The sequence below is a fragment of the Pseudonaja textilis genome, chromosome 3, assembly GCF_049901715.1.
Source record: "Pseudonaja textilis isolate UNSWEBS1 chromosome 3, rPseTex1.2, whole genome shotgun sequence".
Lineage (NCBI taxonomy): Eukaryota > Metazoa > Chordata > Lepidosauria > Squamata > Elapidae > Pseudonaja > Pseudonaja textilis.
The window spans coordinates 186,615,818-186,759,996 of NC_141992.1; the positions used below are offsets into that span (position 1 = coordinate 186,615,818).

The 144,179-nt window shown below is 41.3% G+C and overlaps 1 protein-coding gene across 2 annotated transcripts; it reads left to right on the forward strand.

The window, feature by feature from the left end:
• Positions 1-15,628: 15,628 nt before the first annotated feature.
• FER1L6 (fer-1 like family member 6) lies at positions 15,629-110,354 on the forward strand. 2 transcript variants are annotated; one of them, XM_087931681.1, is made up of 41 exons: positions 15,629-15,753; positions 20,904-20,986; positions 25,048-25,174; positions 28,635-28,689; positions 29,540-29,671; positions 30,578-30,640; positions 31,735-31,813; positions 33,395-33,551; positions 34,949-35,135; positions 37,396-37,588; positions 39,746-40,092; positions 42,868-42,976; positions 46,550-46,727; positions 50,980-51,100; positions 53,715-53,815; positions 55,303-55,393; positions 57,338-57,457; positions 58,529-58,681; positions 61,193-61,379; positions 62,736-62,860; positions 64,019-64,153; positions 65,856-66,005; positions 67,346-67,456; positions 68,017-68,178; positions 70,166-70,349; positions 72,184-72,416; positions 74,824-74,946; positions 75,656-75,695; positions 79,630-79,748; positions 83,196-83,327; positions 84,190-84,315; positions 86,060-86,187; positions 88,634-88,804; positions 89,351-89,511; positions 93,601-93,743; positions 95,605-95,693; positions 97,354-97,452; positions 98,802-99,043; positions 100,245-100,405; positions 106,322-106,422; positions 109,534-110,354. In XM_087931681.1, exons 1-41 carry the CDS (start codon positions 15,719-15,721, stop codon positions 109,718-109,720), a joined length of 5,640 nt encoding a protein of 1,879 aa, XP_087787807.1. In that variant the 5' UTR covers positions 15,629-15,718; the 3' UTR covers positions 109,721-110,354. The 2 variants fall into 2 exon arrangements, with proteins under 2 accessions (XP_087787807.1, XP_087787808.1); XM_087931682.1 differs by having other exon boundaries at positions 74,824-74,937.
• The last annotated feature ends 33,825 nt before the right edge of the window (positions 110,355-144,179 follow it).

Below are 144,179 nucleotides of genomic sequence, written 5' to 3' on the forward strand. Positions count from 1 at the left end.
GTGGTATTTGCTGGTTCTCCAAACTACTCAAAATTTCCGTTACTGGTTCTCCAGAACTGGTCAGAACCTGCTGAATACCTCCTCTGATCTAGAGGTGGAAGCTTCTCTTCATCTGATAGCCACCTTCAGAATGGTGAACCCCTGTTGAGACCCCAGACCTACTGGCAGAATCAGACCTTCAGGCTCTTATGCAAGGTCAGAATGGTGGATGCAGATCTCACCTCTCGGGTGCAGGATGTCTCAAAGAGCCACAGCAGAAAAGTCTCTTCTCTTGGACTCTGCCAGCTGAAATTTCTTAAACAGTGGGGTCTACAACATGCTGGCACAGGTGTGGGGGGGATGGTTCTTCAGATAGCAAGGATCCTTGCCAGTGGTGGGATTCAAATTTTTTTACTACCAGTTCTGTGGGCATGGCTTGGTGGGCGTGGCAGGGGAAGGTTACTGCAAAATCCCCATTCCCTCCCCACCCCACTAACCTGCTTTCCAGCTCCGTTCTTCTGTGCAGGGCAACAAAAGAAGACCCAGCCAATCAGCTGGGACTTGGGAGGCAGAGAATTAGATGGGGGCGGGGCCAGCCAGAGGCGGTATTTTCTGGTTCTCCAAACTACTCAAAATTTCCGTTACTGGTTCTCCAGAACTGGTGTTGTGGTTCGCTGGCAGCAGGTGCTTACGGCTGAGGTCTCAGAGAGTGAGGACACAGATGAGGGGCCTGCGTGTGATACAGGGATGGGGCCAGGACCATCAGGGAGTGGAGTGCTGCCTTTGGAGATTGTGGAGGCTGGCAGCAGTGATGAAGAGGACCCCGAGGAGCCCATGCCCAGTGTGCGTGCGTGCAGAGCTGCTTGAAGGAAAGAGCAGCTGCAGCAGCACAGATGACTTGGGAGTAAGGCTACAAGGTAATGGCCCCTCCCTTAAGAGATAAAAGCCAGCTGAGAAACCGGAGTTTTTTTGCAGGAAGCAAAGAAGCTTTTGCACTCAAACCTTGTGGATGTTCGGAATATCTTGGTTGGTGTTTGGAGACTCTTTGTGTTTGAAATATTTCTTAGTAACTTTATCTAGTGATCTTGGCAGCCTTGCACAACCTTGTCAAGGCTCTTTCTTATCAGAGATAATAAATTTGAAACAGCCTTTTAACTGTGAAGGAATGGAATTCATAAAGAATCATTAAAAGGTTTTGCTGTTACCTCTGTTTCGCGTTTGTTTCCTTGGAACAAGGTTTGGGTCAGAACAACTGGTCAGAACCTGCTGAATACCACCTCTGATCCATGCCATGAAAGGCTTTAAAAGTAATTACCAACACATTGAATTGTACCTTTCAGCAAACCAGCAATCAAAGTAGTTTGTGGAACAGCCATGTAACAGGTGCCAACCTAGGGCCCCCAAGAACTATTAGGATCTGAAGAAAAGGCATGTGAAATGTCATGTCTCCATGGCAAAAGGCCTTATATTTCTAGTGGGAAATGTTGGTTGTTCCCTGTGTGCTCCTTTTCCTCTTTGTCTAATTGTGCTGACGGTGTTTCAGAAACTCACACTTATTGAGTGCCTTTGGCTAATAGCAAACAAACAGAACTGATAAAACTGAATGAAACAAAGGGTGTGACTCGTGTGAGTTATAGCAATAAAATAGACTCTTATCATCTGAGGCAAGTTATTAACACATTTTCCCTGAGAAGGCTCAACAACAAAAGTGCATGAAATGTTCGCTGGCTTTCTTTGCTCTTCTGAGCCACTTGGAGGTGCAAGAGAGTAATTTTGCAAGGGGATAATGAAAAGGCAATACGGAAATAAATAAAAGCGAATATTTTGTACCTGCTTGCTTAAAGAATGTACTGCTTTCAAGCTCTTGGGTCTTATATTCTCTTGGTATTGCATTCAGTGGTAGGGTTCAGTCAGTTCGCACCAGTTCAGGAGAACTGGTTGTTAACTTTCTGAGCAGTTTGGTGAACTGGTTTTTGGAAGAAATCACTAGGACAGAGAACCGGTTGTTAAATTATTTGAATCCCACCACTGATTGCATTAGATTCGAAGATTATAATGGGTGCTGAAATCCACAATATAAAAATGGCTGGGAGATGAAATGCCTAAAGTTGTCAAACTGAAAAACAGCTATGTAGATCAGAGGATGATCACTATATAGGGTTCAATTTCCAACCTGTAGTACTACTTATCAAACATTTAAGTAAATTATTTCTGGACTTCAATCAAAGGCCAATCTGGATTTACGGTCCTTTATCATCCTGATTTCTTGGTTCTTTCAATTTGCAAGGGGTACCTGATCCATGTAGAGATTACCTCATGAAGATTGAGTCACAATCTCAAATAACCAATCATATTTGGCCATCTTAAAACATGAAGTGAATCCATAGAGACACTATTGTTTCTTATCTTTTCATTACCTTCTGAAATCTCTCTCTCTCTCTCCCTCTCTCCTTCCCTCCGTGTGTGTGTGTGTGTGTGTATACATACATACATACATACAACATATATACTGTATGTAGATCTTTGGTTGTTTGGGTTTTCCCGCGTAAGATTTGAAGTATCTAGGCAACGTTTCGATGAAGTCTCATTCATCATCTTCAGGCTTCTGTCTCCAGCTCTGTGCTTCTCAGAGTAATGGAGATTAGCAGCTGCTTCCTCCTTTTAACTGCCAGTGGGGTGGAACTTGATTGGGTGGGGGCTTGGCTGTGTTCTGATTGGGTGGGGGTGTGTTCTCATTGGTAGGCACAGTTTGGCTGTGTTCTGATAGCCGATGAACAACACCAAAAACCGAACTACACACTCTCAACCAGCCAATGGATTCCAAAGAAAGAAGATTACCCACCTAACAAAGAAACAACCAAAATCCAAGACAGAGAACAAAAAGCGGCCTCCTCCCATATATAAAAGGCACTACAGACAAAATTAGCAAGATCCTCCAAAAACACAACATCAAAACAGCATTCTGCACAAACAAAAAATATCCACCATCCTAAGAAACCCCAAAGACAAAATCGAATTAGAAAACCAAGGAGTATACGAAATCCCCTGCACTGCCTGCCCTACCACATACATTGGACAAACTAACAGAAGAATAAGTGCACGCATTGAAGAACATAAGAACTCAATCAAAAAGAAGAAACGACCTCTTCCCTGGTCCAACACCTCAAAGCCACAGGACATGAAATTGATTTTAAAAATACCAGAACTATCGCCAAAACCGAACACTTCAACAGCAGAATAATCAGAGAAGCCATAGAGATAGAAAAACGCCCACACAGCATGAACAAACGAGATGACACCTCCCGCCTTCCAGCCATTTGGAAACCCGCCCTCATGAACAGACGAGTACCTAACATGAAGAAGGACACCAGACCCACACCCATGAGAGCCACACAAGATGCCACCACCACACTTCCAAGTAGAAAACAGACTCCCACCCATTCAGAAAATGAGGCACGACCATGGACCAGAAGCTGCACTGCAGCTGCATCACTACCCACTTCAAACCCCTCTGAGCCATACATGAAGCAAACCGACACCCACTATGAAGATGCAGCAGGACCACAAACTAGAAGCCAAACAGCAAGATCACAACTCACCAGCCCAAATCCCCAGCAACTAAAACTAACCTGAGCACAACCAAGCCCCACCTGAACAGAACACGCCTCCAACCAAACAGAACACGGCTAACCCCCAACCAATCAGAACACAGCCAAACCCCTACCAATGAGAACACCCCCCACCCAATCAGAACACAGCCAAGCCCCCACCCAATCAAGTCCCACCCCACTGGCAGTTAAAAGGAGGAAGCAGCTGCAATCTCACATTACTCTGAGAAGCACAGAGCCGGAGACAGAAGCCTGAAGATGATGAATGAGACTTCATCGAAACGTTGCCTAGATACTTTGAATCTTACGCGGAGAAAACCCGAACAACCAAAGATCCACATACAAATACCCTGAGAACCTCAGAAAACATATATGTATATATATATATATAGTGTGTATGTATATATATATATATATATACATACCTATAGCATACGCATATAAATATACATACACACACACACACACATATATATAGTGTGTGTGTATATATATATATATAGTGTGTATGTATATATATATATGTATATCTTTGGTTGTTGGGTTTTCTCCCGAACAATACTTGAATCTTACGCGGGAGAAAACCGAACAACCAAAGATCACACATATAAATACCCGAGAACCTCAGAAAACAAATATATATGTATATATATATAGTGTGTATGTATATATATATATATACATACACATACGCATACGCATATAAATATACATACACACACACACATATATATATAGTGTGTGTATATATATATATATATATATATATATATATATATATATATATATAGTGTGTATGTATATATATATATATATATATATATATGTGTGTGTGTGTATATATATATATATATATTCTTTCATATGTGTATCTGAAGAAAAAAAATGTGGCTCTTGCTTTTATCACCAAATAGTAATATTGTTTATTTATTTTAAAAGACTTGTAGAACCACCCATATTGACACAACAGCTCTGTGTGGCATACACAAGAATAAAAATAATAGAAACCCCACAACCATAAAATAAAACCCAATAAAAACTTATGGCATCCCAGGGCAGCAGTGTCCCATACAACCATGCACCACCTTGGTGGGCTCCAGCCTCATCTTACATCAAAGCTTGTGGGAAGAACCATCTTTTCAAGTCCTTCCATAAGATAAAGAGGTTTGGGATCTGCTGGATTCTGTTGAAGAGTCCAGGAAACTGAGGGGAAACAAACCCTTGAGTAAACATGCTATAGATGATAATATTTAAGGGAGCCTGTTTCTCATCTGTTTGATAGGAAGTTTTATGTCCCTTTTGATTTCCTGTTAAATAAGGATGATGAAATCAAAGACATTTAATGGAACAGAATAACAGAATTGAAGGAATCTTGGAAGTCTTCTACTCCAACTCCTTGTTCAACCATTTCAGACAAATGCTTGTCCAATCAATTCTTTAAAACTTCCAGTGTTGGAGCATTTATGACTTCTGGAGGCAAGTCTATCCACTAATTAGTTGTCTTAACTGTTAGGAAATTTCTCCTTAGTTCTAGGTTGGTTCTCTCCTTGATCAGTTTCCAGCCATTGCTTCTTGTCCTGCCTTCAAGTGCTTTGGAGAATAGCTTGACGACCTCTTCTTATTGGCAAACCTTTAGATATTGGAATGCTGCTATCTAGTCCTTTTCATTTTCAAAATATTTGTGCAGTGTGATTTGAAATATCTATAAACCTTTAGCTCTATCTTACCCTCTTGGCTTACTCATCAGTCTATTCACTCAAAAATCAAGAATATTGACATTTCCCCCATTGGATGAGATAAAAACATAGCATTGTCAAGAGATGACTCATTATACAGCACTTGTTTGTTCACAAATTCCTTTTGCCTTCAATTCTTGTCCTTTCACAGCAATGCAGTAGTGCTGATGGCAGATGTCCCCTTACAATCAAAAGTGATGACAATGCCAGAGACCAGAAATGCTTGTTTGGTTTAGCCTATATTTGATTTAGGGATGGACTGAATTAATCCAGGCTGCGTGGGAACACAAGGCTGTGCCGCTCACATGGCCCACGGGAACACAAGGCTTGCATCACTTGCATTGCAAGCACGAGGTAGTGAGGGGAGTGGGGAAAGGACAGAGGGGGAAACTTGCCCCACTCGCCCCATGCATCCGGCCTGGCCACTGGGCTGCTTCTTTCTTCTGCTGCTTTTGGCTGCCCGCAAGGAAAGCAGCAAAAGTTTCTTTTTTTCTCTTCCTCAAACTCTGCCAGAAATGAGTTGTTGGGACTCTGCAAGGCATCCTGCTCCAAGAGGCTGCACCGACGTGCCAAGCCTCACAAAGACTCTTTTCTGGCAGAGTTTGGGGGAGAGAAAGAAAGACTTCTGCTGCTTCTGCTGCTTTCCTTGCATGAAGCCAAAAGTCTGTGTCTGTCTCTGTCTGTCTCTGTCTCTCTGTCTCTCTGTCTCTGCCCCTGAGAACAGAGCTGGGGATGGTATCCTGCGATCCCAAATAAAGAAGGATCGATCGGTAGGAAAATGGGATGGGGAATTTTCTTGCAGACTTTTTGGGGGATTTTCCCAGGATCTCTGGTCCGCGAGATTTAAAATTATGAGTTTGGTGATCCCTGAGGTCCAAAAGGTTGGTGACCCCTGCTATAGATCACTAAGGTCCTTAACCCTCTATGATTCCTTTATATTGCTTCTCTTGAAACTATTTAACATGAACTTTTTTAAAATATAAATTTTATTAATTTTCTATTGTTTACATTTATTAGTGCTTAATAAACATGTTGCCAACATGAACTGACTTGATATGCTTCTATGGATTCACAATAGATGTAGACTTTGTATGGACAAGTATAATGAAATGTGGTACTCATTTATAGAAAATACGGCAGGTTAAAGAAGAACGATCGCTCTGTTGAACAAGTAATTCCCACAACATAGTCTATACGCTAGGATGTTAAACCATCTTGTAGGGCAATATTACTTAGTAACCTTCTCATCTGCCCTATTACCTATTTCCTTAGATTCTTATGACTGTAACTTGTTGTATCTCATGATTTAGGTTGTTTGCTTTTATCTAGTATCCCATTATGATTTATGTTGATTGCTATGACTATTACTGGGTGTTGTATCTATGATTTATGATGGTTATGATTATCACTTGTTGCTTGTATGTACATTGAGACTTATGCACTGGAGACAAATTCCTTGTGTGTGTTCAATCACACTTGGCCAATAAAGAATTCTCCTCTTCTCTTCTCTTCTCTTCTCTTCTCTTCTCTTCTCTTCTCTTCTCTTCTCTTCTCTTCTCTTCTCTTCTCTTTTCCTCTCCTCTCCTCTCCCCTCCCCTCCCTCCCCTCATTCCATTCTATTCTTCTTTTTCTTCTTCTTCTTTTCTTCAGCGTTTGTCTCGCGCTCGAGGCGAGGTCCGCTAATGTCCTTGAGTACTGCTTTCCACACCTCTCTGTCTGCCACGCGTGTCGGGTCTGCCTTCGCGATCTCTAGATCGGCCTTGATCGTGTCCATCCAGCGTTGTTTAGGTCTACCACGCGGTCTCGCTCCTCCGACAGTCACCTTCATTACAGATTTGATGATGGATTCTTCCTTGGCGCAGCTCACGTGGCCGAACCATCGTGGCGGGACTGCCTCATGACCGTGGGGATGGGCACGACGTTGAACCGTCACGCACTTCTTCGTTCCTGACGCTGATCGAGTAGGGTGAGGCCTACCGACCATCGGACATTCGCATCTCCATTATCTGGAGTCTGCTTTCGACTTCTTTGGTCGTCGGCCAGCACTCTGCGCCGTATATGGCCACGGGCGCACCACAGAGTTATAGATTTTCGCCTTCAGGCGCACGGCATCTTCTTGTCACAGAGGCGCCCGTGACGGACTTCCATTTGCCCCACGCTGCATTGATCCTGGCTGCCACCTCAGTTTGTAGTAGGCCTTCTTCCCCAAGAGTAGTTCCCAGGTACTTGAAGGTGGAGGCGCGCGGTAGCTCCTGCCCGTTCACGTGGATGGAGCCTGTCATTTCATTGTCAGTGGTCAGGTATTCGGACTTCTTTAGGTTCAGCCGGGCCCGAACTGCTCGAGGCGGTCGTGCCACTGTTGGACTCGGTGCTCGAGTTCAGCCTTGCACAGGTTGGCCAGGAACACATCATCGGCGTAGAGCAGCGTCCATGGGGCGGGCGTGTACAGGTCGTGTGTAATTGTGTCCATCACCAGAATGAACAGCAGTGGTGAGAGAGCAGAGCCCTGGTGTACGCCGCGGTAATATTAAACTCCTCTGATATCCCAGCTGCCGCTTTTACACGGCTTTTGTGACATCTGTATAGGAGTTGGACCCATTGTACGAGCAGCTCAGGCACGCCGTGATCTCGCAGTGCGTACCAGATGAGATCGTGCGGGACTCGGTCGAAGGCCTTTTCCAAGTCTAGGAAGGCGGTGTGGAGCGGGATTTTCTTCTCTCTGTGAGCCTCCATCAGCATCCGCACACCGAAGATGGCGTCGGTGGTGCCGCAGTTCTTGATGAATCCAGCCTGGTTGACGCTGATGTCGACGATGTCCCGAATGCGCTTATCAAGGACGCGTTCAAAGATCTTCATAGTGTGTGACAGTAACCTGACCGGTCTGTAGTTGGAGCAGTCCGCTGGGCTGCCCTTTCCCTTCCAGATCGGAACAGTGGTGCTGCGGTACCAGTCGTGTGGCACTTTTCCCGTGGAGACGATGTTGTTGAACAGCTCGCACAGCCACAATGCCGAGCCCGGTAGTGCCTTTTTCCAGAAGTCGGCAGGGATGTCGTCTGGTCCTGTTGCCTTACCGTTTTCATGGCCTTGATGGCGTCGGCGACCTCGCTGGCATAAATGCCTGAGACTGGGCCTTCAACTGGGTCACCTCGGGGTTCGTGGGTGTGGAACTCCTCGGTGGAGATCTTCTCAAGTATTGCCGCCACCTCTCCGCAGCGTCTCTGGGGTTGACGATCAAATTTCCCCTTTCGTCGTTGATCCCATGAAACTGGTCAATGTCCAGGGTCTTCCTGTGTCTGCTTTTGGCTAGGCGGTAGATCTCATTCTCGCCTTCTCGCGTGTTCAGCTTCTCGTAGATGTCATCGTAGTGGGAGCTTCTGGCTGTCGCTACTGCTTTCTTGGCTGCCTTTTTGGCCGTCTTGTATTCATGCAGAGCTTCTCGCTGGTCTTGTCCTGAAGAAAGGCCTTGTAGAGCCGTTTCTTCAGGTGTACGGCATCTTGTACTTCCGGTGTCCAGAGCCATGTGTCTCGTTCGATGCGTCTCCGTCCTGGCTTGGTGCAACCAAGCTGTTGGCAGCCGGCAGTGTGAACAGTGCTCTTCGGCATGGACCACGCTTCCTGTGGCCCGTCGACCATCTGCAGGAACTGCTCCGGTTTGATGAGGGGTCCCGCCATCTTCTTCTGGTTCCACCACTTGATTCGTGGCTGGTCTGCATTCCTTTTGTCAATCCTGGTCTTGGGCTTGCTGATCCTGATCTTCGCCATCAGCGGCCTGTGCTGACTGCTCGATTAATGGGTACACCTTGGCGTTGAGCACGTTTTTAGCGGCTCTTCGTCGTACGATGATGTAGTCGATCTGTGTGTGGTGGCTCCCGTTTCTGCTATGGTAGGTGAGGAGTTGAGATTCTCGCCTAATGAAGCAGGTATTCGTGATGGTCATATCATGGGAGTCGGCAAAGTCCAGGATCCTCTGGCCATTCTCATTCGTATCGCCTGTGCCGTGCCCACCGTGGCACTGGTGTCCGTTTTGTCCCGCCCTACATGACCATTCAGGTCGCCCAAGATGATGATGTCATCTTCGTGTGGGATCTGCCTGAGTTGGATGTCGAGCAGTTCCCAGAAGGTATCCTTCTCCTCCTCGTGACATCCGGTCTGAGGGGCGTGGCGGACAAGATGTGTAGGCGCTGCCTCTCGGTCGCCACGACGATTATCATCAGTCGTTCTGTGAGGCGCTTAACTTCTGCGACGGAACTTTGCCAGCTTGGACTGACAACCACAGCTACACCGCCGCGGTTTTCCTTACAGCTGGTGTATATGATCTTGTAGCCGTCTATAGTCGTAGCCTTGTTGCCCTTCCAGCGAGTTTCCTGGAGGCAGCAGATGTCCAGCTTCCTGTCCCGCATGGCCCTGACGCGATCTCGGTCGGCGTCCAGTCAGCGAATCCACGTTCCAGGTGGCCACCTTGAGCGTCTGGCAGTCCTCTGTTCCCGCTTGCATTTTTTCACACGGATCGGGTAGTCTCTGTGCGCATCGGACCGGACGCAGTCGCCATAGCTTTCTCACACGGTGCAGGTGCGCCGTGCTTTCCACGTGGACCATTTCGTTGATTTTTGGCGCAGGCCAATGGTCTCCTGCGCCCGTCGGTTCCCCGAACGCGGTAGCATTGGACGTGTGTTTTGTAGTGGATGTTTCCACCATGTTGATGCGGCATTTGAGTACTCCAGCCGGCCTGTCGCGTGGGCCTGTCGGAGGGTCTGCTCTCAGTTACGGTCAGCGTTTTGGCCCCGCATCCAGGGACACCACTTGGAGGTGGCAGACCGCTCGTCCCCTTCATTCCATTCTATTCTATTCTATTCTATTCTATTCTATTCTATATAGAGAGATGCCTGAATAATACTTTTATTTTTTACTTTTTACACATCTCTTCAAGTGAGCAACATGATTCCAGGTTACAACTTTCATACATAGTCATAATTACATTTCCAACTTTCTTATCTAATTTCATATCAAATCATTATCTCTTCCACTGATCTTTAAATAAGTTCTCACTTCATATTTCAATTCATTAATTCAATATCAAAAACATTTCATCCTCACATACATTTTCCACTCTTTATCCCCTATTATTTCCATTTTCTATATTAATTTCTTAATCAATAATATCTGCTTTAATAAAAAGTAAAGGGCATTTTTCCAGAAGGCTGTAGTTTAGGCAGACAGGTAAAAGATGTTGCAGAATGATGATGTCAATGAAATCTAGAATTCCTCAGACATTTGTCATTTGAGATTCGTCTTTCAGTTTTGGTGGGAGCACCATTTTGCGCGAAAGCTTTTCAATTTCACAGCCCTCGATAAATATCTCATGACTTGTGACTAGGTGGAACTCCCACTTAAATTTATCGTAGCACCTAATGAAACGCCTCCTTTGTCAACAAAGAAATTTCTGTTCGACTTCTGTATTCACCTGTCTCGCTCTGCAGAAATGGTGGGGGAGAATATAAGAGAATAGGGTGGGATTCCCCAGTATTTATTGTGATGAATGGCAAGGATTAATTCATCATTGTACAATTAACTGATTTTTAAGCTGCTCAGTAGCAGGAATTGGGGGGAGTTGTTTTTAAAACATCCTAAAACAATACTCGAATACAGCTCATCAGTCTGGAACCCACATTATGTGTCTGATATTAACACAGTTGAGAAAGTCCAGAAATATTTCATAAGAAGAGTTCTCCACTCCTTTACTCGTTGCAGAATACCTTATGCCACCAGGCTTGAAATTCTAGACCTAGAAAACCTAGAACTATGCTGCCTTCGGTCCAATCTAAATATAGTATATAAGATCATATATTGCAATGTCCTACCTGTCAATGAATACTTCAGCTTCAACCATAACAATACAAGAGCACACAATAGATACAAACTCAAGGTTAATTACACCAAACTTGATTGCAGGAAATACGACTTCAGCAACAGAGTGGTCAATGTCTGGAATACTCTACCTGACTCTGTGGTTTCTTCCCCAAACCCCCAAAATTTAACCTTATACTGTCTACTATTGACCTCACCCCTAAGAGGTCTGTAGGGGGTGTGCATAAGCGCACCAACATGCTACCATCCCTGTCCTATTGTTTCCTTTTATTTTCTTATATGTATCCATGTATTCATAACTATGTTTTTACTTATACCTATTATCTTGTAAGCAATTGACAAACCAAATAAAATAAGTAAATAAAAAATGTTTTTGTCACCACGTGCCAAAAGTTTGTGTGCATGTGCGCACGTGTGCCTGCATCCATAATGCAATGCACACGCAACACCCTGCCTCCCTGCTCATGCGTGCATGACTCCCCCCCACACACTATGTGCCTCTGTGTATGCGCATGCAATCTCCCGTGTGCCACATGCCTCTGCACATGCATGTGCAACCCCTGCAAGCTGTGCGCCTTTGCACATGCATGTGTATCTTTCACACGTGTCCTGCCCCCCATGCATGCGTGGCAGATACCTGACAATCAGCTGGCTGTTGGGAGGTGCGGACTCATGCAAGCACAGTGGCTCTGTTTTGGGCAACGGCTCTGTGTGCCACTTCCGGCATGCATGCCATAGGTTCACCCTCATGGTCCTAAAACATCAAAGATGCAGACAGCCATTTTTTTCTGGATGAAAAGCCTCATTTTGTTAGGAAATTACTGCTTCCCCCCCCAGCCTTCAGACTCCATCTCTCTGCAATTTAAATCCATTATTCTGTGTTTTTCACTGTGGAATGACAGTGAACAGATCTGAATTCATACCAAGGGTTGTCTGTTCTAATAGACGATGAACAAGGCAAAATAGTCTAGACTATTTTGCTAACAATCTTTTTTCCAATTTTGAGTCAGTTTTGGACTCCTGGTGACTGCATGGATTAATCCCTGAAGGTTTTTTTTTTGCAAGATTTCTGGAGTGGTTTGTCCTTGCCTCCTTCTTAGAGCTGAGAGAGAGTGACTGACTCAAGGTCACCTGGCTGGTTTTGTGCCTAAGGTTGGACTAGAAGTCGCACTCTCTTGGTTTGTAATCTGGGGCCTTAACTCCTACAGCAAAGTGGTTCCAGTGGTGGGATTCAATTTTTTTTTACTACCGGTTCTGTGGGCGTGGCTTGGTGGGCGTAGCGGGGGGTATACTGTAAAATCTCCAGTCTGAGGTAGCATTTGCCGGTTCTCCAAACTACTCAGAATTTCCGCTACCGGTTCTCGAGAACTGGTCAGAACCTGCTGAATACCACCTCTGAGTGGTTCCCCTTTTGGGATATGTCTCCCTTGAGTTTCTGGTGATTATAAGGAAAATAGGTAATCTTCTTGTCATCATGCAAAAGGGTTTTGTCCTTCAACGTTCTTAAGACTGAGAGACAGCAACTGATCCAATGTGATCTTGTCAGCCTCATGCTTCAGGTGGGACAAGAATTCAGCTTCCTGGTTTCTTGTCAATTACATGGGAAAAATCCCATTGGGGGGATAAACCCACATAGGGTTAGGGTTAGGTCCCCTTGATCTCGGCGAGCAAAATGGATGTCGCCATTGAATTCGCAGCACATTCATATGTTTAGGAGGTGGTATAGGTTTTTTTAGCCCACCTTTTCTACCTGTCCATGTCAATTACATGGAAAAATCCCTTTGGGCAGGAAACCCACATAGGAAACATCCAATGTACTGGGTTTATTCTCCACTGGGATTTTCCCATGTGATTGACATGGACATGAAGAACAGGTGGGCTAAAAAAACATGCCCCCTCCTAAACATACCGATGCAATGTGAATTTATTGGCGACATCCATTTTGCTCTCCAAGTTCAAGGGGACCAAACCCTAACCCTAATCCTAAGTGAGTTTACCACCCCCCACAGTAGGATTTTCCCATGTAATGGACATGGACAGGTAGAACAGGTGGGCTAAAAAAAAAACCCATGCCCCCTCCTAAACATATGAAAGTGCTGTGAATTCAATGTCAACATGCATTTTTGCTCTCCGAGTTCAAGGGGACCAAACCCTAACCCTAATCCTAAGTGAGTTTAGCGCCTAGAGGGATTTTCCCATTTAATTTACATGGACATGAACCCATGAACCTATTCTACCTGTCTATGTCAATTTCATTGGAAAGATCTGGTGTACTGGGTTTACCCCAAAATGGGATTTTCTCATGTAATTGACATGGAGATGTAGAACAGATGGGCTACAAAAACGTGCACCCTTCTGAACATACCAACACGCTGCGAATTCATTGGTGAGATCCATTTTGCTCTCTGAGTTCATGGAGACTTAACCCTAACCCTAAGTGTGTTTACCCTCCACTGGGATTTCCCCATGTAATTGACATGGATATGAACCCATGAATTTGGAGAGCAAAATGGACATTGTCAATGAATTCTCAATGCATTGATATGTTTTGGAGCAGGATGGATTTTTAATTTCATTTTCATCTATAGGAATCTCTTTGTTTTTCCATTGTTGTGCAAACATAATTCTAGCTGCTGTTAACACATGTAAAATTAAGTATGTATTGTATTCCCTTTATTTATGTGGGTACCAACAAAAATATTTCTGGTTTTAAAATTTAAAGTTGTTTTACCATTTTTGCTAACCTTGACACTACATCCTCTTGAATAGCTGTTTGAGCACTAGCAGAGCCCAATACTGAATTCATATATCCCAGTTTTTTAAACTGAGGGATAAATTTCAGAAAAAGAATTCAGTATTGCTGTGTGAATGTGCCTATCAATTCCATTCTTAATCTAACTTCTTAGATTATTTTGTAGTATTATCTTTTTTTGTACTATATATATCTTTATAAGGCTGCAAAAAGCTTCAGTACCTTTTTATGCTGCATTCTAAAAAGATTAGGTGACCAAACATGGCTTCCCCTGGCTTCTCTCTCTCTCTCTCTCTCTCTCTGCTATAGAGAGATCAGTCAGTTCAGCAGAGGTGGAAAGGGGCTTCTCGCAGATGAACATATGTTCAGAGGGCAGAAGTCACCTTACAGTTTCCAATATAACAAACCTCCTGACGATCAGTCTAATTGACTTACCTCTGCAACAATGGGACACTCTTCCTGTAGTAAAAAAGTGGTTACGGCACATCACACAGCTGATGATGCTCGTGTTAAAAAAAAACACCTGTAACTCAGGATGCTAATAGAAAAGCAATTTGGCAGTACTTTAAAGAAGTTTTATTGTTTTTTGTAAAGTTTTGTTATGTAATAGTTTTTGATTAACATTTTAAAATGTTGTAACAATAGTTTTGTATACCTTTTTATTATTTAAATATTAAAGACATGACATAATAAACTACCTTTTGTTTTGGTATATCTTTTTTTAATACTTAAAGTCATTAGGGCAAAGAAGTGATGTTGAGTTGGCCATGCCCAGCCGGTCACTTGATCACCAAGTCATGCCCAGCTGGTCACGTGATCACCAAACCACACCCAGCCGGTCACATGATCACCAAACCACACCCAGCCAGTCACATGACCACCAAGCCACACCCACAAATTAGGCCACAGAACCAGTTGTTAAGAAATTTGAATCCCACCCCTGCCCCATGAACTCGGAGGGCAAAATGGATGTAGCTAATGAAGTCCAACAGATACCGATCTGCTGCAAGTTCATAGGCAGCTAACCCTAATCCTAAGTGGGTTTATACTCCAATGGATTTTGCCATTCATTTAACATGGACGGGTAGAAAAGTTGGACTAAAAAACTATGCCTCCACGTAAACATACCGATGTGCTATGAATTCATTGGTGGCATCCATTTTGCTCCCCAAATTCATGGGCAGCTAACCCTAAGTGGGTTTACCCATGGACAGATAGAAAAAGGATGGGCTGAAAATCTCAGCCCCCTCCTATGTGTACCAATGTGCTTCAAATTCTTTTGCGATATCCCTTTTGCTCTCCGAATTTATGAGGCCTCACGCTAACCTTTTGTGAGTTTGCCGTCAAATTGGATTTTGCCATGTATTTGACATGGACAGATTGAAAAGTTGGTTTAAAAATCCCAGTCCCCCTCCTAAATATACACATGTGCTACAATTTCATTGGGAACATCCATTTTGCTCTCCAAGTTCCAGGGCACCTATGCTTAAATCTTAGTGGGTTTACCGTCCAAGGGGATTTTGCCATGTATTTAATACGGAGTGGCAGAAAAGCTGGGCTGTAAATTGGATATTTAATGTTTGAAGAATGAAAACTTCCAGCTGAGCCAACCTGAGGAAGCCTGTTGTTTGCTCAAGAAGCAGGTTAAACTTGTGGGGAGGAGTACTTGGATCTCAGTAACCTATTACTGAAAGGCAGAACTATCTTCAGATGCAAATATGTATTAATTGTGCCAGATGTAGAAGACAAGGCAAGAAAGACAACCATTCACAAGGAAGATGGAGTCTTCAGGAAATAGCCCCGAACCCCACAGGTAAGTTTGAGAATTATTCAGTGCTTCCTTAGTTATTCTGACTTCTTCATAGTTGTGTGTACCTAATGATGATTGCAGCCCACTGGGTAATTATTTAGGACTAAACTTCATCAAATATAGGTAAACTTGTTTCAATTAAGCAGGTGATGAATCTGGATGCTTTTTAATCAAATATTGTCCTTGATTGGTTTTGGGATGTGGGAATTCAACTGTTGTGGCTTTTAAATTATGATTTATTACTAGCATTTTGGTGAACTGGTAATTGAAATTTACTTAGTAAACTGTGGTTTTAAAAAAGAACGGTTAACATGTGAGTCCATCCTTACTTACTTTATAAATTTAATAATTCATTTTCTTACTGTATTCCATTCTAGCCATTTTCTTAACTTTTGAGTTGCCCATCAAAACTGGCTTGATTTAATCTACTTATATAGGGATTGGATTTATTTTTATATACAGTATATAGTATATGCAACAAAATATTCTGAATTAGTAAATATAGTAACTGAGCTTTTCAATTTACCTGACCAAATTACTTGAAAAACAATCCCTACATCTTGCTAACATTTACGAAATCTTCAAAATGCATGTTAAGAATGTTAAGGGAGTTTTAAATGTTGACTTTAAATGTGTAAATTAGGTATCTAAATATGAACATACATACTCTTAGTCATAAGGAATTTGTTCCTTTTTCAAGTGATTATTTAATAATGATTTTTTTTTATTCAACCTTCAACTTCCTGCAATAAATGATGGAATACAAATTAAATAGGGCTGTACACTACTCAAAGTAGGTTTCAGGATTCTTGATCTGTAGAATTCTGTTTAGAGAAGGAGGACAATGAGAAGAACATCTGGATTGTTTACAAATAAGCTTTGTTCTAATGCAGTGGTTGCCAATTGGTGGGCCGTGGACCACTGGTGGTCCATGAGAAAATTTTGGTGTCCACAGAGAAATGTCACCCCCAAGGCACCCTCCAAAGCAATTAATCCAGGCTGCGCAAGAACACAAGGTTGCACTGCCCACATGGCCCGCAGGAACACAAGGCTTGCATTGCTTGCGTTGCGAACAACATGAGGTAGTGAGGGGAGGAGAGGAAGGGTGGAAGTGGGGAACTTGCCCCACTCACCCCATGTGCCTGGCCTGACCACCGGGCTGCTTTTTTCCCACTTCTTTCTTCTTCTGCTTCTGGCTGTACACAGGAAAGCAGCAAAAGTCTTTCTTTTTCTCCCCCAAACTCCACCAGAAATGAGTCTTTGGGACCCTGCAAGGCATCCTGCTCCAAAAGGCTGCGCCAGTGCGACAAGTCTCACAAAGACTCATTTCTGGCCGAGTTTGGGGGAGAGAAAGAAAGACTTCTGCTACTTTTGCTGCTTTACTTGCATGAAGCCAAAACTAACACTCTCTCTCTCTCTCTCTCTCTCTCTCTCTCTCTCTTCCCTCCCTCCCTCCCTCTCAGGGAACAGAGTTGGAGATGGTATCCTGCAATTCCAAATAAAGAATGATCGATCGGTAGGAAATCAGGGTGGGGAGTTTTCCTGTAGACTTTTTGGGGGATTTTTCCCAGGGTCTCTGCTGCCTCTGCTTTTTCTGCAGAGACCCTGGGAAAATCCAAAAACAGTCTGGCATGACCAAAGGGCCAGTCCTGTGACTACTGCAGCCCTATGGGGCTGACTTTCCCACCAACATCGGGAAGCCACCGTCAGTCAAAATTTATATTAGTGGTCCACGGGATTTAAAAGTATGAGTTTGTGGTCCCTGAGGTCCAAAAGGTTGGCAACCCCTGTTCTAATGCAACTAATTTTCCTCACAATGACATGCTTTTGCATTCAACTGTTAATCCTTGGACTGCCATTTTGCTTCCTTTTGGAAGCATCCTTAATCCCCGAATGACCACAGGTGGTTCTTGACTTACAACCTTTAATTTAGTGACCGTTCAAAGTTACAACAGCGCTGAAAAAAGTGAGATGACCATTTTTTCACACTTATGACCATTGCAGCATCCCCAAAGGTCACATGGCAAAAATTGGAATAGTTGGCAACTGGCATCTATTTATGATGGTTGCTGTATCCTGCCATGTGTTCACCTTTTTGCGAACTTCTGACAAGCAAAGGTCAGTGGAGAAGTATGATTCATTTAACAACCATGTAACTAATTTAATAATCGCAGTGATTTACGTAACAACTGTGGCAAGAAAGGTCATGAAATGGAGCAAGACTCGCTTAACAACTGTCTCGCTTAGCAATAGAAATTTTGGGATCAACTGTGGTCGTAAGCTGAGGACTACCTGTAATCAATTCACTAGGCCAGGGGTCTTCAACCTTGGCAACTTTAAGACTTCAGGAATTCTGGGATTTGAACTCCACAAGTCTTAAAGTTGCCAGGGCTGGAGACGGAGACCCCTGCACTAGTCTAAATTTTTCAAATATACTTTGAATTTGTGAATTCTAGGAACTTTTAAAAAAATAAATGCTACAATTTTCGATGGTCAAAACAATATTTAACATTACTAAAATTAGGGAAATGCACTTTCCAAGACACAGCAATATATATTTTTCTGCTTGATTTATTTTTCTTTTTATAGTCAGCAAAGCTATGCACTAGTCCTGAAGTATGTAAGTGATGGAATGGATGCAATATTTTTCAGTCACAACAACTTTAAGATATATGGACTTCTTTTATTAATGGCTAGATAGGAAAATAGACGAGTAAATTATGTTATGGAAAGGAATAGTATGATATGTAAGATAATATGATGTAATTATGATATATAATTGAATATAAGGAAATGAATTGTTTGATCTCATTAGAGATTTGCTCAATAAGAAATATATACATTTTTAGTTGGGTCTAACAATGATACAATAATAACACAATATAACATAATATAATAAGTATAGTTGAGTTATGTAATATGAATGTATGTTTGGAAGGGAAAACCGTTGATATTGTGACATTACATGAAAGAAATGTACCAACCGACACACTGTATTTTGGAAGATGGCTTTATGTTGATGTTTTATGTTTGTGTTTGTTAGTGTTTATCTTTTCAAAAAAATAAAAAACTTTATAAAAAAGATGTATGGACTTCAATTCCATAATTCCCCAGCTAAATATCTTGCTGAGATTGAAAAACACTAGAATAGAGTATTCATCTAAAAGGCACAAGCATTGTCCAGGACTACCAGCAGAAACTCATAATCGGCTGTATTTTCCAGTTGGTGAATCGAATTTTGTTTGTGTTATGTATTAGCAGACTTACCTGCAATTCGTCAGTCCGTGGCGGTGGGAATTTTGAAGAGCCATCACTGGCCACAGCCGCGAGCAGCCCGACTATAACAAGGGCTGCCACGGTTTCTTCGGCGCTCAGTCCTGTACGGAAGTAAAACAGATTGGAATCATGCTGGTGTCCTGAGTCTCATTCCCGCGACTTAACAGTTTGCAGCATAATAAAACATTCAGAAGAAGTTTTATTCACATTAAAACTTGCTTCCGGTGTACAGTTGGAAGCAATAATGCAAGATATGGCCAGAATAATGGAAACAATTAATATCTGCATGTAGTCATTTAAAGCAGCTTAATAAAAACAATACCTGGAGATTACAAATTCTCCTTATAGTAGGCTCTTGCAGATATCCCAGCAATATTAATCCATTACTGTTTGCTTGATTTTTTGATTAAATTATGCGACAAATTGAATGAAAACTGGGTTTGAGGTATTTGAACTTTTTCCTCAGAAAAATTAAGAGAAGTGTGAAAAAGTATTTCAAACTCATTCTCCCAAATCCTGGAGTAGGGTGTTGTGAGCTGTATGCTTAAGGTGTATGTTTTTTTTTTTCTCCTTCGGTATCTACACAATTGGTTTTTCTATTCTATTATTTCCTCCTTTTTAAAGGCTAAGCTGCCAAGTGTCATCAGTAGTTGGGTGGTGCCTAAATTGTATAAAATAAATGAAAAGAATAAATAGAAATGGAGAGAGAGAGAGATTTGTGCTTCTGTGGTGCTGCATCTGTTTCAGTTCCTCTATTTTTAATCATCGGGGCGTGTTCTTCATATTTTTACAACATTAGGAAGAACTGCTCAGCCACCGGCTGTTCTAATTCTCGGGAACTGAAATGGTGGGATTGGATGCATATGTTCCAACTGTTTTGCACAAACAAGGCATTTGTTCTGCAATTGTGCTTTGAGTTGCCCCAAAAGCAAAAGGCTCAGCTGGGTGGGTAGCTCTTACTATAGCTGGGTATCAGCACCTTCGATCAGCAAGATGCTAATTTTTGTCCCCTATGGCTTTTGCTGAGATATTAATGATACAGAAAAGAGCAATAAAGATCATTAGATGACTAGAGGCTAAAACATATAAAGAGCAATTGCTGGAATTTGGTACATCTAATCTGATGAAAAGGAGGACCAAGGGAGACATGATAGCAGTGTTACAATATCTCAGGGGCTGCCACAAAGAAGAGGGAGTCAAGCTATTCTCCAAAGCACCTGAGGGCAGGACAAGAAGCAATGGGTGGAAACCAGGTGTGGGATATGACAGGGTTAACTACAGGTTCAGGGTTTGTGAGCTTCCCTGCATGCTGTGAGCCAGGTGCCTGTAAATCGTCATCAGCATGCTGTATGCAGAGACACAGCCTTTGACGCAGTCTTTTCCTGCTTTGGTAATTACAGCTGTGCCTCCTTTGGCAGCTGAAGTTGAAAAATCAGGAAATAAAGATCAGGTAAGAGCCCAGATAGGCAGGTGGGCAAAAACATCAGCAGACATAGAACCGGTTCTATGTCTGCTGCTCTTCAAAGCTACCGTCTACAGAGGTGGACAGAACCTGTAGAAACCCACCCCTGATGGAAACTAATCAAGGAGAGAAGCAACCTAGAACTAAGGAGAAATTTCCTGACAGTTTAGAACAATTAATATGTGGAACAACTTGCCTTCAGAAGTTGTGGGTGCTCCATCATTGGAAGTTTTTAAGAAGAGATTGGACAGCCACTTTTGGAATGGTGTGGTAGGATCTCCTGCTGGAGCAGGGGGTTGGACTAGATGACCTCCAAAGTCCCGTTCAACTCTGTTATTCTTATTTCAATGCTTATTTCCTCCTTCTGCCCCTCCTCCTCATTTATTTATTTATTTATTTGTTTGTTTATTTGCAGAAAAGGATTGTTCGCTGGAATAAAGATGAAAATGAAGAGAAAAGGAGACAAGGGGTTATTTATTGCAAACAAGGGAGCAACAGGTAAGCCTACCTAGTTTGAGAAGATGTCATCTAAATGAAAAGATGATATCCAAACGTTGCAGGGCAGTTGCTCCCTGGAGACATCGCATTGTTCTGTGCACAATAAAGAGCATGGTAACATGCTACGTTTGTACTCTGAACTTGGGTCTCTTTTCAAGGGAGGACCTTTCAAGCATCCGTAGAGCAAGATCAACAGACTATTTCTTTTGTGTGTGTTGAGTTACAAAGTTTGTGCCTTTTTCCGTGCTGATTCACCATACTCTTGAGCAGGAGATTTGAAAACTCAGACCCACCATTTATTAATTATTTATATCCAGCTTTTATCAATTTTTTATCATTAATTCAAAGTGGCAGACATACAGTATACTGCATTTCTCCCTCCTCCTGTTTTGCCACAACAGCAACCCCGTAAGGTGGGTTGGGCTGAGAGAGCGAGTGACTGGCTCCAAGTCACCCAACCACTTTTCATGGCTAAGGCAGGATTAGAACTCACAATCTTCTGGCTCAGTGGTGGGATTCTGTGGGCATGGCTTGGTGGGCATGGCAGGGAAAGGATACTGCAAAATCCCCATTCTCTCCCTACCCCACTAACCTGCTTTCCAGCTCCATTCTCCTGTGCAGGGCAACAAAAGAAGACCCAGCCAATCAGCTGGGACTCAATGGGAGGCAGAGAATAGATGGGGACAGGGCCAGTCAGAGGTGGTATTTGCCAGTTCTCCAAACTACTCAAAATTTCCGCTACTGGTGCTCCAGAACTGGTCAGAACCTGCTGAATACCACTTCTGTTCTGGCTTCTAAGTTTGCTGCCTCAGACTAAATTGGTCACTAGACCAGATGGGTACCTAAAACTGGTTCTCAGTTGAGACTCTTCTCAACCATTGAGAAGATCTGCTTAGAGCATTTCTTTAGTGCAGAAAAATTTCTAGAGCATTTCGCTAGCGCACAGGTTGGGAACTATGGTCTCTTTGTGAATTGTGGACTTCAACGCCCAGAATACAAAGCATGGCTGGCTCAGGCATCATGGGAATTGAAGTCCGCAACTCATAAAAGGACCATCGTTCTCCACCTCTGCTCTAGTGGCCTAGTGGAGTTTTAGATTAGAGGTGGACAAATATGTGATGGCTTGAGACCCGAGGTGGTATTCAGCAGGTTCTGACCAGTTCTGGAGAACCGGTAGCAGAAATTTTGAGTAGTTCAGAGAACCAGCAAATGCCACCTCTGACTGGAGATTTTACAGTATCCTTCCCCTGCCACACCCACCAAGCCACGCCCACAGAACCGGTAGTAAAAAAATTTTGAATCCCACCACTGCTTGAGACCTCAGTTAACATTCTTGGATGTCCAGGAACCACAAGGGTCAATATATGGATGCAAAACCCAGAAATCTTTAGGCCTTTAAAGGGAAAGAACAAAAGCCTTCGGGGTTTTTTGTTAGAATGTTAAACCTATTTTGGGGCCTAAACTATTGAACATTGCTTATCCAAAATGATCAGCTTTGATCAGAGAAGGTTCTAATAATTTGAAACAAGGGGTTTCTAGGCAGATATTTACCCTGCTTTAAATTGAATGCTCAAGCTGTCACACACAGATATGCAATAGTTAGATAATTATTTCTAAAACATCAATAATGGCAGGCAAGCTTCTCTGAAAGTCCTCTTGCTTATCAGAAATGAACTTTCTCAGCCACATGCAGCTATAATGGATTATTGCTTTAAAGCTCAAAAGTCCGCCCTGAATTTATCTACATTGGGTTTTTTTTTTCCTTTTGCGATTTGTCTTTTAGGGAGAGGAAGGAGAGAACTGCTGTATAGTTATAAATCTAAACCAAAACTAGCCGTCAAGGGGACTGATTGATTGATTGACTGACTGATTGACATGCCCACAGAGATGTCACTAAGAAACTTCCTACTTTCCTTTTAATTATGAGAAGATAAATAACCAAAATGTCATACAGGCTTCATTATTGACATAAGTGCACCAATGTGCCTACCGTTCCTGTCCTATTGTTTCTTTTCATTTTTCTTATATGTATCCATTTCATGCATTCATGACTATGTTTATACTTATACCTATTATCTTGTAAGCGATTGACCAATCAAATAAATAAATAAAATAAATTTAAAACAAAGTAAAATGAGGTAGAATTCATGCCATCCAAGCAACGTGATGTCTTTTTCATGTTTTGAACTAGACTTCCAGTCATAACACATATATAGAGGTCACAATTTGCACACTTTTACCACAAAATCCATGCTTTTAATAATATGTTGGCTCAGTGGCTAAGACGTTGAGCTTGTCGATCATAAAGGTTGGCAGCTCAGCAGTTTGAATCCCTAGTGCTGTGTAACAGAGTGATCTCCCGTTACTTGTCCCAGCTTCTGCCAACCTAGCAGTTCGAATGCATGTAAAAATGCAAGTAGAAAAATAGGGACCATTCTGGTGGGAAGGTAACAGCGCTCCTTCGGGTGTTTAGTCATGCTGGCCACATGACCACAGAGATGTCTTCAGACAGTGCTGGCTCTTCGGCTTTGTAATGGAGATGAACACCACCCCCCAGAGCCGGAAATGACTAGCACGTATATACGAGGAGAACCTTTACCTTTTTTATAGTAATAATAGTAGCTCGACTCATGACTACAATTGAGAATAAAATTTCTGTTGCTAAGCAACATAGCTGCTAAGTGAGGTTTGTCCCGTTTTACAACCTTTCTTGCCACCGTTGTTAAGTAAATCACTGCAGTTGTTAAGTTAGTGACATAGTTGTTAAGTGAACCTGGCTTCCCTATTGACTTTGCCTGTCAGAAGCTCGCAAAAGGGGATCACATGACCCGAAGACACTGCAACTATCATAAATACATACCAGTTGCCAAGTGTCTGAATTTTGATCATGCATCCATGGGGATGCTGCAACAGTCAGAAGTGTGAAAATGGGCCAAAAGTCACTTTTTTCCAGTGCCGTTACATCTTCAAAGAGTTACTATGTCAAGGTTCTGACTAATGAACTCAAGCAAATCAGATAAACCCCATCCCCAAGTATCAAATATCACGTTGGCCAATTAGGTAAATTGGCGGGTTCCCCAGGCACTCCTTCCCTGACCTTAACCGTTGCCAGTAGAGATGACCTTGGTTCTCAAGAGAAAGCTCTCTGTTGTGTCTAGTTCCATTCCAGCCTCCTTCCTCCTTTCCCCCTCTGTGTGGCAATTAAGGAACAAAAAAAAATGGCTGCTGCCAGATTCAGTTCGGAGTTGACAGTCAGCTCTCCCTCTAGTGAGTGAGACATATCATTGAGTTGCCTTTGCCCTCATCTTTGCTTGTCATAGGAGTCGGGCTGTCCACTAGTGAGCAAATTAAATTAATGCTTGGGTTAATTAGTCAGAACTTTGACACACTATACAACTAAACAAATACCACTCTAAACAAATAGCACTCTATAAAGCCTTAGTAAGACCACACCTAGAGTACCGCATCCAGTTTTGTTCACCACATTATACAAAAGATCTAGAAAAAGTACAAAGAAGAGCAACCAGGATTATTAGAGGACTGGAGACTAAAACATATGAAGAATGGTTATAGGAACTGGGCATGGCTAGTCTAGTGAAGAGAAGGACCAGGGGAGACATGATAGCAGTCTTCCAATATTTGAGGGGCTGCCACAGAGAGGAGGAAGGGGTCAAGCTATTTTCTAAAGTGCCTATAGGCCAGAGAAGGAATAATGGATGGAAACTGAGCAAGGAGAGATTTAACCTGGAAATAAGGTGAAACTTTCTGACAGTGAGAACAATTAACCAATGGAACAGCTTGCCCTCGGAAGTTGTGGGAGTGCCATCACTTGAGACTTTCAAGAAGAGATTGGACTGCCATTTGTCAGAAATGGTGTAGGGTCTCCCGCTTAGGCGGGGGGTTGGGCTAGATGACCTACAAGGTCCCTTCCAAGTCTGATTATCTGTTATCTGTTAAATGGCTGTAAGTCGAAGACTACCAAATAGATGGCACAATTTGCTCACAACTACCACAAAATCCTTATGTTTATGAACATTTATATATATATTTTTCTTCCACAGGGGAGCAGATACCTGAACATTTACAGCATGATGTTGTGAGTCATCAAGATAGCAAATCAGAAGATATACTGAATGATGAAACTGACCCTATGTGTAGCTCTGGAGTCTCAGCATCTTGGAGTAAAAGGTATATCAATAAAAAAATCTCTTCCCTCCCTAAATGCTCCTGTCTCTTGTTGATCTAGGCCAGAGGTGTCAAACTTGATTTCATTGGGGGCCGCATCAGGGTTGTGTTTGACCTTGTGGGGGAGGCTGGAGCCTGGCGTGACCAGCTCAACATCACTCATCAAAGGTCCATTTTCAGCCACGATGGCCTCCTGCAATCCTCTGCCAGCAAAAATGGAGTTTGAGAAGACTGCGTGCAGCCTGCCCAGGCTCCATTTTCAACTGCAATGGCTTCCTGCAACACTCTGCCAGTGAAAATAGAGCTCTGGGAGGACAGTAACCCTAACCCTAACCCTAACCTTAGACTGTCTACTATTGACCTCACCCCTTTCCTAAGAGGTCTGTAGGGGGCGTGCATAAGTGCACCAACGTGCCTACTGTCCCTGTCCTATTGTTTCTTTTTATTTTTCTTATATATATTCATTTCATGTATTCATAATTATGTTTATTCTTATACCAGTTATCTTATAATCGCTTGACAAATAAATAAATAAATGCACGGCCCTCCTGAGCTCCGTTTTTGCTGGCAGAGGCACTTCAGACCAGTCCTTCACTGTTTCCAGCGTGGGCCTACGTGCCAGATCTAAGCACATAACAGGCTGGATCTGGCCTGTAGGCCTTGAGTTTGACACCCCTGATATAGCCAAAGACTGGAAACCAGGAAGTTGTCGCTTTTCTCCATCATCTGGCATTAACTCTTAATAGGTGGAGTGCTTAAGTGTAAAGCCAATATGCTCGTGGAAGGTCTTAGTGGATGATGGAAGAGGAGAAGGAGGAGGAGGATGTGGAGGAGGAGGCAGAATCTATACGTTGCCATCTGAAGACAAACTTGCCTCAGATGAAAAATTGGAAAGGAACAGATCAACCATCGAGCCTTCGCTGTTGTCTGTAGAAAGAAAGTTGCTGACTTCAGTGCAAATTGAATCCAACCTTCTGTTATAGATCAAGCGACACATACAGCAGTATTTTTCATATATATGTGAGATTGATAGCTGTGTTATATCATGTAAGAACTCTTGGCAAGCAGGCAACCTCAGTGTTCCCGGTTTTATATCCTGCTCTTTGGGCTGATAACAGTGTGTCTGTGGTTAATATTTAAACACAAAGCAGGTGTTGAACAGGTGACTATGGTGACTGTGTCACTGCTACAGACTGAGTTCCAAAAAGGTGTTTTTCGGCATGCATGGGCATGAATGCAGCATCTGCCTGTTTCCCTGGAAAAGATGCGGCTGCTTTAAAGAGCTGGAGTGGCTATGTGTTGTATTCCCACATGCTCTGCCTGAATTACTTCCAACTTATTTCCAAACTATTTCCCAGTTCTGCAGATGTTCTAACAGTAGTCCTTGATGAACAACAGTTTGTTGAGTGACGGCTCAAAGTTACTACGGCACAGAAAAATGTGACTTATATGACTGTTTTTCACACTTATGACCGTTGCAGCATCCCCATGGTCACATGATCAAAATTCAGATGCTTGGCAACTAGTTCATATTTATGACCATTGCTGTGTCCCAAAGATCCCCTTTTGGGAACTTCTGACAAGTCAAGTCAATGGAAAGCCAGAAACCCTTAACAACCGGGTTACTCATTGATTAACTGCAGTGATTCCCTTAACCACTGTGGCAAGGAAGGTCATAAAATGGGGCCAAACTCTCTTAACAAATGTCTCACTTAAAAGCAGAAATTTGGGGCTCAATTGTGGTCGTAAGGGGAGGACCCACCGTCATTATTGTGATCAATGAATGGGCAAGAATAGGCAGTATTCCCATATCAGCAAAATATTCTCTTAAGAGTAACTGAGCAAACCAGGGATGAATGTTACTTAAAGTTTCTGAGTAAGGCAGATTCATCCATCCATCCATCCATCCATCCATCCATCCATCCATCCATTCATACATTCATACATTCATTCATCCATTCATTCGACTTAGAACTTAGACTTAGAATAATTTTACTGTTATTGCACGTGCTCACAACCAGCAAACCGGTTGTTAACGTAAATGCAGACCACCTCTGTCTAGAAGCCAGCACCCAGATAAGCAGGGATCGATACCCAGCAAGCAATCAAGCTGCAAACAATAACCTAATCAAGGAATTACCAAGGAAAAAAAAACCACATCCCTACCAACACTGGGAGGGCAAACTACTCTGTATAAACAGGTTGCAAATCCCATAGTGATGTTACCTAATCGGTTTGGAATTTTTTACTTGGATGGGCTTCATTCAGAATGTCCATAATATTTTCAAAAACTCATCTGTTTTCTATTATTCCATTCACTATTATGCTGAATGCAAGAATCACTAACCTACTAATTTCTACTTTCATATATATCTACAATTGCATAGATGACACCAATTTATAATTTTTCAATATGCATCTTAGCATTTCTGTTCATAATTAAACCTTTCTGTGTTCCCAGTTGATGAAGGAAGGAAGGAAGGAGGAAGGGGAAAGGGAAGGGGAAGGGAGAGGAGGGGAAGGAAGGAAGGAAGGAAGGAAGGAAGGAAGGAAGGAAGGAAGGAAGGAAGGAAGGAAGGAAGGAAGGAAGGAAGGAAGAAGGGAAGGAAACACTCTTCTAGCTTTCTGTGAAGGTCTGATTTATACAACATTTTAGCCTAGAATAGTATGTTCCGAAAACTCAAGTCATTGCAGACTTCATAGATGAAAATATACTAAACGCTCATTCTAAGTAAAATGTTTGGGCTGTCACATTCCAAAAACAGAAGTCCCTCCAGCATTTTGCTCCTAGAATGGATGGCTTTATGCTCTTGGGAGAAGATTAACACAGCACTCTCTTGTTTGTCCTCCATATTAAATCATGTTCAGGATGATAGTGCCTTTAATAGAGAAGGTCATCTAGATGCACCATGTATAGTAGTGATTGATCGCATTTTCTCCAATGCTGATTAAAGTTCTCCAACCGACTGAACAATAGGACCTTTTGAATGCTGAAACCTGACATTGTTATGAAATGATGGTTTCTCTCCAATGTCGTATAACATATGAAGCCATCAAACCTCATAATTGCTGGTATTATTTAATGCCCTTTACACCGGGCTCCCAAAGTTTCAGGAAGAGATTTTTTCTAGCTCTTTTGGGAATGAACTTGAAAATATAGTTTTGGCTTTGGCTTGGCGTTTTGAGTGAACATTTTTGCTATACATGAACCAGACCAAAGTTGATTCTCCTAAGAGCCATGCTTAGAACAATATATGGGAATCAGGCCGGGCCATAAATGCTTTAATTTTGAAACTTGGATTATTGTCAATGTTGTAAAAGTTCTCTGAATAACTTGCAATTTTAAGTAAGCCCTATGTCTAAGTATGGAAATGGACAAATTATATGATATGAGACTTGTTAACAATGTAAACTGTAGCTTCTGAAGACTGAATGCTGTCTTTATCTTCTAAAATGGAAACAGAGCCAAGCTGCAGTCGAAGATCCATGAAACGGAAATGAGGGCCCAGAATTATCAGGTAAGGTACAAAATGATGGCCGGTGTCTTTGATCAAGGACATGAACATCCCTTTCGATTTTGCAGGAGAAGTAATGGTAGAACCTGAAGGTGGACTGAAACAGAGGGATCAACCTAGAATCCCTATGTAGGCACAAGCAAATTGAGTCTAACCACCTTGAGTGCTGTTGACCTTTAGCCAACTCTTACCAGGTCCTGAGTATTAGTTGAGAAGAGTCCTGTACATAGGCTTGTAGCAATAAAGCAGCTAATTGAAGCTTCACTGACACCACCATGGTGGTGCAGTGGTTAGAATGCAGTACTGCGGGCTACTTCTGCTGACTGCCGGCTGATTGCAATTTGGCAGTTCAAATCTCACCAAGCTCAAGGTTGACTCAGCCTTCCATCCTTCCGAGGTGGGTAAAATGAGGACAATATAAACCGCTTAGAGAGGGCTGTAAAGCACTGTAAAGTTGTCCAATTCTTTGCACAGCTGACTTCATAGTGTAAAATTATAGTGATCTTTCATCCCATAATGATGGAGCAAAGAGTGAGACACCAGCACGGTGCTGGGGTCCAAGCAAGAGTAAAGGAAACTCCCCCAACCCAACCAAGGGTCAGTTCAGTGACCAATCAGGATTACAGGTGTGACCACATGACATGAACTACATTTCCCATGATGCATTAACTACATTTACCATGAGGCATTCCGTTAAAGGGACAGCTCCCAATTCTAACTTAACTATCTCAATTCTCAATTACCTATATACTGTCTGGACAGCACACGGTATATAAATCTAAGTGCTATTGCTATTCGCCTGGTCTTTCCCGTCTGACAGATTTTGAGTCATATTTGAATTGCGTTCTTGCAGATTGCCATAACCATTATTGAAGCACGGCAGCTGGTTGGTGAGAATATAGATCCGGTGGTGATTATAGAAATTGGGGATGAAAAGAAGCAGACTACAGTCAAAGAAGGAACCAATACACCATTTTATAACGAAGTATGTAAACTGAGCTGAGTGGTTAGAAAACACACAAGGCCAAGCTCGTTTGCTTTTTGCTTTTTTTTTTTTTTAGTAAAATTGAATAAAATGGTTTTAAAAGGCCAGCTCTGCCATCTGTTGAAGGGATCTTCTTCCCCATTATATTATATTAGAGTGATCTGGGTGTTAGGGTAGAAAACAGGTAGTCCTCGACTTATGTTTGTAATTGAGTCTGGAATTATGGTTGTAAGTCATGTCAGTCATTAAGCCGGTCACCACGTGACCATCCTTGATTTTATGACTTCTTTTTTTTGCAGTGGTTGTTATGCAAACACCTTGCTCGTTAAACGAAGGCTGCAGTCCTTAAGTGAATCTATTGTCCGCAGTGGGCATTTTTTTTTTTTTGCCAAAAATTAGAATTAAAGACCAGTTTCCCGCAAAAACAGTCAAATCATGTGACCGTGGAGATAGGGAGTAGTGCTCAAAACTTTAAATCTGGGTTTTATATATAGCCCTGGGGATTGTAATTTGTAATTTTGAATGTCACTAAGCAACCAGTTATAAGTCAAAGACTACCTGCACATTCCAAGATATCTTGCAAATGAACCTGCTAAAAATGTTGCTAGAGTTTCACTAAGCTTCAGTTCCCAGTTTTCTTCCTTTAGGAGAAGGACTTATCGTTTAATTTAGGGCTCAAGTGAAAAAAAAATCAGAAATTAGAAATCAATTCTGTAATAATTAAGATGATAACAATAAAGGCTTCCTCTCAGCTGGATGAGAATAAAAGTGATGGAGAAGTTGGAATTATTTTTTCCCTCTGTGTGATTCTCTCATGTTCTCCTATGTGGAAAAATTTAAAGATATGAAATCTAAAGATACTCTTCTGTTATACTTATGTTTTTGGGTTTTTTTTTTCCTTCTCAGTATTTTCTATTTGATTTCACTGGGCCCCAAGTTCATCTGTTTGACAAAATTATCAACATCTCTGTAAGTATACACATCTTGGGCAGACGGTTAATTTGTTGTTTGAAAATGGTTGTGTAGGAGAGAGATAGGTTGTACTTATAAAAAATAAAAATTGACTGGACTTTATGTTAATACACAGCTCAGGTATGCCTCTTTAACATTATTTCTGATTGGAACAACCTATTTTCTTCTCCAGTCTATTTTCTGTTGGGTTCCTTTGTTTTGTATTGCACATTTAAATCAGCATTTAAGTTTGGGCTGTCAAGACCAGGCCTACTTTATAGGAAATAAGACAACTTCACAGCCAACATCCAAAATTCATGCCTCTTTTCTGACACAGTTGTAACTTGTTGGAAGAAATGTCCATCTGGGTTCAGTTCCAAGTGGGGAGAAAGACACTGGGAAAATGGAGGCTGTTTGGAAAAATGGTTTGATGGTGGACAGGACCACATGCCTTGGAGCTCTTGGGTAAAGAAAAAGGGAGGACGAAGTTGAGCGTGCCTGGGTTTTATGCCCTATCTGGGCTTTGAACTCCGTGGGACACGGGAAGAGTATTCTGATTGGTTGCTGTCAGAGGTCATAGGTAGCTTTGTAGGTTGTCTGTGTGCTAAGTGTCAGGGCTCCGGTAGCCACCCCCAATTTAAATCATGAATCTGTAGCTGGATCTTTCTGAGCTTAAAGAAGATTTATTAGGAGTGAACATGCCAGTGCTACCTGGCCGACTCTGAGACACATCATTCATTTCACCCTTGGTTGAAACTTGGTGGGCGGTGCAATGAAGGGCAATCCAATGGCTCTGCATGAAGGAGGTAGCTCTTTGTTATGTAGAATAGACTGGCCCAGGCCTTAATGGCCCATTACTAAAGGTCTCTCTGAGTTTCTACTTCTCTTTTAGGGGAAATGTTCTGTCTTTTTAATATGTCCTAAAATATTTCATTTTTCTAGGAGAGGGATGTTTGCAAACTCAAAGGGTATGGAGCTTTTAAAGGATTAACTGATTGATTGATTCTAATGCATTGATAGTAAATATGAACAATCTCATTCCTTTTTAGTGGCCCTTGTGACATTACTTATAGAATCAGAGGTAGAATCACTTTTCATGTCTTCCTTCACAGGTTATGCACAACAAACTTCTAAAAAGTTTATTGATTGGCTCCTTCAAAGTAGATTTGGGAACTGTTTACAATGAACCAGGTAAGCAAGATATTTTCAGCAATTTTAAATAATTTTTTTCTGCTGAACTTGTTGCACTTCAGGGCTAATTCGCTTAACTTGCAATTAAAACAAAAAGCAAACAAAGCAACTCACTTCTGTATTGTGTAGATTGGTATTCACTGCTCATATTGAATCATCTATGTTAAGGTTGCCCCTGATAGTGGACAGATTTGGATCACAACTTTTGCTATTTTAGAAGTTCGAAAATAGGCACCCAACTTGATGTAAGACAGGACAATATTCCTAGGCAGAATATTTACATTGCAATTAACACAAAGGTGATCATAAACCTTCAGAAACAGAATTACAAAGATTGGTTTCTCTGAGCTAAAGTTCACAATGAGATTTAATATCATTTCTTGACTTCTGGGGAAGATATGTCAATTGAAGATGTAAGTGGAGGCAATGACTACAGCAAAGATCAAGCAGTTGGTGAATGCTATACACTGGTTCCTTGGAATCTCTCCTGGATAATGGTAAAACAGGAGATCACCCACATGTGGCCCGGTGACTTATCTTGGAGAGAAAACTGCAGGATAGTGGTTTTCCATGGGATTGAGTGCCATGGGGCTGCTTCCTAAACAACCTGAGAACTTATAATTGGACATCGATTAATAACAGGGGAAAAAGGGGAGCTTAATTGCATATTTTTCACACCACACTGATAGATAGATAGATAGATAGAAAGATAGATGATAGATAGATAGATAGATAGATAGATAGATAGATAGATAGATAGATAGATAGATAGATAGATAGATAGATAGATAGATAACCTTTATTGTCATATTTTACTGTGGGCACACTGGCACACATTAAAAATGAAATTCTGTTGTCTGCTCTCAAAAATGTACACATACATAACATGCAGGGTATGTGCTTCACTACCTGTGCTTCACTACAAAACTATGTGATCGGGAAAATTTTCGGGAGGAAAATAAGGGGGGAAAATTATGCCTCTGCCTACCAGCATACATTGATATTCATCTGGCTAGCATGCTGTCAGTGTGTGAGAGAGTTCAGGGCTGTTTGGAAACTGAAACAGTATTTGCTGTGTGAGCAAGAAGGAGACAGCAAGGAGCCTGGGCATGGCTTAGCTGAACTGCAGTTGGAAGAGATTTCTTTTCAGGTGGGGAGGGGAAGTAGAATTCCTTAGCATCAGAGCGTGTTAATCTAATCTAATAATATAGGAAATACTAATGCTCTGATGGTCATTTTTGTTAGTGAGCACCTAGAAGCCAAGAGGAACATACATGCCAAATTTCAAGTGTGTAGACTTTATGGTTCTGGAGATTTTGTAATGATGCGGAGTGGTATTTATAAAATACGTGTGTTATATATGTATATAATATATATGTTATTGTATTGTCGGAAAGAGGAAGCTTGAGAGTTGACAAGGCTGATTATATAGATCAAAACTGTGACCAAATCTGGATGTTTTGCTTCAGATACTTCCTCCCAGAAGGTAACAAGGTAAACAGATTCTCCCTTGCTGGAATCCTTTTAGCAGGGATCTCAAAACGACTGCTGGGTGCTGTTCTCATGCTTATGTTTTTCCAGGTCATCAGTTCTGTGACAAATGGGCCATTCTCACGAATCCAGCTGACATTAAGACAGGAGTCAAGGGATATCTGAAATGTGACATCAGTGTGGCAGGGAAAGGAGACACGATCCAAGCAGCTCAGAAAGGAAGCAATGCTGAAGAGCAGATAGAAAAGTATGACATCACTTCCCTTCTTCTCCAGCTGACTCTTACCTTCCATATAAAGGAGGCAGCTGCCATGCAAAATAATGGAAATCCTGCAGGAATAACATGGGTCTTAGGTGGTGCTTGACAAAAATCTGTCTCAGCTATGGTTGCACTCAGCTTGCATTCAATTAAAGAGTACCTTGGAAAAAAAGCAGTCTTAATTGCTGCAGAATTCTTGGGATTTTATGGAGAGAAATTTTGATGGTTGCATTTGGGTAAAATAAAGATGCATTTCATTTTCAGTCCCATTCTGAGATATTACTGATCATTCCTCACTAGATTGGAGGCATTCAGATTGGCAATTTAAATTTAAATTTAATCAGCAAGCATAAGAGGCGGGATGGATCTGCGCTAAAGGAATTTAAACTCTTTCAAGTCATGGTCATAATTTGAACAGAAGGCCCTCTGGATTTCATTAATGCCTGTCCAGTGTTACTTATTATATTTTATTTGTTGAATTTATGTTGCTGCCTATTTGCCCATGACAACTTGTGTGAATGGTGTCTTTAGCATAGGGTTTCACAACCTTGGCACTTTATGATGTGTGGACTGCACAGGGCTGACAGGGGAACTCTGGGAGTTGAAGTTACATATCTTAAATTTGCTATGGTGGCACAGTGGTTAGAATGCAGTATTGCAGGCTAATTCTGCCGATTGCCAGCAGTTCAATTCTCACCGGCTCAATTCTCACTGACTCAGCCTTCCAGTGACAGCAGGAACTTGTACATTCAGATTTGCAAGATTCCATTAATGGAGCCTTACAATAAAGCAGAATTAGCAGACCTTTCATCTTTCCTGAGCCATAATGGTACAGTGGTTAGAATGCAGTATCAATCCTGACTGGCTCAAGGTTGAATCCGCCTTCCATCTTCCTGAGGTCAGTAAAATGAGGACCCCGTTTGTTGGGAGGAAATATGCTGACTCTGTAAACTGCTTAGAAAGGGCTGTAAAGCACTGTGAAGCGATATATAAATCTAAGTACTATTGCTGTTGCTAAGGTTGAGAAACACTGCTCTGAACAAATAGACACAGTTGTTCCAAATTCAACATTCCAATTAGACTTGGCTTTTTTAAAAAAAAAAAATCAAATTTTGATTTAATGTAGGTTTGAATGTAATAAATGCAATTAAAATTCCATGAAACTACTGAATTAAAGTCACTTGATCCTTCTTTGCCTAGTTAATAATTTTCTCCTATGGATCCATTCATAATTGGCAAATTTGAACAGTTTTGGGCTGCAGCCAAGGGTTCATTAAGCATTGAGTATCTTGGATATATGCAACCGTTTGTGTGGAATTTCTTTGCTGAGTTTTCTTCACAAGTCAGCTTATCTATTCCTTTTCTTTTCTTCCATTTCCCTCCAGAAACCTCTTGATTCCGAAGGGATTTCCATCAGAAAGACCTTGGGCTAGATTTTATGTGAGAATCTACAAAGCCAAGGAGCTCCCAAAAGTGAACTCCAGCATCATGGCTAATGTCACAAAAGCTTTCGTAGGTGACAGTAAGGATCTGGTGGATCCATTTGTGGTTGTCATGTTTGCAGGTCAAAGGGTAAGTGGGCACATACAAGGGTTACCTTTCCTGGGTCAGTTGGTCTCTTACAGTCTTTATTTATTTTTTCTTGTTGTCTCCTAATGGCTAAAACTGCATAAAATTTTAATTTAGCTGTCGTGAATTTTGAAAGGTTATATTAACAACTTTAGCAATTTGTTTTACAATGTTCGTTTACTGCCCTAAACCACAAGACTTTGGGTCATACATAGTAAAGGGAAAAAAACACAATGTGGTCAACATTTCCCCAGCATCTTTCAAATATGTATTTATGTCAGTATTAATCAACATAATAACTAATCTTACTGTAGGCTAAGTGCCCATTCAAATGAGGCTGAATCTCTCAGAAATGTTTTACTAATCTACTTAGATCAGAGGTGGGGAACTATGGCCTCTTTATGACTTGTGGACTTCTACTCCCAGAATTCCTGAGCCAGCTGGGTTGATAAATGGAATCACGATTCCATTCATTGTGAGAATTCATGATTCCATGCTGGCTCAGGAATTCTGGGAGTTGAAGTCCACAAGTCATAAAGGAACCATCGTGCTCCACCAGTGTACTAGATACTGCAGTGAACAAGGGGTTGGATTAGATGAAGTTTTAACACTTCATCTGATTCTATGAAACAAGTGGTTTACAGAATTTCTGGAATTACAGAAGGTTTGGGGACAAATGAACCTCAACAATGGTGATGGGACCCTTCACAGATCCTACCTAAGTATTCAGACTGGATAGATACAATCCATGTGACTCCTGATACATCCTGGTGCTCTGCTGTATAGGCTTTATTTGCAATAATAATAATTGGTCCTGGTAGCCTCTTGGCCACCGCTCCAGCAACCTCAGAATGAGTGTCATCTGCTGTATCCTGTTCCAGTTCCAACTTTGACTTGTCTTCAACAGCTGCTCCATCAAGAGCACATTGCAGTAGTTCAACCATGTGGTGATGAAGGCATTGTCCTGATTGCTTTCCCCTCTTTCTTTTTCACTTTGTTTAATGAAAGTTTAGCAGATAACTCCTGTGAACTTCCTAGAAAACTAAGACATTTGCTTGCACAACAATTATTTCAGGATTCAGTTCTGCAAAAAGAGGGAGTGCATTGCTATAGAATGTAAGGAAGGTTGTACCAAAATGCCTCTCCTATTTGTACAAAAGCTACAGCTGTCTTCATCTTTCAGGACTTATACCATATTTCCTTCTTCATCACTCTCAGTAGGATCCCATGTAGATTTCTACCTGTGGGTAGAAGAGCACTGGGGTTTAGTACTATTTCTCATGAATATCAGAAGGAAGGAAGGAAGGAAGGAAGGAAGGAAGGAAGGAAGGAAGGAAGGAAGGAAGGAAGGAAGGAAGGAAGGAAGGAGTTCTATGTTAGAGCAGGGATCCTCAACCCTGGGCTGTGGCCAACTATGGGGTCATGGCCTATTCGGAACCAGGTCACATGAGCAGATGTAATTCGTGAATGGCAGGCCAGTGGGCGTGTACGTGCATGGTGCACAGCTCATCTTGCACACATTGATCTGGGCACGTATGAGCCTGCCCACAGCCTGTGTTAGGAATATAAGTCACCTAACAGCTATTTCGGTTAGAAATATATAAACCAGGATAGACATTTTAATACTGCCCCTTTAAGGGAATGCTAAAAACTGCAATTGGGTGTGGTTACTCAAACGGCCATAAGATGGAGCCAGAAACCTGGGTTGTTTTAGTCTTAGTCTCAGAAGAGAGTGTGAGTAAGTCTCTGTTTCCTTCTGTTGGAGAGTATTGAAGTTCCATTTTTCCTAATTGACTGCTATTTCTGGATTTGATGTAAGTCTGATACTGAACTGTTTTTGACACTGGGATTTGTTATTGGATTATCCCTGGACTAAAAATGGACTGCCTTACCTGTGAATGACTTTGGACTGCCTATTTTGAACTTTGCTTAAACCTTTCTGGAAGTAAAAACCTACATTTACTGTACAGTGTATCTGTGTTCTGTGTGTGTATTATTCAAACACTTCTCTCAAATACATCTCCCTGTATGCGCTCATTCTCCTAACGGGGAATTACCTCAACAGCCTGCCACTTGCCCAAGTTGAGCTGTGTGCACATATGTGCACCGGTCCATTGCTTGCACAGCCTAGTTCCCCTCTACCTCTCGGCCAGGCTGCCAAGTCACAAAGATTGGGGACCACTGCATTAGAGAGTATTGTTCCCAGCTAGAGTAGAATGGATGTTTGGTGGTGACCTCCTTTAACCTGTCTCTTTTGTTTTAGGGGCGAACCACAGTGCAAAAAAACTGTGCGGATCCTGTGTGGCATGAACAGGTTGTCTTTAAAGAAATGTTTCCCCCATTGTGCCGGAGACTCAAAATCCAAGTATGGGACGAAGGCAGCATGAATGATGTGGCTTTGGCAACTCATATGATAGATCTGAAGAAGATCTCAAATGAGCAGGATGGTGATAAAGGTAAAGGGACAAATACTTCTCTGGTTAAAAAACAAACTCAGGATGTAGAGGTGTGATGAAACTGTGGATAATCTTGGGGAATGAGGGGAAGAGATGCTGCCTAGGAAACAGTCAGAATAAGAGAAACAGGAGCCCCCAGTGGCTTAATGTTTAGAGAAAGAAACTTAAGAGTGGACCTACCATAATAGATCAAGCAGTTAAAAGTGACAGCAGGAAATTTGTACATTCAGATTTTCCAAATTCCATAAATGGAGACTTACAAAAAAGGAGAATTAGCACACCTTAGTTTCAATTGAGAAAATTTCTAGAAGCCTGGGACTCTGACAAATCAGCCATCAAGATCAGCATAGATGAACTCCAAGCTTACATCAGACCAACAATCACATAAACAATACCCCAATCAAGAAACTGCCAAAGAAACAAACAGCAAACAGAATCCCTAAGATCACCCCACCAACACTGACAGGCAAGCCACTAGAATATAAACTGACAGCAAACTGTCATGCCCCTGTCGGAATCTGATCCAAGGAGGAAGACGAACAGCTGACAGGGAGTGGGAATGTGGCTCCATTGGCTGGGAAGGAAACTGGGGAAGGGCAAAGTCCGTCTGGGCAGAGCAGGAGAGAAGTAGAACAAGGGAGAGGGAGTTCAGAGGAAGACCCAAGCCCACCCCGTCTTCATCCTTGGGCACGCATGGAGGTACGGAGAAGAGAGCAACATGGGTTGCATGGCTTACAGGGGAAGAAAGGACCCTGATTCCCTTCATTAGCCACACCTGGCAATGAGAGTTTAAAAGAGATGCAAGCTGGGTGCAGCAGCTGCTGGGAGCAAACGTGAGTTTATCTTGTGTTGACTTTGCTTGTCTGTGTTCTGGCATCCTCCCAACTGTGTTGAGTTATTGTTGTACCTTCACATCTGAAATTCTTGATCCTGCCCTGTAGGAATAATTACCTCATTTTGCCTTGATTAGACTTATAGTTACAGTTTTAGTTACAGACTTATAGTTACATTTTGGACTTGATTCTCTGCAGCCAAAGGCTGTTCCTGAAAGAGTTTTTCTCCAGCCAGAAGGTAACCAGGACATTGGGGGCAAAGTTGTAGCTAATAAAGGGACTCCTATTGATTATCTGTCTGTCTTTGCCTTTGTGCCACACCCCGGGCCATCACAAGCTGCACTCCTTACTAGCACTGATGATGGCACCTAGTTTGGGTAATGAAATGTCTGCAAGAAAACAAACAAGATCAGACAGCACCAAGCACCCCTCCTTTCAACTCTGAGCTACAAAAATTCTCCTTTATTGATAACTTTTGTGTTTCTTGAGCTGTGATAGCGTGGTTGTTAGAATGCAGTATTACAGAATAACTCTGCCAGGAGTTCAAGCCTGACCAGCTCAAGATTGACTCCGCCTTCCATCCTTCTGAGGACCCAGATTGTAGTTAAAAAATATAAAATTTCTTCTTACAGGATAGATTGGATTGCCCAACACAGTCATGCCCACACTTTTCCCCTGGAGGAAAAAAAAGATGGTACCCAAATACAATTTCTTGTCATTTTCTTGTCATTTTAGTTTGCTACAGTACCAGAGATGGTATTTAGCAGGTTCTGACCAGTTCTGGAGAACCTGTAGCAGAAATTTTGAGTAGTTTGGAGAACCAGAAAATACCATCTCAGACTGGAGATTTTACAATATCCTTCCCCTGCCTTGCCCACCAAGCCATGCCCACAGAACCAGTAGTAAAAAAAAATTGAATCCCACCACCAGATATGTGTACAGTACACATATCTAAAATTGTAGAAAAGCTATCCAAGAACTTAGTTTCCAAGCAAACTGCCTTTTCTGGAATTTCTTTTCATGGAAATCAAACTGTCTTGTTTTCCTTAATTGGATAAGGCACAAATAAAGCAAGCACGCACCGTTCATTTACAATTATATAAAAGTCACCTATAGCTTCTAGTCAAGCCTTTAATTTATTTGTGTAAATTTACTAGCAAATAATGAATTTATGAATTTATAAGACAGGCCACGAGCCACTGTGCCAACTCAAAAGTTTATTTGGCACGCAACTAAACATGCCTATTTGTGTTGGGAATCTTTGCTTTTCTCATGCTTTATAAGGCTTCATTTTGTGGAGCGCGTCTCTCTTTTTTTTTTCCAGGTTTCCTGCCTACTTTTGGGCCGGCTTGGATCAATCTTTATGGTGCACCCAGAAACCACAGCTTGATGGATGACTACCAGGAGCTCAACGAAGGTTATGGGGAAGGTGTCTCTTTTAGGGGACGTCTCCTAATTGAGCTTGCGGTGGAAATCCTCTCTGGTGCAGCCCATGAGTCAAAGTTCTCAAAGATCATCAAGGATATGAAGCATCCATCAAAGGACAAAGATTCTAAAAGTTCAAAAGGAAGCGGAAAAGACAAAGGGGCAGAAGATGGCAAGTCACCTTCCTCTTCAGATAAAACAAATACAACAGATGCGGAAGTGGAAGCTTTTGATGTGCCCCCTGAGGTAAATAATTAAAATCTGGACCTGCTTTACTAGATGAATCCTGAGAAGTAGGTCTGGCCTTGTTTTAGATAACACAGCTCCTACTGAAAGGTAGTTCTCAGGGACATTTCTTCAGAATTGTCCGTTTCCTCAACACACTACAGTTTCCAGCAGGGTTGGGTTAGAGGTACTTTTGTGTTCAAAAACAATGATCACATAATATGACCTCTTGAGGTTTTATTCTGAGGCAGGATAAGAAAATAGCATAATCATATAGCCCAAATCAGCAATCAAAGACTATTCAAAGTAAAGAATATAATATGACAAAGAAAAACCTTATGACCCTTCTGGCAGGGAATCGCAAGGAGATAATGGCAGGTGAACACAGGGGTGGGCTTCAAAAATTTTAGCAAGGGTTGCCCGGTTGCTGAGTGGGCATGGCCTAGTCAGCCTCCTGCACCACTGCTTTTTGCCCTCCCCGGGCTCTAGAGGCTTTCCTTGAGCCTCCGGGAGGGCGAAAATTGCCTCCTTGGGCTCCAAAGACTCTCTGGAAACCAGAAATGGGCACATTTCCGGCCTTCCGGAACTTCCAGAAGGCCTGTTTTTCACCCAAGCCTCCATGAATGCCCTGCACTTACCTGCATCCAAAGCAGGCTGCGTGGAGACGGGTGGGTGGATGGGGCCACCCAGGAGTGGGATTTGGGGGTTCTCCAAACTGCACAGAATCTTAGCTAGGGTCTCTCCCAAACTCCTGTGAACCCCCAGCAGCCCCACCTCTGGGTGAACCCCCTCAAAGCTAGCCAACATGGAGCATAGGTTCTGAACCATAATTAAGCACTTATGCTTCTCAATGGTCCCATCTCACTGGACTTTATCAATGACAAGAGAATAAGTATCTATCTTGGAATATGCTGCATTCCTGCCAGGACTAAGACTACCAAATTTTGTTGAAGGTAGTGGTGAGACCATATGAAAGTTAAGGATTATCTCTTTCTCAAGGTTACTGAAGATGAGAAAGATCATCCTACTCTACTAGCCAGAACAAAGGACTGGGTGGAAGAAACCCAATGTGACCTTTTAGTGACTAAAACAAATATTTGCTTAATTATGCACCATGTATTCAACCATTGCATGAGAATATCAAGAAAGAGGTCTGTAGCACTATTTAATTCTTCCTCTGTTGGAGCCACCCTCACTACAGAAGGTTCATGTAGAAGTCATATGTTCTTAAATCTCTTTATATTTGTACTGGGCCTGTGTCAACATCTAGGGGCAAGACAAGAAGTCATGGATGGATGATCATTAAAGAGAGATCCAACCTAATATTAAGGAGAAATTTCTTGACACTGAAAACAATTAATCAGTGGAACGTCTTACCTCCAGAAGTTGTGATGCTCCATCATTGCAAGTTTTCAAGAAGTGACTGGACAGTTGGAATAATATAGAGTCTCCTACTTCAGCAGGAAATTGGACTAGAAGACCTCCAAGGTCCCTTCCAATTATTCTGCGTTCTATGTTCTACTTTGAAATAATATACAGTACCCACCTTGGGATAATAGGAAGTGTCAGGAATCTGTTATCTCCTTGGTGCTCTTATGTTTATATCTGATCTCTCTGCATATTAAATCAGAGACATTTTTTAAGGAAAAGCATCAACAGCCTTTGAGGGCAAATGTTGTGACTAAGGCTCAAGGCAAAAGGATGAGCGAATGGGTAATGAAAAGATGGAACCTGTCTCGTGGTTGGTAGACCTGTGTAAAATGCTATGTATTTCATCCACGTGATTGGGGTTTCTGTCCTTGCGCCTTGCAGTCTTGTTCTTAAGGATCCTCTGCTTTTTAGAGAAGGCTTTGAAGTTGGGAAGGGAGAAGGGCTACAGCGTCAGAGAAAATTACTTCTCCCAGTTCTTACTGATGGAAGTAATTTGTTAACTTGTCCAGGGGCTTCTGTACTCTGACCACTGCACTGTTTATTGTTTAGAGCTGAAGAGTATAATTAAACAGGATGACATTTTATCCTAACACACACATTAATTAATGTTAATTTCATCCCCTATGTGCTTAGGTAGGAATAAAGAAGTCATTAATTTATGTTGGTAATCAGCCTTGTAGCAGCATTTTTATATATCTCCCATACAGCCATCTTTTATGGAGTTGCTTGTAAGAAAGAAAAATGTTCAGTGCATAATAATCAGGGCAAAGATTGGTGCTTGCTGAGGATTTGTTTTGGTATAAGATGAAATAAGTACTTTTACCATCTGACGCCAGCACTCAAATTCAAATGAAATGCATTTGTAAATTCTGCCTGAATCACTGACAATGATTACTTGAAAATTGAGATTTCTGTTCTTATGTAAAGATGGATGAGAACTGAACCTATTTAATTGAGATGTGGAAATTTTGAAAATCTATTACAGGCACATTCATAATGGATTTGGCAAGTAACAAAACATTTGGATTTGCACAGGGCTGTGGCCACCAACTATTTTAATTTCTAAAGAGGCTTTGAAGGGTTAGCGATGGCCAGAGGCATTATTAAAAATACAGGTTATGCTTGAGGCCAGTAAACTTTTTTTTACAAACCTACTAGTTTTCTGTTCATTTTTCTTTCAGTTAAAGTAAAATAAACAGTGTAGAAATGACTTTCGTGTCTGTTTTGCTCAGTTTCATATGTCCCATAGCAAATGTGAAATCAGTAGTGTGCCTGAATTCTCTGTTGAATATCTTGGTGTCTGTTCATGTGTAAGCTATTACAAATTCATTTTAAAGTAAATTTCATTTGTTATGTTTTTATCAGATGCATGAAGAACAACTTGAGGAATTCATTCTCTTTGGGGCATTTTTTGAAGCAACAATGATTGATAGGAAGGTTGGAGATAAACCAATAAGCTTTGAAGTATCTGTGGGTATGTGTATAAAATTCTATTATTCCAAATAGAAATTCCCCAGGCTTATGTTGCTGTTAACCATTTGATTTGGCTGTGCTTTGAAATAGCTTTACCTAGTTTAGAAAGTGTGTACTTAACCCGCAAAAAAAACCCCACATCTTGCTTTTCCCTCAGGTTGCTTGTTTCAGGGCCAGTATCCAACTTCAGGAGAAAATCCAACATATCTTTTCATTACAAGAAAAAAAAATCTTCTTTCATTCAAATTACATCAGTTGTTATCTCAAGATAACAAGCCTATATTATCAGTTTGGGTGTAGAGAAGAAAGCCTTTTAGATAAATAAGTCTAATATTGACCGAAATATGAGGCTTGGGAGAGGCTGAATGTGTCAGAACCTCATGAGTGTATTTGTGTACTGTGGTTAAGAGTTATCCTGTTTCTCCACCTTCTTAAGAAAGATTGAGAGACATTTCCATTACATGCTAACTAGTACAGATAGTCCTTGATTTATGACCACAGCTGAGCCTAGAATTTATATTGCTAAGTGAGAAATTTGTTAAGTGAGCTTTACGACTTTTTGGGGGGCAGGGGTGGGATTCAGCTGTTTGGCCCAGTTTGGGCTAACCGGAGGTGAAATTGACACCTGGTTTGCCGAACTGGTAGTTGAATCATCCGGCTGGCCCTGGCCGTGCCCGTCCTGCCCTGCCCCTCCCAGGAGTCTCCACACAGCCCATTTTGGATAGAAGTAAGTGCAGGGTCTGCGTGGAGGCTCTGGGAAGGTGAAAAATGGGCTGAACCGGAAGTTCTGGAAGTCTGGAAACGGGCCTGTTTCTGGCTTCCAGAGGCCCTCCAGAGCCCAGGGAAGGCCATTTTTGCCCTTCCAGAGGCCCGAGGGAAGTGTCGGGCTTCGTTAGGGATGATAGATGATCTGAGCCCATCAACACATTTGCAGGAGCCAGTCGCACCCTGCCGATGATAGATACTCCCGGGTAGTTGCAACAGCTGCTGCATCGGAGAATCATGACGGTGCAAGGGAATCCTCAGTCGTCTGTAACTTGAAAGGAAATCCCTGTCTGTGTTTGATGGATTGTTGGACTTAATTTAATGATTCTGCCGAAGCTGAAATGAGAGAGATAACAACAGCCTGTGCGGCTGTTGCATCAACTGTGATGAGGGAACAGGCAATGGGGGAGGGGGAAGTTTAACTATTTAGTTTACTCACAAGGAGATAGGAATCATGAGCGATGGATAGGTGATAGGGAAGGAAATAGTGGACTTATTAGGTAAACCAGATGATGGGAATAAGGGGTGATTAAGGGAATAATTAGGGGCATGGATAGGAGATAGAAGTGTTTAGGTGGGTGTGTTTATACCTTTAAATAACACTGTAAGGCAGAAGCTTCCAGTGCTAACCTAAACCAGTTGGGATATTTTATTTATTTATTTGTTTGTTTGTTTATTTGCTTGCTTGCTTATTTATTTATTTATTTATTTGTGTCAATTGCTTAAAAGATAATAGGTATAAGTAAAAACATAGTTATGAATACATGGATACATATAAGAAAAATAAAAATAAAAATAAAAGAAATAATAGGACAGGGACGGTAGGCACGTTGGTGCGCTTATGCCTGTCCCCTACAGTCCTCTCAGGAAAGGAGTGAGGTCAATAGTAGACAGTCTAAAGTTAAAGTTTTTGGGGTTTGGCGAAGATACCGTTCTTGTCAGATGGAAAATTTGTTGTTTGACATTAAAAAACCCTCGAAACCTGCTTCCTGCTCTGCATGGTGGTGTGTGGTTTGTGTGCAAATCTGCAAGTTTTCAAAGACTGACTGAGAGGAAGCCTCCGGATTCTGGGGAAGGCAAAAAATGGCTGAACTAGAAGTTCCGGAAGTCCGGAAATGGGCCTGTTTCCAGCTTCTGGAGGCCCTCTGGAGGCGGGGGAGGCCGTTTTTGACTTCTCAGAGGCCCAAAGGAAGCCTCCAGACTCCCAGAGGCCCGAAGGAAGACTCTGGGGAAGGTGAAAAATGTCTTTCCTGGAAATTCCGGTTGGCCATGCCCACCAAGGCCACGCCCAACCGGGCAGAAAAACAGTTGCTGGGATTTTTGAATCCCGCTTCTGTTTTGGGGGCCACATTCATTAAGTGAATCACTGCAGTTATGTTAGTAACACACTTGTTAAGTGAATCTGGTTTCCCCATTGACTTTGCTTGTCAGAAGGTCTTAAAAGGTGATCATATGACCCTGGGACACTTCGACCATCATAAATATGAGCCAGTTGCTAAGCATCTGAATTTTGATCACAGGATCATGGGGATGCTACAAAGGACATAACTATGAAAAATAGTCATGTCACTTTTTTCAGTGTTGTTGTGACTTTAAACGGTCACTAAATGAATTCTTGTAAGTCAAGGGCTACCTTTACTGCATTTCTCAACTGGGTATTATTTGATAGGATCAAAGAGTTGAAACGATTGTAGTCCAAACTGTCAGGATACCAAGGGGAAAGTTGTAGACAGGGATTTTTCCAAGACTGAGGATATAGTGAATCACATAGGTGATTTGTTATAGGGATCCCATATAGGATCCCTGTCTGAAGCCTGGACTATAGGAGATCTCTCAAGAACTCCCTGAAGGAAGAAGAATTATTGTTGGACCTGCTGCAAAGTTCCCATGTTCCAAGGAATCAAGATTGCTATCTTCATTTATCTTAATAAGATAAAGTAAGACCACACCTAGAATACTGCATCCAGTTTTGGTCACCACACTACAAAAAAGATGTTGAGGCTCTAGAAAAAGTGCAGAGAAGAGCAACCAGGATGATGAGGGGACTAGAGACTAAAACATATGAAGAACAGTTATAGGAACTGGGCATGGCTAGTCTAGTGAAGAGAAGGACCAGGGGAGACATGATAGCAGCGTTCCAATATTTGAGGGGCTGCCACAGAGACGGGTCAAGCTATTTTCCAAAGCACCTGAAGGCCAGACAAGGAATAATGGATGGAAAGTGATCAAGGAGAGATTCAACCTAGAAATAAAGAGACATTTTCTGACAGTGAGAACAATCAACCCATGGAACAGAAGTTGCCTTCAGAAGTTGTGGAAGCCTCATCACTGGAAGCTTTCAAGAAGAGATTGTACTGCTAGTTGTCAGAAATGGTGTTTGGTGGAGGGTTGGGCTAGATGACCTACAAGGTCCCTTCCAACTCTGTTAGTCTGTATCATCAAATTCAATAGGTTGTGTTTCGATTGCCACTCTAGCTGTTATAGAGAGACTCCAGAATATCCACTTGAAAACATAGACATGCAAATACAAAAGATTTCTTAAACAACAACAACACCTTTGCTACCTTTTTCTTGAGCTTTTGGGTACCTGAGGGAGTTACACTATTAAGCACTGTCGGAGGGAGATGCTCTGTGAAATCCTGCAGAATTTTAAGAATTTGAAATCTTTAGGATACCTTTTCATTAGCACCAAATGTCTGGTACTGTAAGTGAATTTCTGGCTTTTAATTTTAGCCCTAATCCCATTTTTATCTTTCTCATTTTGCCACCCTGACAAGTAGTTTTAGGTTTTTTTTTTTTGTCCCTGTAGGGAACTTTGGAAATGTGATTGACGGAGTGTCATCTGGAACCAGGGGAAAAAAGAAGACCCATGAAGGAGAAGAGGAAGAAGGTGCCTCTTTGTTGCATGAAGGAGATTCACATGACATTGCAATGCCTCTGATGTCTACCACATCTCCTGAAAAACCATTAATTACGGAAGGAAACAGGTAGATTTATTCTGCTAAATCTCCATCTCTTGCTCTCTTTAACTGGGATTCTTCAAAGAACCAATGGGTTGACATATCATTGAGCCAGGCTTAATTATGGGCTGTTGACTAAACCACTACTAATTAGGTTCTCATATAATATTAACTCCAATGACTTGATTTGGACAAAACATCAAAACTTGACTGCTCATAAGTCCCCAAATTCCTTAAGGGAGATGTCAACAACTTTTTGGGATGTTGTAAATTTAAACTGTGATGGAATTAGGGGCTAGTGAAATAATTTCCTAGAGGAAAAGTCAAGAATAAAAGTTTAAAAAGTTGGTTGGTCCTGGCCATCCTCTTAACTTTTTTGAACTGTGGACATAACCCATTGCCAAAATGAATTACTGGAACACCTATAAAAAATTTCATGTGCCAGTAATGAAAATGTTGTGGGAACATAGAGTTGGAAAAGCAGAGAAAGTTAGCAGGTTAAGAGACTGTAGGATTTCCGAATATGGATTGATAAAAGTCTTGGCTCATAACACATCAGATATAACTGTGATTGAAAAGAAGAAAGTGTGGATAATTGATGTGGTGATACCAGGAAATGGTAGAATAAAAGACAAAAGAATTGGACAAAATCACAAAGTATCAAGTTAAGTTGAAAGGTTTTGGCACAAACCAGCCATGATAATCCTTGTGGTTATCGACACACTTGGTGCTATACCAAAAGGCTTTGGATAGAAAAGCGGCACTTAAAAATAATAAAAATTAAAGGCAGGATTCCTCTAACAAATAACCCCCATCTCCCTGCTTATTATGTAACTGCTCTTTCTGGAAATTTGAGGATTTATCTCTTTGCGCTGTGATGTACCTGATGCATTTTAATTGGTCAAGGATTAGCAGCCTAGAAACACTTGGGTATTTGAAATAGAAGCATATGCAAGAGAAGCTGTTAGACAGGTGGAAAATGTTATAGCTGAAAAAAAGGCTGCCTTGAAAATTTTGTTCCCAGAGAATAAGCTGAAAGCACCAGTCTTGGAATGGACTCATCAGTCAGTGTGTCAGAATAATGACGAAGTTCACAGAACTGAACGGCCTACAGTTTATTTTGTGTTTGTAGGGAAGTGCATTTTTTCTAAGCTCAAATATATTTCTTTTATTCATTCATTTCATTCCATTTAAATGAGCGTCAATTAGACAACAAGGACTGGATTGATAACATTTGGGGGAACCTGTTGTCAGTCATGGCTGCTTCAATTTCTTTAAAACAATGTATCAAATGACTTGGTACTGGACCATAATGTGTTATGAACATAAGGGCCCAGTCTAATAGTGATGTGAGGTTAGCTGATGTGAAAAAACTAAACCAGGGGAGATTTGGCTAAAAATTGGATGTGAGATCCAGATGTAGGCTAGATGAAGAAATAAAAACCAAGCCCATTGTATACAGGTAGTCCTCAACTTAAGACCAAAATTGAGCCCAAAATTTATGTTGTTAAGTGAGAAATTTGTTAAGTGAGTTTTGCCCCGTTTTACGGGTATTCTTGCCACATTTCTTAAGTGAATCACTGCAGCTGTTAAATTAGTAACACAATTGTTAAATACACCTGGTTTCTCCAGGTGCTTGTTAGAAGATTGCAACAGATCACAGATTGTAATCATCATGAATTTGAGTCTATTGTCAAACATCCAAATGCAAATCATGTGATGTTCTAACTGTCATAAGTGTGAAAAACGGTCATAAGTCACTTGGCCAATAAAGAATTCTATTCTATTCTTTTTTATATATAAATTTTTATTGGTTTTTAAAACAAACATACACAAACAAAACATAAAAACATCAGGCCATCTTCCATATATGTACATACAGTGTGCCGGTTGGTTTACAAATTGTTTTGTGCTTCTATTTCGTAGTCTTCAATTACAATTACATTGTATATGATCTCGTATTTTCAATCCAATATTAAATACATTAGTATCATTATTAATCAGTCATTTGACTATACTTTTATTCATTCATGCTTTAGGAAGTAATCATATTTTACTTAATTTGTTTTGTGACAATTCATATTATCATCCCAAATCTATCCTAAAATCATTTTGTAGATATAATAAAAAAAGAATACATCTTTATATATTTAGTATTTTCTAAAAGTCTACATATTTCGTTACTATACTTTATTGTCTAACCATTGATAGAATAGATCCCAAACTTCATAAAATTGTTTATCATCCTGTTCTCTAATTTAAAATGTCAATCTGCTCATTTCAGCACATTCCAATATTTTCTTAATGATTTCCTCCTGTGATGGTATTTTCTCATTTTTCCAGTTTTTAGCAAATACAATCCTAGCCACTGTTAATACATTTACAATCAGGTATTTCAAATCTGTACTATATATTTCAGGTAGAATTCCCAATAAAAATATCTCTGTTTTCAAATCTATATTTTTTTTGTCATTTTTTCCAACCATGTGTGGATTTTACTCCAATATCTTTTAGCATCCGCACAAGTCCACCACATATGGTAATATGAGCCAGGTGTCTGATGACATTTCCAATATTTTTTGGATTTATTCTTGAACATTCTTGCTATTCTTGTCGGGGGAAAATGCCACCTGTAAAACATACAAATTTTCTTTATATGCTGTTGACATTGTCATTTTATAATTTTGAGACCACAATTTTTGCCATTTCTCTAGATCAATCCCATATCCAAAATTCTTCCCCCAAGCAATCATAGATTCTTTAACTTGTTCTTCTAGCTTAATTTCTAGTAAATATCCATACAATTTTTTAATCACCTTTTCATCAGTACCTGTCAAAATCTTATCTAAATCAGTCAATTTATCATAGAAACCTTCTGTTTTAGAATCTTTATCATACCTTGAATGTATTTGCGCAAATGGAAACCAATTCATCTTTATACCTTGTTCCTCTAGTTTTTGTATAGATTTAAGTTCACCCTTTTCATTCAATATTTCATCATATCTAACTGTTTGTTCCTTTTTGTATATTATAGGATAAGAAAATGCTTCAATAGTCGATAGCCAGACTGGAATTTTCAAATAACATTGTCTTTTAATCTTCTCCCAGTTTAACCACAGAGACTCCCGTATATAATGTCTCCTAAAGTACCCCTGTGTTTTAGTTCCTTTATACCATAAAAAAGCATACCAGCCCAACAACAGATCATGCCCTTCTAGTGTCAACAATCTAGTATTTCTTAATGTTATCCATTCCTTAACCCACATCAAATTTGTAGCTTGGTAATACAACTACCAATTAGGCAAACCAAATCCTCCTCTTATTCTAGCATCTTGCAAAAGTTTTAACTTTATTCTCGCTTTCTTACCTTGCCATATATCTTTCAACACAATTTTATTTAAATCTTCAAAGTAGTCTTTTCCAAGCCTAATTGGAATTGTTTAAAACAAATATAAAATTCTGGGTAATATATTCATCTTGATTGTTATTCTCCCTATTAATGACAGTTGTAAATTTTCCCATTTCGCCAAATCTAACGCTATCTGCTGTTTAAATTTGATATAATTATTCTCTTTTAGTGTACTGCATCTTGCTGTCAAGTATATCCCCAAGAACTTGATCTTATTCGTGACCTGAATTTTCAATAGGTCTGCCAATTCTTCCTTTTGTCTTGATAGCATATTCTTTGTCAAGATCTTTGTCTTATCTTTATTTATTTTCAAATCAGCCACCTTTCCATACGTCTCTATCTTTTCTATCAATTTTGATGCTATTTCTAGTGGGTCTTCTAAAATAAAAACATTCTATTCTATTCTATTCTATTCTATTCTAAAAAGATGGAAAGAAAACTTTCCCAAGTTACTCCCTGGTATGATGGATAGATAGATGGGTGGGTGGATGAATGGAAGAAAAGGAGGGAGGTGGGGGAAGGAAGGAAGGAAGGAGAGAAAGAAGGAGGGAGGGGGAAATGGAAGGGAAGGGAAAGGAGGAAGGGATAGATGGAAGGAAGGAAGGGGGAAGGGGAGGGAAGGAAGGAAGGAAGGAAATAAATAAATTAAGGAAGTATATTTAGGAATCCCCAAAAGTGGTCTGACCAGGTTCTAGCAGCACCAATGATTCAATTAATTCATTATCAATTCATAATTGAATTAGATTTTTTTTAAAAAAACAGGTAACTTTATAAAAACAATTTTTAATGCTAGACCTATATGACCTTGTATGAGAGGTCCCTTGGGAAGTGGATCTCAACAGACCAATGAGCATTCTTCTCTTTCAACAGAAACTACCTATACTTGCCTTACGGAGAGAAGAAGCCCTGTGTTTACATCAAGAGCTTTTGGGGAAATCAAACCTTTAGGCTGTATTTCTCAAATACCCTGGAAAAAATGGGAAATCTCTTGGTAAGTTTGGGAAAATTCTGATGTTTGAGCCGCAAATAAAGAATGTGCCTTTGTGAAACAATTTTCAATCAATCAATCACCTCAGTTGTTTCAGCTTCTACAGGTGAAAAGCTACACATAGCTTTGTAGTTGTTGGATGACTTAACACTGGCATAAGTGAGCAGCCTTTTCTGAAAGATTTGAAATGCTGAATACATGTTGAGGGTGCATTATGCTCCTGCACTTTTGCTATTATTTCTGCGGGGTTGCTTCTATTTATTAAGCTTGTAAACTGCCTAAAATCCCTGGTTATCCACTGAGTTGCACTTGCAAAATGGGTAGCCATGTAAATTGATTAATTAATTTTGTTTTTATTTTTTATTTTATTTGGTTTGTCAATTGCTTACAAGATAATAGGTATAAATAAAAACATAGTTATGAATACATGGATACATATAAGAAAAAGAAAAGAAACAATAGGACAGGGACGGTAGGCACGTTGGTGCACTTATGCACGCTCCCTATAGACCTCTTAGGAAAGGGGTGAGGTCAATAGTAGAAAGTCTAAGGTTAAAGTTTTGGGGGTTTGGGGAAGAAACCTCAGAGTCAGGTAGAGTATTCCAGACACTGACCACTGTTGCTGAAGTCGTATTTCCTGCAATCAAGTTTAGTGCGATTAACCTTGAGTTTGTATCTATTGTTTGCTCTTGTATTGTTATGGTATGGGTTTTTGTAATACAGTAGTTTCCCTAGAGTAAACACTCATCTCTTATTGGAAATCTTTCTGTTAATTAAACTGTTTTGAATCCAGTGAGAAGGAGCTGGTATGTTCACTCTCTAGTAAAAATGTGTTAGGTTTGTATTACTAGTATGGTGTATCACACACACTTGTCACACAGTCTTCCTTTTAATAGTGTCAGGAAGATTAGATTTCTTCTTTTTCTCTTTTTCTCAAGTTAGGATTTTAATAAAACACATCAGACAATCGGTGGAGAGTCAAATATTTATTCGGCCAAAGTTGTAAAGTTGCTTTCGATGGATGGCTGCACCAGGCTTCCTTTCCATCTACTTATAAGACTTTCAAAGATTTAGTCAAACATTATCAACAGAATAAAATATATTGGCTTATTACAAGTGTTTCTGCCCTATCAGCATGAATATTGTGCGCATCAACACCCCAATCAACAACTAAAAAAATTACACACAACCAGGCACCACATAAATATGACACATAGAATAGCTCAAAGTGTATAGTCCAGTAGAAAGAAGTTCCCTGAAGATGGGCTCCAGCAGAAATCCAAAAGCTCAGAAGACTAAACCTCTGGTCCAGGTGTGGACTTCAAAATTTTTAGCAAGGAGTTCTCTGCCCGGTTGCTGGGTGGGCATTGGGGGGGGATTCTACCAGTTCATACCTATTCGCTAGAACCAGTTGTTAACATTCTAAGCAGTTTGGAGAACTGGTTGTTAGAAGAAGTTACTGGCCTAATCCTGTAAGGAAGGCAGGAAGGAAACATTCTGGTGTTGCTTATAGAAACTACCTCTCCGTTAACTCTTATTACATTCTTGGCAGGACTAGACTTCCTGTCTCAGGAACATCTCTGGAGTGTTTTTCCCTCCTTTGCTGGTACTTTGCTTGTGTCGAGTGACCATTCAAAGTTACAATGGCACTGAAAAAAGTGACTTATGACCATTTTTCACACTTACGACTGTTGCAGCATCCCCACAGTCATGAGAGGCCAGGCGAGGAGATGCATGCCTCGATGTGAGTGATATTGAGTTGGCCACACCCAGCCAATAACATGACCACCAAGCCATGTCCACTCAGTCGCATGACCACCAAGCCATGCCCACCAACTAAGCCACACCCACAGAATTGGTTGTTAAAAAATTTGAATCTCACCCTGGTGGCAGTGGTCATGGTGGGTGTGGTTTAGTCAGCCTCCTGCACCATGGGGAGTGTTTTTGCCCTACCTGGGGTCCGGAGGCTTTCCTCGAGCCTCCGGGAGAACGAAAAGGGCCTCCCCGGGCTCCGGAGGTTCTTTGGAAGCTGGAAACAGGCCCATTTCTGGCCTTCCCAAGCTTCTGGGAGGCCCGTTTTTCACCCTCCCTGAGCCTCCATGTGCATCCTGCACTTACCTGCATCCAAGTAAGGGGTGGGTTGGGCAGGGCCACCCAGGAGTGGGATTTGGGAGTTCTCCAAACTGCACAGAATCTTAGCTAGCGGTTCTCCTGAACCCGCGTGGACCCCCAGCCCACCCCTGCTTTGACCGACCTAGATTGGATCCTGCAACATTATCCCTGGACATGTATATTTTCCTTCATTCATGGAGATCTTCCTTTTATATTCTGTTAAACACATGTTTCCTTATCTTAAAGTTTCAGCGAAGTTGATTATTTATGGTTTAGCAGATGTTTCTTTATCTACAGCTAAACAATGGGCATTTTTTCTTTCCTATACATATGTTTTTCTAAACAGATGTTTTCTTTGGTTACATGAAAGATTCACTTATTTATACTGACAGAAACCAGCTGCTGTCTTTCCTGATTGTAATCATATAAAAATATTCGAACAATAATATGTATCTAAATAATATGTATCTACCTTCATGATATTGCTATTCCCTTTATCTTTCAGGAAGAAGGTTTAGAGCAAGTGAAAGATCTCATTAAAGTTTCTGAGATTGCATCAGAAGAGAAAATAAAGTCGACTCTGGTTGATTTTATCAAGCAAAGTAGGTAAGAAACCTGTGAGAATAATCTTACATGGTTGATAGGAAGTGGTGATATTTGGGGAGGGAGCCAGTTTGGTATACAGCCATGAACCTATGGCCCACGTACCACAGATGGCATGAAGAGCCATTTTGCGGGCACGCGAGCCCCAGGCAAACTTACTTCACTGTGCAAGCGTGCGCCTCCCAGCTGATTTTCGTGCTGTTTGAGGCCTTTTTCGGCCTCCCAGAGGCTTGAGGGAAGCTTCTGCAGCCTTTGTAGGCTGAAAACCAGGCCTGTTTTGTCACTTCCTGTATTTCCGGAAATACTGGAAGTGATGAAATGGGCCCATTTTTCAGCCTAACCAAAATATTTAGCCACCACTGGTATACAGTATTTGCTAAAATCACCAGGCTAAAACTGGGAGACAGTGAGTTCTAGTTCTGCCTTAAGACAAAGCTAAGTGACCTTGGGCCAGTCACTCTCACTCAGCCCTAGGAAGAAGGCAAACCACTTTTGAAAATCTAGCCAAGAAAAACTCCAGTGATTTTGATTTTCCAGGCAATTACCAGGAGTCAACTCTCTCTCTCTCTCTCTCTCTCTCTCACACACACACACACACACACATCATGCAGATTTCTAATACACTGTATTCTAATACATTTATTTTGAATCTGTCCCACATCAGTTTGTGACTTATTTTTAAACAAATTACAGTATATACAAAAATAACTTTACTTTTGATTAATTTTCCACAGAATAATCTTCTGTACATCCTTCATTTTGCACTTTGTATTCACCTGAACTTAAAATACCTGTCTTTTGATCAATATTTATACAGTATATTCTACTAAGCACTGTCTTGTAAAAAGGTTGAATCATAACCAACTTTTAATTCTGCATGTAAGCGAGGGAAGTGTAAGTCAGCTTGAAAATGAAAACTGGTTGAAATCTTTGAGCACAGCAGCTAATTCAATCAGAATTGCTTGCTTTTTTTATATCCTGAAAGTGTAAAAGTTATTACTGGTTTTGATTGCAATTTTATGCAACGACCTATTTTCAATTATTTTTTCCTTTATAAATTTACATACAATTCATTACTAGATAATCTAGCAAGCTTTTGAATCTGCCAGAAAAACGCAACATTAATTGGAAGTATTCACTAACAATTCTTGAAAATAGATATTGCCAAAATCTGCAAGATCAACAAAGTTATGCATATTTGTTTAAACTTCAGTTGGGTGTGGTGGTGGAGGTGCAAAAGAACAATATATTCACTGAACAAATTAATTTTCTTTGGAATATTAACATAGAAATTGCATTACTTGAATCTTCATGTTTCACATAAATACAAAGGATGACTCTATTTTAATATTGCGCTATAAATTAAAGCTCTTAGTATATCCTGCCTTTCCTGTTTTGATAGATCAAAGTATATGCCGGTTAGAAGCACTACGTCTTTTTTTTGTTGTTGTTCTTTTATTGCCTCTAAAGCTTGTTTTGTACATCCATAGGACCTTTATCACAAATGCTGAAAAAAAGCCCAAACTGATGAATCGGACTCCTTTGGATAAAAAAAGACTGACACTGTGCCAGCAAGAACTGGTACGTGAACTATTTGATTAGGCCGTTGCAAGAATGAATTAGAAACCCTAAAACACCTTTTAAAAAAATCACTGGAGGTTTTTAAGAAGAGCTTGTCTCAAATTATATAGAGTTTCCTGCTTGAATTGGACTAGAAGATCTCCAAGATCCCTTCCAGCTCTATTCTGATTGATTGATTGATTGATATTGATAGAAACCTGTTGCACTAATTGACTGGCGTTATATTTGTGCTAAGCCAGGCTTGGTTTTTAACTATAGCTTAATGAATAAACTGAGTAAACTGTTGGTTACTGGGACAAGGGCAGAGGTGGTATTCAGCAGGTTCTGACCAGTTCTGGAGAACCGGTAGTGGAAATTTTGAATAATTCGAAGAACGGGCAAATACTACATGACTGGCCCCGCCCCCATCTATTCTCTCCCTCCCGAGTCCCAGCTGATCGTCTGGGCCTTCTTTTGTTGCCCTTCACTATTTGCGACCTCCCAAGATGGCTTCCAACAAGCAAAGTCAGTTGGGGAAGCCAAATTCTCTTAATGACCACATGATTCCATTACAGGGCAGCAAAGATTGTAAAATTGGGTGTTACTCACTTAACAACTGCTTAGCAGTGGAAATTCTGGCCCCAGTTGTGATTGTAATTTGAGGATTACTTGTATAGCAATAAATCCCTATAGGATGTTGCTAATGTGGGCAGAGAACCATGGAAATCCCTCCTTTGTACACCCTAGTACAATGTCTGGCAACTTTCTTGAGGCTGGGAAGCCACCTTTTAAAATCTTTTGGCCTTCAAAAATCTTAGGACACATGGCTGCTGATGTCATGTTGTCACTGGCACCATGAAAGGCAAATATGAGCCAGCTGTGTGCAGCAGCCACCAAAAAAGCTAATGCAATCCTAAGTTGTATTATCAGACGGATACAATCAAGATCAAGGGAGGTACTAATACCATTCTATAAAACCTTAGTAAGATAACACCTAGAGTACTGCATCCAGTTTTGGTCACCACATTATAAAAAAGATGTTGAGATTCTAGAAAAAGTACAGAGAAGAGCATTCAGGATGATTAATGGACTGGAGACTAAAACATATAAAGAACGGTTGCAGGAACTAGGCATGGCTAGTCTAGTAAAGGGAAGACCAGGGGAGACATGATAGTAATGTTCCAATATTTGAAAGGCTGCCTCAGAGAGGAAGGGGTCAAGCTATTTTCCAAGGCACCTGTAGGCCAGACAAGGAATAATGGATGGAAACTGAACAAGGAGAGATTTAACCTGGAAATAAGGAGAAACTTTCTGACAGTGAGAACAATCAAACAATGGAACAAAAGTTGCCCTTGGAAGTTGTGGGACCATCATCACTTGAGACTTTTAAGAAGAGATTGGACTGCCATTTGTCAGAAATGGTGTAGGGTCTCCTGCTTGGGCAGATGGTTGGACTAGATGATCTACAAGGTCTCTTCCAACTCTGATTATCTGTTATCTGTCCATTGGGGAGAATTTAGGAGACAGTATTAAGAAAATGCCCACTTAATGCCTCCACCTTTTTATCCTTCTAATCTCTGCAATTAACTTAACTTGGTTGGAATTTTCCTGTTCCCCACAAAGGACTTAGAGTTGCAAGTTGCCTTCATACCACAAAGGAGAGCTTTTGCATCCCCTGGAATTGAGTGAGTCCCAGAACTAATCAGTTGTTTGAGGGTGGAGGTTTGCACTCCAAGTTTTTGGGTTGGTTTCATTACCAGGCTAGGTAATGTCCTCAGGGGAATTTAGGGAAAGATTTAGGGAAAGTTTTAGGGAAAGGTTTCCCTAAATTCCCCTGAAGGTGTTACCTAGCCTAGCAATGAAAAACATTCAGAAACCAACCTACAAACTTCCATCTTCATCTTACACCCGAGCTACAGATATTCACCACTACTGCGCATCTGTTGTTTCTCTGTGCTTTTACAGGAAGCCATGTCGAGGGATGCTAAAGGGATTCTCCAGCAGCAAAAAAAGAAGATTTCGCTAGATGAAATGATGCGTGAAACACAAAACTTTATAGAGAGGATTCGGTTCTTAATTGACGAGGTAACTGCTCATGTTTCCTTTATTGATCCACTTGACCTTCGAAGGCAACCCCCTACTTTTTGCCTTAGAAATGACTTGTGATAGCTACTGTTTTTTGATGCCTGGACATTGCTTGCAAATTGCTATGGGCTCCTCCGTGGTAAAGAATAAAAGCATGACTGATTAGGCAAGATAGGGATGTGGTGGCTCAGTGGCTAAGATGCTGAGCTTGTCGATTAGAAAGGTTGGCAGTTCGGCAGTTCGAATCCCTAGCGCCGCGTAATGGAGTGAGTTCCCGTTACTTGTCCCAGCTTCTGCCAACCTAGCAGTTTGAAAGCATGTAAAAATGCAAGCAGAAAAATAGGGACCACTTTGGTGGGAAGGTAACAGCATTCTGTGTGCCTTTGGCATTGAGTCATGCCGGCCATATGACCACGGAAATGTCTTCAGACAGCGCTGGCTCTTCGGCTTTGTAACGGAGATGAGCACCGTCCCCTAGAGCTGGAAACGACTAGCACGTATGTACGAGGGGAACCTTTACTACATGAATTGTGAAAAGTAGGTTTATTTGTCTTTTTCTACAGCCTCCCTCCTTTTTTTAGAAAATTACATGGGCATAAGGTCTTAAAAACCCTCTCTTATCACCATGGACTTAAACACACCCAAAACACACCCCAAAATCACATACTACCCTGTGTAGAATTGGCAATTTAAAAGAAAGAGCACAGGCCTGTAGTGAAGGATTAATTTTTCTCATTCCAATGTATTTAATGATGTCAAACTGGGTAGGATTAGCATGTGCTGATATGCTACAAAAAAACAAAAGATGAAAGTTAAGAGATCAAAATATTCAATAAATAAACCCTCAAATCTGAGCTCTGAGTGCCATTAAAAAAGGTATAATATTGTTCCCTAAATAGAGGCTGGAAATACTTTATGTGAATGTCTGTGTTTTAATTTTGAAATAAGAGGTTGATGTGTTTAACAGAATCTTTGTTCATCGATCTGTATTTTTCAAATTGCTGCTGCTTCAAAAACAGATTTTGCAAGCTGGGCACCTGCCTTAAAGCTGTAAATGTTCCTCTTTCCCAGCCTCAACATACAGTGCCCGACATCTTCATCTGGATGCTTAGCAACCACAAAAGAATCGCCTATACAAGAATCCCAGCCAAAGATGTGCTGTATTCCCCTGTGAAGGAGCAGCGGGGCAAACATTGCGGGAAGATTAAAACCCACTTTTTGAAAGTAAGGCTGAAAAGAAGTAAAATAGCCACCCATCAGCTCTCAGATGGAGAGCCAACAGCCCTCAGGTTTGAAGGTGGCAGGAGGAACATCTGGGTCCAGTGCCTGATGTGTAGATGTGCAGAAGGGAGAGGAGAGGAGAGCAGTGGAAATATATGGGCCAGTTCTTGGAATGGAAGAACCACCACTGCTAGGGAAACCCTACCTTAGCTCTGGAGATAAAAGGCAGTGGACGGAGATGAATAGGTGTGGCAGACAACTATTCATCTCTCTGCCAGACAGACTTGTTAGCCTGCTGTGTGTGAGAGAGCGACACTTTTTGCCAGGGCTGCTGGTGCTCCTAATAAAGAAATCATTTATTTAACTACAGAGGATTTGTCGTGTTTGGGAGCTGGGTCAGAACAGGTTGCCAGAATTATTTGTGAAACTTCTGAATCTCTCAGACGACTTTCCCAATGAGTGAGAGAGGAAAAAGTATTGTCAACCCTGAGGAGTAGGCCAGGTGATTGTTGCAGGGTCCTTGGTGTTCTCCGAGCTTGGTTGTTTTCTTGCAGCACTGATAATGTTATCTAGTGGGATAATGAAACGTCTGCAAGGAAACAACCAAGCTCAGGGAGCACCAAGGGCCCCATGATCAATGCTGAGCTCCAAATATTCTATTATCTATGGAGGTTCTCAATCATTCAGGTCATGGTTGCCCCAAGGGTGCTTTATCAAAAGGTCTACTATAGGCATTGTGGCAATAGATACAGTATAATACAGTATGTTAGTGACAGATTTTGCATTTTTCCTTTTTTCTATGGGGTAGTACACTCTCTCTTTTCCTCGCTATCTAAACATCTCTCCTATTATTCAGATAGATATTCTCCACTATTTCTAGACCAATCTATGGAACCAGTTTTCTACAGTACAGATGTATTTTGCCATTGTTTTCTTCTATACTACTTTTTCAACTTCTGGTCTGGTCCTAGGATATCCTAAGATAGTGGTGGCTAATCTTTTTGGGCTCCTGTGCCAAAAATTGTGCACCCGCTTGCACTCCCGTGCTCGCGTGCCAGCACCCAGAAGGCAATGCGTGCCCCTCCATGCTTCCTACGCCTGCGTGCGCAATCCACACACACACTCATGCCCCCTTACCCGCACTGTGCCTCACAGCTGATTTTCCACCAGTTTGAGGCCTTTTTCGACCTCCCAGGTGCTTGAGGAAGGTTTCTGCAGGCTTCTGCAGGCTGAAAACTAGGCCAGTTTCATCACTTCCGGTATTTCCAGAAAAACAGGAAGTGACAAAATGGGCCTATTATTCGTCCTGCAAAGCCTGCAGAAGCCTTTCTCAAGCCTCTGGGAGGCCTAAAATGGCTTCAAACCGGCCAAAAATCAGCTGTGAGGCACACGCATGCATATGAGGTAAGTTTGCCTGCAGCTCACAAGCCGGCACAAATGGCTCTGCATGCTATCTGTGGCACGCGTGCCATAGGTTCACCATCATGGTCCTAAGACGTCCTTCCAAACTCAGCTGGATCCTGCTTAGCTTCTCGTGATCACCAGAAGTCATCTAGATCAGGTGTCGCCAACCTTTTGGAACTCAGGGACCACCAAACTCATAATTTTAAATCCCAGGGACCACTAAGTGGTTCTATGAGCATGGCCTAAATTGTGGGTGTGGCTTGGTGGTCATGTGACTGGCTGGGCATGGCTTGTATGTAAATATTATAAATATTTATATAAATATTGAATTTTTTATAAAAAAATGAGCAACTTTTACCCCAAATCAGACAAAGGTTCATTCAGAGATCTATCTATCTGCCATCAGCTAGCTCAGTCTGTCACATAAAATTTTCCAGCAATCAAACTCATAAAATTTTCTAGCAGGCAAACTCACAAAATTAACTCACAACATATGTATGTAAATATTGAATTATTTTATAAAAAAAGAGCAACTTTTACCCCAAATCAGGCAAAGCAGGCAGGCAGATTGAGTTGCTCACAGAATCATTCAGTGATCTATCTATCTGCCATCGGCTAGCTCAGTGTCTCAAATTTGCTTGCCATGAGTCTGCACTGAATAATAGAACCTTCAGTTCTAAGGGAGGTTCGGCTGTGCTTAAAAGCAGAGCCGAAGATCCAAAGACTAGCTAGAAAGCAAGAAATCCAACCATTTCCTACTTCCTAGCTAATCTAAATCTCCCAGCACAGCAGAACACCTGATGGTCAGAAAAAGGAAAAATAGCAATTTAGCAAGCAAGTTTGCTGGTAAAGAGTGAGTGGGTGGGGAGGGTTCCCGCGGGCCATGTGGGAGGCGCAGCCTTGTGTTTCTGCACAGCCTGGATTAATTGCTTGGGAGGGGGTGCTCTGGGAGTGAAATTTCTCTGTGGCCCACAAAAATTTTCTCATGGCCCACCAGTGGGCCACCGGTTGGCAACCGCTGATCTAGATGATGCCACCAGTGGAGTATTATGAAAAAAGATATGGTGAGAAATATCACTGGTGATTTGATATTTTAACTTTTTCCTTTAGTTGCCAGGAAAAAGGCCTCCAGGATGGAACGTCCATGGAAAAGTTGACACTTATCTCTGGCTTGGATCTAGTAACTACGCCCATGCTATTTTGGACAACTTACCAATTGGATATGAAACAGAAGCACCTTTGGCAGAAAGTACAGGGTCCCATCCTACTCTCTACCCCGCCAGTCTAATCTACAAAAGTGAGAAACACTTTGCATTTGGGTACTAGCAAATTATCTAATATATGAGGGGTTTTCTTGGAGATGTTTCATTACCCAACTAGGTAACATCAGTAGTGCTAGTAAGGAGTGGGATTTGCTCTCAGTTTATATTCTAGTGCTTAGAATATAAACTGCCACTAGAATATAAACTGAGAGTAAACCCCACTCCTTACTAGCACTGATGATGTTACCTAGTTTGGGTAATGAAACATCTGCAAGAAAATAACCAAGCTCAGAGAGCACCAAGGACCCCTCATATCAACCCTGAGCTACAAATATTGTCATTTATTAGTATATAATGTATATTCTGCAGTTGTTGCTTATAGCTTTATGCAGTTCTTTGAATCTTTAAAGAACAACAATTAAAATTTAAAAATTAACCCTCTGTTTTTGCAGAAAATAAAACCTAGATCATTGATTTCAAAGAATATTGATTGAATTTTCCTGATTATATATGCTACTCAACAAGAACATACTATCTTAGATGGTGTCATTTCAATAAAGGAAATTAGACAAAGGCCATACATTGGATTATATGACTATAATAAATCCCTTCTATTAGAAAGTGAGGATTAGTATATAATCCTCACTAACTGCCCCATCCATTTTGTTATAAAATATCTGACATGAATTTACTAACCTAATCAGGGACAAAAAAGGGTTCGACTTAATTTTCATCATGAATGAGGAGTTGGGATTTTGGACATTTCATTCTCACAGCAAAAATATCCCGAGAGTTGTGCAACCATATACATTCTCTTAAATATATATAAATTAAACCCATCCTGCTTAAACCAGGGCATTTTAAAGCACATCTTGGAGTGACCATGTAAATGTTCTCATGATCAACCCAAGAAGTACTGAAAAACTAGATGCAGAGAATTGTATACTACTCATATCAGTGATGGAGTTCAATTTTTTTTACTACTGGTTCCGTGGACGTGGCTTGGTGGGCGTGGCAGGGGAAGGATACTGTAAAATCTCCAGTCAGAGGTGGTATTTGCTGCTTCTCTGAACTACTCAGAATTTCCACTACCGGTTCTTCAGAACTGGTCAGAACCTGCTGAATATACCACCTCTGACTCATATGTTGTTGGGGAAGGAGTGAAAGAAAAACTCAAAAGTATACAATTTCAAACCTGAGCTGGATTTTTTTTTTGCTGGGGACAAACAAAGAAGAACCAGGCTATTTTCCAGCTAATGTTGATCCCACCATGAATCAGAAGAAAAACGATGCAATCTGTTCTTTTATATTCCCTTTTCTTGACATATTTCTATCTTGTTCCTGGTCATCCCCAAGTGATATGCATAACTCTCTCCATTCCCTGCTTTCAGCCAAGAATATTTTTCAACTGAGAGCCCACATGTATCAAGCAAGAGGACTAATTGCAGCTGACAGCAGTGGCCTCTCGGATCCTTTTGCTAAAGTGACTTTTGTTTCCCACGGCCAGACCACAAAGGTAAGGGGAAATGGGAATAATTAATGTAGTTAGATCAGGATTTCTCAACCTGGGGCAGGGGTGTCAAACTCAAGGCCCAGGGGCCAGATTCAGCCCGCATGGTGCTTAGATCTGGCCTGCGGGACTGTCCTGGACAGAGGTGGTATTCAGCAGGTTCTGACCAGTTCTGGAGAACCAGTAGTGGAAATTTTGAGTAGTTCAGAGAACCGGCAAATGCCACCTCTGACTGGCCCCGCCCCCATCTATTCTCTACTTCCCGAGTCCCAGCTGATTGGCTGGGTCTTCGTTTGTTGTCCTGCACTGGAGAACGGAGCTGGAAAGCAGGTTAGAATAGAATAGAATAGAATTCTTTATTGGCCAAGTGTGATTGGACACACAAGGAATTTGTCTTGGTGCAAATGCTCTTGGTGACCTCCGTTTTTGCTGGCAGAGTGCTATGGCCACCAGAGGCACCCACGACACGCGTGACGTTGAGCTGGCCACACAAACACCGGGCCCCCCACCCCAGCCCCCCAGCCTGCCCCCCTGAGGTCAAACACAATCCTGATATGTCCCTCAGTGGAATCAAGTTTGACACCCATGACCTAGGGTATTGTAAAATGTGTGGATTTCAACTCCCAGAATTCTCCAGTCAACATGCTGGCTAGGGAATTCTGGGAGTTGAAGTCCACACATCTTAAAATTCCAGAGGTTGGGGAACACTGACATAGAGGAACGAGGTCATGGTAAGCGTGATGTCATTAGATAACACTACCCAGAAGAAATCCTTCTGCAGGTGTGAGCAGGTATAGGAAAACCCATTCCGTAAATTGTTGGTTGAATAATTAAAAATGCCAAGGGTTTAACTTTTTTAATATTTATTTTAGAAGTGTGCAAGACTGCCCACCTCTGTGGTGATTGTGGGTAACATGCAATAAAGATGGTCATACAATATTTTTTTTTTTAAATCCTAAAGGCTGAAGAAAAAAAATCATTAGACAATCAAAGAATCTGTTTTAACCTTTTTAACCTGCTTTAACCATGGCTATTTGGATATATTATGTTGAAAACTATTGCCAAATTTGTTTGAAAGATGTCAGGTTATTGCCAGGATAAACTGTAATATCTTCTTGCAAGCCCTGCTATTATTAATATACTATTTTTCCCCTTCTCCCTTAGATCATTCAGCAAACTTTGTCTCCTACTTGGAATCAGATGTTGCTTTTTAATAATATTCAGCTTCATGGCGAAGCCAAGGAAATCGCTGAATTCCCTCCTGTAATCGTTGTGGAACTCTATGATGATGATGCTGTGGTAAAGATAATTTTCCCATACTTACAAACTTTCTTTAAAAAGGCTTGTTGGTCAATGTAATGAATTTCAGAGGCTTAAAAAAAAAAAAATTAAGCACCCCAATGTCAGGGACAAAGGTGCAAATGATACATAGAAGCTGAGGCTGTTCTAGAAAAATTTCAACCATCTCTCACTGGGATCTCATAAAAAGACCCCGAAGTCTCAATAAAGGAGAATATTTGTAGCTCAGGATTGAAATAAGAAATCCTTGGCATTCTCTGAGCTGGCTTGTTTTCCTGCAGATGTTTCATTACTCAAACTAGATAAAATAATCAGTGCATTGATGGTGTTACCAAGTTTGGGTAATGAAATGTTTGAGCAACACGAACGCTTCAATCTGAAGTCTCATTGGAATTTCCGCAAGATTCCTGAGTTCTTACCTGAGATCTAATAAGTCAAGGTACCAGGGGGTCCTATGAGTGTTAAACATCATACACAGTTATTTTAATTTGGGTGGGGGTCCCAGGTATTTTTGGAGGGAAATAGATGCTTATTTTGCTAAGTCTTGAGGTGGACAATGGATAGGATATCAGAATTTAATGGGCTCAGGTGAGCTAATTGCATACTTTACCTTGACTAAGAGAATATTGACATGATGCCCATTTTGAAGTATCACCAAGGGTTTAGTTTATTTCATTAAATGACAGCACATATCATTTAATCTGTGTTAATTGATTATGTGCCATCAAATCAGTGTTGTTTCTTGGCAGCCATATGGATAGGGGTTTTTCTTCTTCACCAGCTTGGATCTTCAAATCTTCTAACGCTGCTGGAATTCTCTTTTTGTACATCAATCAGTAGACTTCTTTCTGGGCCACTTATACTTGATTGATTAAAGCCATATAGAAGTACTAATCTAGACAAACACAAAAAAATAAATGAAAATGCAGGATCCTTTGTTTCTGTGGAATACAGATATTTAATATTGCTATGCTGCTTTGCTTATTCCAGTGATTGCAACTGTTCTGACCAAGGCTTCCTGAGACACCAACAACACACGTTAAATCCAAAACCCTTTTATTTTAGTTCAACAGCTGTGAATTATAATCATTCATAGCCCGCAGTGAGTCTCAACCAGTTATAAATAGTTCCCTGGAAGTCTGCCAAAGTTCTTCGGAAAAAGTCTGATAAGTATGCACCTTTATCTTTCTTGAAGTGCTGCCAACGACTAAAGTATCAATTAGTCTTTCAAAACCAAATGGAGAACAAATTCACCAGGTTCCAAACCGACCAGAGCGAACGGCGTTGCTTCCTGCAAAGGTCCCTGTCCTTTGCACTTCCTTTATATCTTATGGGAGGGGCAATCACCTCCAAGCCTTACTCCCGAGTTCCCCTTTTGTCTTAACTGCTCTTGCCTTCTGGCAGCTCTGCACAAACGCGCACTGGGAACAGGCTCCCCTTGCCTTGCTGCTGTCAGATTCTGGAGGCTCCAGAGTCAGAACATAACTCCCAGATGGCCCTGGCCCCATCTCTGTATCGGACACAGGACCAACGTCTGAGTCCTTTCCAGACTCCCAACTTGCCCATATTCTTTCCCACTGTCCAATTCTGCTGCCGTCTCCATGGGCTGCTGGTGGACCACAACAGCAACATGAACTTGGAGGATGAGCAGAAGTTGAACATAAATGGCATTGTGTATTTTTTTTTCTTTTTAAACATATAGGGAAAATCAGAATATATCGGTGCAACTGTGGCTGCTCCTGTAACTAGGCTGGTGGGGGACAAATATGAGCCCCCAAAACTTAACTACCACCCTCTTTACTGTGGCAGTCTTTCAGGGGGGGATCTCCTAGCTGCATTTGAGCTGCTTCAGGTGAGTTTGGAGCAATATCATTTTTAATAAATGGATTCAACTTTACTCTGCCTTATTCTTATTCGTATGTGCCATCTGTGACTCCTAGTGACCACGTACTTTGGGTGTGTGTGTGTGTGTCAAACTGGATTTCTTGGAGGGCCAGATCAGCATTGTAGTTGTCCATTTCAGGCTGGCAGGGGTGGTGGTGGAGAAGATGGGATGGATACCCTCCTGCAGCACCCTGCCAGCCAAAACGGGACACAGTGAGGCTGTGGGAAGCCTCAAGATGGCCCGTTTTCAGCCTGGACAGTTTCCTGCAGCACCCTGCCAGCCAAAATGTTTTGGCCGGCAGAGTGCTGGAGGAGGTCTTCCTGGCCAAAAATGGGCTGCACAGGGGCCACCCACGCCCCTCCCCTCATGGCCTGTTTTTACTAGCAGAGGCAGTGTGGGCCAGTCCTTTGCTATTTCCAGGCCAGCCCCAAGGGCCAGATCCAGGAGCAGGATTCAAATTTTTTAACCACCAGTTCTGTGGGTGTGGCTAGGTGGGCAGGACCATGTGACTGGGCGGGCATGGCTTCTTTTTCTTCTTATCTTTTGGCAGCACACCTTCCCCCCCCCCCTCCTGTTTTTTTTTGCTTCCTGGGCCTCAGGAAAGCCTCGGGGGGGGGCATTGTTGCTCCCAGGAAGCTTCCCTGGAGCCCAGGAAGGCAAAATAATGTAGCTCAGGGGGCAGGTGGGGGGGAATGGTATCCCCCCACGCTCCATTTTTTGTCTTTCTGGGCCTCAGGGAAGCCGCCTGGGTGAAGCAGTAAGACAGTGAGGGGAATCCCGGCACAGTTGATCATCAGAACGGCAGATTGTCAGGAGAGAGGGGAAAAGAAATACCTTAAGGAGGGGCTGCGCAGGGGAGAATGCAGTCAGTTATACCCGGCATGCTCATGATGTTGCGCATGTACGATAAGGACTGACTGCAAGGGGAGGGGAGGGGCGGGCGTAGAGGGTCAGGGACAGCCAGGGGCATGATTTGCCGGTTCTCCAAACTGCGCGGAATCATAACAACCAGTTCTATAGAACCAGTCCGAACCGGTAGAATCCCAACCCTGGCTGGATCTAAGTTGGCCTTGAGTTTGACGCCCCTGACCTAGATCGATCTATACAGTTTCCAGTAAGAATTATCTTTGTGTAGAAATACCTCACAGGAAGATTTTATTTGAATTAAAGTTGGGGAGAGGAGGAAGGACTGTTGATTTGATCATTGGTGATTAGGCTAATTCCAGGGAGAATTGCAGGATATTTTTTTTTCAGAGCGCTTTTAATAGCATCACGGCTGATCAATAACATGTGTTTTTGTACTGTAGGTCCCTGATTCTGGCCCAGAAGACCTTCCACCTCTTGATCCTCCAGATGCCAGCCTAATCTATACAGTCCCAGCCAATATACGACCTGTATTAAGTAAATACAGAGTAGAAGTAAGTTCAGATAAATGATCCTCTGAGCCCTTGTGTAGTACATGTAAATGTGCTGAGGCAAAGTGATTTTGTTCACATCCATTTGAACTTGTAATGCACACCTGTTTGGATGTCATTCTTTCCCTGCCAGATGTTCTGCACTTAAAAGAGGGAGGGAATAGGTCCTCGCAATTCATGGTGTATTAACACTGTACTTTGAGATTCTTAGCCAAGAAAGAGAGATCTAAGTTGTGTGCCTCTTCTTTCTCAATGATTCTTTTGCTTCTCTTTCTTGTTAACTAATGAATTAGTTAATTAACACAATCCAGGGTCAATTTCTTTATGCTTTATAAGCTGCTCCAAAGAAAAACAGAAGGTTGATCTCATGGCTTCACGGTTAACCCAATCCCCACCTATCCACAACCAATCCTCTTTTTACCAACTTTATCTTCTCTCCTTTCCTCTTCACCTGCAGTGTCAGGATCCAAATTGTCGCCTCCCCTAAAGGGTTGTTGTATTTAATACCTTGATCCCTGAAAGTGAGTTCTGTAGAAATTATATTATTTCTTTCCCTGCCACAGGTTCTATTCTGGGGTCTTCGGGAATTGAAGAAAGTGCAGTTTCTGTCTGTTGATCGCCCCCAAGTCTTCATTGAATGTGCCAGTAAAGGAGTGAAATCCTGCGTGATCCAGAGCTACAAAAAAAATCCTAACTTTAATATCCTGACAGACCAATTTGAAGTGGTACGTGCATGCAATTTTCTGCTAAATATATTCATCTTTGCAGTCTTTGCCTTTTGCTTAAAACGATGCAGTAGAATTAGATAGAATTTCATAAGAATAATTCAGTTGTCTAGCAGAAGGCAACCCATGGGAGACATGAGCTTCAGGTTTGATTTAGTTCTGAAGGGCAGTGGGTAACTTTGAACAAATCACTTGGCTTATCGCTGCCTTTTTGTAGTGGAATGTCATCTGGATTCCCAGAAGGTAGGGGCTGCAATTCAGAGAGCAAAGAGGCAGGGAAGCTTAGATAGTTTGTTCGGGAGGAAGAGAGTTAAAATGGCTCCTCCTAGCAATTCTCAGAGCATATCTATGGTGATGCAAATAGTTGCTTTAGTTTAACAAGTTTTCCCTCTATAGGTGAGGAACAATAAGAGAAATGGCTCAGAAGTAATTCCAAATGTATATCTTGGCTTTTGGGGCCTGACATTTACACTGTGGTTGAAATCAGAGATTACAACCCAGTTGTGAGTTTCATTTCATTTTTAAAATGTCAGAATTCCATTAAGCATAACTTTCCTACCTTCTTCAGCTGGCATTTTTGTGGGACAGCTGATAACCAACAGAATTACGGTACTGTTCATATTCATGGAAATTTATTCCTAATGGTGACTGCACAGGAGAGAGGAGATTCTTACCATATTGGTTTAAGAAACTATGCCCAGAAAGAAAATGATGGAAGGCTTAACTTCCCAAACTCCTCTTGCATTGTTTTTCATGAACTTTAACTGCACCCTATGCACTTCACATTTCTACAGAATCTGGCATATAAGTTAAAGAAAAATATTACGGGATTGTTGATTACATCATTAAGATCATAGGCTTGTTGGACTTTAAATTAGGCAGAGGAAGAAAGGAAGAGAAATACACTTAAACCGATGTTTTAAATGAAAAAAAATAGCTTGGGTAATGAGAGAAAACTTGCTGAATCTGATTTTGTTTGATTGCTTATTTATCAGTCTATTTCATTTCATTTCTTTTCTACCTGTTTAAGAATGTTTTCTTTAAAAATACTGAGTTTATGCATATTTTTTGCAAATTTATAATTCATATGTGCTTTTTTGTTTTTCACATTATCAGATAATATGCTTATTTTAGTAAGATCTTTGCATAATGTATATATCGTGCTGTGCACTTTATGAGTGGTGAAGTTCATTAGAACATTTGGACAAGTATGATTTTGATGTTTTAATTATCTTAATTCATGTGCAGTTTTAGAAGTGTCACAATATGCTCATATTGTAGCGATAATCAAAGAATTTATGTTTCATGAGAAATTAATCAGGTAGACTTATCAAATAAATTGTGTCTTAATATAAAAGTCTAGCCACTGTAGCATGTTATTCAAGTTTGGAAAGAACAAATCATGACAAGTCTCTTGTTCCAAGGTTCTTATGAATCAATACATGGATTTAGACTTCAGACGTGACTTTAATTAAAATGAAAATAAAGATGAATCTAATAACTGGAATTTATTAGGTGCAAGATCTGAGGCTTGTTGTTTTTAAATCACAAAATGTCTGAAATTAAATGGGATTTTTACTGAGAAGTTTATGTAAGTTTGGAATATAGCTAAGGTTATCTTTTTAAGACAAACATCTGCAGTTATTTTAAACCCAATAGTTTTTAATCTTTGTGACATTTAATGGGATTGTTTAAAGGACCAATGACATGTTGGAAATAGATGGTGATGTTCTTCTAAAACTTCATTGGCCTTTCTACTAAGATATGAAATTTAAAGAAATCCGGCTTCTGTAAAAATTCAGAAGACAAACTGCGAATCATCTCAAGTAAATTACAGAAATCCAATTGCCAGAGGATTTTCTTGTGGGATTTGATAGAAAACTCATTTCCAGTTAGAACTAAATGTGCAGAAAGGAAATTATGAAAAATGCCATTTGAGAAGATAAGAAAAGATCTGACTGGGTCTTTTATGTTTCCCCATTGTTAGGAATTGCCTGAAAATGAACTTCTGCACCCTCCACTAAGCATCTGTGTGGTTGACTGGAGAGCATTTGGCCGTAGCACTCTGGTTGGGACGCACACCATCAACTGCCTTAAACAGTTTCTGTACAAATCCAAGGAACCTCTTGTTTCCTTAGCTAAAGGAGCTGATATTGTGGAAGTGGACAAAGGTAAGTCATGCCAAAAGTCTGGTCAGAATCCACCCTCCTTTCTTCTCATAGAGCTGTGAAGATGCAAAGCCTTAGAGAGCAAGCTGCTGTTGCTATTAAGTGGAGCTGGTTGTTTTTGTAACATCTATTTTAGTAGGATTTATTGGTTAATATCTCATTGTTAAATTTTAATGTTTTATGTTGTTGAGTTGAGCAGCATGGAGGTATAGTGGTGGTAGTGGCATACAGGTCTGATGAGGGTAATCCTGTAGGTCCTTTCTCTGTAGGCTTATCTTTGTCTTCCTCTGGCATCTACCATCTCCCTCAACCTTCTTCTACAACTCTCCTCATTCACCCACTTCTGCCCTTCCTTCAGAGCAACCTTATGCTCAACAGGCATTGAGTCTGCCATCTTGTGTGTAAGCTTACTCACAAGAAGGCTGGCGTTTTACCTTCATCTCATCCATATCTTCCATTACAATTGCAGAAGTGGCTGGCCATTGACTGCTTCCTAGGACTGAAAGGTGTGACTGGCCCAAGGTCACCCTGGCTGGCTTCTTGTCTAAAGCCAGTCTAGAACTCACAGTCTCCCAGTTCCTAGCCCAATGCCTTAAAACCATTATCTAAACTGGTCTTCTTTGTATTGAAGCTTTATCCCTTAATTTCACGGTGTTCCTTGACTTTCATCCCTAGAACTTGCAGATATGTGCATTTTCATTTATGCAAAAGTGGCAAATACCTGTAGCTGGGCTGTAGGATGAAGGAAGGTGGAGGTTTGTTCTCCAACCTTGTGGGTTCCTTTCTGAACATTTCATTGCAAGTCTAGGTAACACCTTCAGTTTTTGGATTACAGTGAGACAGACTGTATATCTTCTCCTTATTGAATAACTAGCTAGGGAAGCTGGATTGGAAGAAGTTGGATTTGTTTTTGTTTTTTAATTGGAAGAAGAAATATCAAGAACCTGTACTGTGCCAGAGACACTGCTCTGATAACTGAAAATAAGGGCAGAGGTTCTTTCTCCAAGCTTGTGGGTTGGTTTCCAAACATTTTGTTGCCAGGCTAGGTAACATCTTCAAGGGAATTTGGGGAATGTCAGTGTAGTGTTCTTCTGCTTATAAGGGCTTTGAGTGGTCAGTAAGTCTTGTAATGGTGAGGTCACTTGGGGTGAGATCCTGATCAATAGACCAGGGTGCAATAGCACTTAGACTTATATACCATTTCACAGCCCTCTCTAAACGGTTTTACTGAGTCAGCATATTGCCCCCAACAATTTGGGGTCCTCATTTTACCCACCTTGGAAGGATGAAAGGCTGAGTCAAGCTTGAGCCTGGTGAGAATTGATCTGCCAAATTGCAGGCAGCCGACAGTTAGCAGAAATAGCCTGTAGTACTGTAGTTCTGTAGTACTACAGCATCACCAAGGCTCATTTATTGTTTAGAACAGAGTGGGGAACTCTGGCCCCTTTACGACTTGTGGACTTCAGCTCCCAGAATTCCTGAGCCAGCCCTGCTTTGTATTCTGGGGATTGAAGTCCACAAGTCATAAAAGGGTCATAATTCCCTATCTCTGTGTGATAATGGATTCCAATTTGATTTACCTAGAAGGCCTGACACCCACCCATGGTTTTCCAGGGATGGTGTTGGGTTTCTACTAAATAGCTTTACAGTGCAAAAAAAAAAGTGAACAGGTTTTCATGTCAGAAATGGTGACTGTGGGTTGCGTTCAACACCTGGCTCAGGAATTCTGGGAGTTGAAGTCCACAAATCATAAAGGGGCCATAATTCCACACCTCTGGCTTAAAGCATTGAACAGATGGTCTTCCTTGTTGAGTTTTATATATTGACTTCTTTCTAGTTTCACCTGTTCCAGCTGCTGCTCCAGCACAACCTCAGACAAGTCAACTTCCATCACCTCCACCAGATCATATTTATGTTGACTTGGAACATGGGGAGCTTCATTCACCTGTCCCAAAACCTGAGGCGGCAGAGGTACACATTTCCCTATCACCTCTTCTGCTACCACCAGCTCCTTCACGGAAAAGTTCATTAGCCTCTACTTCTAGACTTTCAAAAGATGGGAAACTAAAAGTAAGTAACATCCAATTTTGAAGCTTTTTGCATTTTCCACTAGACAATGCATAAATTTATGGTTCTTGGGCTTTCTTATTCAATCTGCCTTTGGATTATGGATTTCCTATCTGGCTGCTCTCAGAAGGTCAGATTAGGTAATCATATCTCTTCAGCCCTTATTCTTAACATTGGTACACCACAGGGTTGTGTGTTGAGTCCCTTATTCTATGCTCTTTATGTGCATGACTGCATTCTCACTCATGCCAGTAATACTATTATTAAATTTGCAGATGATACAACAGTGGTGGGATGAGTCTGCTTATCGAGACGAGGTGAACCAGTTGCTTTTGTGGTGTGGAGCTTATAGTGAGCTTATATAAGACCAAGGAGCTTATAGTGAACTATTAGAAGGAAGAGATCAGACATCCAGCTCTTGTTTATTAAAGGAGATTGAATGGAGCAAGTGCCCAGTTTTAAGTTTCTGGGTATTATCATAAAAAAAAACCTGACCTGGAGTGCTCACATTGCAGAACTTGTCAAAAGGGCCCAGCAGAGATTATACTGCCTGAGATTTCTCAGGAAACAACAACTGAATGAAAAACTGCTGGTGACCTTCTACTGCCGAACCGTAGAGAATATCTTAACTTACTGCACCTGTGTATGGTTTGCCAATTGCACAGTGGCAGAAAGGAAAGCGCTCCAGAGGGTTAACCTCTTTGCCCAGAAGATCATTGGTTGCCCTCTCCCCTCTTTGGAAGAGCTTTATAACTCCCGCTGCCTTAAGAAAGTTCAAAACATTCTCAAAGATCCATCTCATCCTGGGCACCCTTTTTTAAAAAAAACCTATTACCATCTGGCAGACGGTACAGGATAATAAAGACAAGGACAAATAGGCTGCAAAACAGCTTCTATCCCAGATCAGTAACTATATTGAATTCCATTGTATAGTGCAATATTAATGCAATATCAGGGGTTTTCAATTCAATTGTATAGAATGCGAAGGATGTGTGTTTATTTTTATAGTTATAATGTACACTGAAGATGGCATTTAATTTCGTCGTACAAGATGCAATGAGAAGAAAGTAAACTAAACTAAACTAAACTCCTCTATGTTATAAAACAAGGTGCAAAAAATATACCAAGCTCAAAGACACGTACAGGTAGTACTTGACTTAAGCGAAACAGTTATTAAGTGAATTTTGCCCTATCTGATGACCTGTCTTGCCATAGCTGTTAAGTGAAGCGCTGTAGTTGTTAAGTTAATCGCACGGTTGTTAATTGTTTGATGAGAACATGACAGAAGAGAAGTAAATATATATAGACAATCCATGTAATTACTAGTCCTTGACCACAACTGAGCCCAAAATTTTTGTTGTTAAGGGAAACATTTGTTAAGCGAGTTTTGCCCCATTTCATGTCCTTTTTTTACCTCAGTTGTTAAGTGAATCACCACAGTTGATACGTTAGTAACCCAGTTGTTATGTAAATCTGGCTTCCCCATTGACTTTGCTCATCAAAAGGTCGCAAAAGGTGATCCCATGACCTTGAGACACAGCAACAGTTATAAATATGAACCAGTTGCCAAGCATCCAAATTTTGATCACATGATCATGAGGATGCTGCGAAGGTCATAACTGTGAAAAACGGTCATAATTCACTTTTTTCAGTGCCGCTGTAACTTTGAATGGTCACTAAATGAACTGTTGTAAGTCAAGGACTACCTGAATACAAGACTTCTACGGGGGTAAGGCAGTGGCCTCATAACTGGATGTCCAATTGGCGTTGCTTCGTGCTGATCTTCTAGGGAACCAGAGAAGACACATTGTGGGCAATCTTTCACAATATGTGTAATAGTTTGCATATCAGTACCACAATCATCACAAGGGAAATCTTTCCATGCTCACGGATATAGGACAGAGTCACTTCTTCACACCGTATCGCATCCGTAGCTTTCCTTAAGCTACACATGCTCTCCGGGTGGTGCTAAACAGGTGACAATTACCAGATGCAGCCATAATGCCCTTTTGAGCCTTGTGGCCATGACAAACAGAAATGCATAAAGTCAAATAGAGTGTAACTATATGACTATGGCATTATAATGTCACACTGTTATACCCTAAAGGCTGTGGATAATGAACGTATTCCTTATAGTTTGTTCCTTTTAGGAGCATAAACTAGGATGAGTAACCATGCTGAAAATTGTTATATAATTTAATGCTATAGCTCAGATAGGCCTGATCTGAAACAACAAAAAGAGCACAAAAGATACATATACATACATACATACATACATACATACATACATATATACACATAATCTTTATTATTTTTATAAATAACTCAAAATATTGAACACAGCTAATATTCATGCTCCTATTTTCCTCACAAAAACAGCCCCATTTTTTACCTGTAACATTTTTTTAAGGACCGCAAAAAATCGATTTATCGCTCTACCAAGAGGAAAAAAAGAACTGTCGCTGATGAATCTGCTGAAAATGTCATTGATTGGTGGTCAAAGTATTATGCTTCAATACAAAAAGTAAAAAAGGTAGGCAAATTCATAATATACAATTTAATCTATTTCGCTATGTGATATAATTATTTTTAGAATTAAAGCTTTTTTCCTGAGTAGGAATAGTTCCTTTTTCAGACATTTCAAACACATACTCACAGAGTTTCCGACAAAGAAAAGTATTCCTAATTAAATCCCGAACTCATTGGTGGCCTCACACTGCAATAAACAAGGACATACATTCCATTTTGCAGCTACTAAGATTGTCGGTCAAGCAAGCACAAAAACAGCCAGGGAGGTGATTAAAGCCTGGGAAACGGGGCACTCGTCAGTCAACAGGAGCGCTGATTTACCACCAGCTTACCAAGTACTTAGAAGGCAAGGGCTGGGCAACACAAGCCAACCACAGCCAACAACTTAATTGACAGCCATCAGAATCCCAATCAACATCTAAAAAGCCACATGCAACATGCACCATATAAATACCACACACGGAACACATTCTGTTAGAAAGAAGTTCCCTGAAGATGGGTTCCACTAGGAGTCCAAAAGCTCAGAAGACAAAAACATCTGGTCCCTGTGACCAACCCGGATTGTATCCTGCAACGTTATCCTGGGACACAAATGTTTGCCTTCATTCCTAAGTAAATAATTAAACAAGAGAAAGTAAATAAAGCTGGATTGCAGTTAAGTAGCTTATTCTGGTACTTTCATAATTATCTAACCTTTCATTTTATTTCAAAAGGCAAAAGTCCTCGATTTGAGTGATGGAAAACCAGGAACATGTAAGTAAATATTTACCTTTTTAGTAATAATATTTTTCATAGTAAATGGTAACAGTTGATTCTGTCATGAATACTCATACTCAACCAGTATCCTGGTTTATTCTAAGTGATCTCTATCCAGAATGTCTGTTTGTCTACAGAATAGGTCTTTCCCTGGAAAAGGAACTTTTGTTCCCACTGAAAATCCAACTTGCAGAAGGAGAAAGACAAGTCCATTATCATGGCAGTTCCTCTTCATTCCTATCACCTGTTGTACAATGCCCCATGGGGTATCTGTGGAGATTCTCAGTCATCTTGGCCATGGTTGTCCCAAAGGTGCTTTTTCAAAAGGCAACTGGACGTTGTTTTTCTTTGAAAAACTTTCGCTTCTCATTCAAGAAGCTTCTTCAGTTCTGAACAGTTCTGAACAGAACTGAAGAAGCTCCTCAGATGAGAAGTGAAATGCCTTCAAGGAAAAACAACATCCAGTTGCCTTTGAACAAGCACCTTTGAGAGTCCCATGAGATAGTCAGAGTTCCCTATAGCCCCTAAAACAGATATATAGAAAACACAGGATTACTGGAATGCAATTCTTTTTTTCTTTAACCTTAAGTATGTTGGAAGCAAATGGCTAGATGATCTACATCAGGGGTGTCCAGCCTTGGCAACCTGAAGACCTGTGGACTTCAACTCCCAGAATTCCCCAGCCAGCCATGCTAATGAGATTCAGAAGTTTAGCACATTTTAGAAAGGTCTCTAGCTGTATGTAGATATTAAAAGGCATACTTAAAGCAACTCCACATAGAATGAGATTCTGAGTGACAAAGGAAATATTTTTTCAAGGTCCTTCTTCATGGAGAATTTGGCACAGTAGGTTCCTTCTTACTTACTGTAATTTCATAGATGGTATTCATGGCTGCAGAAAGCCTCAAAGTTATGACCTACAGGTGAAACTCGAAAAATTAGAATATCGTGCAAAAGTTCATTTATTTCAGTAATGCGACTTAAAAGGTGAAACTAATATATGAGATAGACTCATAACATGCAAAACAAGATAGTTCAAGCCATGATTTGTCATAATTGTGATGATTATGGTATACAGCTCATGAAAACCCCAAATGCACAAGCTCAGAAAATTAGAATATTGTGAAAATGTTCAATATTCTAGCTCAAAGTATCGCACTCTAATCAGCTAATTAAGCCAGAACACCTGCAAAGGGTTCCTGAGCCTTTAAATGGTCTCTCAGTCTGGTTCAGTAGGAATCACAATCATGGGAAAGACTGCTGACCTGACAGTTGTGCAGAAAACCATCATTGACACACCCTCCATAAGGAGGGAAAGCCTCAAAAGGTAATTGCAAAAGAAGTTGGATGTTCCCAAAGTGCTGTATCAAAGCACATTAATAGAAAGTTATGTGGAAGGGAAAAGTGTGGAAGAAAAAGGTGCACAAGCAGCAGGGATGACCGCAGCCTGGAGAGGATTGTCAGGAAAAGGCCATTCAAAAGTGTTGGGGACTTTCACAAGGAGTGGACTGAGGCTGGAGTCAGTGCATCAAGAGCCACCACACACAGACGGATCCTGGACATGGGCTTCAAATGTCGTATTCCTCTTGTCAAGCCACTCCTGAACAACAAACAACGTCAGAAGCGTCTTACCTGGGCTAAAGAAAAACAGAACTGGTCTGTTGCTTAGTAGTCCAAAGTCCTTTTTTCTGATGAGAGCAACTTTTGCATCTCATTTGGAAACCAAGGACCCAGAGACTGGAGGAAGAATGGAGAGGCACACATTGTAAGATGTTTGAAGTCCAGTGTGAAGTTTCCACACTCTGTGTTGTCATCTGCTGGTGTTGGTCCACTGTGCTTCATTAAGTCCAGGGTCAATGCAGCCGTCTACCAGGAGATTTTGGAGCATTTCATGCTTCCTTCTGCAGACAAACTTTATGGGGATGCTGACTTCATTTTCCAGCAGGACTTAGCACCTGCCCACACTGCCAAAAGCACCAAAACCTGGTTCAATGACCATGGGATTACTGTGCTTGATTGACCAGCCAACTCGCCTGACCTGAACCCCATAGAGAATCTATGGGGCATTGCCAAGAGAAAGATGAGAGACATGAGACCGAACAATGCAGAAGAGCTGAAGGCTGCTATTGAAGCATCCTGGTCTTCCATAACACCTCAGCAGTGCCACAGGCTGATAGCTTCCATGCCACGCCACATTGAAGCAGTAATTGCTGCAAAAGGGGCCCAAACTGAGTACTGAGTACGTATGCATGCTTATGCCTTTCAGAGGTCCGATATTGTTCTGTGTACAATCCTTGTTTTATTGATTGCATGTAATATTCTAATTTTCTGAGATTGTGGATTTGGGTTTTTCATGAGCTGTAAGCCATAATCATCACAATTATGACAAATCACGGCTTAAACTATCTTGCTTTGCATGTAATGAGTCTATCTCATATAATAGCTTCACCTTTTAAGTTGCATTACTGAAATAAATGAACTTTTGCACAATATTCTAATTTTTGAGTTTCACCTGTATTTTTGCATTCACATGGTATGTGAGGCTATTTGGCCATTTCTCTCATAGAACTTTCTGATTGAGATTATATAGGAAGGGTGACATTTAATTTTCCATCCCTTCTGGTTGTGCTTCTGATATACACCTCTCTAGTTACTACCGGTAAGGAAAAGATGGAAAAATGCTGGGCATTCATCGTCTGCTTTGACTCTAAACTTAAGAGTTTAGTCTGAATTTCTAGTGTAAATGAGTAGAGAGATGGACTGCAGGAAAGGAGCAGGTTAATTCAAGCTTAGCATCTTAGAGAAGTTTTGTTCAGAAGATGGTGGCTCATAATCTCATCTTTTGTATACTTGTTATTAGCTGGGAAACTGGTGAAGATGAGTGGAATTTTAATCATTAAACCACTGACACAGCAGAACTTCTGGGAGATTTAATTATGCAGGTTATTTGCATCTGTCCCTGAGTGAAGTGTTTTAATCAGTTAGCCAAATTATACAGAGTTGTTCTTTCTAATTTTGTATTCATGTTCAGTATAATTTTGCCCTCATTTGAAATGCCGTTCTGCTGTTTAGCAGCCTATGTGTAGTAGCATGTGAGAAAGATCTTGGAGAGGAGACAAAGAGATACTGGCTAGGGAATGGTCAGATAGAGGGCATAGCCCACAGCTGTATAATGGATGTAGAAAGATTCAGAAGAGGCCCTTCCCTAGCTTCTCAAGCTGTAGAGGAGACAGCCGGAGAATTGTACCTTCAGACCTGGAAGATTCTGTTAATACAATAAAGTAGAATTAGCTTATCTGGTCACATTTCCTGTTTGGTCTAGCCAGAAATACTGACACCCTGTACCATTGTTCCCCCTGTTGTCTTGATGAAGACAGAACAGGCCTTCATAGAAAATATGGCCCAATGCATCAAACGTTGGCTTGGAATATCTGAATGCTGGTGTGAAGGAATTTGAAGCATTTTGCCGGTGTTAAAATCGAGGGGTTATTTATGAAGAGCTATTTCAATCAAAAAGAAGTGTGAAAAACAAAGGAGTGTGGTGTGAAGAGTGTGAAGGCTATGCCTGTGGAAAGATGGAAATGTACAGAATGGGTGGGCCTGAAGAGAAGCAAAACTGAAGCAGTTTTTTTTGGTATTAGTAGCAGAGCTTTATAGCAAGGATCTCCAAACGTGGCAACTTTAAGACTTGTGGGTTTCAATTCTCAGAATTCCTCAGCCAGGATGCTTACAGTTACTTATCTGGTTCAAGCTTCAATTGTACTTTAAGTACAATTCAGTGACGGTAGCCTTTCATTCTTGGTGCAGAAATCTTGAAACTTTTAGTTGCCATCTAACTGGACTTTGGTCTGGATTTGTACAGCCCATACCTAGCACTTCTATTTTTGTCAGAGCCGTTACAATTATAATAACTATATTTTCATTTTTATAGCAAATGGCACGACAAATTCTGTAAGCGTTAGCGCTGAAGAGGAGCCAGATAAAAAGAAGAAAGAGAAATTGCTGAAAGCCAAAGTGAAAGAGGCATCTCCCATGCTAGCCACTATGGAGGTAAAGTTAATTATGATTCTTCAGGTCTGAGAATATTTCATATTGCTTTCATTTGGAAAACTGAAATCCCAGTTTGGAAGACTAGTACAAGTGTTTGAGGAATGCAGGACAGTTCGTATTCAGTGTGAAATGAAACCAGCTATAATTCTGTACTCCTGTAGGAGAAGGAGTCGTAGCATCTGGGGGAGGAATTAAAAGAGAGATCACCTAGAATCCCTGTGTAGTCACAAGCAGATTAAGCCCAACCTTCCTTAAATTTCTTTCACCCTTATCTAGCTCCTAGTTAGTTGAGAACATTCCTGTGCATAGATGTTTTAGCAATAAATGAGTTTAATTGGACCTTCACATGTGGACCTGATCTTCCATGCCTGACAACTCATCTGAATAAAATAAGGCACATACGGGGAGATCTTCTGGATCAAAAAAAGATCTCAGTTATGAAAACAAGAGTATACATCTTATCAGTGGTGGGATTCAAATATTTTTACCACCGGTTCGGTGGGTGTGGCTTGGTGGGCATGCTTGGCGCACGTGCACACACTTTGCATATGTGCGTGCACCAAGTGTGCACTTTGCGCAGGCACAGAGGTGTTTGCACAGGTGCAGGGGCGTTCTAACTCACCTCCTGCAAGCCTGCATGATGCTGGTTGCTTCAGCAGCTGCCGCGCGGCGCTATTCTGTGCCGTGCAAAGCAGCTGCGCTTCAAATCCAGAGGATAAAAATGAGTATGGGAGTATGGGAGCCCGGGTGGGCGGGTGGGCCCAACAACAGAGTGGTGGAGAGAACCAGTTTGGTCTCTGCTGCTCATCGCTGCTACCAGCTTGGCAGAACCGGGCCAAACCGGGAGAATACCACCACTGCATCTTATTTTGTGTCAATGATTGTTTCAAATTTCTGGACATAGAAACTTGTTTAATACAACTGACAGGAAACATCAAGAAATTTGCTTAATATAGGGCTGTGCTCAACTGAAAGGTGTTGATTTGTTTTATTTGATACATTTATGATTTATAGGTAATCCTCGACTTTCAACAGTTCATTTAGTGACCGTATTAAGTTACAACAGCACTGAAGAAAGTGACTTATTTCACACATTTTTCGCACTTATGACTGTTGCAGCATCTCCCTGATCGTGTGATCAAAATTCAAGTGCTTGGCAACTGACTCACATTTATGATGGTTGTAGTGTTTGGGGTCACATGATTACCTTTTGTGACCATCTGACAAGCAAAGTCAATAGGGAAGCCAGATTCACTTAACAGCTGTGTTACTAATCTAACAACTGCAGTGATTCACTTAACAACTGTGGCAAGAAAGGCAAAACTCATTTAACAAATGTCTCACTTAGCAACAGAAATTTTGGGCTCAATTGTAGTCACAAGTCGAGGGCTACCTATATAGCATAGTTTAGACCAGTGGTTCCCAAAGTGGGTGGTACCGCCCCATGGAGGGCAGTGGGATGCCTTAGGGGGCGCTAAGAAGCAAGGGGGGGTGCTGGCGGTGGGACCCTCGTAGGGTACAATTCAGGGGTGAGAAAAAATCCTGCCGCCGCCGTGTTCAAGGCGAGGCCCCGCAGGATCACCCTATTGACTTGCACACTCCGGTGCAAGGGGCTCAGTGGGGTAAGCCTGCAGGGCCTTTCCCCGAATACGTTGGGAATGGAGAGCAAACCAGAGCGGCTTTGCTCTCCTTTTCAAACATCCCGCCACAGCTGCATTTGGGGCGAGGCCCTGCAGGATCACCCCCTTGAGCCCCTTGAGCCCCTTGCACCGGAGGTACCTGCCCAAGCAAGTCTGAATGGAGCGATGCACGAAGTCAGTGGGGTGAGCCTGAGAGTGAGAAAGAGAGAGGAAAGAGAGAGAGAGGGAGAGAAAAAGAGAGAAGGAAAAAGAGAGAAGGAAAAGGGACAGAAAGAAAATGGGACAGACAAAGAAAGTGGGAGGGAATGGAAGGAAGGGACAGAAAGAAAAAGAAATAAAGAGGGAGTGGGGGAGGGAGGAGAAATATAATGAGATATCTATTCTACTTCAATCACCTGCTCCAGCAGGGTTAGAAGGGAGAGTGTGTGTTTATGTGTGTTCTCCTTGTAATTTACCAGTACATTTTGGTTTTGCCTTCTTCAGAATTGGCACTGTGATACATTGGGGAAAAGTAATTTTTTAGGGTGGAGATCTGGTCCAATGGATCATGTTTATAGCCTCAACAAAATGTGAGAGCTTCCTGATAGTCTTGGCCATGTTTTGTCCACAAAATCTTTAATTAATAGAAGCCAAAGATGTTTCACTGTGCTGGCAAAGATGCTGGCAAAGATGTTTCAATGTGGAAAAGGGCCTCTAAACTAGGCCTCATTTCAATCTGATGCATCAGGTCTCTCTCTCTCTCTCTCTCTCTCTCTCTCTCTCTCTCTCTCTCTCTCTCTCTCTCTCCCTCCCCCTCCATCCCCCTCTTTCTTTGTCCCTTTTTCTTTCTTTCCCTTCCTTCTCTCTTTCTCTCTTTCTTTTCTCTCTCTCTCTTTCCCTCTCCCAGGTTCACCCCATTGATTTGGTGCACCGCTCCGCTCAGACTTGCTTGGGCAGGTCCCTCCAGTGCAGCGGGCTCAATGGGGTGGACCTGCGGGACCGGCACCTAGAATGCGGCAGTGGCGGCACGTTTGAAAAGTAGAGCAAAGCCAGAGGTTGGTAATTTTTGCTGCAAAGAATCACAAAAGCTTCTGGGGTGTGCACAAGAAGGGACACACATGTCAATGCAATTTAGCAACATAAAATAAAGAAATACAAATAAAACAAATCAACAAGAATCAGCAAACCATCTCTGATTAGATTCTATTCACTACTAGAATCTAATCAGAGATGCTTTGCCGATTCTATTCCAATGACCTGCTCCAGCAGAGTTAGAAGGGTGTGTGTGTGTGTGTGTGTGTGTGTGTGTGCATGGCTGTCAAAACTCCAAAAACGGTCAAGTATTTCTGGGGAGGCGAGTCATAAATTAGAACACTTGCTAAGCAACCGGCCATTAAGTGAGGAGTATTTGGTTTTCCACTTGTATTTGGTGACTACCAAACCATGCCCACCCAGTCACATGACCAGCAAGCCATGCCCACCCAGTCACATGACCAGCAAACCACACCCTCAAATTAGGCCACGCCCACAGAAATTTGAATCCGCCCCTAGGTGGGGGGCATTGAGGATAAGTTTGTAGCACCAAGTGGGGCAGTGGGCTGAAAAAGTTTGGGAACCACTGGTTTAGACTCTCTAGGCAAGGCACATAGGAAATATAAAAGAGAGTAGAAAAAGCAATTTATTTCTAAAATATAGTAAGAATATAGCAAAAACATAAATGGAAACAAAATATAATACATGCGAGTAAGACATAGTAATACAGAAACGAAAAGACTTGTCCTTTTCTTCCTGAATAGCAAATTTTGGTCCTTTTTTTTTTCCTCTTAAGATCTACGATGGTGATTTGGAGAGTGAGTTCAACAATTTTGAAGACTGGGTAAAAACATTTGAACTCCTTCGAGGCAAAATTACTGAGGAGGATCATACTGATTTTGAAGACAGGATTGTTGGGAAATTTAAGGTATGGTTCAATCAAGATGGACAAAATATAAGTGTGATATGTCAAGGATCAGTGTTGTAGAAAAATTCATGTTATTCATTAGGCTGTGTACTGCTTCAATCTTCTGAGTGTGCAAACATAGATGACTTTATCTTCATAGCTTGGCAGCCCTGTTTTTCCTCAGAATCAAGTCAGCTCTGTTCCTCAATGATCTTTGCTGGCTGGAGAATTCTGGGAGTTGAAGTCCACACCTCTTGCTGAATTGCGGAGGTTGAGAAACACTGTGACCAACTTTTACATGTAAATATTAAGAAGTGGACAGAGGGGTGTATTGATCAATCAGTCAAACTACTAAAAATGTTGCAGCAAAACAAGGTCAAATATTTTGTGGCTTTTCACTGATTGACAAATGAAGATAATTTTCAGAACAAAAGTGGGTAAGCTATATATAAGTGACTGAATAATTTGGGGAGTGTTAAGGCTGCCAGGGATTGTTCAAAAGTAGATAAGCTTAAATAAAATATGCTGAAAGTTTTCCAATTTTTGACACAGTTTTGACAGAGTGGTCTTGATTTCCTTCCTTCCTTCCTTCCTTCCTTCCTTCCTTCCTTCCTTCCTTCCTTCCTTCCTTCCTTCCTTCCTTCCTTCCTTCCTTCCTTCCTTCCTTCCTTCCTTCCTTCCTTCTCCTATTTGGACTCTAATTTAGTTTAGCTTTACAATACATTAAGGTTTAAGACATACTATTTTATGAAATACACCATTGTTCTGAACAATGGGTGTGTGTGTGTGGATAATTTCCAAAATGATTGGGGGGTTTTTTGACTGCATTTCCTAAGTTTATTTGACATGAGTAATTTAGCTGTGTTGTATATATTTACCGAAGGGCTGTTTCTGCATATACAAAGCTCCTGAAGACTGTTCCTCAGGTGATGGAGATTCTATGAGAATTGTGCAAGGCTTACCCCCAAATCAATCAGTGAATGTTCTAATCAGAATATACATTGTGGCCGTAAGTATCCCTTAAACTCCTGTCAAAAACTTCGTTTAAGTTAAAAAAAGATTCCATGGTTCCAATGCAAGAAAGAGTTCCAAGATTATGTAGATATAAAGACATATAAAGAGCAAATAACTTGCACATCTACTTGTAGGAGGAATGGCAGATCTTGGGGGTGGAATTAAAAGAGGGATCAGCCTAGAATCCCTGTGTAGCCACAAGTGAACTGAGTGCAACTTCCTTTGAATTCCATTGATCTTTATCTAACGCCAAGCAGGTGCTGTTAGTTGAGTAGGTTTCAGTGCCTAGACATGATTAGGAATAAATCTATTTAATTGATCTTCATGTATGGATCTGATCTTCTGCACCTAATACATGCTGGATGAGGAATTCTGGGAGTTGAAGTCTGCCCATCTTAAAGTTGCCAAGGTTGAGAAATACTGCTTTAGTCTGATGGAGAGATGGTTCAAGAATATCATACACACCTCTTCTGCCAGCTCTTGCTCAGAAAATATTCCACAATAGCAAATTGAAAATAATCCTCAACCCCTTGAGAACCAATAGGAAAACAGAAGCTTCTCTTATAATGGGGAAATATTTGGGAAAGGCAAATTTAATCTCATTTTTATGTTAAATTAGAATATTTTCCTCTTACTTAATGGGGCAACACTGGAAATCTTGTATAAATGGTAGAGTTGGGAGTTCAAATCTGAAGGATCCATCAGTCACTCTTTAAACTCCACAACTTTTTCTGAGTTTGCACTTCTGCACTTCACAGATGCAGCATAACCTGAAAAAAGAGATGTGGTTTAACAGGTTTGTTTATATATGTATGTATTTATTATTTATTTATTTGTTTGTCAAACATGTACAAGATAACAAGTATAAGTATGAACATAAACAAGAATGAGGGAAGTAAATACGGATAAATGGGGACAGTAAGACAGGGACGTTAGGCACGCTGGTGCGCTTATGCACACCCCTTTTACGGACCTCTTGGGAATGGGGTGAGGTCCACAGTAGACAGTTTGAGGCTGAAGCTGTCAGGGGTTGAGGCTGTAACAACAGAGTCGGGTAGGGCGTTCGAGGCATTGACCATTCTGTTGCTGAAGTTGTATTTTCTGCAATTGAGTTTGGAGCGGTTTACCTTGAGTTTGTATCAGTTGTTTGCCCGTGTATTATTGTGGTTGAAGCTGAAGAAGTCGTTGATAGGGAAGAAGTTATAGCAGACAATTTTGTGTACTACATTTAGATCGGACCACAGGCAGTGCAGTTCCAGATTGTCTAGGCCCAGAATTGCAAGCCTGGAGACATAGGGAATTCTATTGTGGGTGGAGGAGTGGAATATTTTTCTTGAGAAATACTTCTGAACCCGCTCAGTTGTGTTAATGTCTGATATACAGTGCGGGTTCCAGGTGGACAAGCTGTATTCGAGAATTGGTCTGGCAAAGGTTTCGTATGCCCTAGTTAACAGTATTTATGTGCACAACAATACAGTAGTCTGTTTGTATGCAGCCAAATCAATAGAGACAGTGTTTGCAGATGAGGAAGGGCAGGCAGCTGTGTTCCTGTTTTGTTGCCCTTGTATGATTGGTGCCCTCAGAACCCACCTTGGTTCACAGAATCATAGAATTCTAGGGCTAGAAGGGACCTTGGATGTCTTCAGGTTCAACCCCTTTCCCAAGGTTTGTCTTTGAAAACCAGCTTTAATGCACAGAAAAGCACTGATTAAATAATATTTTCTTCCAATTTTTTGCAGGCCTTTAATCTTAGTCCTGCTGACCCTGATGGTAAATCTGATCCTTATATTGTGCTGAGATTGGGGGAAACAGAAATTAAGGACCGAGACAAATACATTCCAAAACAACTAAACCCCATCTTTGGTCGGTGAGTTCATGAAATGTGCATAGTGTTCCACAATTAATGAGTTACTCCGACATTTTTCTTCCCTTGAGTTGCCTTTATTAAATATTGAAATGTCACGGTTTGCAAATCTTGGGTCTCAAAACTATGTATACTGTCTAATCCATAGTTATCTGTGGAGAGAGTCATAGTTAGCAAAATGTTGGATGTGTTACGATACAAATCCCACCCTTTTGAGTGTATGTGTAGCTGTCTACTTTGGTGATGATTTTGACACAACTGCATAACCACAAATCATTTTACTATCTCTCAAGTCTAAAGTGATATATTCTCTTAACAGTATCCCTTAAGTTTAAAGTCTCTCTTCTGTAATGAAAATAGTTGTACTGGTGTTTTACCTACGCAACTTTCTACATTAGAAAGTACGCCATGCGTACAACACATTTGCAGAATTCCTAGTTTGGTCTAGACTAAAGATTACTTTGGCCTTCTAGTAGGTTGTTAGAGCAGCAGCCCCCAACCTTTTGAGTGCAAGGGACCAGTTCTGAGGAGGGCAGCTTTTCTGTGGACCAAAGGAGCATAGTTTTGCATGCTGCCTAGTTTCTCTGCATGCATGGATGAAGCTTCACTTGCTTATGCACTTCTTGGCAGGCCGTGAACCAGTGCTGGTCCACAGCCCAGGGACTGGGGATCCCTGAGTTAGAAAAAGAACAAATACTAGTACAATAGCAACAGCAGAAGTCATGGTTGCAGTTGAATAAATGCACTCTGAGACAAGAGGTTTTCCATCTCTTGTGTGGTTTTAATATGCTCCAATGATAATAGTTACCTGACTTTATTGATACACAAAAGATTTTACATGCATAGAAACACTGTAAAATAGCAATAGCATTTTAGCACTTAGACTTATATACCACTTCACAGTGCCTTACAGCCCTTTCTAAGCAGTTTACGGAATCAGCATATTTTCCCCAACAATCTGGATCCTCATTTTACCCACCTTGGAAATTTACTAAAAGTTAAGAGGCATGAGATCAGGAATTTGGAGAGATGGGTTACATGATTCAGTCACATTTTCAGTAATTTTTGGCAAGGAAATAAGGGTTAGAGTGTTTCCATGTTAAATCTCCTAAAGTAAATGTTGAACGCCTGCTGCCAGGCTTCATAATCTTTTTGCAACTTGATAAGTTCAATTTAGAGGGTGAGAGGTAGTAATTCTCCAGGAAGGGTGTGACCCTACCTGAATCAATTCCAAACAACCTTGATTAATAAGAGCCAGTCCTCACAAAAATGTTTACATTAACAAACACTTTGGAAAAGAGAGTCCAAAGAAGGAAAATGGATGTTATGAGACCATAGTCTAAGACAGCATTGTAAATATTGTCAGTGTTCTTTGGTCTCTGGAGTCTTCTCCAACATGGTAGCCACCAAAGTGGGTGGGGTTGTATTTCCTTGAATTCCATAATCACACATTCTTCCCAAGATGGTTTAACTCTGGGGACAGGATCCAAGCATTTCCATAAACGTAATTCCCTTTATTTGCAGAGTTCCATCCATAAGTGCAGGCTTCTGCATGGTATTAAACGATGTATAGTCAAACTAGCAGGTAAAAGCACCTGGTTAAGGTGGCCTACATTTGGTACAGGGATCAGGCCAGCTCTTTGGATGGAAAATCACTGGGGGGGATCCCAAGACTGAAGCCTAGACTGGGAAGTTTAAAAAAAATGTCAGAAGAAGAAAACTGCACGAATCTGTCCATAAAAATAATTCAGAGATTTTATTTCTGTTTGTGCTGAAAACATATATGTTTATAATTACTTTGCCAACTGATATGACTAAGCTTGAGGATTTCCACCTATTAATTCTCATCTCATTACTTTGCTTAATTTGTTCCTAAATTTTCTGCAGCCTCATTAAACCTTGGAAGAGAGAACACTGAAAGAGCAAATGGCATAAACCACACTGAAGAGACCTTTGTGAATGAATCCTTCTACCTCTTTCTTATATTTGCCTTGAATGCTACTGTCTTTGTCTCTTTCTGTTGCTGATTAATCATCATTTCATGGTGATACCAGTTGGGATTTTCCAAGAAAAATTGAACTAACATAAATGAAGTCCATTATAAATGGAAACTGTGAATGAACTCCAATACTTTTTTCTCCATCTTGTCTAGAGGCTGATTTCCAGGATATTCTTCCCATCCGAATGTCCATTACCCTCCACTAAACACACTTCTTTTCCTTTCTATAGGATCACTTGGAAAAACCATACCCAATATAGTTCTTCATAAGACCTAACATTGTTAGCTAATATGGTGACTTGATTAGGGCAAAACCCATTGCACTCTACATCACTAACAACCTCTCATGTTTTTAGTGAGCTTTGTTCTTAATTAAGTATGCTTAGGACTGCAGTCTAATCACAACTGAATTTGAAATTATTCTCCCCCCACCCTCACTTTTTGCTTTAGGTCATTTGAAATTCAAGCAACTTTCCCTAAAGAATCCTTGCTTTCGGTCCTGATCTATGACTATGATTTGATTGGTTCAGATGACCTCATCGGAGAAACTAAAATTGATCTAGAAAACCGTTTCTACAGCAGACACAGAGCTACGTGTGGATTACAAAGCCAATATGAAATGTAAGAATCCCTCCAGAACATTCAGTCTATAAGAAACTGATGGACAAGGAAATTTTGCAGGTTCTAAAACTTCTAGACCGGAGTGTCAAACTCGATTTCATTGAGGGCCACATCAGGGTTGTGTTTGACCTCAGGGGGCACGGGTGGGCATGGCCAGGCGGCCATGACCAGCTTGACATCACTCCTGTTGGGAGCGCTGGTGGTGGCCTGAGCTCCGTTTTCATTGGCAGGTGGTTGCAGGAGGCCATAGCAGCCAAAAACTGAACTTGGGAGCCTATTTTTGCTGGCAGAAGCACCGCAGGCCAATCCTTTGCTGTTTCCAGAGTGGCTCTGTGGGCCAGATCTAAGTACCCCAGGGGCCAGATCTGGCCCCCAGACCTTGAGTTTTACACCCCTGTTCTAGGGAAAATTTGAGTTTGCTGTGGTGTAGATATTTATGAAAGCTTTGTACAGTTTGGCAAAGGCAATTTTGATCCACGGTTTGAAATGAGCTTCGTTGTCTCATTCCTTCCTCTCGAAAATCCTCTCCTCTCCTTGAATTTTTAGTGAAGGATACAATGCTTGGAGAGATGCCCTCAAGCCAACTGAGATCTTGAGCAAGTTATGCAAAGATAATAAACTGGATAAGCCGATCATGCAACCTGGGAAGATACAAATAGGGAACAAGATCTTTACAGGACAGACTGTCTTTCAGGAAGATGAAAATGGTAACTATTTATTTATTTTATTTATTTTTATTTGTCAATTGCTTACAAGCTAATAGGTATAAGTAAAAACATAGTTCTGAATACATGGATACACATAAGAAAAATAAAAAAATATAAAACAAACAATAGGACAGGGAAGGTAGGCACGTTGGTGCACTTATGCACGCCCCCTACAGACCTCTTAGGAAAGGGGTGAGATCAATAGTAGAAAGTTTTAAGGTTAAAGTTTTTGGGGTTTGGGGAAAAAACCACAGAGTCAGATAGAGTGTTCCAGACATTGACCTCTCTGTTGCTGAAGTCATATTTCCTGCAATCAAGTTTGGTGCGATTAACCTTTAATTTGTATCTATTGTTTGCTCTTGCGTTGTTATGGTTGAAGCTGAAGTATTCATTGACAGGTAGGACATTGCAATGTATGATTTTATATACTATACTTAGATCAGACCGAAGGTGGCCTAGTTCTAGATTTTCTATGTCTAGAATTTCAAGTCTGGTGGCATAAGGTATTCTGCAACAAGTAGAGGAGTGGAGAACTCTTCTTGTGAAATATTTCTGGACTTTCTCAACTGTGTTAATATCAGATACGTAATGTGGGTTCCAGACTGATGAGCTGTATTTGAGTATTGGTCTAGCAAATGTTTTGTATGCTCTAGTTAGTAGTGTAATATTACCAGAGAAAAAGCTACGTAAGATTAGGTTAACAACTCTTAATGCCTTTTTGGCTATGTAGTTACAGTGGGCTCTAGCACTTAGGTCATTTGAGATGAGTACTCCAAGATCCTTGACAGAGTTTGCATCATCAGCAAGGTCTTGACTATTCAGCCTGTATTTTATTTTCTGATTTTTTTTTTGCCAATATGTAGGACAGAGCATTTATTTGTTGAGATTTGAAATTGCCATTTGTTTGACCATTCTGATACATAGTCAAGGTCTTTTTGAAGGGTAGCAGTATTGTCTGTGGTGTTGAATAGCTTTACATCATCAACGAAGAGAACACAGTTGCTCTTGATATGATCACAGAGGTCATTTATGTAGAGTATGAAAAGAGTTGGTCCTAGAACACTGCCTTGGGGGACACCACTGTTGACAGGTATAGAATTTGATAGGATGCTCCCAATTTTGACCATTTGTTGTCTGTTTCACAGGAATGCTTCTATCCAGTTATTCAGTTGTCCAGAGATATCATAAGATTTTAGTTTTAGGAGTAGTTTGTCATGTACCACTGAATCAAAGGCTTTACAGAAGTCTATGTAGATTGCATCTATTGTTTTGCCCTGATCGAGTTGTGTAGTCCATATGTTTTTTCAGTGTAAGAGTTGCAGATTACATGATAGTTTTTTTCCTAAAACTAAATTGTTTATTGAGAGTAGGTTGTTTGTTTCTAAGATGATGGATTGATTAATAATTGATTCCATGACTTTACAGGTGATGCAGCATAAAGAGATTGGTCTGTAATTTTCAACTAGGCTGGGGTCTCCCTTTTTGAAGATGGGGATGACCGTGGCTTGTGACCATAGTTTTGGCAAGGAGCTGGTCCTGAAAGATTTTTCAAAGATTATGCTTAGAGGTTCGGCTATGGCAGTGGGTAGCTTTTTTAAGAAGTAGCACATATTCTGTCCTGTCTAATAGATAGAGATGGTTTTAGATTGTGTAGTGTTTTTTCAACATTGTCTTCTGTAAAATCGATAAAATTGATCATTGTAGTTGTCTGTGGTTCGACTAGGAAATACTGGGCATGATCCATTGCTGTTTATAAATACTGAGCCAAAGAATGTGTTAAAGAGGTTGGCTTTAATAGTGTCGTCGTTGCAGTCTTTACCATTAGGTCCTTTCAGGGGTGGGATGGACCTTGAGTCTTTTAGTTTGTTCTTTACAAAATTGTAGAAAACACGGGTGGAATTGGTGCGTAGAAGGTTTTCTTCTTGTTTAATGTGATAATTGGTGCATTCAGTTTTTATCTGGTGGCATAAACTTTTGTATCGGCTTTTGAAGTTGGCAACGTGATGAGATTTGTTTTTCCGCCAAAGTGATTTCTTTTTGGATTGAAGCTTCCTTATTGTTTTGGGTAATTTGTTTTTTCTGGTTTTGGGAGTTGTTAATGGTACATATAGTTTGATGACTCTTTTGACTTCAAGTAAAAATATGTTGTAATGGTCTTCTACAGTATTGCATCCAGAGAATAGAAATTGCCAATCAAAGGGTGAGAAATTGTTGTTTATAAGATCATAGTTGCCTTTTTTTGAAGTTATAATTGGGGATTCTGTCATTGTGATGATTTTTGTGTGGACGTATGTTGAGACAAAAGTCAATCATGTTGTGGTCACTGTTGGAAAAGGGTTCTTAAATTTGTATTCCATAAATTGAATTCAAACTATTGCAGAAGATGAGATCGAGGCAGTTGTTAAGTCTAGTGTTGTTGGTTACTAGTTGTTCTAGTCCCAGATTTGTTACTGCATTGTAGAAGGTTGCTTGTGTGGGTTCAGGTGTACATTCGTTAAGGGTCCAGTTAACATCAGGTAGATTGAAGTCACCAAGAAAGATAAAAGCGTGTGGGCCAGATGCTGCCCATGTTAGTAGTGCATTTAGCTTGTTTGCATGTTCGATGTCATAATCAGGGGCTCTGTAACATAGTAAGAACCGAAATGTGATATTTAAGGACAGTTCACAAACGATGGTCTCAGGAATAGCAAGCTCCTGGGTAACTTGGATGTTTTTTAGATGTAGGCACTTTTTAGAGAAGATAGCAACACCACCTCCTCTACGGATTTCACGATCTGATCAGTAAACATGATAGTCTCTTACTGTGGTAATGGAGTCAGGAAGAGATGCGTTGAGCCATGTTTCACAGACAAATATAATGTCGAATTTAGCCATATTTAGTAAGAGGAGAAATTCAGGTATTTTATTTACAAGGGTTCTTGCATTGAGTAGCTTGCATTTAAGGCCAGTTATGGTTGGAATAGAGGTAGTTAGGGGCGTGCATGCCTAGTTTTGAGTGATGTTGGATGGGGATTGGGTGGGGTGGGGTTGGATGCGGAGTTGTGGGTTGTGTGACTTTCTTTTGATGCAATCAGCTCTGTAGTCAATGTATAGATCCTTTTCTCCATTGTCTAGATGGTTTTTGAGTTCTGCGTGGAGTTCACAGAAGAGGATTCTTTGCAGTATGGATAAGTCTGGTCTTGAGTGAACTTTTTGTGGTTGGGATTGGTTTTTGCAATGGCATTTATTGTATGAATGAATGTGCGTTTTCTGGACTCATTTTTGCATACCACTCTACAAAATCTTGGGGCCATAGAGCCATCATTGTATTTGTACCCATGGCCATCTCTGGTTATTTCAGTGATATCTTCAGGTGAGATGTTTGTTGTATTTGAGTTGCTTATGATATCACAAACTTGAATGATTACCAATATCAACAATACTCAGAGTATATATACCCCAAGTGGAACAATATCAGGTGTTGCATTATTACTTTCATTAGTAACTGTTCATCTATATATATAAAAGTGAAATCCCACTCACGCATCATCACAAAATCTCCAGAACCGTAAAGCCTACAAACTTGAAATTTGGCATGTATGTTCCTCTTGGCTTCTAAGTGCTCGCTAAGAAAGGATTTTTCGAAATGACCATCAGAGCATTAGTCTTTCGCATATTACTATTAACACGCTCTGATGCTAAGGAGTTCTACTCCCCCTCCTCACCTGAAAAGAAATGTTTCAAATGCAAAACACAAACAGGAGAGGAGTTTCAGTTTCACAGCACCAAGCAGCTTTAGTACAAAACAGTTGAGTTAAGTCACACCCAGGCTCCTCGCTGTCTTCTTGCTCACACAGCAAATACTGTTTCAGTTTCCAAACAGCCCTCAACTTATATCTTCTGAGATGTTTTCTACTTCCTAAAGTCCTGGAGTTCTGCATCTTCAGGTCAAACTTTGCTTAGATTGCAGGCTGCCACCAGTTGAGATTTTCTTCATTGTAAGAGACTGTAATTACCCACTTTGTTAATTGATGCAATTATTTTAATCAGTACATTAGTCTTCTAACACAGCCCTATCTATTCATTTTCATGCTGTCTTTCCTTGTTCAGAGGAGCCAGTGGAATCATATGAACACCTTGCTTTGAAAGTTTTGCGTTCTTGGAATGAAATTCCAGAGGTTGGATGTAAGTTGGTGCCTGACCACATTGAGACAAGGCCTCTCTATCACAAAGATAAGCCTGGCATGGAACAGGTAAATTTGGCTGCATCTCAGATAGAAGGCAAATAATCTTGTTATATTAATTCTATCCTAACTTTCAATAGTAGAGAGTGTACTGTATGTAACTCGGGGTTGATCTGTTAGGTTCTTGGTGTTTTCTGAGTTTGGTTATTTTCCTGCAGACGTTTTGTTATCAGATGAACAGACGATTTGCAGAACGTATCCATGAATGTTACCTGGGAGGTCAGAAGAAATAATGAATAATCCTTAATCTCTCAACACCTAGACAAATTAAATCACCATTACAACTGGGAAATGCTTAACATTTAAGGTCAAACCAAATCCAAAAATGGTAGGCTATTCTTGGGAATTTGGAATTCTGACAAATTAGCCATCAACAGATACACAGAGATACACTCCATCTTCATATCATTTGTAAGATACAACCCAAAACCAAGAAAAGAAAAATGTCTCCAGGAAAGACTTTTTGAGCTCAGAAAACACAAGAATCCAGCATCTCAATTTTCTTTTATGTTAGTTAAAAGTGTTACAGAGTTGGAATCTGAATTGTGCTTCCATGATTTGATGAGAATAATATGTACTAGAGCAGGGATCTTCAACCTTGGCAACTTTAAGACTTGTGGACTTCAACTCCCAGAGGAGTTGAAGTCCACAAGTCTTAAAGTTGCCAAGGTTGGAAACCCCTGCACTAGAGGAAGACTGAGCAAACTTTTCTCAATCAACCCCTTCATTCCTTCAGAGGTAGCTGTCAGAATCATGCATTAATGCTGGTAGGCTGAAGCAGGAAGAGATAGAGACTCTTTATGAAGACTATTAGTCTTCTTTCTGACATCTTTTTTTCTCCTTCCTCTGTCAAGTCTCCCTTTCTTTCTTCTATTCTCTTTCTGGATCCCTCTTCTCACTGTCTGAAGCAATAGATCACAAGGAGGCAGAAAGCTCTTACCACAGGTTGCACTCACTCACCTGCAAGACTGCTTTTGAAATCAGATCAAGAGACTTGTGAAATAAAAGAAGTGCCATAGATTTAGATAGATGGATAGAATTCTTTATTGGCCAAGTGTGATGGGACACACAAGAAATTTGTCTTGGTGCAAATGCTCTCAGTGGACATAAAAGAAAAGATACATTCAAGAGTCAAGAATCATCAGGTACAACACTTAATAATAGTCATAGGGCACAAATAAACACTCAAATCATACCAGGAAACAGTCAATATAAATCGTAAGGATACAAGTGACAAAGTTACAGTCATACAGTCACAAATGGGAGGGGATGGGTAAAAGGAAGGATGGGAGGATTATTAGTAAGAGTACTGCAGACTTTGTAAATAGTTGGACAGTGTTGAGGGAATTATTTGTTTAGCAGAGTGATGGAGTTTGGGGAAAAAAACTGGGCCATAAACCTTGAGATTCCTACAGAGAGGATGTACAAAGGCATTTCCTTCCCAGGTCCTTGTGGGGAGGTGAAAGAAGATGAAAATAGAATAGAGTAGAGTAGGGTATGTCTCCCCTAGTCCTTCTTTTCATAAGACTAAAAGATGAACTGAATTATTTGACCGGATGGCCATTTGTCAGAAATGGTGTAGGGTCTCCTGCTTGGGTGGAGGGTTGGACTAGAAGACCTCCAAGGCTCTTTCCAACTCTGTTAATCTGTTAAAAAATAGAGCAGCTTGCCTTCAGAAGTTGTGGAGGCTTTCAAGAAGAGACTGGACTGCCATCTGTCAGAAATGGTGTAGGGTCTCTTGCTTGGGGGGGGGGGTCTAGGTTGGACTGGATGACCTACAAGGTCCCTTCCAACTCTAATAATCTGTAGTAATTTTGTTTCTTGACCAGTTTAAAATCTTATTCTCTGTGTTGTGTTTTCTCCTCTCAAGGGTCGTGTGCAGATGTGGGTGGATATATTTCCTAAAGATATGCCTCTACCTGGCCCTCCTGTTGATATTTCACCCAGAAAGCCCAAAGGGTAATTGATGACACGCATTTCTTCTTTGTCCTCAAATATACATTTGCGAATGTCCTGCATCTTTCATAAGGCAGCGTTTCCTATTAGGGAAAAATAAAGACTCCCTCGAGCTGCCCCACCTCCCTGCAATTACAGTAGCACATTCATCTAGTTTTTGTGATGCAATATGAAAAGAGTTTGCCATTACTATTTTGAAGGACAAAATTGACCTTTTTGCTTCCAAATCCTGAGATTTGCTCTCCTGTTGAAGGACAAAACTGACCTTTGCAATTTTAAAGAGCAGACTAGATTAGCCCCTTAACCAGCAGGAAATTCCAGGGTTTTTTTTTTTTTAACAGGGATCCGAATGTCCTTTTTGTTTTAAAAATGTCTCCCATTTTCTATCCCCCATTCGCTCTTGCTGTCCTAAACTTACATTGTTTTGTCTGGCAGAATTGCTTGAAGAACCCCTGCATTAAGAGGAGATCCTGCTTTCTTTGTAGTAAAATAATCATTGCAGGTTTTTAACTTGATCAAAATGCTTCCGAGATCAACAATTTTTTTTTTCTGCATCGTGATCAGTGATTCCTATTTCAAAGTTTGTTTTTACACTAGGAGGAAACCATTTGTTAATCTGTTAATCATCTGTCTTTAGCCGTATTATTTTTTTATTGTGTTGTCTCCAGAATTATTGTAACCAATTTGCTACTTCTTAAGTTAGAGTTAAGTCTTTCTGAAAAGAACTTTGCTTATTTGTGTATCTGCCCTTTCTTTGCCATTATAAATAGGCAAACATATCTGTTTAGGTCCTGTAACCTGAAGAAATTTGGCAATGCTTATTTAACATAATTTCAAATAACAAGAAGCACCACTATCAAATTGACACATTGAGGCATGTGATGGATAGGAATCAGACATACATAATATCCAAAGAAAATTCAGACTTCATTTACAAAGTTTTGAGAGGAGCTTGTGAAAATAATTTATTAATTATGAGGTGGGATGGTTTTTTTAAGTCAAGTTTTTTTATTTATATATAAGTAAACATTCATGTTTAACTTGAACATAACAATGCTCTGACTTCATCTAATTTCTACCTCTTATCTCTTAACTATTGATAAAACCTATTCCATGTTAACTAATACTCTGTATCTACTTTATCTTTTATTTCCAATATCAATCTATCCATCTCTGCACAATCCAATATTTTCCGAATTATATTTTCATCTGAGGGAGGTGTTCTCGTTTTTCCAATATTGAGCAAATACTATTTTCGCTGCAGTCAATACATATAATATTAAATATATAGTCCCTTTGTCATAGCTTTCTGGGATTATACCTAAAAAGATATTTCTGGTTTCAAATCTATATGCTGCTTAGTCGTCTTTTCCAACCATGTGTGTATTTTCGTCCAATATTTTCTTTTTTTCAGACATGTCCACCACATATGATAATAGGTGTTTCTTATGGAACTTTCCAGAACCCCAATGGCCTGCGAAGGCCTGAACTTCATCTCTGTCATTTCAACAGAAGAACCTTTTAACCAATCGTCAGAATTATCAGAATTCTGATCAACCATATGACCAGAGTGAGGGATTATAAATTACCATTCTTCCTGAGTGACTTTATATTCTATTAACATGTGACTTTTCTCAATTTATTTTCTCTCTTTCCTCCTCAGTTACGAACTAAGAGTAATAATCTGGAATACTGAAGATGTCATTCTGGAGGATGAAAATATCTTCACAGGACAAAAATCAAGTGATATCTATGTAAAAGGGTACGTCTACTTGTACCCTTTTGGTATACATGGCTTGCAGATCACGTCAATTATTTAACACGGGGAAAATTAATTTCTGATCAAAGCCATTCATCAATCTGGAGTCCCTGCCAGGTTTGCTGGAAATATGGCATTTTGTTGCATGACAATGAGGTGTTTTATAGCAAAGGCTCTTTAGAAATTCAGCTTCCACTTAGAATTCAGAAGGCATAGAACTGATAACAATTAGGACTTAAATTCAAAAATAATAGAGAGTTCATATGTAGTCTCAGAATTTAGTTGCAGTTGCAGATAATTTAACCAGCTTGCACTTTTGTATACTTCTATTACCCAACATTTATAAACAAGTTAAAAGACGGCTTCCTTTGAATTTTGCTTACCTCTATCCAGACACATTTGGTTTTTTTTCTTTTGCAAAATCTATGGGAGTGTTTTTTCCATTGCTTTCTTTCTGGAGTTTTAAAAATGTTTATTCCTAAAATTACAAAGCTAAGTCAACAAAGCGAACACATGCCCATTAAAAAGCACAATTAAAAGTTGTTTTAAATGATTATAAAATCTGGTAGCCCTTTGAGGATTCCAGGACTTTCTCAATCCCAGTTTATCCTCAGTTTATGTTTTTAAAATGGTAAAATGGCCACAGATAATGTTAAGAAATATGGCCATGGGGATAGACAATTGACCTTCCAGAAGAGCTGAAGGTGTCACTGAATCTGGTATTTGTAAGATCTTTTTTGTGTATTGGGCACAAAATGTTTGTAAAGTATTTGGCTGTTTGTTTGTTTATTGGAATGTATTGGCTGCTCAATTCCAATAAACTCTTGTGAACAGTCTCCCTGGTAGGAGTTAAGGGAGTTGTGGGAAGTTCACATATCTTAAACTTGTCAAAGCCAACATGGAAATCATCAACTGCAGAGGTGGTATCCAGCAGGTTCTGACCAGTTCTAGAGAACTGAGAGCGGAAATTTTGAGTAGTTTGGAGAACCGGCAAATACCACCTCTGACTGGCAATTTTACAGTATCCTTCCCCTGCCATGCCCACAGAACTGGCAGTAAAAATATTTGAATCCCACCACTGATCAACTGGTTGCTGGGAGCATCCCAAAGGTACAAATTTAAGCCTTCAAAGAAGTCTTAACTTGATCAGAATCTGACCAAGTCAAGTAGGACTTCTATGATCAAAAACAGTATTTTGAATTATCCTTGGAAGCTGATAGAAAGCCAGGAGACAGCTTAAAAAACAAATGCCGTGTGTTCATGTCAGCTTTTATCCTATCAAGCATCCTAAAATACTTTGTGGATCACAAATTCCCATTTCACTTTTTTTATTCTCTCTATACGCATCACAGATGGTTGAAAGGCCTTGAAGAGGATAGACAGGAGACAGATGTCCATTACAACTCCTTGACAGGAGAAGGGAATTTCAACTGGCGCTTTGTGTTTCCATTCCACTATCTCCCACCCGAAAAACAGATGGTTGTCTGCAAGCGGGAGAACATATTTTCCTTGGAAAAGACAGAACGCAAAATGCCTCCAGTATTGGTCCTCCAAGTGTGGGACTTCGAACGGCTGTCTTCTGATGACTTTCTGGGTAAGAAGGTCTGGGGCACTGAATGGGCACAACAGTTACATGTCTCCTGCTCTCCAGGTTCCTCAAGGATCTGGGTGATACCCAGGAGTGGGATTTTTCTCATGAAACCCCTTCAAAGCTCCATCACTTTCACCTACCAACCATTTTTCCTTTGCTCAATAACTGGAAGGAACTTTGCTCTCACTTTCTTTCTGAGTTGTCGAAAATGTTCCTGTCTCTAAGCACTAGCAATTGAAGTTAGACCTATATACAGCTTCACAATGCTTTATAGCCCACTCTAAGCAGTTTACAGAATATTGTGGATTTGTGGGAGCCCATATATGTCCTCCAGGGTGGACATTCTCAGGGTGGTTCCAGGGTGGTTTCATTTCTCAACAAATGTGAATAGGCTTCTCCGGTGAGTAGGCAGACAGTTGTTAAGAGTCGTTGCTCCTAAATCCTTCTCTTAGGTGGGTCATTAAGTGTGACCTTCCTGGTGGTTTTGATTTTCCTGGGAAACTGATACGTAAAAAAATGAGAGACAGGTTGTGTCTGAATCCTCCACCTTTATTGAGGAGTGGATTTTCCATTTTGGCATAAATGGACTCCTATACTCCTCTCTCAAACCATCTAACTTCCCTCTCCAAAATGTGAACATGATTATGCTCAAAGGAAAGTCTTTTTTTTTCTTTTATTCCTGAGCCAAAGATGCCAAATAATGGTTAATTTGTGTAAACAGTGAAGAAGTTCAGTTTTTTTTTTTAAAAAAAACCCCAACGATCTAGAAAAGTTCTTCAGTGCATACGATCCAGATTGCTACACAATGGATGGATAGCAAAACATGCAACTTGACTGAACTGCGATGCAAAATAGGCTGCCGCCTTTTAATGGGGTAGAGTGCTTATCCATCCTTGTTGTGTTCATATCAGGTGGTAGTGGCTTTCCCGGGTTTCCAGTAGAAATCTGAATCTTATCTCAACTTGGGATGTTCTCCATGGGTGAAGAATGGCGAAGGTCATGCTAACTTAGTTTGCAGTTGATTTCTGTAAACTCCTCTGGCTTTTCCTTCTCTAATCACTATAACAACAATAGAAAAGTTAAGTAGGTTATATTCACCTGAAATACTTGGAGCTTAGCCAAGAGCTGAGACGGTTGATGTTGGAAAGTTTATATGGCCCATTAAGTGTTTGATTAATGTAGAATTTTATTCTGTGGTCCACAGGCTCTCTTGAAATGAACTTGAATGGCTTTCCTCGAGCAGCCAAATCTGCCAAGCGTTGTGACTTAAGCACAGCAACGGAAACAGAGGAGAACAAAATTTCCATATTTCAGCAGAAGCGGATCAGAGGCTGGTGGCCTTTCAGCAAAGCTGGAGAACTCACGGTGCGTAAACAAACCGACAACACAAAACCTCCATCAAGGTTCAAAAGGTGGAAAGCATTTCATGCATGATAAATCCAAGTCTCTTGGACTGTTTTCAAGCTTCAGTCTTTTTTTCTCCCCTTAATTTCTTTCTTTCTGCATCATCCCAGGTTCAATGTTACAAAAATTGCAATCCACTAATTTGCTGTGGATTCAGTTCCACATAGGTAGTTATAGTGATGTCTTGGATTATGTAGGTATGTATGTAGGTATGTATTCATGCATGAATGCATGTATGTATGTATGTATGTATGTATGTATGTATGTAAGTATCAGTAGTGGGATTCAAAAAAATTTCCTACCGGTTCTGTGGGCATGGCTTGGTGAGCGTGTTGTGGCTTGGTGGGTGTGGCTTGGTAGGCGTGGCAGGGGAAGGATACTACAAAATCTTCATTCCCTCCCCACTCCAGGGGGAAGGTTACTGTAAAATCCCATTCCCTCCCCCACCCCCACTAACCTGCTTTCCAGCTTCGTCCTCCTATGCAGGGCAACCAAAGAAGACCCAGCTGATCAGCTGGGACTCAGGAGGCAGAGATGAGATGGGGGTGGGGCCAGTCAGAGGTGGTATTTGCCAGTTCTCTGAACTACTCAAAAGTTCCGCTACCAGTTCTCCAGAACTGGTCAGAACCTCCTGAATACCACCTCTGGTATGTATGTGTGTGTGTGTATGTGTAAAATAAAATAATGAAAAAATGAAATGAAATAATAAAAAATAAAATAAAATAATAAATAAAATAATAAATAAAATAAAATAAAAAGACTTAGTCTTAACTGAAAACATAATCTGTCATAAGGCATGTGTCAGGGTTCCAAGTAATATGCCCATAGCAAGCAGAACTCCAATGCAAGCAGGTTCCTCAAATAACAGCTTTATTAGGCATATCATATTGGCCCAAACTGCTAAAACCCGACTCTAAATATCCCCGTGGTTTCACCTAATTAAAAGTAAAAGTTTTCTCCCTTTCCCAAACAATCAATCACATGGTCCAATCGAGGTGCTCTCCTGTTGCTAGGAAACTTCACTCCTCCTCTCTTCAGCCACTTGTGGGAATGTCCTTGGTTCTCAAGGGAAACTATTTTGTTTTGGCTACAAGATCCCAGCTATCTCTGTTCGCCCCTCCCTATTCCTCAGCACCATTGTGGCAACACTGAAGCCTCCAAAATGGCCTCAGGCAGGCCAGCTTCAGAGTACACAGCATGTATAAATCCCAAAGGCTGGATTTAGATTAGAATTCACTCTGTTTTAAAAACTCACTGACTATATTCTCACAACATCCTGGCACAGTTTTGAGTTACTTTGTGGTGAAGCCAACTTATTGGGTAACAATTCACTTGTCTTGTGCAACCTTTGAAAAAAAGAGTTAATTCAGAAAAGAGGTTAATGGCGTTAACCTGTATTAATTCAGCCACTGACATTTTATGTTAACGCTGGTTTCAGTGCTTTGATTGAGATTGTTCCTCCTCTACTCAGCACTGACTAAATTTCAATTAGAAGAAAAGATTTATAGCAGATGACACAGCCATAATTAATCCAGGCACATTGTGTCTCTGAGGCATGGTGAGAATCTGAAAGAAATGTCACTGTCTAAGACATCTTTTCTACCTGAATATAATAAGCAGATATAATATGTCCCATAGATCAGTGGTGGTATTCTACCGGTTTGGCCCAGTTCAAGCAAACTTGTAGTAAAAAAACAGCTACCGGTTCGATGGAATTGGTATTTCTTTTTTTTTCCTCCCGATGATCAGCTGTTCCCATGATCAGCTGTGCCAGGATCCCCCTCGCTGTCTTATTGCTTCGTCCAGGCAGCTTCCCTGAGGCCCAGGAGGCAAAAAAAATGGAGTGGGGGGTGGTTGTGCTGCAAAAACCCATGCCCACCCAGTCACATGGCCATGCCCACCTAGCCACACCCACCTAGCCATGCCCACAGAACCGGTAGTAAAAGCATTTGTATCCCACCCCTGCCAGAGATGCTTTTTCAAAAGGCAACTTAGTTTTGTTTTTCCTTGAAAATGTTTCGCTTCTCATCCAAGAAGCTTCTTCCATTCTGACTGAATGGTGGAGAATGGGAGGGTTTATATTCCTTGTAGTCATCTGGTCATTAGCACTCTCTCTGGGAGTGACTTGGACGTTTATTTGTGTCCTCGGGGTCACCTGAATAATGCAAATGGGTGTGGAACCTTCTTGGAACTGCTGACTGTGTTTCAAACCAGAGATTGGTGGTGGGGTATCCCTCCCACTCTGTTGAGAAAGAGCTGTTCAAACTCAATGTAGATGGCCTCCTTGACCCCATTTTCAAACCAGTGATCCTCTCTGTCCAGAATGTGGATTTTGCTGTCTTCAAAAGCGTGGCCTTTGTCTTTCAAATCCAGATGGACTGCTGAATCTTGTCCTAATGGGTTTGTTCTCCTATGTTGCGCCACGTGTTTGTGAAGTGGTTGTTTTGTTTCCCCAATGTACAGACCTACACATGGCTCGCTGTATTGTCCTGCATATATAACATTACTCAGTTTGTGTCTGGGTGTTTTGTCCTTTGCTTCTGCCTTAGTGTATTTTGAGGTTTAAAATGTATATGGATATCGTGTTGCTTGAAAACCCTCCTGAGTGTTTCAGACATTCCTGCAACATATGGAATGAATCTCCATAGACCAGGGGTCTTCAAACTTGACAGCTTTAAGACTTGTGGACTTCAACTCCCAGAATTCCTCTTCCAGTCAGGTTAAGCTCAGAAATTCTGGGAGTTGAAGTCCACAAGACTTAAACTTGCCAAGTTTGAAGACCCTTGCCATAGACATTCAGATATAATAGGATATTATGGTCAAGAATCGGCAGTTCTGTGCATCACCGGACTGGAAGAGTTTGAACTGCTGGGTACTAAAAATAGAACATTATCCTTTTATGTCGGTGTTTCCCAACTGGACAACTTTAAGAAGTGTGAAGAACTCCCAGAATTCTGGAATTTGAAGCCCACACCTCTTAAAGTTGCTAAATTGGGCTGATGAAATATCAGAAGATGAAACACCAGAAGATATCAGAAATATCAGAAGAACCAGGAATTAGTCAGGTGACGAATCCTCAGATTGCTACAAAGTGGAAATCCCAACATTTTACATTAAAAGATAAAATTCCAAACAGTAGATCAGTACCATTTTCCAAGAATTGATAATCTTATTTAATCTCCCTTTTAGCTTCTGAAATCTGATCATCGGAGACATAAACCAAAAGCCACAGTCGCTTCCTTTTAATACCGCTGAAACCAGATAAGCTATTAACCACATCCTTTTAATACCACACTAAGCAGATAATGCATTTCGAGGAGTTTTGAGTGCTCAGTGCCCTGCAGAGAAGATCAATTTGAAATTTGCATGGTGCAACAAATACAAGTAGTCCCTGACTTACAGCCATTTGAAGTTACAATGGCACTGAAAAAAGTGACTTATGACCGTTTTTCACACCTACGACCCTCGCAACATCCCAGTGGTCACGTGATCAAAATTCCAATGCTTGGCAAGTGGTGTGTATTGATGACGGGTCGCAGTGTCCCAGAGTCACATGATCCCCATTTTGCGACCTCCTGACAAGCAAAGTAAATGGGGAAGCCAGATTCACTTAACAACCGTGTTACTAGCTTAAAAACTGGGACAAGAAAGGTCGTAAAATGGAGCAAAACTCACTTCACAAAGTCTCACTTGGCAACACAAATGTTCGGCTCAATTGTGGTCGTAGGTTGAGAATTACCTATATAACAACCTTGGGGGTGGGGGACTTGCAACCTATCTCCAAGTATGCACTAAATCAGAACAGAACAGAGTAACAGAGTTGGAAGCAGTGGTGCAATTCAACCGGTGTAACAATCGGTTCGGTGAGCGCGCGCTTCGCCCAAACCGGTCCGAACCGGTAGAATCCCACCCTTGGTTGGAAGGGACCCTGGGAGGGTCTTCTATCCAACCCCCTGCTCAAGCAGGAGACCCTATATCATTTATGGAGGGCTCAAACTGGCTAGGAAAGGGGGATCAAAATACATTCTGTCTCCTCTTGGCCTCAGCATGTTGCTGGCAGAACTGAAGCAGAATCATGCGGATGTTCTGATGAACATTAAAAATCTCTCTGGAGGATGAGGGAGCCTATAGGATAGGATAGAACAGGGAATAGAATAGAATAGAATAGAATAGAATAGAATAGAATAGAATAGAATAGAATAGAATAACAGAGTTGGAAGGGACATTGGAGGTCTTCTAGTCCAACCCCATGCTTAGGCAGGAAACCCTAAACCACTTCAGACAAATGGTTATCCAACACCTTTTTAAAAACTTCCAGTGTTGGAGCATTCACAACTTCTGGAGATGCAAGTTGTTCCACTGATGAATTGTTGTCATTGTCAGGAAATTTCTCCTTAGTTCTAGGTTGCTTCTCTCCTAGATTAGTTTCCACCCGTTGCTTCTTGTCCTGCCCTCAGGGGCTTTGGAGAATAGCTTGACTCCCCCTTCTTTGGGGCAGCCCCTATTAAAGAGAAGAGCCCTAATGTTCACCAGAACATCAGCTTTCCTTCAGACTTCCTGGCAACACCCAGAGGTTGGGCATAGGAGGTTGGTACAGGCAGTGCTTGACTTACAACCTTTCATTTAGTGGCCATTCAAAGCAGTGGTGGGATTGAAAAATGTTACTACCTGTTCTGTGGGCATGGCTTGGTGGACGTGGCTTGGTGGGTGTGGCAGAGGAAGGATGCTGCAAAATCCCTATTCCCTCCCCACCCCACTAACCTGCTTTCCAGCTCCATTCTCCTGTGCAGGGCAACAAAAGAAAATCCTGCCGATCATCTGAGACTCGGGAGGCAGAGAATAGATGGGGGCGGGCCAGTCAGAGGTGGGATTTGCCGGTTCTCTGAACTGCTTAAAATGGCTGCTACCGGTTTTCCAGAACTGGTCAGAATCTGCTGAATGCCACCTCTGGTTCAAAGTTACAACAGTACTGAAAAAAGTGACTTATGACCTTTGTTTCCACACAACCATTGTAGCATCCCCATTGTCACATGACTACAATTCAGATGCTCGGCAACTGGCATGTATTATCACAGTTGGCAACTGGCATGTATTATCACAGGGTCATGCGATCCCCTTTTGTGACCTCCTGACCTCAAAGTCAATGGGGAAGCAGGACTTGCTTCACAACTGTGTTGCTAACTTAATAACTGCAGTGATTCACTTAACAACCGGGGCAAGGAAAGTTGTAAAACGGGACCATATTTGCTTAATTACTGTTAAGCTTAACAACAGAATTTTGGGGCTGCATTGTAATTGTGAGTCACAAAAGGTGATCATATGACCCTGGGATACTGCAACTATCAAAAATACATGCCAGTTTGCCAAGGCTCCAAATTTTGATCATGTGATCATGGGGTTGCTGCAGTGAAAATGGCCATAAATCATTTTTATCCAGGCCGTTTTAACTTCGGTCACTAAACAAATTGTAACTCAAACAGAGGTGGTATTCAGCAGGTTCTGACCAGTTCTGGAGAACCAGTAGCAGCCATTTTGAGTAGTTTGCAGAACCGGCAAATGCCACCTTTGACTTGCCCCGCCCCCATCTATTCTCTGCCTCCCGAGTCCCAACTGATCGGCTGGCTCTTCTTTTGTTGCCCTGCACAAGAGAACGGAGCTGGAAAGCAGGTTAATGGGGTTGGGAGGGAATGGGATATTTGCAGTAACCTTCCCCTGCCATGCCCATGAAGCCACGCCCTCCAAGCCATGCCCACAGAACCAGTAGTTTAAAAAAAATGAACGCCACACTGAAATCAAGGACTACCTGTAGTGATTCAAGTGTTCATTATGAGATCTTAAAATATTTTGAACCAAAAGTACGTCTCCTTTTCAATACAGGGCAAAGTGGAAGCTGAGTTTCATTTAGTGACGGCTGAGGAGGCTGAAAAAAACCCAGTCGGCAAAGCTCGGAAGGAACCAGAGCCTTTGGAAAAACCCAAGTAAGTGGCACAATTTATCCCAGGTTTATTATACCTGGACAGGTGATAAGATGAACTTTTAGCTTTAGGTCCCTCCAGGTTTCTCCTTGATCGAGTGCCACCTTTTATAATATGTTTATCAGACACAAAATGCTGAATCAGCATAAACGAGAAGCAAAGCCATTACTGTGATTTATTATTTAATCTCCACATCAGGGCATTAGAAAGATGGCTGTTTTCCAAGATTGCCAACCATCTGCCTTATATTTAGATTCAGTTGTGCGACTATGGTTTGCTTCGGAGCCTCTCTGGAAGCTGGAAACGGCCCCATTTCCAGCCTTCCTGAACTCCAGGAAGCCCGTTTTTCACCCTCCATGAGCCTCTGCACACGCCCTGCATTTACCTGCATCCAAAATGGGCCGCATGGGGACTCCTGAGAGAGGCGGGGCGGGGTGGGCAGGGCGGGGCCAGCCAGGAGTGGGATTTGGTGGGGGGGGTTCTCCGAACTGTGCAGAATCTTAGCTAGGGGCTCTCCCGAACCTCTGTGAACCCCCCAACAGCCCACTTCTGGCTATAGGACTTGTAGAATTTACTTCTATTAATACAGGAAGGGTTTTTAATCTATTAATTTTATTTATTTATTTGGTTTGTCAATTTCTTACAAGATAATAGGTATAAGTAAAAACACAGTTATGAATACATGGATACGTATAAGAAAAATTTAAAAAAAAAGAAAAGAAACAATAGGACAGGGAAGGTAGGCACGTTGGTGCACTTATGCATGCCCCCTACAGACCTCTTAGGAAAGGGGTGAGGTCAACAGAAGACAGTCTAAAGTTAAAGTTTTGGGGGTTTGGGGAAGAAACCGCAGAGTCAGGTAGAGTATTCCAGACATTGACCACTCTGTTGCTGAAGTCGTATTTCCTGCAATCAAGTCTGGTGTGGTTTACCTTGAGTTTGTATCTATTGTGTGCTCTTGTATCGTTATGGTTGAAGCTGAAGTATTCATTGACAGGTAGGACATTGCAGTGTATGATTTTATATACTACACTTGGATCGGACCGAAGGCGGCGTAGTTCTAGGTATAGGCATAGGTTTTTATAGTATTGCTACCTGGTTTGGTACTGTAATCTGCACCTGTAATCAACTCGGACACCAGCAACCATCATCTGTGCCTCCCTGTCATGGTGCAGTGTGAGAAATTACTACAGGTAGTCCTTGACTTACGACCACAGCGGAATCAAAATTTCTGTTGTTAAGTGAGACATTTGTTAAGTGAGTTTTGCCCCATTTTACCACCTTTCTTGTCACACTGTGAATCACTGCAGTTGATAAGTTAGTAACCCGGTTGTTAAGTGAATCTGGTTTCTCCATTGGCTTTGCTTGTCAGAAGGTTACAAAAGATGATCACATGACCTTGGGATAGGGCAACGGTCATAAATATGAACCGGTTGCCAGGCATCTGACTTTCAATCACATGATTATGGAGATGCTGCAATGGTCATAAGTGTGAAAAGCAGTCACTTTTAAGTCACTTTTTTTCAATGCCGTTGTAACTTTGAACGATCACTAAATAAACTGTTGTAAGTCAAGGACTACCTGTATACTAAGAGTTTTACTACCATAAAAATAATCAGTGAATTGGTAATTAACTTCAAGCCTGCAGCTTCCATTTTCCACTGTTCAGAATAATTATTTCATTGTGTAATTCTTCTCATCCTCAACTAACCTCTAGGTATAATTTTGTTACTAGAAGATTTAATTCATGCAACATTTTACCATAATATTGTGAAACACTCACACATACGCACATACACATACGCACATACACACATGTATATGTATATGTATGTAAGTATGTATATATACATACACACACATACACGCACACAGACTCGGGCCCCTATACCAATCACAATTTTTTAAGTTAATATTTCAGAGAAAATATAGCGTACTTAATAAAAAGCACTCATCAAAACAGCAAGGGAGTGTTTAGAGGAAACTTTCAATCATTTAAGATGATTTTCATAATAAATTGTATATGGGACCTGGCTTTTGGCATACCCTGTGTGTAGGGGTATAGTGTAAAGTATACAGTATACAGTATTACTTGGTCTGTTGTGTGGATGCTTGTGTGTTTTTAGGGGGTGGGGAATTTTGGCGGGTGGGGGTTGTTTGGGGATTGTCATGTGGGTGTCTGTGTTGGGTCTGGTCTCTGGGTGTCATGTGAATTTCGTTGTATGTGCATACTGTGTGTATAAGTACAATGACAATAAAGTATTATTATTATTATTTGACACAAAAAATGACAGTGTACACAGCAAACGAGATAACTATGCTGGGTTTCATATCACAAATCACTAGTCCAGGGGTAGGGAAACTTGGCTCTTCTATCACTTATGGACTTCAACTCCCAGAATTCCTGAGTGAGCCATAAAAGGTTCCCCATCCCTGGCTTACTGGTTTTTCAGTTGTGGGGGAAATCAATTTTTGACTTGAATGGGACTGTTTAATATACAAATATAGGGTATATGTCCTACATTTGTATATTAAAGAGTCCTATTCAAGTCCTACATCTGTATATTAAACAAATGTCCTACATTTGTATATTAAACAGTCCCATTCAAGTCAAAAATTGATTTCCCTCACAACTGAAAAACCAGTAGGCCAAGGAGGGGGAACCTTTTATGGCTCACTCAGGAATTCTGGGAGTTGAAGTCCCTAAGTGATAAAAGAGCCAAGTTTCCTTACCCCTGCACTAGTCTAACACTTCCCAAGCGTTTAGGACTGCATGATGTATCGGCGGATTATGCAAGCAGATCCCAGTAAGGTGGCCTTCTGCAGCTGACCAATGGTGATTTTGTCAGAGCCAATTGTTTTCAAGTGCTTGCCTAGGTCTTTAGGCACAGCACACAGTGTGCCGAGTACTATTGGAACCACCTGCACTGGATTATTATTATTATTATTATTATTATCATCATCATCATCATCATCATCATCATCATCACACACACACACATACACACAAGCGAACAACTTTCAGCTAAAGAGTAAGATGATGACTCACTTTTATACATATTCATGTTTCTAGCAATATTACTAAGTTTTCTTTTCATTTCTTTCCCTTTCTAGCCGGCCGGACACATCCTTCTCCTGGTTTGTGAATCCTTTCAAGTGTTTGTATTATCTGATCTGGAGAAATTACAAGAAATACATCATTATTGGCCTAATCCTAATTATCTTAGTTATCTTCTTAGTACTCTTCATCTATACATTGCCTGGAGCCATCAGTCGTAGGATTGTTGTAGGAAGCACTTAGAAAGAATTCCTCAGCCATGCAATTTATTAAAATCAAGGTAAATGAAAACTTGGCTTTTATTCATACACAGAACAAACTCTAAATCAGTGATGTCCAACTTTAGCAACTTTTAAGACTTGTGGACTTCAACTCTGAGAATTTCCAAGCCAGCAAGGTTGAATACCTGTGCTCTAATTCTTTATTTCAAGATATTTCAGATACATATCTCATGATGTAAGATGTTAGAGTTAAGGTAAACAAAGAACAGAATTGTATGTTTAAATTGAAGTACATTCCAGTTGTGTAGAAAAAAAATGTCAACAGCTAAGAGGGCATGTCAGCTTTGAATACTAAAAATTTCTGTCTCAGATTAACAAACTAGATTTTTAAAGATCATAATACTAAATATTATAATTCTTTGGATTGGTGGGTTTCTCTATTTTAAAAAACAATCCATTCAAATTGTGCGATTGTTTTGGTTCAAAAATTTCCCTAACTTATAAAGCTTTTATATACAATGACTCTGTCACAACTAGTTGTTAGCATAAATTTTTACTGCAAATGTTAATGCGAATTTCCTTCATGTCATTTTTGTTATGTATGGATTTTTAAAAATGTGAATGTCTCCAATGTAAAATTAATACAGCTTTATATGAACATAAATATATGTGGGTTTTGTGTGCGAATTTGGAGCCTGGAGAAGATGGCGGGATATCTGCAAAAAGCTTCAAAAAATCAAAATGGAGAAGTGTGGATTCAATTGTTCAGTTGCATCTGCCATCTTGATTTTGACCCAACCTGCAGAGGCCCTTGGAAAAACAATTGCTAACAGTCACCATTCAGAATAAAATACAGAACAACCGAGTTGGACGGGATCTTGGAGGTCTTCTAGTCCAATCCCCTGCTCAAGCAGGAGACCCTATTCCATTCTGGACAAATAGCCGTCCAATCTCTTCTTTAAAACCTCCAGTGATGGAGCACCCACAACTTCTGTAGGCAAGCTGTTCCACTGGTTAATTGTTCTCACTGACAGGAAATTTCTCCTTAGTTCTAGGTTGCTTCTCTCCTTGATTAGTGTCCACCCTTTGCTTCTTGTCCTGCCTTCAGGTGCTTTGGGGAATAGCTTGACTCCCTCTTCTTTGTGGCAACCCCTCAAATATTGGAACACTGCTATCATGTCAGCCTGGTCTTTCTTCTCACTAGACATACTCAGTTCCTGCAACCATTCTTCATATGTCTCCAGTCCCCTAATCATCCCTAATCATCTTTGTATCAATAATGCAAAGGAGAAGAAAATAAGGCTGAAGCCCACCGTTGGTGGGAAGGAAGCACATCTGGATACATATCTCTCCAGGCCACCTTTCCTTTGTCCCAGAGCTGGTTGATATTCAGCAGGTTCTGACCAGTTCTGGAAAACCAGTAGCGGAAATTTTGAGTAGTTCGGAGAATTGGTAGCAGAAATTTTGAGGAGTACAGAATCCACCTCTGACTGTTCCCATCCCCATCTATTCTCTGTCTCCTGAGCCCCAGCTGATTGGCTGGGTCTTCTTTTGTTGCCCTGAACAGGAGAACGGAGCTGAAAAGCAGGTTAGTAGGGTGGGGAGGGAATAGAGATTTTGCAGTATCCATCCCGTGGAGTGGAGTGGAGTGGGGTGGGAATGGAGATTTTGCAGTATCCTTCCCCTGCCATGCCCACCAAGCCAGGCCCACAGAACCGGTAGTAAAAAAAACCTGAATCCCACCACTGCTTTGTACAACATATGGAAAAGCCACTGATAACTTCACCATCAGGGAAATTATCTACCTGCCTTGTTCTGGTTTAGCTTAGTTATTCTTTCTCCTACACAACTTGGAAATCCACCCTTGGTGTGTGTTAAAGTAGGACCATTGCTCCTAGCACTGCCTCTTCAGAGACGTGCGCTCAGGGTGGTTGCAGGAGGGAATAAAGAAAGTCAAAAAGGAGGACATCACTATGAGTTCAAAACTCTTGGATATGCTCCTCTAGAAGTGGGAAAATCCATGTTGCTATTATCCCTGGCCCTCTTATGAATTTAATTGGACTAGAGCAGAGGTTCTCAATCACCAGGCCATAATCTGGTTCTGGGGCTGTGGCTGGCTGGGACCAGGCTGCGCAAGCAGCGAGCAATTTGTGTAATTTGCGCAAGCAGCGATTCCATTTGTGTAAGTGTGTTGGAAGAAATGTCCATATGGGTTCAGTTCCAAGCGGAGAGAAAGACATGGAGCGGAGGTGGTATTCAGCAGGTTCTGACCAGTTCTGGAGAAGCAGTAGTGGAAATTTTGAATAGTTCAGAGAGAACAGGCAAATCCCACCTCTGACGGGACCCACCCCCATGTATTCTCTGCCTCTCGAGTCCCAGCGGATTGGCTGGGTCTTCCTTTGTTGCCCTGCACAGGAGAATGGAGCTGGGAAATAGGTTAATGGGGTGGGGTGGGAATGGGGATTTTGCAGTATCCTTCCCTCAGAAGTGGAGAGGGAATGGAGATTTTACAGTATCCTTCTACCACCACGCCCACCAGGCCACGCTCACAGAACCAGTAGTAAAAAATGATTGAATCTCACCACTGCTTGATTCCCTACAAGAATCTCTCTTCAAGATATAATGAACGACTTGCAGAAATGGTATAAGAACTTGGGGTGAAGTTTTCATATCTTCTGTGTATGTGGAAAAGTGAAACCCCACTTTTGGGAGGAGATGCAGATATTTATAGAGAGGATGGATTAAACCCATTTAATATTTTTTGCACCTGATTGCAATCCTTTTCCCACAGTTCAGTTCCTGTTCCTAAAACTTATGGCATTTACATAGAATAGTAATAGCACTAGCACTTAGACTTATATATCTCTTTACAGTACTTTACATCCGTCTCTAAGCAGCTTACAGAGTCAGCCTATTGCCCCCAACAATCTGGGTCCTCATTTTACCCACCTCGGAAGGATGGAAGGCTGAGTCAACCTTGAGCCTGGTGAGATTCGAACTGCCAAATAACTGTCAGCCGGCAGTCAACAGAAGTAGCCTGCAGTATTGCATTCTAAGTACTGCATTCTGCATATAAGAGGTCTGTGTCAGGTTGAAAGCCACTCTGAACCTCTGTAATCCTATGAGATCACCTGTGTTGGAGAGTTGAATTTATTTCTGGCTCAGCAGATGTTCTTTCAACCTGCAGTAAAGCTGTTCCTTTTTTTTTTCCCCTTCAAAAATTTCCTGATTTATGGAATTCACAGGAGGTCCATTTTCAATTTGCAAGAATCTTACTTTGCTCTGACTTCTCTACTTCGGCTTAGCAGGTTTCTAAAAGGGGACCTGACATCTTTGCATCTTCTGCTCATAGGAACAACAAGGATATTTATTTATTTTTTGTGCAGGGTTTTGTAACATGAGAGATGCACAAAAACATAAAAGAAGGTTATTAATAGGAAAAAATACGGAATAGAGGGTGAGGGTCTGTGCGTGATGATGTGGGGCATGGCACAAAGGCAACACAGTCACATAAGTAAGAAGAGTCTCTTTAATACCACCAACTTTGTCCCCAATGTCCAGGTTACCTTCGGCTGGAGAAAAGAACTCTCCCAAGAACAGTCTTTAAGTAGAGGAAATTCAGTCCGAAAACAAAGTACATACAAACTGTAAATAAAAATCCACAGAAACCATGCTGCAGTAATTAACTTGACAGGGCAGGAGAAAGAATTACAGACTTGAAAGGCCAGAAAAACACACATAGTTGGGAAGACGACAAGAACCCAGATAAGCCTCGACAATAACAGATAATTCACGATTTGCTTCCAACAAGTTGCTGTGCGCAGTCTCCCTTTTTAAACACTGTGTTCCCAGCTGCAGCTAATGAAGGGAATCAGAGCCCTTTCCTCCCCCATAAGCCATGCAACTTACGTTGCTCCCTTCTCCATTCCTCCCTGCATGCCCTAGAATGAAGAGTGGGTGGGCCTGGATCTTCCTCTGAATTCTCTCTCCCTTGCTCTACCTCTCCCCTGCTCTGCCCAGTTAGCCTTTGCCCTTCCCCAGTTTCTTCCACAGCCAACGGAGCCACACTCACACTCTCTGTCAACTGCTCGGCCTCCCCGCTCCGAATCAGATTCTGACAAGGGCGTGACACTGTGCTTCTTTGTTCCTCAGTCTTAACTTTGCACCATGGGGAGTAGAGAAGACAATTGCAGGTCATCTTCAAATTACTCTCGAGGAACTGAGGAGGTAGAAGTAGTGGAAATGTGGAAATTTCTTTATTTTTGCCTTTGCTTTCTTCCTATTTCTCCCATTTACATCAAAGCACAGCTCTCTAGTAATAACCACCCTCATTTGTCATTTGTCCATGCTTTGTTGCACTTGAAATGTTTTGCATCTCCTTTCTGGGATCATTTTTCAGTTAATTATTTTTTCCCCTTTTGCATGAAATGAGCTCAGCTGCATATTTCACCTTTTGCAGAGAGATTCGACTGATCTCCGATTGCTTCAACAGAAATAGAATGCTTTCTTTAAAAAAAAAAAAACCGGGTAGGTAGATATTCTCAGACTAAATTCTAGTGAAGTCACCGTACCTGACTTAAGGCTGGATTAATTATTCTAGGAAATTTGGCTGATTAATCCTTTTTGAGGAAGGATTTGGAGTAACCAAGTTTTTAACAGTTGTCTTTAAATCCAATAATGAAGCAGTGAGATTTTGCCCACTTATTTTCTCCAAGCTGAGAACATTTTGCTTTTCCAAGAAAAGATAACCAGAAAACAAGGACTATCTCTGTTATGTCCCTGGACCTTGAAGAAGTTCCCACCCAGGTCCGTTCACGCTGCAGGGGCAGCTGCCCCTTCTCATTGGCTGGGTTTCCCCAGCAGCCTGCTATAAAAGCAGGCTGCTGGGTCCAGCCCTTTCGCTGTTCGCTGCGAGCCAGTTCCAGGCTGAGCAAGCACGTTCAGTCCTTGTAAATAAACCTTGTTGCACTAAGCCCTGGTTCAGCCTCTTATTTCCCATACTTAATACTGGCGACGAAGGTGGGATGGCTACCAGAGGCAAGCTGCAACGCTGAATCACCAAAACGCTGATCCGCAGCCCAGAGAGAGAGCGATCAGCCAAAATAAGGGCAAACGCTGACCGCAACCCAGAGAGAGCGATCAGCCCGAAATGAGAATGAACGCTGAATCACTAAAACGCTGATCCGCAGCCCAGAGAGAGGCGATCAGCCAAAATAAGGAGCAACGCTGATCGCAACCCAGAGAGAAAGCGATCAGCAAACAAGCTAGTGAAAGTGAGAAGCGCCTGTAGCCGCTTGTTAGCATAAGCTACAGAGGAAGTGTAACGCTGCGAGTCGCAGCCGCCGTGCCGTTTAGGCGCGAAATTCAAACAGCTGTCAGCTGAAGCACATTCAAATACAACACAGCGTTGTATTACGAAATCGCTAACGCCCACACAGGCGCGAATTTCAAAAGACGCTGCCAGACACTGTTGCAGTCTAAACACCTTCTGATCCCCAGAGAGAGAGGAGGGAATTGCGAAATTTCCCCAGAGCTGAAGTCACTTGCCTAGCACAGGCACTAAACCTCTACTGCTACCCCAGAGAGAGAGAGCACTTGCCTAGCACAGGCACTAAACCTCTACTGCTACCCAGAGAGAGAGCATTTTCCCCAACAGGTTAACCAGTAGACCCACAACATGAACTCCAATCCAGCCTTCCCAGCGTTCAAGCCGGATGAGGAGAAGTGGGAATCATACAAGAATCGGTTTAATCATTACATCGACGCCATTGGATTGGCTGATGCAGGGGAACACCGAAGAAAGCATATTTCCTGACCTACTGTGGAGCCATCGTCTTGATACAGCCACAGCTCTTGTGGCTCCACGTGAGTTAAAGAATGTCCCCTGGACAGAACTGTTAGAAATCCTTACTAACCACTATTCTCCTAGACCTTCACAGATTGCCAGACGCTTCACCTTCAGAATGAGGAAGCAGGGGGACAAAGAGAGCATCAATCAGTACATGGCTGCTCTCAGGACTGCAGCACTCCATTGTGGGTTTGGCAGCTATCTTGATGACATGCTCCTAGACCAGCTGGTCTGCGGGGTCAAGGACCTGCACCTACAAAGACGGCTGCTCGCCAAAAAGACCTTAACCTCGCTCAAGCCATCGAGGAAGCCCTGGCAGAGGAGCTGGCATCTCATTCAGCCACCGAGATCCAAGGTCCTGTCACCAAGCAAACAGCAGTTCCCGTCCACTCAGAAGAGGTGGTCAACGAGGAAGACCCAAGTGATGAGGCCGACATTCACCGCCTCACAAACGCCAGGCGCCCGCAGGCAGGAACCAGACAAGATAACACCGGGCCATCCAAGCACATCACCCTGTGCCTTTCCTGTGGTGGACCTCACCTGAGGACCACATGCAAATTCAAAGGAGCCACTTGCAACAACTGCCATAAGAAGGGGCACATTGCAAGAGTATGCCAAGCCTCACACAACGAGCACAAAGGGCATCTTCATTCGCACATGCCGGGCCCCAAAGGCAAGTATTAAACTGTCGCACACACCTCTGCGCTAATCACACTTGCTATTCTATTAGTAAATCTCTCTTTCCGTCTTATTAGAAGGTAAACCTTGCAACATGGAGGTTGACACGGGGTCAGCGCTCTCCATTATTTCCTGGAACACCCTCAAGGAGCTTCAACCCAGCCTATCAAGAAACCGACTCCAGAAGTGCCAGCTTAGCCTAAAGGACTACCAGGGAAGACCATTCCTGTAATCGGCAGAGGCAAGTTTTTTGTTAATTTTAAAACCTTTAAGGGCCACCTACCTCTAGTGGTAGTGAGCGGCAACCTCCCTACACTTTTGGGACTTGATTGGTTTCCCCACCTCGGTTTAGGGCTAACAGGAGTCCATGCTACCTCAACCTCTGACACGGACTCCTGTTTGCTGATTACTCAGACGTATTCAGTGATGAGTTAGGGTGTTATAACGGCACCCCTATCTCATTTTCAGTCGATCCCCAGGCAGTCCCAATTCGGTTAAAACCTCGCAGAGTTCCATTCGCCATTCGGCCTAAATTAGACCTTGAATTAGATAAATTACTAAAACAAGGGATCCTGGAACCTACAGACTTCGCCAAATGGGAGGCGCCCATCGTCACACCCCTCAAAAAGATGGTAGCCTGAGAATTTGCTCAGACTACAAGACCACAATCAATAAATTCTTGCAAGTTAGCGCTTATCCAGTACCCGTCATTCAGCATTTATTACATACTTTTGAACCTGGCACTATCTTTGCCAAATTGGACATGTCGCAAGCATATCAACAGTTCCCTGTTGATGACCAAACGGCAGAACTTCAGACCATTGTCACCCACAGGGTGCCTTCCGGTGCAAGCGTCTCCAGTTTGGCGTAAGTGTTGCCCCAGGCATTTTCAATCCCTCATGGAGCGGATTTTACAGGGCCTTCCTGGAGTAGTACCCTACTTGATGACATCTTAGTCTCGGCCAGGAACAGACCCCAACTCTTCCGGAGAGTTCGAGCAGTCCTAGAGAGGTTCAGGCAGCATGGCCTCAAGTTAAAAAAAGAAAAATGTGCCATTGCCACTAGACAGGTGGACTTTCTGGGTTATAAAATTGACGCCTCAGGCATTCACCCCTGGAGTCCAAGGTTAAGGCAATACACGAGGCACCCACTCCAACCTCCAAAGCGGAGCTGCAGGCCTTTTTGGGGCTCTTGAACTTTTACGCGTCGTTCCTGCCCCATAAAGCCTCTGTGGCAGAACCCTCCACAGACTTCTGGAAAAAAACGGTTTGGCATTGGGGACACAAAGAAGACTCCGCTTTCCGCACAGTCAAGTCGTTACTCACATCAGAGGCAGTGCTTATCCAGTTTGACCCCAACCTTCCATTAGTACTGGCAGCAGACGCATCTCCTTCGGAATTGGGGCAGTCTTAAGCCACAGGCTCCCCAACGCTCCGAGGCCCCTATCGCTTTTTTTTCCAGGACGCTCTCTGCAACAGAGCGCAATTACAGTCAGATCGATAAAGAAGCCTTGGCAGCTGTTGCAGCGGTGAAGAAATTTCACGAATTTCTCTTTGGCCACTTTTTCGAGCTAGTCACGGACCACAAACCGCTCTTAGGGTTACTAGCAGGTGACAAGCAGACCCCTCAAATTCTGTCCCCAGAATGACCAGATGGACCCTTTTCTAGCAGCATACTCGTATAGACTCGTGCACCGCCCAGGTAAAACATTGTCCCACGCAGAGCGCCCTCAGCCGCTGCCCCTGCCTGCCCCAGCTGAAGACCCTGCCCCGGTCAACGCCATTTTTGAAGTCACCCAACTGGACCTCCCAATCACTGCCCTTGATATTGCCAATAAATCCAAAGCGGACAAAACGATCGCCCAGGTACTGGACTGGGTGAGGAGGGGTGGCCAGGCAGTGACATTGAAGCTAAATTCACTCCATTTAAGACCGCTTACAGGAACTGTCGAGCTTACAGGGCTGCCTGCTGTGGGGCACTCGAGTGGTCATCCCGACATCTCTGCGTGCCCGAGTGCGGAGGCGTTGCACGAGGGCCACCTGGGCATCGCCAGAATGAAGGCGTTGCGCGAAGCTACATTTGGTGGCCCGGCCTCGACGAGGACATCAACAAATGGGTAAGCTCCTGCCATCCCTGCCAGGTTTCCCGTCCATCCTCAATTGCCACCCCCACCAAGTGGGAAAGTGCCAACGCACCCTGGTCCAGGATTCACATCGATCTTTGCGGGCCCATTGCATGGCAAAATGTTCCTCGTGGTCGAGACTCTTACTCAAAGTGGATTGATGTGGCACAACTATCACGACCACTTCACAAGCAGTCATCAAGGCATTGACTCGCCTGTTAGTTCATACGCACGGTCTACCAGACTCCATTGTTTCCGACAATGGTCCCCATTCGCGTCAACCGAATTCAGTCATTTTACGGCCAACCTGGGCATTCGTCACATCTTCACGGCCCCCTTTCATCCTGCCAGTAACGGGCTGGCAGAGAGAGCTGTTAGGACCACTAAAGAAGCCCTGGCCAGGTTCAACAAGGATGACTGGCACCACAAACTATCCTGTTTCCTGTTAAGCCAGCATTCAACCCCTTGCACGGTAACCAACAAGTCCCGGCCGAGCTTCTGATGGGCAGACGCCTGCGAACTGTATTGGACAGGCTTCACCCACATTACTGCCCTGACTCTCCTCTCGCTTCCACATCGGGAGTAGGCATTTTGTCTTGCAGGAACCCATGTTCGCGAGAAACTTCGCTGACCCATTGTGGATCCCGGGAGAAATCGTAGCCATCACAGGACCCAGATCATACCGGGTTAAGCTGGAAGATGGCCGGGTCTGGAGACGACATCTGGACCAGCTTCGAGACGCCAGGGCACCCTCGTCAGCCGCGACTCGTGGGCACAGACCGGTGAGAGTCCGCTGCAACTACCACACAGCAACATCTACCCCGATGACCTGCTAACACCTTCAGCCGGACCAGAGAATCCAAATGCTGACTGCGGCGACCTAGCGTCCAACCCATCCGAGCCAGACGGCGTGAGGACACTCCCAGCGTCCAGCCCTTCTAGCCCCGGACCTGCTCCGACCGAGGGTGGTACTGGGACTCATCATCAAGCCAACAGTCACCGACGGACTCTGATCCACCAAACAGCACACCAGAGTTGCGCCGCTCTGGACGCCAGCACAAACCTCCGTGATACCTCAAGGACTATGCGTGTTCGCATCTGGGGGAAGGGGTGTTATGTCCCTGGACCTTGAAGAAGTTCCCACCCAGGTCCGTTCACGCTGCAGGGCAGCTGCCCTTCTCATTGGCTGGGTTTCCCCAGCAGCCTGCTATAAAGCAGGCTGCTGGGTCCAGCCCTTTCGCTGTTCGCTGCGAGCCAGTTCCAGGCTGAGCAAGCACGTTCAGTCCTTGTAAATAAACCTTGTTGCACTAAGCCCTGGTTCAGCCTCTTATTTCCCATACTTAATAATCTCTGTTACATCAGGGCTAGTAATAGATGTTGATCTATCTCTTGGGAGACAACTCCACCCAATTATTGCTGTGACTTCTCAAAATGTACAAGTACAGGTTAGGTGAAACCCTGGTTCAAAAGCAGTAACTGTGTGAGGGATCTTGGAATCCTAGTGGATAATCGCTTAAATATGAGCCAGCAGTATGCGGTAGCAGCCAAAAAATAATGCAATCTTTGGTTGCATAAACAGGGGGAGTAGAGTCAAGATCATGGGAAGTATTAGTATTAGTACCACACTTAGAATACTGCACCCAGTTTTGGTCATCATATTTTTAAAAAGATGTCGAGATTGGAAAGAGAAGAGCAACAAAGATGATTAAGAGGTTGGAAACTAAAACATATGAAGAATAGTTGCAGGAACCAGGTATGGCTAGTCTAGAGAAAAGGACTAGAGATGACATGATAGCAGTGTTCCATGTATTTGTGGCAGTGAGGGGGCTGCCACAAAGAAGAGGGGGGTCAACCTATTTTCTAAATTACCAGAATATAAGACAAGTGTCATGCCCCCGGTGGAGACTGACTCTGAGCGAGAGGAGAAACAGCCAACCGGGAGTGGAAGTGTGGTTCCAGAGGTTGTGGAGGAGGCTGGGAAAGGGCAGAGGCCGGCTGAGCAGTCAGAGGAGGATCCAGGACCATCCCCTCTCCATCCTAGGGCACACAGGGAGGAGAGGATAAGGGAGAGACATGGTCTTCTGGGGAGGAGATGGCCTTGATCCTCTTCATGGGCTGCAGCTGTGACAACTGAATAAGAGTATGGACCTGCATACCGGAGAACGCTGGAAACAAATCGTGTAAATATCTCTAGTTTATGGTTCCTCTCTGAGTTTGGCATCCTTCCCTGTGTATGTTATCTGTGGACGTCTTCCAGCCCTTACCTTACTTGGCTTGTGTTGCTTTTTTCCTTCTTCTTGTAACTGTTTGTGTGGGAGTTTTTTTGCTTCCGTCAAGAATATTCGGAACTTGGAAGCAAAGTGAAGGAATAAAAGGGGCTTCACTTGTTTTCTGTGACTGTGTTTTTTTTGTATCCCACCGTGGGTCATCACAACAAGGAACAATGGTTGGAAACTAATCTAGGAGGGAAGCAACCTAGAACTAAGGAGAAACTTCCAAACAATGAGAACAATTAACTAGTGGAATGGCTTGCCTTCAGAAATTGTGAGTGTTTCATCACCAGAGGCTTTTAAGAAGAGATTGGATAGCCAGTTATCTGAAATGGTATAGGGCAGTGGTGGTTAACTTTTTGGGGCTCCTATGCCAAAAATTGTGCACGTGCTTGCACACTCGTGCTCATGTGCCAGCACCTAGAAGGCAATGTGCATGCCCCCATACCCCCTACACATGTGCACGCAATCCCCCCACCTGCTTACCTGCACTGCACCTCACAGCTGATTTTTGGCCAATTTGAGGCCTTTTTCAGCCTCCCAAAGGCTTCAGGAAGGCTTCTTCAGGCTTCTACAAACTTTGTAGGCCGTAATCTAGCCCCGTTTCGTCACTTCGGGGGTTTTTTTGGGGGGGGGAAGGAAACTGGAAGTGATGAAACGGGACTAGATTTCGGCCTACAAAGCTTATAGAAGCCTTTCTCAAGCCTTTGGGAGGCCAAAAAAGGCCTTAAACAAGCTGAAAAATCAGCAGTGAGGTGCACACATGCTCAGTGAGGTAAGTTTGCCTGCAGCTCGCGTGCCAGCACAAAGGGCTCCGAGCGCCATCACGGGTATCAGGTCTCCTGCTTAAAGAGGGGGTTGGACTAGAACAGGGGTGTCAAACTTGCATCATCACGGCAGCGTCATGTGATGTATCATGACTTTTCCCCCCTCTGGCAAACCAGGCATCGGCATGGCCAGTGTGTGATGCTTCTGGCCTGCAGGCCACAAGTTTGACAGCCCTGGACTAGAAGAGCTCCAAGGTCCCTTCCAACTCTATTATTCTGTATTCTGTGTTCCAAATGCTCCCTAGCATCTCTCAACCATTTTTACAACAGCCCACACTTGTCCTCGTGGCATCTGTCAAGAACTCGTGAGCTAATCAGTGCTCTCTCTCTCTCTCTCTCCTGCTTAACACTGGGAGAGTGCCAAAACTGGAATGCCAGCTGTTGCACCAATCTCTGTCTTTGGCTTATAACTGCTTATGCAGTGAAGAAAACATACAAGCATCTTGAGTTACTGTTAGAAAACCAGGCTGTGCAAAGACATACGGTTGCTGGTCTTTAGGGCACAGAAAAAGAGGAACCAAGAAATGGGTAGGAGCATGGAAGAAATTGTCTCCCCTGGGAACAACAGAATTTGGGAACAGCCCCAGATTCTGTAGAGCTCCAGTGTTGCAGAATGAGAAAGAGGAAAATGATTTGCCATAAATTGCAACTAAATCAAAAGGAAATTACATCAGCTGCTTTGCAGCAAATAACAGCATTTGGACACAAACCTAATTCAGCTGCTGGATTAAAGCCCTGTGTGAAAGTTTGCCAATTGAAGAAATTAAATCTTGGGGCCTAACCACAAAGGATGTAAAATATGAATAAGCTAGTCTGTTACTACTACTATCATCATTTAATATCAGCATTATGAATCACAGTTCTCAATTCTTCTCTGAACAATCTCCCAAGGATTCACATTGGAATTATTGTTAATATGCTTTGTTAATTATATTATTGTTAATATGTCTTTAGCTTGGCACTTTATGTCTGGGAATAAAGTGAACAGGTGGTAGATAAAGCCTTGGAGGGCTTGTTGTTATTTGTTTTGGTTTTATTTTCTATTTTTGATTCTCTTGATTGTGGCAATTTTGTAGCAATTTGTCTTTTATCTATTTTTATCATTCTGTGAAATCTAGTTACTGTTACCTGGTGGAGGGTTAAAATATGCGGTACTCAGCAATACAGAAGGGGGGAGGAGGGGAGGGGAGGGGAAAGAGGAGGAGGGGAAGGGGAGGGGAGGGGAGGGGAGGGGAAAGAGGAGGAGGGGAAGGGGAGGGGAGGAGGAGGAGGAGGAAGAAGAAGAAGAAGAAGAAGAAGAAGAAGAAGAAGAAGAAGAAGAAGAAGAAAGGAAGGAAAGAAAGAAAGAAAGAAAGAAAGAAAGAAAGAAAGAAAGAAAGAAAGAAAGAAAGAAAGAAAGAAAGAAAGAAAATTAATTTCTACTTCTATCTAATTCATATTATTCTATAATTCTGTGATTCTAAATTTCAACACTTACCTATAGACATGGCTGTCAGCCATAATGTCTATGTTTGCACACCGTGCCTAAATTATAGGGAATCTAACCATAGTTTATAAAATGAAGTCAGTTGTGGGCGTTTAGACCTCCAAAGTCCCTTCCAACGGTTATTCTGTTGAATCTGTTGTTTGGGTAACATTGAATTATGAACAGACTACATGGGTGGGCTTTACACAATATGCTTAGCTACTTTGGGGCACCATGTTGGGCAAGCTAGCCTCTGGATGCATCCATTCCAGTATGGACAATCTGAGCAGATACACCGTTTTTCTTGCACCTCCTACATCATGAATCTTCTGCCCCAACTGCCTCTTCTCCTTCCTATTGCTTCATGCGCTATCTCTCTCACCATGCTATTAATACAAAATATGGGTTGCGCATATCAGTAGGGCAGTAGGGGAGAAGTGGGGGGCGAGGGATAACTTGCTGCCCTGAATCAGGATCAGATGCTGTCCTGTAGTCAGACTTTTGGGGTGAAGAACCTATGCCAGTAGATGGTGCTATCTCTTTAGCTTAGACTGGCTTGCAAGAACAGTCAGTCTTCCCAACCTGGTAACCTCTAGGCAGAGGTGGTATTCAGCAGGTTCTGACCAGTTCTGGAGAATAAGTAGTGGCCATTTTGAGCAGTTCAGAGAACTGGCAAATACCACCTCTGACTGGCCCCCACCCCCATCTATTATCTGCCTCCGGAGTCCCAGCTGATCGGCTGGGTCTTCTTTTGTTGCCCTGCACAGGAGAACAGAGATGGAAAGCAGGTTAGTGGGTTGGGGAGGGAATGGGATTTTGCACTAATCTTCTCCTGCGACACCCACCAAGCCACACCCACAGAATTAGTAGTAAAAATGTTTTAATCCCACCAGTGTAGCTCTATGGTGTGTTGGAGTACAGGTAATCCTCAACGTACAACCACCATTGGGACCAGAACTTCCATCGCTAAGTGAGGGGATTATTAAGTGAGCCTTATGGGCAGGGCTTGGTGGGTGTGGTGTGAGTCGGGAGGTGTGGCTTGGGAGAACGTGGCTTGGGGGAAGGGGTGGGATTCAAATTTTTTAACAACCGGTTCTGTGGGCGTGGCTAAGTTGGTGGGTATGGCTTGGTGGTCATGTTATTGACTGGGCGTGGCCAACTCAATATCACTCACATCAAGGCACACATCTCCTCGCCTGGCCTCTCATGACTGTGGGGATGCTGCAACAGTCGTAAGTGTGAAAAAGGGTCATAAGTCACTTTTTTCAGTGCCATTGTACCTTTGAATGGTCACTCCACACAAGCAAAGTACCAGCAAAGGAGGGGAAAAAAACTCCAGAGAAGTTCCTGAGACAGGAAGTCTAGTCCTGCCAAGAATGTAATAAGGGTTAACAGAAAGGCAGTTTCTGTAAGCAACATCAGAATGTTTCCTTCCTGTCTTCCTTACAGGATTAGGCCAGTAATTTCTTCTAACAATCGGTTCTCTGAACTGCTTAGAATGTTAACAAACAGTTCTAGAGAAAAGGTGCAAACTGGTAGAATCCCACCCCTGCTTGGGGGCATGGCACGGGAAGGATACTGCAAAATCCCCATTCGCTCCCCACCCCACTAACCTGCTTTCCAGCTACGTTCTCCTATGCAGGGCAACAAAAGAAGACCCAGCCGATCAGCTGGGACTCGGGAGGCAGAGAATAGATGGGGGCGGGGCCAGTCAGAGGTAGTATTTGCTGGTTCTCTGAACTACTCAAAATTTCCACTACTCAGAAACTGCTGAATACCACCTCTGCTTCCTTCCTTCCTCCCTCTCTATGAAATAATTAATACATCATTTCAATGGCTAGACCCTTTTCAATTCTAGGGACCTTGCAAAAGAATCAAAATACTGCTCTCATTGCCTCCTTTTTAGACACATGTAATGCTCGTTGTCCCTTTTCTGAACTCAGCCACCAACCATTTGCCTCCAGTACTAATTCACGCAACTTTAGGATCACTATTACATTAACCCAAAGAAAAGCGGGCCCCAAATTTCCAGTAAGTCTCTTTCCCAAAAGATTAGAAGCAATTTCATCTGCCTCCATTTCTGTACTGTCATCTAAGAAGATGTTTTCCTTTTAATGTAGGTTATTTTGGGAATGAGGAATATTTATTTCTTCCAGGTCATATATATGTTGAATTCTGTATTCTGAACCTTATGCTATTCTTTTTATCTCCATGGTAGCTGAACTCTTGTAAACATAATGATATTTTAGCCTTTGATTTGCTTTCTACCATTAGAGCTTGGCTGAATGCCTCAGACAGAAAAAAATAATGAGTCTAGTCCTTTGGCAATAGAAAGAAGTATATATTTTATATTAATGGAGTGCACAGAAGCAATGTCACAAGATAAAAGTAAATTCTTAGCACTGATGTTTTTTTAGAGTGTAGAAAATGAATCTGTTTGTTAACCAGGACATACAGTATAATAACATTCGCTATTTTATTCTGCACTTGTCTTAGCTGCTCTTAACTCTAGGAGAAATTAAGATGATCTAAGAGGTGTTTCTCCCACTTAAATACTGGTCAACTTTTTTTTTTGTAAATTTTATTTGAGTTTTTACAAAAAAAATACAAATAAAACATCATTTTTGAAAGTAGCGTAATCCCGGGTTACATTTCTTCGTACAGACACAAATTCAATTTCATGCTCATTTTTATGTTCTATTCCATATCTTATTACTGTTTTACATTTTCTGTATAGCTTCTCCCTTCTTTTAATTTTCTCAATTTTATTTAAATTATCTTGTCTCAATTCAAATCATTATATTTATATTTTTTGTCTGTCCTGTTTCACTTATCTATTATCTTTTCTCATTAAACAAAGTTTCTCCTGTAGTTACGGATTGGAGTATGACACCTTTATATCTTTTAAGTTTATCCATTTAACTCTTATTTAGGCTTCAATATATACCCTAAAGTTATAACATTCAATATAATACATAACTTCCATTCGGATTCTGCTTGGTACATTCTTAAAATACACACTATATTCTTAAAAAAAGAAAAAATTATAAATATATGTAATTAAAACAACACATTCCATTCCAATTCAATTCTATCATTAATATTAATATTCATTAAAATCTTAACATCTTTATTATTTTTCAATTAAATATACTTCTATGGGAACAATTGTAAGCTTTCCATAATTAATTCCCCCCCTTCACTTATATTTTATAAAACATTAACTAATTAAAATGTTCCCGTCCCTTCCAAATTCAATTTTCTCATTTATTTTATTTCACTTATTTTATTAACCAACATTTCACTAAATTACACTATTTTATCCCTCATTTTAATCATACATTGTTTCCAATTTTCTAAAGTTATTTCTATTACTAATATAACAATACAATCTTATGTACCTTTACAGAATCCCTTTTTCAGTTAGATTTTCACCCATTATCTCTAAATAGGTCCTGTTTCTCTATATCTTGCTCTGGTCCTTTGTAACTTCTTTTCCTTCCCTTCTTCCCTCTCTTCTTCTCTCTCCCCTTTTTACCACCTTGTCTCTCTACCTCTATTTCTCTCTTCTGTATTCCCCACTTCTGTTGCTTTCCAGTATTATACTTATTTTTCAAATTATTTTTCTTTTCTTTGGTTGTTTTTTTAAGTCTTAAATTCTCCATTCTTTTCCCCCTTTCCTTTTTCTTCCCCACATAGAATTACTTGTTCATTAAAGATGGCTTCTTCTTTGTCCCCGTCTTCTTGTTTTGCAGACGTTTCTTGTTGTTTCTCATAGTTCCAAATCTCCATTTCTAAGAATTGAAAAATGAAGCCAGAAGAACCCCTCCCTTCTTGTGCATCTTCTTTATACTTTTTAAGTGTGATTTTCAATTCATCCAGAAGTAGTGCCATTGTATAAATTTTTAAACAACTACTCGATTAATTTTAGTCATTCAGATGCAATAACCAAGAATCCAAAGATCACCAAGTAATCCAAATACACTCAAGCTGTTTCTTTTTGCTCTTTTTTTTCACTTTCTCTTCCTGGGGTTGTACTGTTTAGTTACAAAGTTTCAGTTAAAATGTATCTTTTAGAAGTCTTGTTGAAGTTTTACTGTAGATTCTTTTTAATTCCAGGCAGTCTCCTCCCTCTTTCCATATCCTGCCCTTTTATTCTTTTTCTCTCCCTTCCTGCTTATGAAAAAAAAATTTAATGTCCAGAAATCTTTATTATCCCTTTGACATTTTGTTTTATTTTCAGCTTAATTGCCTGTTGACGTCAAAGTGGATTTTTCCGATTTGTTATTTAAGTCTCTTAGTTGTCAGTATAGGGAAAGGGAGAGAAGAAAAAAACCCCAAACCTTTCCCTTTTCACTTTCCTTCGCTGCTTCCGACTCTTCTTTGAGAAGGATGTTATTTTTTTGTAAGTTTAAATTCCAGGGTACCTTAGCTCTTGCTTTTGCAATTTAACCCAGTCAGCCAAAACTTTCACTTCTTATCTTCCTCCTGCACATTCTTTTCCAGTTGAGTTCTTCTTTGAGGTGGCCATTTCTGACCACTGCTGCAACAGCCTTCAGGAAAGGGAGTAATGGCCAGCTGAGGAGAAGAGATGCGGCTCTCCTCAACCCTGCTGCCAGCCTCCCCCGTCTTCACCACCTCTACGGGGTGGCTTAGCCCCGAAACCAGCCAGCTCGGGGCGCTCCAGTGGCGAGCCCAGACCAAAACCGCGCACAATCACGGATTTCTGTCTGTTGCCGAAGGAACTCAAACCGGAAGCCCCAATGTTGGTAAACTTTTAAAACTCAGCAGGTACTGAAACATTTTGAAGTTGATAGATCAAGCAGTTTACTTTATACAGCTTCAGAGGCATTGATAAACAAAATTTTGTCTGAAGTTTCAAGCCGATGTGGCATTTCTTTGAAACGCTGTTGGCCTGGCTCTGAAATGGATAGAAAAATAATTTTTTACCAGCAGTCATTGATGTTTCTTTTCCTTGCGGATGTACTGTCAGCTGGCTGGGCATCCCGGGGTGGTAGGGCAGAAAGATTGGTCTGAAGTTGTGGGAGCTTCATCACTGGAAGCTTTCAAGAAGAGATTGGACTGCCATTTGTCAGACATGGTATACGGTCTCTTGCTTGGGTGGGAGGGTTGGACTAGATGACCTACAAGGTCCCTTCCAATTCTGTTAATCTGTTAATCTGCTTTTGGTCAGAGACAAGTCTAATTTTTGAAGTGATTCATTGCTGAAGAGATCAAGTGATCGAGTGATTGCTAGTGGAGAAACATCAGGCTTTCTGGTATGTCTCCACTGCTCTAATGGGATTCCCAAGGAACAAATCATGTTTGGTAGATTCTTAACATTTCCAGACCAGATCTTTCTTCCTTCCTTCCTTCCTTCCTTCCTTCCTTCCTTCCTTCCTTCCTTCCTTCCTTCCTTCCTTCCTTCCTTCCTTCACTCATTGATTAATTTATGAATTATCATCAGAATGTTCTGTTCATTTTCTTCTATTTTCCTGCTCATCACTGGCTACTAAGGCTACTAACCAGCAAGCATGCAGAAATTCATAATTTAAACACGCTATAAAATATAATGAAAAACACATTATAAAACAACACAAGCATTTTTTCATGTCTCTGGACTCTTACCTTGCCATTGTGACACTCAGTAGCATTACCCTAGGAGACTTCATGTGGTGTAGTGGTGACAACAGTGCTTCTCAACCTTGGCAATTTGAAGATGCATGGTCCAACTCAAATGGAAGTTGTTCCAAAGCTAAGACTTTCTGGTTTTCCTTTGAAGACATTTCGCTTCTCATTCAAGAAGCTTCTTCAACTCTGAGCAGAGGAGTTAGTCAGTCTAAACATAAATTAGATATAGAGAAAGCTTCATGGATGTTGTGAAATCTTGTGTTGGCATCAGTGGTGGGATTCAAAAAAATTTACTACAGGTCCTGTGGGAATGGCTTGTGGGAATGGCTTGGCTTGGTGGGTTTGGCTTGGTGGGCATGGCAGGGGAAGGATACTGCAAAATACCCATTCCCTTCCCACCCCATTAACCTGCTTTCCAGCTCCGTTCTCCTGTGCAGGGCAACAAAAGAAGGCCCAGCCGATCAGCTGGGACTCGTGAGGCAGAGAATAGATGGGGATGGGGCCAGTCAGAGGTGGTATTTGCCGGTTCTCCGATCTATTCAAAATTTCCGCTACTGGTTCTCCAGAACTGGCCAGAACCTGCTGAATACCACCTCTGGTTGGCATGTCAACTGGTAAAATACAAGACTACTAACATCTGAAAAAAGGAATTTTAAAAGACACTTTTGCATTTCAAGGCAATTGCTCTATCTATCTATCTATCTATCTATCTATCTATATCTATCTATCATCTATCTATCTAATCCAGGCTTGTCCAACCCACGGCCCGCGGGCCGCATGCGGCCCAGGTCGCCTCGTAATGCGACCCAGTGCCCACCCCAACCTTCGTGCCAGAGCCAGCGAGGAGGAGGAGGAGGAGAGGCAGGCGCGAGGGGGGGCGAGGCGAGCACCACGCCAAGCAGCAACAGAAAAGACGGGCGCTGTCAGAGCGCCACCTCCTGCTGTTGCCACTGCCGCCGCTGCTGCCCCTGCCGGCACTGCCGCTTCTTCCCCCGCCGCTGCTGCTGCTTCTGCCCCCGTCGCTGCCGCTTTTGCCCCCGCCACCGCCCCCGCTGCTTCTGCCTTCCAGTCCTGCCTCAACCAGCCGGGCCATTTGCAGGAGGAGAGGTAGGCGCGAGGCGGGCGAGCTTTCTTCGGCCCGGCCCCCCGCAAAAAAAAATTTGGCTGGAAAATAAACCATGATAAACCGTGATAAAAAATACATAATTTTTAATAAATAATTAATAATAAATAATAAAAACATCTCACTAATTTCATTTCCAAATAAATTTAATATGTTAACTATGTTTTCTATGGTTTTTTTGGATGATCAGGTATCGTTACTGTTATTTTATTTTATGTGCGGCCCAAACCAAATTTTCATCTTCTAATGTGGCCCAGGGAAGGTGAAAGGTTGGACACCCCTGATCTAATCTATCAATCTAACCTTTTTTATTTAATCTATCTTTCTATCTATCTATCTATCTATCTATCTATCTATCTATCTATCTATCATCAACAATAACACCCTATCTTTTAATTGATTGCTCAATACAACACTACTCAATAAAAAGCAGTTTGCTCGATTCAGATACATTCAAAAATTCTCAAATTAGGGAAAGGTGCATGACTTGTACGAAAGAGTTAAAAGCATTTTGAAATGAGAAAACCAACAGTTTGGGCAATTTAATTTACTTTCTTCTGTAGGTCAGCTCTTGCTGGAAGCATCAATCCATAATGAATAAACCGGCAGCAATCAGCCCAGGGTCTGAAGCAGGTATGTGGCATTTTTCATTTGCAGTTTTGAAAGTTAACAGTTTTTATTGCCCATTATCTTCAAAGAGAAAACTGCTGGCAGCAAACTCTCACTATTTTCCATAACTTGAAAACTGTCAATTAAAATGGAATCTCCTGTCAATAAAAATGGCCTTTAAAAAATAATTAAAACAGTTTTGATACCTAATACATAACTTAACAGATCAAAGCCATTAAGAAATGTTGGTTTTGATCCAACAAAGGAGGTGTGTGTATACAGCATTTTTTAATGACCTGGACTTATCAGTACTGCTTGGTTGCTAGTCCTCTCAAAAATAGGCCAGTGGCCATTTTGGGAGAGCAGGAATAATTGACGTGGCTCTATATTTGCCCTGTTTTGATCACAAATGCGATTTCCAGCTCTGTTCTTTGCTATAGTTTGAGAGTACTTTTGCTCCCTTAATTCTCCTTGTGCATTTGTGTCTGTTTGGCGTGTTTTCCTTCATTGCAGGTCAACTCCTATAGCTCATTAGTTGCTTTGCAGAGGCAGAACATCCCCTACTAATAATTCCCATGGTTCCTTCTATATTTCTCATACATTTGTTGGAAGAAATTTCCTGTGTTCGTTTCCCAGCTGGGAAGCAGTCACCGATGCTGAGAAGAAATAGTCATGGAGGCCACTGCCGGAAAAGGGATCTTGTAATTCAGGAAGGCAAGAAAAATAGTGACCCAGCTCCAGAGTTCCTGGCTTGCAAGCTACCTGGAAGTGTGAATCTGAGCCTTTTATGCTTAATTCCTCTTTGAAGCTCCTGCAGCTTGATGGGTTTTGATGTGATTCTGATTGCCCTGGGTTTTGTTTTTCCCATCCTAAGGGTTAATTCTGTCAGGGAGCAGGAAGAGGGGGTTTCAGTTTACCTTGGAGAGTTATTTTTAGCCTGATTCTCCTTATCTTAATGGCTCTACTTAAGTGTTTCTGTTGTCAGCTCTGTTAGCAGGGCTGCTCTGAGTTTTCTTTTCAGCTGGTGCTTTTTGGTTTTCTTAAAGGGGGAAGGGCTGGCTTGAGTTTCTTGGCACTGTTTTCTGAGGTTTCTGGTGCTGTGAGATTTTTGGCACTGTCCTTTTAGGGTGTACTTCCCATACATTGTTATAACACAATGGTTACAACATTTTCCTTATAAGTAGGAGGTTCAAAAACTTGGCACTGTCTTGTTTTTATTTTATTTTATTTTGAAAATACCAATGTTGTTTTTCTGAATTAGCCGTATTTCCCTGGGCTTCAGGAGTACACTACTTCCTCATTTTCATTCTTGGCTCCCATGTATCCCTCTGAATTAATTAGTAAGTTCATTAGTTTTATATAGAGCATTTTTAAAGTTTGTAAGTTCATCTCTCCATGTAGATTCTAGACAACAAAAGTGCAACTGTCACAGATTTGTGCCATGAATCAAAATGTGTCCTTCTTTTCTTTTCCTTTTTATTTCATCCCTCCCAATATAGCTAGTCCTTGTTTAGCAACCACAGCTGGGACCACCAACAACTCCTTCATTAAATGAAGCAGTTGCTAAGTGAAGCTAAGTGAAGCTGCAACTGTGCTTATGATGTTACTTCAGCTTTCTTTCGCTTTAAAGCCCTGCAGAGGTTGTAAACGCAAGGATTGCTGGTAAATTACTTTTTCATCATCGTTGTAACTGTGAATGGTGGCTTAACAAGAGAGTCGCTAAATGAGGACTATCTGTAGTCCTACAGTAATGATTACTCTGTATTTTCTAGTGTTTTCTGACAGGAGGGTCCCTACCCCGATGACAGCTTTGTAAACTTCCTACATTACTCTTCCTTGAAGTTAGGAAGTGAATTTAGGATAAATCTTTTGCTGTGACCTCTTGATGGAGCCGTAATGATGATGTTACCTTGTTGGGTAATGAAACGTCTGCAAGGAAACCACCAAGGTCAGAGAGTACCAAGGACCCCACAGTTCAACCCTGAGCTACAAATATTATCTTATATCAGTACCTCTTTTCATATGCTTTATATAATATGTAAATAAGTCCTCTATAACAGTCGTCACACCTCCAAAGCACCCCCTAAAGCAATTAATCCAGGCTGCGTAGGAATACAAGGCTTGCATTGCTTGCATTGTGAACAACACAAGGTAGTGAGGGGAGGGGGAAAAGAGGGGAGGGGGAACTTGCCTCACTTGCCCCGCACGCCTGGCCTGGCCACCGGGCTGCTTCTTTCCACTTCTTTCTTCTTCTGCTTTTGGCTGCACACAAGGAAGGCAGTAAAAGTCTTTCTTTCTCTCCCCAAACTCTGCCAGAAATGAGTCTTTGGGACCATGCAAGGCATCCTGTTCTAAGAAGCTGCATTGGCGTGACAAGTCTCACAAAGACTCATTTCTGGCGGAGTTTGGGGGAAGAGAAAGAAAGACTTCTGCTGCTTCTGCTGCTTTCCTTGCATGAAGCCAAAAGTCTCTCTCTCTCTCTCTCTCTCTCTGCCCCTGAGAACAGAGCTGGAGATGGTATCCTGCGATCCCAAATAAAGAATGATTGATCAGTAGGAAAACGGGGTGGGGAATTTTCCTGCAGACTTTTTGGGGGATTTTCCCAGGGACTCTGGTCTGCGGGATTTAAAATTATGAGTTTGGTGCTCCCTGAGGTCCAAAAAGTTGGCGACCCCTGCTCTATAAACACAGTTACTGAATAAATAATAGTTAGCTGGATCTGCCAAACACATGTCATACATGCCAAATCTCAATCATGGGTTCAAAGAATGCACTTAAATCAAACAACCCACATCACAGTATGCCCTTCTTCTTAATGTACATTCAAGTCCCAAATATCACCTAGTAAACATACCGTACATCCATAAGGGGACATCAGAGTGTCATAACAGGATACATAAATTTGATTGTGCAGTCTCACTAATATATACTGAAATAGTCTCCAATACACATGTAAGTTCAAATACCTTTTTATTGCTTGTCCCGTGAAATTCAGAAAAGATTACAATAACATTGATGATGTTCGTCCATTGTGTTCAAAGAGGACCTTGATATCTAATGGGTTGTGGGCTGTCCACGGTGTGTCCACAGGTAGCTGGTAAGGCCTATACTGGCACAGAATGTTCTGCCACATGTCAGGCAGACGTGTGTGGGCACCATTGTTGCAACATTTGCAGCTCTGGCTTTGTGGATTGCTCTCTTCTTTGGTGCTGTAGTAGTTCTTTTGTCTTCAAATGTCTGGCAGCCTTGGTGGATCGATGTGTGCCATGTTGATCGATCTTGTACCAGGGTTTCCCAGGAGGTGGTGTCGATGTCCAGGGACTTGAAGGAGGCTTTCAACATGTCTGTCAGGATTCCAGAAGTTACCCACATTTAAATCATGAGTCTCAAGCCAAACTTCCAAAATTTAAAAAGGATTTATTGAGAGTTAACATGCCGGCACTGCCTGGGTGTAGCTGACTCTGAGACACATGATTCATTGTCATTCTTGACCCTGGTTTTCCCCCCGCCCCCTGGGTATATCATAATTCATATTCTCCAATGGGACACATCCATAGACAAGAATCATGCTCTCCAGTTAAAATTTTGCACAGCAGAAACTTCGGTCACCTAGTTACTATATTTGAAAACATTTATGGAATGCAGTTTCAGTTTTGCAAGCTGCTACACTGCTCCCCTTCCCCTTCTGTTGGCAACTCTAAAAAGACCATAGAAATATTTTATGAGTTGACAAAGTCTTCGTATCACTTCCTTTGTCCCCCTTACGATTGCTTTCCTTGAGACAGCTCACTTTAGAGGAGCTGTTTAGGGATGCAATGGTCTGGCATCCTTTCAACATGGCCTGCCCAGCATGTCTGGGCTTTCATCAGAAAGCTGTGGACTGATTGCAGGCCTGCCCTGGAGAGGACTTCTCTGTCTGGCACCTTGTCCTGCCACCAGATTGCAATTACAACAAACACACAAGCCAACAACAGAATACCAGCTCCATTTAAAAATACAGAAAATAAACTGAAACCACCATTATCAATTAAAACATGGATGGAGACACACCAACTTTCTGCATTCCCTTTCTGAGAATCAAAATATAATAAATAAGTAAATGGGATAGCTTAAAATATTCACAACATGTCTAGTTTTGTTTGTTATGCAAATGATGGGGGAAACTGTCACCTTGTTGTTTTGAAACAATATAATTAACGTTATTAATCCCCAAACTTAGCATTTAAAAGAACAAAGGGCATGATTGTACATTCAGTGCAGCTGCAAAGGTTATTGGGGGTCCTCTGGTGGCTTATTTTTTATTTGCCTTCTGACAATATGATCTTCTGAGTGGTAGGAGAGAACGTAAACACAGGCCTGCCATAGCCTTGTTTATATTTTGTGACAATTTTAATAAATGCAAGTGCAGTTTATTGAGTCATGCTTATGATTTAACACAGTGTTTCTCAACCTTGGCAGCTTTAAGATGTGTAGACTTCAACTCCCAGAATTCCCCAGCCAGCGTGGGTTTCTTTGCTATAGTTTCCCTAGAGGTATGCAGGCTGCCATGATGAGAACTGAGACCCAAGAAATCTGGAAGGCAAGTGATAGGGAAAGTGGGTTGAATGTTTCCTTCCCTCCCCCAAAATTGCATCTGAAGTGGTGAGATATTCTTGGAATTTGGTTTTGTCAAAGTAAATTCCAGTTATCTTACGTGTTAATTCAGTGGTGGGATTCAAACCGTTTTACCACCAGTTCGGTGGGCATGGCTTGGTGGGCGTACTTTCCGCACGTGCACACACTTTGCATGCATGCGTATGCCAAATGCCCACTTTGCACAAGTGCAGAGGCATTTGTGCAGGCGCAGAAGCGTTCTAGCTCGCCTCCTGCAAGCCTGCACGATCCCGGTTGCTTCAGCAGCTGCCATGCAGCGCTATTCTGTGCCGCGCAAAGCAGCTGTGCTTCAAATTCAGCGGATAAAGATGAGTATGGGAGCCCAGGTGGGTGGGTGGCCCCAACAGCAGAGCGGCAGAGAGAAACAGTTTGGTCTCCGCTACTCATCACTGCTACCGGCTCGGTCAAACCAGGCTGAACCGATAGAATACCACCACTGTGTTAATTATAATATCCTGTGTAATATAGAACACAGCAACGTGAATTTTTTATTGCTTTGTACCGACTCTTTTCCTTCTCCCATGACATTCAGGGCCAATTAATATTGATACGATCGTTCTGCGAGTCCTACAAATGATTTAAAATCTACACATGCATACACTGTAATTTATAATGGTTTAATGTTGATACATGCATCCATAAAAATCCAAACAGTCACTGAAAGAACTGTTGTACTTTATACTGCCTGTATAAAGTAAAGATGCAAGTTTACCGGATGAGATTAATCAAACAGAACCCCAGTTAAGTGACCAGGAACCATTGGTCACCATTCATCTTACAGAGTCACAATCTTCTATTGCCGTTTGATGGTGCTCACTACACTGAAGCCACCTTTTCACACAAAGAAGGGAGTATATTACAAAGAGGGGCAGAGACAAAAGGTGGCACAGCCCAGAATTGGGTAGGAGGGGTATCAGAGGAAGAGTGTAAAGATAGCCACTCCATACAATCTCCCAATATATCTGTTTGACTCAAAACTGGCGATATGGTAGCAGTCTTCCAATATCTCAGGGGCTGCCACAAAGAAGAGGGGGTCAACCTATGCTCCAAAGCACCTGAGGGCAGGACAAGAAGCAATAGATGGAAACTAATCAAGGAGGGAAGCAACTTAGAACTAAGGAGAAATTTCCTGACAGAAAAATTAACCAGTGGAACAACTTCCCTCCAGAGATTGGGAATACTCCGACACTGGAACTTTTTAAGAAGAGATTGGATAACCATTGGTGTAGGAGTGGGGTTGGACTAGAAGACCTCCAAGGTCCCTTCCAACTGTGCTATTCTATTCTATTCTATTCTATTCTATTCTATTCTATTCTATTCTAAAATAGTAATTCTTTAGGAATAATTTCCTAAAAAGCCACACACCACTATATACTTACCACACACAGAATAGTGCAAAGCACACTGCTCGAGAGAATTTTCCTGAGGATGGGCTCCAGCATGAATCTAAAAATTCAGAAGACTAAACTTCTGGTCCTGATAATCGACCCAAATTGGATCATGCAATAATGCTTTAATCTGGCAGTTTATTTCTTTATTACTTGATTTTGTGTAAGCAATGAAGAACTGAACTGTGACTGAATTGTTCCCTCTCATAAATTCCAAGAACACATTAAAATGTTTGCAGGGAAACATTTAAATGAAAGAGTGGTTTGCAAAAGTCAGAGAGCTTTGAAAGAGCAGCTCTGCTTACTATACCAGTGTAGAAAATGAAATACTATTTGAGAAATTGGAAATGGAATGTCTTTCTCCAAGCGGCTGTTTCATGGATCTGAACACAAAATTAGAGAGAAATTTGCAACTGCTTTTCAATGCTGTGAATTTTTTCTCTCTCTCAAGATGAAGAGCCAGTGATAGGAGATGATATTAGTTTAGCCCAGGGGTAGGCAACCCGCGGCTCTGGAGCTGCATGTGGCTCTTTCAACCCTGTTCTGCAGCTCCCTGTTGCTGGTCGGTTCCACAATTGATAGGGTTTTTGGTTAGCACATGTAGAGGAAAAAAGGATACTGTGCTAAGAGGAGACTCTATGGTGGAGGAACCAGACTTCTGGTCGGTTCCACAATTGAACAGGGGGCTTCCAGTTAGAACCTTTGTGTGGCCCTTTGAGTGTTTAAAGTTGCCAACCCCTGGTTTAAACAGAGCCATAAAAAACAAAATGACTTACAACCCGCTGAATGTTCAATCTGGAAGAAACTGAGATATGTCTGGTCTTCCTGTATAAACAGTGGTTTCATTTTGTTATGAACTGAAATGTTTTTGTGGGAAATTGACTCATTACTTTCAAGTGGAAGAGAATTTGAGACACAATCTCTGTGACTGAACTGAGGGGAAAAAAGAGATATATAGAAACTGGCATCTCTTGATATCAATTTGAAAGAATAGAGTTCAAGATATGCAAATTCTATTACATTATTGTCATACTTTAAATTTAGAAGGGCAGACTCCATTTGAAGAGCAAATGAATGGAACATAAAGAAATAGAATTTATGCATATTTATTAATACCCTTTAATCATCCTTTACTGATTACTGAAATTTAATGAACTGCTTTGCTAAAAATAGATGTAATTATCTTTGCTTTCTTTTATTCTTTGCTAAACTATATGTGAATTCCATATTTCTAAGCTACCACTTACAATACCAGTTCTAAAGAAAGACATTTTATTTTTAACTCATAAATCCTGAAGGACCAAGTAATAATACCTCCATTTTAGTAGGATGTGGGAAAGGCTATAAAATTCTTATCTCAGAGAAAAAAATCATTTTCTTCCCAGAGAGAAAATCCTGACATTTAGAGGAAGACCTAATCTTTGATATTTCTATTTCTTTATTATTATGATATAAAAGCATGAAATCACAGCTGCCAAGTTATTTAATTGGTGTTGTTCTTCATATGCTTTGGGTTCTTCCCAAGAACCTAGGATGTCATAATGTGTTGGAATAATATATGTACAGATCTAAGCAAAGTGGCCTTTTGTAATCAACAGATGGCAACTTTGTCATTGCACAGACTTTCTAAGTGCCGTCCAAGATTTTTTTGGCATGGTACCCAGTTGCCAACAGCCATTGCGACCATCGTGGGTGGTTTATATGGTGATCTTTCCATTTTGATTTTCGGGTCTTGATACTTGTAGCCTTCTCCAATTTTTTGTCTTCTATTCTAATATTTTTTTTATGCAACCATATCTGTTTTCCACACTTCCTTCTTTTCAACCACAGCTAAATCTGGAGTGTGATGAGCCAAGACTGTTTCAGTTTATATTAAGAAATCTCAGTATTTTAACCTGCTTATTTTTGACTATTTTTTCAACTCTGCGTTCCCACCACTTTTTCATTACTTAGTTAGCCAGAAATGCAAAGGACAAGCCTTAGCTTTTAACGCTACTGCCATTGCAACGGTACACCTCTGTGATTGCCATTTTGTGTTTTCTTTAATATCTCACATACAGTTCTATTCCAAAAATGTGAGGATGAAAAAGGCATTCGGAGTCTTTTAAAAGCATATCCCCACTCACATTTTTAAAATCCATGAATGGTGTAAAGAATTTATTTATTTATTTATTTATTTATTTATTTTTGTCAATTGTTTACAAGATAATAGGTATAAGTAAAAACATCGTTATGAATACATGGATGCATCTAAGAAAAATAAAAAAATAAAAGAAACAATAGGACAGGGACGGTAGGCACACTGGTGCGCTTATGCACGCCCCCTACAGACCTCTTAGGAAAGAGGTGAGGTCAATAGTAGACAGTCTCAGGTTAAAGTTTTTGGGGTTTGGGGAAGAAACCACAGAGTCAGGTAGAGTATTCCAGACATTGACCACTCTGTTGCTGAAGTCGTATTTCCTGCAATAAAGTTTGGTGCAATTAACCCTGAGTTTGTATCTCTTGTTTGCTCTTGTGTTGTTATGGTTGAATCTGAAGTATTCATTGACAGGTAGGACATTGCAATGTATGATATTATATACTATACTTAGATCGGACCAAAGGCGGCGTAGTTCTAGTTTTTTTAGGTCTAGAATTTAAAGTCTGGTGGCATAAAGTATTCTGCAACGAGTAGAGGAGTGGAGAACCCTTCTTGTGAAATATTTCTGGATGTTCTGGACTATTAACTGTGTTAATATCAGATATGTAATGTGGGTTCCAGACTGATGAGCTGTATTTGAGTATTGATCTAGCAAATGTTTTGTATGCTCTAGTTAGTAGTGTGATATTACCAGAGAAAAAGCTACGTAAGATTAGGTTAACAACTCTTAACTCCTTTTTGGCTATGTAGTTAGAGTGAGCTCTAGCATTTAGATCATTAGAGATGAGTACTCCAAGATCCTTGACAGAGTTTGGATCATCAACAAGGTCTTGACTAGTCAGCCTGTATTTTATTTTCTTATTTTTTTTTGCCAATATGTAGGAGATTTGTTGAGATTTGAAATTGCCATTTGTTTAACCATTCTGATAGATAGTCAAGGTCTTTTTGAAGGATAGCATTTTTGTCTGTGGTGTTGAATAGCTTTACATCATCAGTGAAGAGAATGCAGTTGCTCTTGATATGATCACAGAGGTCATTTATGTAGAGTATGAAAAGGGTTGGTCCTAGAACACTGCCTTGGGGGACACCACTGTTGACAGGTACAGAATTTGAATACAGTTTGAAGCATTCAGGAATCTAGAGTGGGGTTGTGCAAGATTTTTACACACCTCAGGTTATTGCCCCTAAGGATAACTTCTTGTCTTCATCTCATTACATTTTTGACAGTTAGAACTTGACTACACCTATTGAGTCACTACTGAGTCACTATTTCTATTGAGATGGACCAGGGGTGGGCTTCAAAAATTTTAGCAACCAGTTCTCTGCCCGGTGGCTGGGTGGGCATGGCCATAGTGGGCGTGGCCTAATCATCCTCCTGCACTATAGTGGATGGGGGCATTTTCACCCTCCCTGGGCTCCGGAGGCTTTCCTCGAGCCTCCAGGAGGGTGAAAAACGGCCTCCTCAAGCTCTAGAGGCCCTCTGGAGGCAGAAAACTGGCCCTTTTCTGACCTTCCTGAACTTCACAGAGGCCTATTTTTTGCCCCCCCCCCCCGGGCTCCAGAGGCTTTCCTTAAGCCTCCGGGAGGGCGGAAATGGCCTTCCTGGGCCCTGGAGTCCCTCTGGAGGCCAGGAACAGGCCCTTTTCTGACCTTCTGGAGCCTCCAGGAGGCCCATTCTTCACTCTCCGCGAGCTTCTACACGGGCCCTGTACTTATTAGCATACAAAGTGGGCTGCGTGCGGGGGGGACTCCTGGGAGGGGCAGGGTGAGTGGGGCCAGCCAGGGGTGGGATTTACTGGTTCATCAAATCGGCTATTGAAAATGATATCATTAGATATTGGTTCACCCAAACTGGCTAATAGCCCACTCCTGGCTGGCCTCGCCCACCCTGCCTTGCCCCTCCCAGGAGTCCTCATGTGGCCCATTTTGGATGGTGTAAAACTGTGATAAATAAATAAGCAATAGATTAGATCTTTTTACATTTCTTATTTCTATTGAAAGTGTCGCACTATAAGCTATAAATTTGTGCTATCAATATTCCATTTTGTCTTATTCTTCACAAACATGTTCACCCAATAGCCTGAACATAAGAACAGATGCAAAATGAGGAGCATACTGTCTGAAGTACTAATAACATAAAATCAAGTGCTATCATCACGTGGAACTAAGCCTCTTTTATCTCCAGAAATGGGCAGAGGCTGTTAAAATTCCCAGTATAAGTAGACATCAGAGTGTCCACCAAAGGTAGAGTTAATTCTCTGCATCTTTCCTTTGAGTGATGGTGACATTTCAAAACTTTAATAACTATACTGGCAAACTCTTTACATAGTAACCTTCATTGAACCCTAAGGCTCTGTGATGGGAAATTCAATTTAACCTTTGTGTAATAAACAACATGAAGCATTACTGAAGTGCCTTTGAAAATAACTGTGCTGTGAACATCAAATAATTTGAATATTTTAGCTATATATTGAAATTCAGAATTCACTAGTCATGGATATCTCAACATTGGTACAGGTGGCATTTACCCCCATCAAGAATAGCAAGGATGTTCAAGGACAAATTGGTGAAATGTTGGAAATGCCATCAGATACCTGGATCATACTACCATATGTGGTGGATGTGTGTGGAAGCCAAAAGATACTGAACTAAAATTCATACATGGTTGGAAAAAATGACAAAACAGCATATAGACTTGAAACCTGAGATATTTTTATTGGGTATCTTGCCTGAAGGAGACAGTAGAGAATTGATATATTTGATTATTAATGTATTGACAGCAGCTAGAATTGTATTTGCGCAAAGCTGAAAAAGTGAAAAAATTCCAACAGAAGAGCATTTACTATTAGAAAGCAAGAACAAAAAGAATATTATAAAATATGGGATTTATTTTATTCATGGTTAGACAAGAAAATAGAGAAATAAAATATACTATAATATAAATATAACATAATAGTTAAGATAATACAATGTAATGATATGTTATAATTGATTATTGGGAAATGAATGATACTATGAACTAGATTTTATAACAGTTGAGATTTGCTCGAAAAGGATGATGCAAATTTGCAATTACAGTCTAACAATGATTTGATAATAATATGATATTATGCAGAAAATTAGAAGGGAATGATTGTTGATATTGTGCATAAGAGATATGTACCAGCCGACACACTGTACAATGGAAAGAAGATTTTATTTAATGTTGTATGTTTTGTGTTTGTTTATGTTGGTTGTTAAAAATAAAAAAAACTTTAAATATTATTAAATATTAAATAAAATTAATTATTATTATATTAAATAATATTATTTAGATATTTCAACATTGCTATCATGTCACCCCTAGTCCTTCTTTTCATTAAACTAGACCAAGATGTGCACTTCTAGGAAGTGACATTTATTTATAGGAGGAAAGGGAGAAATATTTATGGAAATTGTCTTTGGTTACATCCGTGCTGTCTTATTTCTCTCTCTCTGAGTGATCACTATGGAACAGAGAAAAGGGATGGAGAAGAAACAGAGAATGGAAGTCACTCAGATTACATTAGTAATGTAAAATAAAAAAAAGTACATTAGTAGCTACTGACAATTTAAGGCACAATCAGCTCTGCTCTGTATAAAGTGCAATGTACAGAAGCTGCACAAAAGCCCAAGCAGATCAATAGAGGATTTGCAGAGTTGCCAGATCATTATCAGAAGATTGGAAGCCTCCAAGGAGAAAGACAAAAAGATTCATGCGGTGTTCTTGGCATAAAACAGAAGTGGATTTTTTATTGCCTTCTAGAAACATAGAAATGTAGAAACCTGACAGCAGGGGAAAAAAAGACATCAGTCCATCAAATCTGCCCTTTGGGTTTATTTTTTTCTTTTTATTAATTAATTTATTTTTATTTCTTATTTTTATCTTTTATTATTTTTTAATTTTTGTCAGATGATGCACATGGGTTTATCCCAAGTATGTTTAAATTCAGTTGCTGAGAACTGACCGAGTACCACCGCTGGAAGTTGGTTCCAAGCTTCCACTGCTCTTTCTGGGATAACAGATAACAGGTAATCAGAGTTGGAAGGGACCTTGTAGGTCATCTAGTCCAACCCCCCCGCCCAAGCGAGAGACTCTACACCATTTCTGACAAATGGTAGTCCAATAATCTCTTCTTGAAAGTCTCAAGTGATGGCGCTCCCACAACTTCTGAGGGCAAGCTGTTTCATTGGTTGATTGTTCTCACTGTCAGAAAGTTTCTCCTTATTTCCAGGTTAAAACTCTCTTTGTTCAGTTTCCATCCATTATTCCTTGTCTGACCTACAGACGCTTTAGAAAATAACTTGACCCCTTCCTCTCTGTGGCAGTCCCTCAAATATTGGAAGACTGCTGTCATGTCTCCCTTGGTCCTTCTCTCTACTAGACTAGCCAAGCCCAGTTCCTGTAACCATTCTTCATATGTTTTAGTCTCCAGTCCCCTAATCATCTTGGTTGCTCTTCTCTGTTCTCTTTCTAGAGTCTCAACATCTTTTTTGTAATGTGGTCACCAAAACTGGATGCAGTACTCTAGGTGTGGTCTTACTAAGGCTTTATAGAGTGGTATTAGTACCTCCCTTGATCTTGATTCTATCCCTCTATTAATGCAACTTGGGATTGCATTAGCTTTTTTGGCTGCCACCACACACCGCTGGCTCATATTTAGCTGGTTGTCCACTAAGCTCCAAGATCCCTCTCACAGTTACTGCTATTGAGCCAGGTTTCACCCAGTCTATATGGGTACTTTTGGTTTTTCTTGCCTAAGTGTAGGACTTTATTTTTCTCTACATTGAATTTCATTTTGTTAGATATGGCCCAGTGTTCTAGTCTGTCAAGATCCCTCTGGATCTTGAGCCTATCTTCTTGGGTGTTAGCTATTCCTGCCAGCTTAGTATCATCTGCAAATTTTGTAATAATAATGGCAATATAAATAATATAAATTATTTAATATAAAAGTAACAAAAATGGCAAAATAGAATCAATGTCTTAAATAGGTCCATGGATGTGTGTGTGAGAAAGGGGGGTGTACAAACACACACACACACACACACAGAGAGAGAGAGAGAGAGAGAGAGAGAGAGACAAACAGACAGACAGACAAGAAGGCGGCTTTTTAAACTAGAAACAGTTTTCCATTCATGCTTCCGGTGAATTATTCATCCTAAAAGGTTTTAACATTACCTGCATTCAAATGTACTTCCCCAAGCTATCCATAACCCACTAATCCAATGGATACATTAATGCCATACTCTATGTTCATATAAATTAGTTTTGAACTGCTGAAGGATGACATTTAGCCAAAATTGTTGGATAAGAGTACATTTCAAACTCATTGAGAATTGCCTGACTACTTTTAGTCTAGAAGCTGCCAGCAGCCTGTGAAAGAGACCTGACAGTTTTCAGTTTTTTCCGAACTATTCTCCAGTGCAACAAAAACTAGGCAACACATCAATCCATCAATTGATTAAATTTTAAAATGTAAATTATGGAACTTGCTAGAAATGATAGGAAGTGTTAAAACTTGCATTTAAAAATTGGTCTGATTGCCATATGGGATATCCTTTATTTATCATTCTGATTGACCTCTATGCTGGTACTAAGGAAGAAAATTTATTATATTGGTTTCTCCAGATTATGTAGTACAAGACTTTTGTTTTCTTTATCAGTCTACCAGTAAAACCTCTATGCCCTTGTTTACAACCAGTGTGAAA

What these genes read in the sequence shown, in the direction of transcription:
- FER1L6 (XM_087931681.1), top strand. Translation starts at nt 15,719, where the DNA reads ATGGAGTCTTCAGGAAATAGCCCCGAACCCCACAG. An exon ending in GGATTGTTGGGAAATTTAAG is followed by an intron (nt 83,328 to 84,189) that starts GTATGGTTCAAT and finishes TATTTACCGAAG; the next exon opens with GGCTGTTTCTGCATATACAA. An exon ending in ATAAGCCTGGCATGGAACAG is followed by an intron (nt 93,744 to 95,604) that starts GTAAATTTGGCT and finishes TCTCCTCTCAAG; the next exon opens with GGTCGTGTGCAGATGTGGGT.